This window comes from Haemaphysalis longicornis, unplaced genomic scaffold (assembly GCF_048455015.1).
Source record: "Haemaphysalis longicornis isolate Haplotype H1 unplaced genomic scaffold, Haemaphysalis longicornis Haplotype H1 scaffold_19, whole genome shotgun sequence".
Classification (NCBI taxonomy): Eukaryota; Metazoa; Arthropoda; class Arachnida; order Ixodida; family Ixodidae; genus Haemaphysalis; species Haemaphysalis longicornis.
The window spans coordinates 7051121-7174997 of NW_027526288.1; the positions used below are offsets into that span (position 1 = coordinate 7051121).

General features: G+C 47.2%; 1 protein-coding gene across 1 annotated transcript; it reads right to left on the reverse strand.

Annotated features, from left to right (window-relative positions):
• Positions 1-32859: 32859 nt before the first annotated feature.
• Positions 32860-96117, reverse strand: LOC144166818 (uncharacterized). The gene is made up of 12 exons (XM_077696308.1): positions 96015-96117; positions 90786-90878; positions 82355-82453; positions 78000-78225; positions 67552-67705; positions 67104-67210; positions 59944-60091; positions 52342-52521; positions 45145-45264; positions 39242-39446; positions 34348-34456; positions 32860-33061 (listed from the first exon to the last, which is right to left on the reverse strand). The coding sequence occupies exons 1-12, from the start codon at positions 96082-96084 to the stop codon at positions 32860-32862; spliced, it is 1713 nt and encodes a 570-aa protein (XP_077552434.1). The 5' UTR covers positions 96085-96117.
• Positions 96118-123877: the final 27760 nt, after the last annotated feature.

Genomic DNA, 123877 nt, shown 5'->3' on the forward strand with positions numbered 1-123877 from the left:
CGCGCCTCATCGTCTGCGTTGCGTGAGCGCGTTAAACACTACAATCAATCATCTTTTCTGCCCGTTAAATTTAATAAGTCTTTTACGAAAACCATTTTGGGAGGACCTGTGGTAGGCTCGTTAGAGGTGCTTACGCGTGGACCTGCATGTTTTTTAAGTGTTCATGAAGCCGTTTGTGTTGGTTATGATGCTTTGTCGTGTCCTGCCAAGACACCGCCAGCCTTAGAGAAATAAAGCTCCCCACTCCAACGTACCTTCTGCTGCCACTAGTTAAGGTTTCAGAGCATCGGCGCTCTTTTCTCTAATTGATGTATGCCGCCGATAGCGGCCATTGGTGGAACCGCGTCACGTGAGAATTGTTTCCCTCGGAAGACCCATGGGCGCTAAAATTTTGGTGCCGTTGTGTTGCCGCTTGCACGCGTTCCTCGACGTATTGATTGATTGGCTGTTTATTGGAGGAGGTCATAAGACCCTGAAGGGGATGGGTGGGAAAAGGGAAAAAAATATGAAAATAAAAGTAATCGATAACACATTTGCACTTTTTGTCCCATTAGAAAGTCAGTTCGCACTTGCCACAGAATCACTGACCCATACAGGGCTGAGTCAATCACGAATCAAACGGCTTTATAGAGACCATTCTGGAGAGAGAATTCTACAGTTGCCTCTAATAAAGAGGGGTTAGCACGCATTTGGCTAATATGGTCCTGTTCATCACGCGGGATGGAGTCACGTAGTGTTAAAAGTTCCGCTCGTCCTTGTGAAAAGGCAGAGCACATCCAGATAAGGTGGTAAAGATTGGAAACGACTGATTCCCCACAAAATATGCACTTTGGAGTATATGCTGCACGAGGATAGGTCCATTTAAAGATAATGTCTGGGGTATATGCACAGTTTGTGTATATCTTGTTTGCAATAACTTCTTTTCTGGGGAGACGTTTTAGAGGTCTAAGGAAACCCACAGGGGAGGATTCCTGGAGGCGCCGACGACTAAGGATCTTTGCGTTGCGGTAGTTTTCAGTCCAGGTCGCGTCCTGTGGGGGTGGGTCAGAAGAAACGATGTGAGGATGTGAGAGACCCTCCCGGGCAGCCATATGGGCTAACTGGTCCCCTGTGTCACACTCAGTGTGCGCCAGGGTCCAAACCAAACGAACGGATACGAATTCTTGCCGTAGCTCCTGAATCTTTCTCAGTATAGTAGTGGCAGTTGCGTTTGGGGTGAAAGAACAATTTAATTCACGAAGTGCCACGTGGGAGTCTGTGATAACGCGTAGTTTGGTTTGAGGAAGTGACGGGCGATTCTTTTGGATGCTTTGAAGGGCACCTAGAATTTCGAAAAGTTCGGCTTCTGCTACTAGCCAATGGATTTGTGAGATATTGCAGGACCCATCCAGGGGTGGAAATTCAGGGCAAGTCCAAACTACCGCTGCGGCATTGTTGGCCACTGCTGTGTCTGTGAAAACATCTAGTTCGTCAATGGCTTTGTCTTGCCATATACGCATAACAAGACGCTCTCTAGCCGCCGGGTTGTAGCGCCGTATAGGCCGTCGTCTGATGAGTCCAAGCGGTGGACGTTCCCATGGGGGGATAGTACCTTGAAAGGGTGCCTCCTCAAAGACGCTGTTCAAAGCGTCCCATTTTAAGATTGCTTGTCCTTGCGGTGAGCATTGTAAGCGCGTTTGAAAACGTAGCTGAGTTTCCTCCACGAGTTGTCGCAGCGGGGGAAGAAGAACTGCCAACTCTAGAAGATCATTTCTGGTGTGTCGAGGGAGACCCGTGATGGTTCGAATCATAGAACTATTTAGTATTTCCAAATCACACAGATGCCGGGGGCTGAAGTTATATATTGGAAAACCGTATGCTAGCCGGCCATGGGCCACTGCTCTGGCGAGAGTTTGACACTACCGTACTTGCTTGAGATGCGAGTAATAAGATGCATCGTAGCCCGCCAGGTGGTACGAAGGCTCCGAATCGATGCTTGAGGACTATTGCAGCTGCTCAGTTGGAGACCGAGAAGTCGGACGGTTCCGTTTTGGGATGAGATTGATGTACCGCCGAAATGAAGGGTCAAGATATCACACAGATCAGTTTTGCGTTTGCCGTTGATGCTGACAAATTCCGTCTTCTGTGGTGAGAGTTCCAGGTTGAATGCGGACAAAGAGCGTTCTAGGCTAAAAACGGCAGCCTGAAGTTCTAACTGCAAGGCTTCCTTGCCATCGTAGTCGGCCGCTTCTGTCCAGACAACGACATTGTCGGCGTACAGGGCGAATCGAGCTGAGGTATCCTTTTCAAGCTGTCGGGCCGCACGGTTCATTGCAAGGTTGAACAGCACTGGTCCGAGTATGGAGCCTGGAGGAACTCCTCGGTCTACGTAGTAAGTGGTGACTTCATGGCCTGGAGAGTTCAGTTGTATAGGGCGATGTTGCATGAAATTTCGGATCCAGGCTTGTGCCTTGGCACTGGGAGAAGCCTGAGACAGCTCCTGTAGGATGCCGTTTTGGCAAATATTGTCAAAAGCCTTGCGTATGTCTAAAGAGAGGACGTAATCTAGGATCAATTTTCTGGATTTACGGTTGATGACTCGCCGCAGGAGCCATAGGAAGTCATGCGTTCCCAGATTTGGGCGGAAACCAGTTTGAGCTGGGTGGAACCAGCCTGTGCGTTCCAGATGATACTTCAAACGATTTTTTATCAGTCTTTCCATTATCTTGCTTAGAGTGCTTAGAGTAGGAGTAAGTGCAATGGGCCGCAAATTTTCAGGTTTTCTAGCATCCTTTCCTGCCTTTGGAATAGGGTGTATGATCGTTGCTTTGAGGTGTTCAGGAACTTTGCCTGATTCCCATGACCGATCAATAAGCTCGAGAAGAATAGAATGCCCTTCTGGGGGCACATTTCGGAGGTCCTGCCAAGTGACTGCGTCGTGTCCTGGGACAGACTTAGGCTTACCTTAGTTGAGTGCTATTTGGAGTTCCCCGTATGTAAAGGGACTATCTGGAGAAGGGTCAGGTTCTGGTATCTCAATAACAGAAAGGGGTTGCAGGCAACTGGAGTCGGATGTCGCATGTGGGAACAAGGTTTTCACGATAGCCTTTTCAACATCTGTGTAATTCATGTGTAGGCGTAGTTCTTCGACGATTGAGAGCTTGGTCTTATTCTTGCCACACAGGCCACGAAAGATTGCCCACAGGCGTGTGAGCCCTCTCTCCTGACCTAGTCGTTGGCAGAGATCGTGCCATTTCTCGTTTTGGAGGGTTTTCTGTTATTCGTGAATAATTTTATACTGCCTTTTGAGCTTCAATAAATCGCGATGTTTCTTTCCTTCAGATCGGTAGCGATTAGTAAGTCGCTCCGCAGTTCGCAAAAGGTTATGCATGTGGAGGTCTGGTTGGGAAATCTCAACAGTGCTTTCAACAGTTTCGATAGCATTCGTGCGAGCAGTCGTGATATTGGCAAGTAGTGCAGAGATGTCGGAAATGTCCGTTGGCGTAAATAGAGTCCGAAACGAGTTCCAGTTAATTGTAGAGTACTGACATTTACGTCGGAGTTTCTTGGAATTCAAATGAAGAATAGAGTAGTGATCGCTACCCCAGGTACAATTGGCAGTTTGCCATGACTTGACTATACCAGGTGTGGAGAAGGTGAGGTCTGGCGTTGTGTCTCTTTGGGAGGAAAGTAGGCCCAGGCGAGCGTAAACAAAAGGCTCGTTTCGCAATTGTAGGTGGCTAAACTCTATCGCTGGCTCAAGAAGCTTTCCACGGAGATCGCTAGTGGGGTATCCCCAAAGCGTGCTTCGAGCATTGAAATCTCCGCCAATTATGATGGGTCCAGAAAAATTCAAAGAAAAAACATGAGGAATCCAGTCGTATGCGCCCCGAACGAGCGAGGTGCATTGAGGGCGATAATAGACGCAGACTAGTAGAAGGGCTTTGCCACCGGGGGGGTTGATTCGGACAATTATTACCTCGCGAAATGAGTCGGTAGCTTTGTCCCAATGATGCTGGACAGCTTTGGAAGACTTGTGAACAAAAATAGTGGCCTGACCACTAACGCTGGGTGCATTGTTGTGGTCTTTTGACTTGTGGGGTGTGGTAGGGTCTGCAAAAGAAACAATTAGGAATTTTGCATCTGCCTCTAGTTTCTCGCAACAGTAGGGCCAAAGGCTGTAGAGAAGAAATTTGGTGTTTAAGAAGAGGACCTGTTTGAGCAAAGCTGCGACAGCTCCATTGAACTATTAGCCTTTTTGGAGGAGGGGAGGGCGAGAAGGACATCTACTGAGTTTCTTTTTTTCTGCGTTTGGCTTCCTCCGGCGTCATCATTCTAGTGAATTCCGGCATTTGCTGTGTGACTTGTTGGGTGTATTCTTTAAGGCTGTTGAATTGTTCTTGTAACGATGTAATGCCACTAAAAGCCTTCTGGCACTCTTTGTTGTTTTGAAATTTTAGCTGCGCCTCTCGCTGCTCAAGCATCTGCTCCGTGATAAACTCGGAGGAGGCATCAAGTAGGGCGTTTTTTTTTTTGGCGCTGAACACAAGAACGGCTTCGGCGTTCGAAACTCTTCGGTGGAGGTGGAGAAGCCGACTCCTGCGACGCACAGATTTTCGGAGAGACCCAAGTTCCTTCTTCAAGTTTTGCAGCTCAGTGCGTAATTCATGAAGTTCTTTTTTAAGTTGTGCGTTTTCCGCCATTACCGGGTGACTTGGAGGTAGAGAGTGCAAAGATTGTGCGTTTTCCTTATACATACCAGTCACCGCAGAAGCCCACGAGACTCCAGTAGAAGCTGGGCTGGAGGCACTCATAGAGCCGGATGCTGGAGGATTGTTGCCTACAGTTTGGGTTTGAGCAGTTCATGATTTTCCGAGCGCAGTACGGCTGCATGATACTTAGACGTAAAACTCCGCATCTGGACGGAACAAGGGAAAGAAGACACAGGACGAGCGTAGACTCGACTAGCTTATAGAAAAATCGAACATGCTTATATACCCACACTAACACATGCGCTCAAATGTTCCCATCTTTATCACATGAAAAAACGGTTGCGAAATTCGTACTCGTTTCCATACAAAGATATGGATGGTTCACTCACACTCTGTTCGCCATGCTTTCGAATGAAGAAGTCCTTTATTATTCCCCGTGCCATCTGTTCTCGGCCTTTGCTCAGTTCCTTCGACTTATTGAGAACCGGCTCGGACGGCTTTCTTTCACAAGCTACGCAGTGGTGCGTAAGGTGGGGGCTTGTTTTGTTATGCATATTCAACTGGTGTTCAATTAAAGGGGCCGTGCAGACAAAACACAAGTTTGGTTCATTCGAAATATTGCTTCGTTAGAATCATACTGGCACCACTTTTAACGTAAACTTTGGTCAAATAAAATACATAATTAGGCAAAAAATTGGAATGGTCATGTGATACACTAGCTCATTTCCCGCAACAGAGCCAATGATGTCATACCAGCCAGCTCTGTGATTGGCGGAGGCCGGCAAAAGTAAACGCAAATTAGGCAGAGCTGATAAGTTTGCCAAACGAGATATTTGCACTTAAGTTTAGGGCACATTCTTTTTATATCAGTAATAATGGTGGGACAAACAGTGGAAGTTACGAAAGCACACGTAAACAGAGAAGTAACGATGCGTAGCGTACTCTTATTGGTACAGCGCGCACTATGCTAGCTTTAGCTGCACAGCAGTCCGCCGCTTTCGGGTTCTTACACGCACTCGCCGATTGGCGTGAGCGACGTTGTCGTACGTGACCCTGTTTGTCGAGGATATTCTATGGCTCACAAAACGATTACTTTCTACAGTAACAAAAACAAGCCAGGTGCAAATACGGACAAAAAAAATTCCCCGCATTTCCCCGAGGGGAAGAATGTGAAAGTGCGAATGCACGAGTTGAATTTGCGCGGTTAGGTAATGTTCGCGAAAGAGAGATCACACACACACATACAACTACAAAGAAAGAAAGATGCATTTATTCACAGACACCTATTTGTGTTGTCGTTGTACTTGATTGCTAGAGCGGATCGCAGCTTTGAAATTTCGTGTCAGTACTCCTTTAAGCGGGTGCATTAGCCCTTCTTACGCCCGATTCCTGGCCAATCCCCCACGTGGGTATGTGCCATGTCAGCGGCCAGGCAGCGCGCGCCCATCTTTGAAATTTCGTGTCAGTACTCCTTTAAGCGGGTGCATTAGCCCTTCTCACGCCCGATTCCTGGCCAATCCCCCACGTGGGTATGTGCCATGTCAGCGGACAGGCAGCGCGCGGCCATCTCCCCCCGTTGCTAAGGAAGACGAGGAGCGCGCGCACCCGCAGCTGTTGCTATGCGGACTACGGCGGCGGACGATTCAGGCTCGCTTAAGAAGTGCATTCGCACTTAAAACAACGAAACGGTAGACAATGGTCCGTGCTTGAGTACGGCAGCGCCATCTGGGAAGACTGACGGCAAGGAGCGCTGCGGCCGAATCACGCAGTGCAAGTTCGTTTGTATACGCGTGCTTATGACTTCATTGCTGACGTCCCGAAAACGCACGAATTGGCGGGAGAATCAAAATTTTAACCTAGATTGATTACTTTCGCAGTGAATACGGCTTCATTTGCTGCCAGACAATCGCTAGGAGCTCTATAAAACACGAAATCTTTCAAACTTGTATTTTTTCGTCGTGGCCTCTTTAAACGGTCGTTAGGCAGCGGCCTGTTTGACCGATGTACACCCGCCCGCATGTGAGCGGGAGTACACCTCCCCGGATGCACGCTTCGTGTGGCGTTGTATGTCGTTTTAGGCAAACGGTGTCTTGTCCATTCCTTTCAGGATCTTGAGTCACAGGCTAGCCAAGTTGTGGGGGGAAGAAAAAACGACTGGTCCGTTATGTCCGTTAGCCACATTTTTCAGGCTGTGTGCGCCTCGATGGACGTAAGGAACAACCAACGGTTTCTTGCACCTACGGCCATCTGTTCTTTGGGGTGTGTTTTTATTCATCTTCTATAGTAAGGACTCGGCCACCGCTGTCACAACCATTAGGGAAAACCCAGCCGCAAGCAATCGGCCAACCTGATCATCGAAAACTTACTGAATCCTGTGATGGCATGCCTTTGTTAGTGCTCCTTGAAGACAAGAAGAATCAACCTCCATTTTTACTGTCTTCGAGATCGCAAACAGATAAGAAACAACCATTTTCGCACCGTCGATTTGTAAACCCAACGCACGTGATCCGATAAAACCGTGCGAATTTCTAAAAAGTGCAAGCAGGTATTGTTAGGCAACTCATGGGTGAAAGACAGGCCTTTCCCCAATCGTCGAAACTCGTCTAAAATCTGGTTAACAGCAGCATGATCAGTGAAAACGGGTAAAAAGTTTTAAAAACTTCAGATATCAGCAACATATCTGCCCTTCATCCAGTTCAAGCACCGAACTCCAATCAATGCTGCCTAAAAAAGATTTCACAAGAAACCGGTACCACGCATGAACCGATGCACACACAGGTTGTACGAGCAACTCTTAAACCAATGAACGCAGAATGCAGATAAAATTCAAGTGAAGTAATAAAGTTGTCTACTGTCATGCCACAAGAATTCTGAAAGGCAACAACTTTGCGGTCTTCAAAGCAATGTCTAACTACCGCAAACAAATCTTTGTGCGGAATGGAATAAAACAAATCAGTCACATCAACTGAAAACGCGTAAACAATGGGCATTCTTATAAAAAGGAAACAACCTCATCAGTTGCGAAGGTATCCAGCAATTCGGTTCTTTGTGAAATCTTTTTAGCCAGCATTGATCGGAATTAGGTTGTATGCAGGGGAGTTCCCTGCTGAGCTCAGTAATATCCCAAGTATCCATCCTTTCTTTTCCCTTTCCCTTAATCAACAACAACAACGCAAAGCACAACGTAGGGCCGTCGCACTACCGCGACGATGTCGACTTCTTCATCTGTTGTGCATAAACATTCGACCAACCCAGTTGAAAACTGGAGAATGCGGGATAGGCTTAACGAAAGACACGTCATGAAGGAGGCTCCAGAAAATCGGCTTCACGAATTTCTTGCTAAACTTAAGGAGCGCGTTAATAACGCCTCCGCACTAAAATGCGGATGCTGCAGCATCCGGAAAAAATACCTAGCCCAAATTCTGTGAACCCGCCTTTCATTGTTTTATAGAACCACATGACATTACCTTTAAAAATTACCAAGCCATACTGACCTTAGCACACGTAAACTAAGTTAACCCAGCCCAACGTAACCTAACTAAGCCCAGCCCAACTACAAAGCACGCACCCTGTTTGAAACCCAACTAAACCCAAACATACCGAAGTACTGTGTCGATCTCTTGAAGGATAACCCGACTGCAGAAAGATTCGCAAACCAAAACCAAATACACAAGAAGTCCTCAAGTTCTTGGAACATCAAAAAAAATGGCATCATCTCCACTTCGTGGATGATGGCGAAAGTGCGTAGTACGGGGACTAGAAATGTCATCCAAGTTGCGCCACGAGTGACATCAGATTTGCGCCCCTACCGTGAGCCGTGCGTTGCACCATGATTATTCCCTAAATTCAACTGCAACTCACCGCTCAAGTCGAATTTCGCTTGATTTCTGCTTGATGGTGGTGTGCGCACGGATGGACGCGGACGGATATTGGGAGGTCCTAAGGTACTCCCTACCATTACAGGCGAGGGAGTAAGCTGTTTGACTCTCGGGTGCTACCTCACGGTCGTAGCCCCATGGGTAAGACGTCTGGCACTGACTCTGCCTGGTCTACCAGACACAGGCTCGAATCCTGCCGGTAACTGTAATATTTTGCGATTATAAATGCTATGTACACGGACGCGGACGGACGTTGTGCGGCCCTAAGGTACTCCGTACCTAATATAATTGCCCGATATGGGATTATAACCTTGGCTTTCTTGTTTCAGAACGGGTGCTACACCTCAATGCCACTTGAGCAGCCAGTATACGTAGGCTTTTTGCGGCGTATTGGTCATCAGGGTGCCCCAGGTGGCTTGCTCAGCCAAGCACACGAGACTGCCGCGGGCTAAGTTCCCCGCGGTGTTTCAACCGGCTGCGGACATTTCTAAGATACGAGGTCAACCCTTTTGGTAAGTTTCAGTATGTTACGGCACTCCGGTTCCGAACTGTGTGGCTTATTTAGAGATATGACTGAGTCTTCCTGCATTGGCGCATTGTCGCAACGAGGTCTGCAGACAAACTGGGTGCGAAGCCTCCTTGGTGGTTGCAAATGCCAAAATGGGCAAAGGACGCGCGAAGATGGCGTGCGTTCCACAAGAACGACTCGGGCACTCGCCGTCGCACTGACGCAAAGCACACCATGCGTAGATAAAAGACGGTAGCACTGGTGCGAAAGATGTTCCGTGGAAGGGAACATACGCGGCCTGTACCAGTTTAAGCTCGCACTGACATATGCAAAAATTGGCTGTATGTCGCATTTAATTACGACCAAGCGCTGAGGACAGCTCAAACAATGTGAGGCCTCCGATTTTTGCTCACCGTCTCGGCGACACCGGGTTTCTTCGCCTTGATTCGTGGGGAACCGGGAGTGGGAGAGGCTTTGGCCGAACGGTGTCTGTCACTCTTGGCGGCGCCCTTGGCGGCACCCAACTGCTTGTTTGGTAACGGCTTTTTTGTGCCCTTCAGGTCTCTTGGGGAAGACATTGCGAAAAGCGAGACAGAATCGGTACGGTGATTGATGAAGAGCTATAGGACGGGGCGTGGATCCTGCTGCTGCTAACTTTTTCACATCAGCCTGATGATGATGATGATGATGGCAATCACGGCGGTGACAATGATCACTGCTAGTAGAGCGATTGTCGTTGTGATGACAAAAATTCAATGCTGGAAAGAAATCTCTATTGGGTGATGAGATTGAAATGAACCAAGCTTCCCGATTAGAGAAGAAGGTCAACGGCGTCATGGAGAAGTTGTAAATAAACAGCCGTCGTTTTATAGGTGTCATTGCATTCTACGAAGAGAAGCAACAAACGTCTTCGTAAAATTGCATTCTATGAAGAGAAGCAATAGAAGTCTTTGTAAAGGAGTCAGCCCTGGGGAAGAGTCCTCATTCAAGGGCCCATTAAGGGCGTCCGGCTTCTTGGACTTTCTTCAGCAGCCAAAGCGGGTCGTTTGGGTCCCAGCTGGACACTGCTCTCTCACAGTTTTCTGGGGAGGAGAAGGGCGGGGGGTGGTAGGTTCTAAATGACCAGATTCTATCATGCGGCTGCACCCTCAAAGGGACACTGGCGGCTGAATAACCTTCTGTCACGGTGGAAAGATCTGACGTTTCGTAGCTGAGTTGGCTATTGTGCGACGATCATTTGCTAAGGAATAAAAAAATCAAAGTCAACTTGCACAAGGCTGAAAGCCTGGTGGTGTCAGAGCAGAACTGTGTTCGTCTCACTAAGTAAACTCTACGAGTGCCATTTAAGTCACTGAGAACCACTTGCCCTGCGATGCGAATATATATATATATATATATATATATATATATATATATATATATATATATATATATATATATATATATAAGGCGCCCTTCAGGAGAAGACCAAACCAAACGCAAAGTAAAGTATATAAGGGCTTTATTTGTACAGCGACCCCTTCAGGATACGTATATTTCATTGTCCGCCGCCGCAAATTCTACATCGGGTGCTCCCTCGCCATTCAAGACCTTCACTACCACTTCTTTTCTTCTGGACGCTTCCATTATCGCATTATCGCCTGGCAGTGCGGTGTGCTTGCTGATAAGCCGCCACTTCTACGGGCGTCCGGATCCTTTTAAGTGCGAATGCACTTCTTAAGCGAGCCTGAATCGTCCGCCGCCGTAGTCCGCATAGCAACAGCTGCGGGTGCGCGCGCTCCTCGTCTTCCCTAGCAACGGGGGGAGATGGGCGCGCGCTGCCTGGCCGCTTCCCCATGGCTCATTCTTGTTGTTGTTCCTGCTGACATGGCACATACCCACGTGGGGGATTGGCCAGGAATCGGGCGTGAGAAGGGCTAATGCACCAGCTTAAAGGAGTACTGACACGAAATTTCAAAGCTGAGATCCGCTCTAGCAATCAAGTACAACGACAACACAAATAGGTGTCTGTGAATAAATGCATCTTTCTTTCTTTGTAGTTGTGTGTGTGTGTGTGATCTCTCTTTCGCGAACATTACCGAACCGCGCAAATTCAACTCGTGCATTCGCACTTTCACATTCTTCCCCTCGGGGAAATGCGGGGAATTTTTTTTGGTCATCCTATCCGCCATGTGCGCGGCACAGGGTCTGAGAGTTCTGCCATCAGCCCCGCCGCGGTGATTTCGAGTTTTGTGAGAGCAAGTGGTTGCCCCTAGCAACGCGGAACGAGTGACGTCAGGAAAAGACGACAGTCGTTTTGTCGGCGACGCTGAGGCTCACGAGCAATCCTGGATACCTATCTGAGACAAGGCGCCTGCCCTGTTGCAGCTTTGTGCGGAACTTGTACGCAAAGCGAACCATTTAAACGAGATCGAAGCTGAAGCAAATCCTGTGAAGAGGCAGCCCATTTTATGATTTCCGCTACCTGAGTTTTACTCTTTGAAAAAGCACAGGATCGGAAGAGCTCTTGCAAACATTTATTTGGCATTTTCATGCCCCTGCCTCAGTGTTTTTTAGATAAATGGCGAGGCAAGCTCTACCAATGCCACGCTTCATGATTCACCATTCCACATCCGTGATGTCACAAACCATGGTGCGGGAAAGTGAGGAAAAAAGGAGATGCCTGTTTTAACGTTTTCCGCAATTTATGTTTGCAAACAACTGCTGCTTTGAATGCTATAATTGCTTTCACGACACTGTACCGATCTATGCCAGCTAGTTTGTACACTTTAGGGTCCCTTAATTAACATCAAACTCCCATTATTCGAGTAGCCGCAGTCATTGAATGCATAGAAATTTTGTAGTTCTTACGGAGTTGCTGCTCGAGTTGCTGCTGAATATTTAGAATGCTACTTAGGTTCTGGCTCCTGCTTCCAAGGCCCCCATTTCTTCATATTCCCACATTGGCATGTCGCCTTTGAAAGCAGAATTTCGTTTACGCCGCTATACTTCCGCCTCCGCATTGCACCCCCTGTGCTTGTCCCAGAAACTTTTTCGCGGTTCACTGGACACTGCACCTTGCTTCTCCACCCCCCTATACCTTTTTTCATCACCTTGCTTCAACATTACTGCTTCAGTCGCCCAGCACCCAGATATGCCCGCATTGGTCACGCTCACCAGGTTGTCCATCGAAGTTCAAACGCTGTTACCTCTGTCGCTTTTTTCCTCTTTCAGCACAAGTCTGGCATCGCCCCCCACCTACCCCCCTCTGCAGATATCACAAGTTCATCGAAGTTTATTAAGTGTGTCACCAGTCGACTTTCGCCATAAAACGAGGCAATGTAGTTTGCGTGTAATACCTATTCGGCGCTATTGATGACGACATTAATAGACAAACACAGCTCGAGATTTAGTGCCGTGTCCATGCGCTGACTATTGGAGCGCTTGAGAATTCCCTGTTATGCGACATATTGAAACTTTTCTATGGTAACCGTTTCATGTGCAAATTTCGTTTAACTCACCTGGATAGTGCTGAAAATAGGGGGAGACACATAAAGGGACACAGAAGTCAAAATACACCGAGAAAGCTCACCGAGAAACCAATACACCCCTCCTGCGGGTAGATTTTTTAAAAATAAGGTAGAAAATGGCAAAAACGTGAAGACAGGTACCGCCGCAACTGGCTATACCGCGCAACTTACACCGGATGTGCTTAAAACGTCTGGCATGCGAAACGTCTTTTCTGGCTACCGCTGGATGGCTCTACACGTCCATACTTCAGGAATCTGTACCGCATTCGAAGGAAAAGTGCGATCTACGCATGAGCCGTTGGTTCGACGCCGACATTCGCGGGGCCTGAAAAGTACAGTATGGTTTTGTGCAAAAAAGCGTCAATACTGGTCACGAAACCCATCAAGGAACATTTTTCTTACTTGTCCGGAGCTGCAAAGGACGTGGGAGTTGGGGAAAGCACGACTGATTTGACCGAAATTGACCAAACCGCTCGTTACGTTGTAGCGTTATCTTCGTTCGCTTGTATACCGCTACACAACACCGCTGCCTCGCTTGCTTCCGGTTTATCGTGCCGCGAACAGCGGCTGCAGTCGCTGTTTGCGCAACGTTATCAGCGTTTCATTGTCAATTTCTCACCAATTAAAGCATATTTCAGCGCTAAATAACCGCCAAAATGTCTATGGGCACGTCAGACCTTTGTTTGAAAGTACGAAAGCAATTCAGTGTCCCCTTAATGGCGCTTAAGTGTGGGATTTAGAAAGAATTATGTTTCATTTCAACCTGTGCGATCCTCTATCAAATGGTAGAGGTCAGTCTTGATTCTTTCCTCTTCTGTTGCGCCAGTATCCTCGTGTAAACAAATGCATGGAGTGTACTCTTGGCGTCGTAAAGGTTGAGGTCGTGCAGGCTGGTAGTGGCTCTAGCAAAAGCGAACACTTGCCTCTTTGCTCGCAGTTATGCACTTTTTGTTCCCGTGCACCTTCTTCTGAGACATACTTCCATGGGTGACCACGTTTCACAGCTGCTGCTCACGTAGACACTAGAGAGTCCATCGCAACACAAAAAGCGCACAAATAAAGAACGTTGTCCAGCGTCGCGATTGGTTGTGATTATAATTATACTGCTACTACTAATAATAATAATAAGAAGAACTATAATATTATAAATCAATCAATCAATTTATTTTCAGTGCCCAGGAACGACGGGACGTCTTAGTGCTGGTACATTAACAAAAATAAGAAGAAACATACAATGACATGACGAATACAACACAGAACACTAAAAATACGCTACAATAACGCTAGCACTAAAAAGGTAATAGCAATTACATGGCACAGAATAGATGGAATAGTTAGACGGGAATTATGTACTGAGTAAGTGAACACAAAAACAATTAAAAATAGTGAAGTAAGGATACAACCATGTATGGAGAATGAGTGGGAAAAAATGCAGTAGTATGTATATGAGCGGAAAAAGAGGTAGGTGGCATGATAAGATCATGTGCAAGGAGGGAACATAAATCGTCACCAACAGAAGGAACTGTTCAGCCCTGCACGAAACTGTTTCAGGGAGCCATGTAAAACATCCAAATTCTCACCCAAGTAAGTTGTACAGACTTTGCTGTCGGTGGACAGGCGAGTGACGGCTACCAGTTGCGCCAGTGTGTAATGGATAGCGCGGCCTCGTGCACTTCAGGGGTACTCGGAGCATGAGCTGGGACAGAAGTTCCGGGCAGGGAATGAATCCGTGTGGTAGCTTATGTAGAAAAAGAATATCAGCTCGATCGCGCCGACAGCTCAAAGTGAGAAGCTTGGGTAGCTGATGTTGACTAGAGGTAGAAGCAGAACTGCGTCCTAACCGGTGTTTATATATCGATAGGAATTTTTTCTGCACCATTTTCAGATATGGATGGTTGGACGCTCAGGTTCTATTCCAAACAATTGCTGAGTATTCTACCAGGGGAAGGCGGAATAATAATACTAATAATAAACTTAGTGCATTTTACTCGGTGAAGAAGGAAGACCTGCGAAGTTAGACGCAGGACACGAAATGCACCCAACAGAGCCCGTTTGTTTGTAATTTGCGATCGAGAAGTTAGCACTTAGCGACTTGAGATTAATTCTAGTGGACAAACATCTAGCTGTCTGCCTCCCCCTTTCCCCCGCGTCGTAGGTATCTTACTGTCTGCGTAACAACACACCAACCCAATCCTTTCGACCACTGAGGGCACCGGAAAGTTTGCATTGGGGCGGTGGACGTACACATTTCTACCTCCCGCCAGCACAACGGACATGTGATCAGTGAGGGCATGAAACCTAGTATATCTGAGCGTGCACGCTCTCCCCCCTTTCCTTCTCTTCTGACTCGTGCCCGATGTGCGCGTGCTTAGAAGTAAAAGGCACCGTCAAAACTGTCGCTCTGGAATCCTTTCAAGCTGAACAAGAAATATTGGCGCACGTCGACGTTGCTGTTCATCCGGGAGAGATTCCCAGCTACTCGGCGAGCTGAACATGCGGTGGCGGCAGCGGCTTTCTGTTGTTTTCGCCCCAATTCGCTCTTCTGTTCCGACAGCCGCTCCTTTGGTTCCCGCTGATCTTCCTCCGAGCGAACGACACGCGTCTGTCCACAGGGAGTTAAAACCTGGAAGGACTCGAGCTTTATTCTGGTGGACAAACACGTGGCTGTCAGTTTCCGTACCGCGTCGTAGGCATCTCACTGTCTCCGTAACACACCAACCCAAATCCAAACCGATCGACTATTGGGGACAGCTGACAGGTCGCATTGATCCGCGAGTCCTTCACGTTTATATTTCCCGCCAGCGCAACGCGCATATCGTCGGTAGCGGCATGAAGACTAACTGTGCATGCACGCCCCCCCCCCCCCACCCCCTCCCCTGCCTCCACCCCCAACCAGTGCATGCATCAACCGGCAACTGGTGATGGGCGCGTGCTTAGGCGTGAAATACACGGGCGGAAATGTCGCGCGGAAAGCCTTTCATGCTGAAAACGAACTATGAGCTCTCGTCGCCGTGCAAAGCCGGCCACTTGTTGTAATAACGTCTGATAAGGCCGCTACCATCGTTATGAGCCGATTGCGCAGCTTGTGGTGTGTGGTGAGGGGAATAACACTTGTGAGAGCAGTGTCGCCGCTGGCGAGGAGGATCGCCGCAGCAGCGCCGAGTAAATCGGCTTCACCGGAATGAAAGTTGGGGGTAAGACATACTGCTTCGCAGTAAAAATTATATTTATTTATTTATTTATTTTCAATACTTCCAGTCTCATCCCGAGACCATAGCAGGTGGGCGTACAGTTCGTACATTCCGGTGGTACATAAATAAATATCAGCACAGAAATGTAGTGCAATGACAATCATCACAAAGTACAAGAGCTAGAAATATACAAAGTAAGTTTCTTTTACTTATAGTTAGGAAAAATACGGAGCTGAAGTTCTTGAACACCACACTTGTAACACTTACAATAGTATATACACACTCGTAACAAGAAGTGTACTCAAATCACACCTTTTACCCTCAGCCAACAACAAAAAAAGTAGAGAAATTGTGCATAAAATGTTGTGGTAAACGGGCAATTAACATCAAACTTGTAAGCACTCTCGTTACCATGAATATACGCCATTACTATGCTTTTACTGGTGGCGTAATGCCCCTGTGAATGCGACTGTTACCGCGTTTAGAGAACATACTTTATAATTTCGAGGCAAATTCAGATAACGATTTCGCATTATTAATGGAGGAATCTAAGCAATTCCAGTCCCTTATAGCAAGTGGAAAAAAGGAGTGCTTGAATGTGTCATTGCGGTAGGAGTATTCTTTCAGAGTGTGTGAATGTTTGTGCCGTGTTATGCGGGAGTCTGATGGACGGATGTACAATGATGCGTCAATTTTATAATGGTTGTGAAGTAGCTGAAAAAGAAATTTAAGGCGTGCTTGTTTTGCTCTAATCGCTAGTGTTTGGAGGCCAGAGCTTGCTAACACATTTGTGGGAGAATCAGTGCGCTTATATCTGTTGCAGATGAATCTTGCTGCCTTCCTCTGTACATTTTCTAGCTTTTGAATGTTAGTGACTGTATAAGGAAACCATACTGTGTTAGCATATTCTAATACCGGTCTACGTATGTAGTATAGGCTAAAAGCTTAGTTGATTGAGGGGCCAACCGAAGGCATCTGCGAAGATAAAAGAGCTTGCGCAGAGTAACTGAAGTAATAATAGAAATGTGCGCATCCCATCTGAGGTTTGAGGTAATCGTGACGCCGACTATGATGATGATAATGACGATGATGTGTTCGAGGTGTTTTACCCATACTCACAAAAATCTGCAGAAATTCAGAGAATTATCTACTAATGCGTAGCATTCTTAGGCTGCTTGTCTTGAGAAAAAGTTTTTTTCAGACATGTATTTTGGTTTTTCTAAATCCTGTCTGACCAGTTACCTCCATTTACGCTATTATAACGATTAAAAGTGAAACTTTAGCGAAATCTGCATTATTCCATACCTTATACGTTTTGCTATTTCACGTAACTTTTTTAATTTTCCCTTATTTCTTAGTTTCTCGAAATTTCTTTCTACCAATTATCTCATTTACGCTATTATAACGATTATAGGTAGAACTTTCACAAAATCTGCAATATTGTGTAAATGCCATTCGTTTTTGCCATTTTCCGTAATTTTTTATCATTTTTTTTATTTATTATTTTTTCAAAACTTCGTCCGACCAATTATTTCTATTTACGTTATTACAACCATTACATTTTGAACTCTCACAAAATTTTCCCTATAGTGGAAATGCAGGGTGTTACACGGTTCTCGATTTTCCGTAATTATTTTATATTTTTCCTATTTTTTAGTTTTCAAAGTTTCTTTCGACCAATTATCCCCATTTACGTTATTACAACGATTACATTTGGAACTTGCGCGAAATCTGCATTATTGTGGAAATGCCATACGTTACACGGTTGGCCATTTTCGGTAATTATTTTATATTCTTCTTATTTTTTTAGCTTTTTTTTAGATTTCGTACGCCCAATTATCTCCATTTACGCTATTCTACCGAATACAGGTGGAACTTTAGCGAAATCTGCATTATAGTAGAATGTAGGGCGTTACACAGTTCTTCATTTTCCGTAATTATTTTACATTTTTCTTATTTTTTAGTGTTTCGAAATTTCGTTCAACCAATGACGTCCATTTACGTTATTATAACGATTACATTTCGAAATTATTATAACGATTACATTTCGAACTTTTACGAAATCTGCATTATTGTGGAAATGCAGGGCTTAGATGTTTCGCCGTTTTCCGTAATTATTTTATATCTTTATTATTTAGTTTTTCAAAATTTTGTGCGAGAGTTATCTCCATTTACGCCATTACAGCGATTAGAGGCGCAACTTCCGCGATATCTGCATTTTCGAGGAAATGGAGTGCGTTACACAGTCCTGGCTGCGGGTGTACTCGGCAAAAAACGCTACTCTTCAAACAAAAAAAAAACTCCAGCGCTGTCGTCAAGCGCTACGGCGCATGTAAAAAAATTTCCAGCGCTAATACAAAAGCTGAAAAGACATTCTGCTTGGGAGAGCTCACCGTGGCCGCCTCAGTCTCTAGAACCCATCATGGACGATTGGAGACCTGGCTACGAGTGTGCTAATCCTTCCCGACACGACTTACGGATCCCGCTACCGCTGCCTCAAGTCGATGACCATGGTGGTGGTGGTGGTTGTTGTGTGGGATCAGACGGGGTTAGCCTGGCTGGATATGCCGGCAATTGCTCCGCCCAAGCTCCTCCTAATCAGCCAAAGGTAGTGTCCTTTCACCACGAGTTTGCCAGTCCCGTCTCCTGAAGGAAACTTAGGAAAAGGCGCAACACGTCTCTGCGAAGCATTCAATGTCCCCTTAGAAAGACGATGTGGTCCAGAGTGCTGTGTGGGACTGCCAGCTTTCGAATCGCTGAGAGCATCGCAGTCCGCTCGACATCATGTTCAAGGCCTGGTGGAAGTGTACAATGATTACGATGACTTTCACCCACCACTCGCCGCGAAGAAGACGACGACCTTTTCGATGCAAATAATGACGGTTACGTACTAGCACCGCATCTACGTAAGTAAACAATGATACTGAAACTTAACAATGTGTCTGGCAATGGTCATCTACAACAGCTTCGCCATACAAGTTTCAATTCCCGGCCACGGCGGCCGCTTTTCTGGTGGAGGCGAAAAGCAAAAACACCCGTGTGTACGAGATTTCGGCGCACGGTAAAGATCCCCAGGTGGTCAAAATTATTCCGGAGCCCTCCACTACAGCGCGCCTCATCGCCTTCGTTGCGTCGGTGCGTTGAACCCTAGAATCAATCAAATCAATCTTCGCCATACAAGTCTTGCGCGTGAGTGCATGCTTCCCTAAATTTTTTTTTGCATCTTTTCCACCTCTTTGTTACTAGGGCTTAGAGGCTTGGTCAATTCGCGTTCTCTTCTTCTCCTTCAGCGTATTGCGCGTACCCGCGAAAGGGGATTGCTTTGGCGTTCTGTACTGTCTCCTCCCACTTCGCCTTTCTAAGCCCTACATATTCCCCATTAGCGTAAACGTGCCGCTACTTTTGCAAGTTAGCATGCTCGAATTGCTGCTGTAGTCCTCAATGCATGCCTCTATCCTGCATTTCCAAGTCGAAGGCCACAACGAAATTACCAGGTTCACGTTTCGTTTGCTAAAGCCAAGTTTCGTCGATTGTGCACGCCGGGGTGGATGCGGTACCCGGATTTCAAGGACCCTGGTTCCAATAATGTCACCTCAATTTCTTTTGTTTCCTTTTACTCTGTTAGTTCCAGCGTGTTGGAACGGAACGGTACCTGGGTTTTAAAAACGAAAAAAAAACATTTTGAGCGGAACGAAAACGTAACCGAATGGAGAAGGAATAAACATTTATTCAACCATATGAGTTCCGTTGTTGGAGGCCTCCTTAGTCCAGGAAGCCTTGGTCCTTGGCTGCCCGGCGGGCCCTGTCCACCAGTCGTTGCTGGTTTTGAGGGCGTGAGCTGGTCAACTGGTCCTCCCACTGCTCCAGGGTTGGGTTTGGTTGGGGGGTTAATGATGGCGATTGTCGGCACTCCCAGACCATAAGGTAGAGAGTGTTGGGTGCGGTGCAGTGTTTGCAACGTTATACCGGAGTTAAACCGAAAAAATACGTTTCGAATTTCAGTTCGATTACAAATTTTACGTATTTCAGCATTCATTAACTTCCTTGCAGGAGGTGGGACATTGCCGCCGGTTCCCTGGCATATAAAATCGCGTTTAGCTTGGCTAGCGCCATTTTTCCTTTGGCAGGCGCGCTGCCTGATTCCCTTTTTTTTATGAGCGTTTATTTTGCCAAAGGGCTTATATATGGGGGTATGAGTTGATGACGAAATGTTATTAGATGAACATGAAAATGCTCGCTTCGTGGATGAAGTCAAGGAGTGAACGATGATGGCGCCCATGTATCTATGCGGCGTATGCGGAGGCGCCGTCTACGCGGAGGCCCGTCGCCGCAAGGTGCCGCAGTCTCGTTGGCCTCAAGGCGAGGCAGGACCACAGCAAGTGGTGAAGGTCGGCCATCGCGTCGCTGCGGTGGCAAACTGGGCAACCAGGTTTTGTAAAGGAACTTCGGAAGTGAGGCCCTTGGCGGGTCACGGCGGGAGTTAAGGTCACCCCCACCCGAATCCTCATAAGCGCAACCCTGTCCGTCTGTTACCGTATTCTGGAACTCCCTAGAAAACTATTAGTCTGTCGCGATGATAACTGCTTAGCTCGCCGTGTGGTCACCGCCCACAGTTGGCAGCGAAGCTTAAACATTTTGTTCGTTCCCTCACTCATTTATTAATTCATTTACTGACATACCTACATTGTCCTTAGACATTGCTGTAAGGAGGTGCTATACATGAATAAACACAGAAATTCAGAAACACGACACGATAATAAAGAAAAAAAATCCCGGGCCATCTCCAAACGTGAAACCTGGGGAGGGGCGAAGCATGCAGTGTACACGTGTATTCTTTGAGCCTTGGTGTTTTTGCCAACGGAGATGAAACCGTTTGGGGGTAGAGGTATACAGCTTTGCTGAAAAAGTCTCTTTTCTTTGAAGCACGAAGCTGTCTAACGCGAGGCGTGAACGAGTGTCCCGGTGTTTTTTTTAGCACGCGTTACAAAGCGCCCTAGCGCGAGGAGTAAACGAATGTCCAGGAAAACTTTATTCTACTAACGTTGTGTCCAGGTGTTTTTGATGCGTAGCATTCTTTGCCGAGTACCCCCACAGCCAGGACCGTGTAACGCACTGCATTTCCTCGAAAATTCAGATATCGCGGAAGTTACGCCTGTAATCGCTGTAATGGCGTAAATGGAGATAACTTGTCGCACGAAATTTCGAAAAACTAAATAATACAAATATAAAATAATTACGGAAATTGGCGAAACGTCTAACGCCCTGCATTTCTACAATAATGCAGATTTCGCGAAAGTTCCACCTGTGATCGTTATAATAGGAAAAATTGGTCGAACAAAATTTTTTAAAACTAGAAAATCAGAAAAATATTCAAAGTTTACTGAAATTGGCCAAACGCATAACATTTCCACAGTAATGCAGATTTCGCGAAAGTTCCAACTGTAATCGTTAATGTAGCATAAATGGAAATAATTGGTTGAACGAATTTTTTTAGTACGTGTTACGTTCTAGCGCGAGCCGTAAACGAGTTTTCACGTGTTTTGGTACCCTGACTACATGAAACGAACCACGATTACAAGGACGACGACGGCAAGAGACACCAACAGCCCTAGCCCCTAAGGTGCTTCGCCCCTCAAAGAAAATGCAATGCTTGGCGTGAGAACAGCAGCATACACAGATTGCAGCGAAAATAGCAGAATACAGCAGCGCACTAAGTGAAAACACCTATCAGACACACTGCACTTGTACGCAGGTGCTACCAGAGCACAGCGGAAACTCAATTCTGAATTTTTCGTGCCGGCTACCACGGACCGTTACAGACCATCATTGTTTTCTCTACGGAGTTCAACCGGAATGGAATATTTATTTGTTTGAGTGCCATTTTTTGTATAATAAATTTATTCATTCATATATTTACGTATCCAGACAAACCGTTCACGCCTCGTTCACGCCTCCCAGGCGGTCGCTTCCGCGGATGGGGGAAAAAGATTGTGCTCGCTTCAAGGACACATGGAAGCTACCTGTTGCTTCTGTGTCCAATCCGCCTTGCACTCCGTCTGCTTCACACGACCGTTATCATCATCACGTCGTACCTCATCTGTTTCGCATACCCATCCACATCATCATTCCTGTGCAGTTTTGGGCTGCAGCTCGGAATAAACCCGCTGTGTCGACTCTCTCCGGCGTTCTTCCTATGTGACGGCTGTCCTTTGACGCGTCTAAATGTTTTCTCTACAAACTTACAATCCTAGAGCAAGTGATTGTAAGTTTGTAGAGAAAACATTTAGACGCGTCAAAGGACAGCCGTCACATAGGAAGAACGCCGGAGAGAGTCGACACAGCGGGTTTATTCCGAGCTGCAGCCCAAAACTGCACAGGAATGATGATGTGGATGGGTATGCGAAACAGATGAGGTACGACGTGATGATGATAACGGTCGTGTGAAGCAGACGGAGTGCAAGGCGGATTGGACACAGAAGCAACAGGTAGCTTCCATGTGTCCTTGAAGCGAGCACAATCTTTTTCCCCCATCCGCGGAAGCGACCGCCTGGGAGGCGTGAACGAGGCGTGAACGGTTTGTCTGGATACGTAAATATATGAATGAATAAATTTATTATACAAAAAATGGCACTCAAACAAATAAATATTCCATTCCGGTTGAACTCCGTAGAGAAAACAATGATGGTCTGTAACGGTCCGTGGTAGCCGGCACGAAAAATTCAGAATTGAGTTTCCGCTGTGCTCTGGTAGCACCTGCGTACAAGTGCAGTGTGTCTGATAGGTGTTTTCACTTAGTGCGCTGCTGTATTCTGCTATTTTCGCTGCAATCTGTGTATGCTGCTGTTCTCACGCCAAGCATTGCATTTTCTTTGAGGGGCGAAGCACCTTAGGGGCTAGGGCTGTTGGTGTCTCTTGCCGTCGTCGTCCTTGTAATCGTGGTTCGTTTCATGTAGTCAGGGTACCAAAACACGTGAAAACTCGTTTACGGCTCGCGCTAGAACGTAACACGTACTAAAAAAATTCGTTCAACCAATTATTTCCATTTATGCTACATTAACGATTACAGTTGGAACTTTCGCGAAATCTGCATTACTGTGAAAATGTTATGCGTTTGGCCAATTTCAGTAAACTTTGAATATTTTTCTGATTTTCTAGTTTTAAAAAATTTTGTTCGACCAATTTTTCCTATTATAACGATCACAGGTGGAACTTTCGCGAAATCTGCATTATTGTAGAAATGCAGGGCGTTAGACGTTTCGCCAATTTCCGTAAATATTTTATATTTGTATTATTTAGTTTTTCGAAATTTCGTGCGACAAGTTATCTCCATTTACGCCATTACAGCGATTACAGGCGTAACTTCAGCGATATCTGAATGCTTTCCTCAATCGCTTTTCTATAGATCATTCCAACGAGGGCGCCACCATCTTGCGTGCGCGGCGCCATTTCGTAGCTGGCCGATTCGCTGGCTTGGGCGTTTGCTCCGCAGCGCATGGGCGCCAGCGGCCGGCTCGGTGAATTTTTCATTGTAGCGCGTTGTACGTTCTTTTCCGTAATATACTTAAACTTGGAAAGTTGTTGCATAGGACCAGTTTAAACAATATGGCTTAAATTGGCGGTTTTTTGGGCCGCGGTGGAGCTGAAATTCGCCTCGAGGTAGCGTGGTCCGCGGTGGGTGAACGATGCCGTGTCGAACATTTGTTTTCAATACTTTGTCACCATTTTTTTGTTTGAGTGTCTGTGTCAGGCATCGCGTAAAGCCGGCAATTTTATCACTTTACTGCAAAAACTGATGTTTATTAAAACGATCTAACCGTGGTGCGCCCAGCGCCCATGGGCAACAAGCAGAAGCGCGTGTCGACGTCAGTGTAACATACTTTTGGCTTCATATCCCTGCAGGGTTTAATACAGGTAGTTTTGCGTGGACTTAGTAAGTATTTGGCATATTACATAGATTGTATTAAATATTATCGATATATCAACACCTCACCCTCAGCCACCACTATCGCCAACTATAAACAAAACTGCCTCTCTCTAGAATTTCAAGCTGTTCTGCAGTACTAAAGTACAACATAAAATTAACAACACAGCTCCTAGAAAGCGTCCGCCGTTGGGCAACTTATTAAGCGTCTTATTAAGCACCCGCCGTTGGACAACCAGACAAGCTTTCGCTTTTGCGTTGCTTTTATCTAGGTTTGATGTTGCCGACAAAGAGACATCATATTTGGGTACTAGACTGAACTCTTCGCTGAAGTGAGCAAGTGAACAACTTTATTTTGCCCGAGTCGGGGATGGGGGAAGAAGGTAGGTGGAATCCCCTTCAATAGCCCCATCCGCCCTTCCGCTCAGATTGGCTGGGGAAAGGGACAACCTAGGGAGCTACTAGTAGTCACTGTGAAAATCGCCAACTCCAGCCCACGTTTGGAGCCGGGTATGCCACAATGTGACCCCAGCAGCAGTGGAGATGGAACTAATACCATCTGCGGCCCATCAGGCAAGTTTCAGTTACCCATTTCAGTTTGGAAAAAAAGGTAGAAGAATTTTCTGCCACTACTCCAAGGTTGGAGTGTACAGAAAGAGCTCAGAAGAACAAAATTGCCAAAAATATTGTGTGCTATTAAGTTGCTCACAAGCTGCTAGTTTGGCTCATTTATTAGCAACATTTCCTTAAAATAATACGTAAATGAGTGGTTAAACCCGCACGCGCGATGCCTACATAGCGTAGTCAAGGCATAGGAGCAGCCGCGCCAGGCCCGACGTGATCGACTCGCACACTCCAGAGAGAGGGAAAGGCGGTCCGCGCGCCGCGGCCACTGAGTCCGAGAGTACGTTTCCCCCTCGCCCGATGGAACTGTCTATAGTAGGCTTTCAGTGTTGTCATAGGCATATCTTCACATATGCAGCACATATGTGCAATCCTTGTGGATACGAAATTAATTTGGCTCAGCAAAGTATTCTAGCGTAGTTGGTAACCTCACAGCCCCCTTAGCCTGCAAGATTACGCTTCTTATAAGGTTAACTGAGCGAGATTCTCGGGGGATTGAAGCCATCAGCCGGAAATTGGCATGACTATTGACGTAGAAGAGCGGAAATAACTACTAACCTGAACATGGCACTTCAAGCTTTTAATTGGCGGCACCGGATTAATTGCTGAGTTCGTACGTTTAATATCGCTTCTTAACGGTCTGGCGATGGCACCCAACCCTTTGAGACGAGGCTTCGTATCCGAAATTTCTGAGTTATGCTTTTGTAGTTGTTTCTTGCGCAATTTTTATATTATCGATCTTACTTTTGACTTACGATCTTTTCGCGAAACATGGTGCTGGTATATAAGGCGTCGAACGCAGAGGAAGCACATCCTAAAATCGAAAACCCTTGCTTGAATGCAACACAAGAATTGGTATCCTTTAATCATCCTATGTACCATCACAGGATAAACGTTCTGGAGTAAATATCTTAATATGGCTTTGAAGCCATCGACAGAATCTGTACCTAAAATTTCCGTGGGAATGCAAAATTGTGCGAGCATCATTTCATGCGCAGTTGCGGCGCTAGATATTGCGTTGCCGATCCTGAGTTTATGATGTCGCGAGATATTTCATGCACAGTTGTGTTGCCGAGTACTGCGTTGCTGTTTTGAGTTTATCATGTCGCCAGGCACACAAGACAACAAACCATCCTAGTGTCGCCCTTTTACCTGAACTCGTCAGCACTGACCATTTGCGGACTTCCATGTTTCAGATGCCCACTTGAAGGAATGTACGAAGACGACGATGTGGACACATCCTTCACTGCTGTTGCCAAGCGAGTTACATTCTTATGAGAACACTGTTAACCTGGACAAATATTTTACCATTCAAAGCAATGAGTTTTAGGTGAATGGAAGCGGCGCCCTATTCCAGAATACAATATGCGTAATACCAAGTGAGCAAACTTAAACCTTATCGGGTTGATTACGGTTAAGGTGAGCAATCCCCTGTGTGATGTGGCGTCGTGCTCTGTACAGCCTCCCGGTGGGAGATACGTTCCGTCTTTCATGGCCAGCCAGGAGTTCGAAGACGACGGCGTAAATGCGCGTACCCCGCGCTCACGTGCCAGGGTCAGTCAGCCATCTCCTATGAGACCTGCCGTCCGAATAGCCTTTCTGCCTGCCTCTTCCGCCAAGCGCACCACACTTAATAAATAAGTGCATCGCCACCCTCCTGTTTACACCTTCATCTACCAGGACGCCACAATACTTCCTTAAATATGAAAAAACTTGCTAACCACGCCCCCACGCATTCGTTTGAAGAATTCGTTGAATTTCATCGTACACCATACAGCTGATAACAGGCTGTACTATTGTCTGCACTAGACGTAAACGCGGGGATACCAGATATCACCTTGGTCTTTGCTCCGACATCAACCTCAGGCGACCTCATAGTCGTTGGCTGACGTTGAAGTCAAAACTAGCCGACGTCTCACTCCCCAGCCTTAATAAAGATTTAACATCACGTCAACTTCACCTTTTCGTTAAGGGTGAGGCCAATTTGAGGTTGAGGTGGACCTTATGACGTCAAATCCTCATAACGTTCCCATAGAAAATGCTGCCTCATATGTACTCTAGCCTTTCAAGCCTAAAGTTTACTCGCATTTAAAGTGTACTCAAGCCTTTCATTTACTCGCCTAAACACTAGGCGAGTAAAATCCTACCTCACACAATTCTTAGCCGAAATTTACAGACATAACCAAACGTTCGAACAAGGAATTCTAATGCGTTAGAGCTAAATTTAGGCGACCGCCAAACCATACTCTTTCTGCAATGCTTGCGCAGTCGTCGGGAGAATTCACTACAAGGACTGGATAGATTACCTTTGTCTTTGATCCCGTTCTGCCTTTCAGATATTATGTGGTTGGAGCTTTTTCCTAGCCGTTTCGTACGTCGAGTTCAGCATTTTATTATGCCAAGTTTCGAGCTCCTAGCTCGCACGCTGTTTCTCCACACGCTGTTCCGTCGTCTACGGAGACGGTAGTCACGTGCTGCCTTCCCTGTTGCTGTGATCATACGTCATCGTCAGTCCGGTAACATCCGGCTACTGCTCGGTTGCAAGTCGGCCCTGCATGGTCAAATGATAGGGAACCGGTGAGAAGGCAACACTGCATTTGGCGCAGCAACATCGAAGCCACCCTTCCGTCTCTTCTGGACGCTAAAAAGATGGGCGCGAGATGATAAATGTAAAAATTGTAAATTCTTTCTATTTATTTTAATAGATGCGATGAGAAACCATAACATTTTGTAAGACGGGCGCAATAACTGGCCATTAACCTCAGTCACTAGGTTATACACTTCAGCCGCTACTATCTCCATGCAGACACAGAAACTGCGTGTGTGTTCTGCGCAAATTCCAGCAGAGGAGCACACTTGCTTGTTAGGTAATGTCATGGGAAATAACGTGCTATGCGGCAATTCCGCTCCAGCTGAATCTCAAAAAACGACCCATAAAGAACAGTGAGATTGTGTAAGATGGTTTGAGTGAGTAATCTACTCACTGTTCAGGAAGCAAATGAATGCGCTTGTGACGATCATGCAACACTACTAAGCACAGCAAAGTGTGCGAAAACGTCGTTGCTTTTTCGGTTGCTTTTCCTCCAAGCTGTTCGTCTCCTCGTGAGCTGCTCCGTGCAACAGCGGCCATTTCAACGCGGAGAGCTCTTAAGTCGTTATGGGTGCTCGAATGACGACATTTCGCTAATAATTCCGCACGCCCCGGGATTCTGAAGGACGGAGACCTAACAGGACGGTATGTTAGCGGTTTGTGGTAAGCTGTACCGAAAATACACACAGTGAGATCTGTAACTGCCACACTTTCAGTGAGGTGCTGCAAAGCATATCCACCATATCACTGATGAAGTCTCCACAGAATTTTATGGTCGCGCAGGGGCAGGAATTTAGCTGTCTACTGCGTCAGGTTGGCAACTAGCACGTTTTAAGTCGTTTAGCAGCGCTAGGCCATAGAGCTTCTCACTATTACGTAGCGTGGATTCTGTCTCTGCAATCGCGTGCCGCCATGGGAATTGTGGTTACCATGACAACCGGATTAGCAGCCCCAATTGGCTACTACAAAGTGCTATGGATTACACTTGTCGGCTCTGTAATGTTTGTTAGTTCTGTTTTCGGCGTGCTTGTCAGTTTTCGGCATGCCACTTTCTCGCATTCTAGGGCTATTACAGGTGTGTTTAGGAGTTAACGCATGTGTTAACGGGCAGTTTCTCAATATGAAGTTGTGACCACATGCAGCGACGGCTACAAGCGACGCGGAAAACGTAACTCAGAAGGCACAACAAATTATATTGTGGGCGGCAGCAACAAGCGAAAAAAATTAATGCACTGCCGCCAAAGTCCTCCGTCGTCGTCACTCGCCGCTCGCTTGTGGGTTGCTTCTAGACGGCAAAAATCGAGCGAGGGCCTCAACGGCCTGTGTATAAGTCTATACCGCTTGCCGCAGTCGCCCCCACTATCCGTTTGCTCTATCCATTCAGTTCATATTTTCGCGTCTCTCATCGCCGTCTCTGTGTGCGGTTCCCCTTGAAGCACGCACTGCATTAGGCGCAATGAGGCAACACTAATGACGACTCGTTAAGTCGGTATTTATTTGCCATTTAAAGCAATAATGCAATTTCCAAATGCGTTGCGCGTGTGCTTAAAGACTTACATGCGGTTATAGGCTTTGCCTCTAGGTTTATTTGTATCTTCTTGGACAAAACCAATATATACAACGCGACGACACCACTTTTGCGCTTGGAGCTGTTGCCTCTGCTTCGCCTGCCAAAGCGAATAGCTTAAATTAATATTACAGTACTGAGAGGAAACAAGATCACAGTTCAAGACAATCTAAATAATTTATTTTGAGTTAATATAGAGAAAAGCACAGAAAAAACCATCTGTTTTGGAGTATGTAATGAGTTGAAATATATCCTGGACGGACCGACGTATCTGAAGACGTGAGCCAAATGCAGGACTCCTGCTTTTTTGTTTTTTCGAACTGCCAAATTCATTTCTCAACCCAAGAATTCTGACACAGAATTTAGTAATTTGTTAACGCCGGTACTTTCGGCAGTAATTTTTTAAAACAATTTCCGTAGCCACAAAGTCATTGCAGCCATGTCACGCCGAATTTCCGGCCAAACTGCACGGCATGATGGCACCCATGGAGACATGGAGCGCTTTCGCAGAATCACGTTGACACTAGCGCCATATTCCACTCCAGGTAAGCTAATAAGAACCTCTATGCTCCCAGGTATGGGCTGGAGATTTGTGGATTGTGGCGGCATTTCTCATCGGTTCAAACTGTGACGGCGGGTCGTGACGCTTCTCTTTGTTCGAAAATTGGTGGCCATTGAACGAATCATGGAGCGCCGTCCGCACTTTACCTTTGGTGGGCGAGAAGTCTGTCGTGAATTGTGGCGCCTGAAAAAAAAATTGATTACGGGCGCGGAGCGCTATAGCTATCTTTCAGAGATTCGGGGTAAAAAGGCAACAGCGCATTGATTGATCGATTGTAGGGTTTGACTCTCCGACGCAACGCAGGCGATGAGGTGCGCGTAGTGGAGAACAGCGCATTCCTATGAAGGTTGGCCGCAATCGTGCTAGTCTAAGTAATGACTGCCATACCTAAATCCGTAGAGCGTGCACTGAATCCGTACAATGGATACATCACGATGGTCATGCTTGATTCCGGAACAACGGTAGTCAGGTGTTCTCGTTGAGAGGGGAAGATAACCACGTGCCTTTTGGAAGGGTTAGAATCCGCCTCTTTCACAACCCCACTGCGCATGCGCAATCCCCTAGCGGCCAAGTCCCTAAGCAGTCCAGTAGGGGCAGCAGACGACATTCCCCACAGCTCCCGCACAAGCGGGAAGGGGTCGTGGTTGTATTTACATCGTTTGATTTTTTGTGTGTGCTCGTTGTGCGCGGAACAATGCCCACAGCTTGTTCTGCGTTCCGCTGTAACTCGGAGTGCCGAAAAGGGAACGGTGTCGGCTTCTATCGCTTCCCGTCGGCCGCACGCGATCGGTTACGGCGGCTTGCGTCGCTCGCGTCGGCTCGGGTGATGGGAACTTTAGGCATAGCATCCTGGCGGATATTTGATCGCTGCTATCTGTGCAGCTGCGAATGACAATCCGCAATACAACTTTTCACTACACTATCCTCCCCTTTCTCGCATGTGGAACTCTATTTAAGTTATAACTGCCGTTTGAGCGATCGGTGACCAAGACATCTGCGTAGCCTGTTTCGATGCTTCCGCGCAGGTATCGCCATCTCTGGGCCGCTCGGCGCACCGCGCGCCGCGGCGACCGGTCAGCGTAGGCTTGCATCGCGGCAGATATATCTGATCGCCGCTTTTAAAATAAGCCCTGACAACAATCCCTAGCACAATTTTTCACCACACTAACACCTACTTTCTCGCATGTGGAACTTTTTAGCGATTAGATTGATTCAGAAGAGCAGCGACAAGCGCGGTTGCTACCGTGGTCTGCGCCGGTTCGAGCCGATGAGTGTGCCGAGCTGGCAGGCGCGGCCGGCGTGTGCGCGGACTGTTTCCGAAGGCAGAAAACGCTTCACGATTGCTTGCTTTATCCTTTCTTGCGAACAAACGCGCAGAATCTACAAATTCAGCTCAGCGATCATCGTAGTTGACCATGGAGCAAAAACAGTGGGCGGAGCGACGCCGACGACGCATCTCATGCGCGCATCGGGCCGTCTCAAATTCACGCGTACGACTAGTCGTGGCGACAGTCGTAACGATCAGTCGCATGCGAATCGCGTGTACCATTCGTACATGGGTCCAGCGTTTAAAAGGCATTTTGCGAACTGCCGGCCTTTGTTGAGCTGGCGATCGCACTTCATGCCAGACGACTCCAAGTACTGCTCGCTCTGTTACTCGGACGGCACACGGATCTGTCCGAGATTTCTCTGCCAGCCCTCATTCAGTGATAAGAAGCCGCCTGGTATTATGTGATGACCAGGGGCTGTCATCTTAAGGCGTTATAGCACCAACACCGAAGGAAAACTTCGGCTGCTCCTCGCCCTAATGTGGGATTGCCGTGCATACAACGAGAACGTAGCCGGAGGAAACGTGGGCAAACCCTACAGCTTCAACTTCCGCTAGGCACGCTAGGTGGCAGCACATCGCAATGAAAGAGGCGGATTGAGTGAATGCTCATACAAGTTCCCTGCCCCCTCTCCAGCTGAACCGCTCTTCACACCGCAACTTAGGCAGACGCAAAATGCTGTATAATGAAATTCAGGTGAGAGGAGACATGCGCGATTCCAAATCCGCGGCCATCGGTTAAGTCTGCTTAAGTATGTGGACCAATAAACCGAGAGGGAAATTTTCCTATATGCCCGGGAAGGGTAGACCACTATAGATCAAAGCCTGATCTCCCGGTTGAAATACAAAGTGACTAAACCTGCCCTTTGCAGGGCAGGTTTAGTCACTTTGTCCCCAACATCAAACCGCACTCTCTGGACTGCGGCTAGGCGTATTGGTGGTCAGATCACATGCTCTAGCAAAGCCTGGCATTACGCGACGCTTTGTTTAATAAAAAAAGACGATTGTGAGGAACCTCTCAAAGGCGGTAACCTTTCCGTCCAGCTCATGACTGTCGAGAGGTCCTACAAAAGGGCAGAGGGCCACGGCCTTCCTGCCCTGCGTGGGAGCGGCCCGCAACTACAATCCCAACGTATTTTCTCAAGGCCTAAATAAAAGTTCTTTGTTTGTCTGCATGGCAAAATACTGTTTCTTACGGGCGACTGTCAATGTTGTGTCTGGCGTGAATAAAAACTGGTCAGGAAATGATGCTCCAGGCGTGGCAAGTACGAAAAAAGAAATGAAGACTAAATGCCGGGGTACAGCCGGAAAGAACGAAAGTGACAAACGGGAGAGTACATTGTACCAAATGATATTTCCGGTATGAAATGTCTAGAAAATGAAGTTTGGAATTCACAGCCGAATCGGTAAATTCGTCCATTCGTCTGAAAATGATAACTAGGAGCCAAGTGTAAGCTGTCGTAGCACCACGGATTGCTCTCAGTACTGTTGATTAAAACGTTCGCCCCGTCCTCGACACGCAGCCGACGTGACTTGTTGCAAGAATGCAGTTGTCGGAAGACAGGCAGATACCTCAAAATTACCGCCAATACAGAGAGGTTCATTTTCCGCATGATGTGTCAAGGGATCAACTACCCTTGCAATATACGGATGGCTTGCTGGGGCACCTGACAGGCAAAGGTCAAAGTGAATGACAACGGCATAAAATGAACCTCAGGAGCATAGGAAGGGTTTCTGTGGTCCTGGAGAGAGAGACGTTGATTGCTTCTAGTGATGGCAGGGAGTAGAACAAGCGACTTCTTTGGCGCCGGTTTTCTCCATTTTGCTGTCTATTTACCGATGTCTGTTCTCCGATCACCGAGAGATCGGAGAGAGAGAGAGAGAAAACGTTTATTGAAACAACAGGGAAGGGGTAGGGGAAAAAAGAGTTAGGAGCTGTGGATGGCCATCCTAGTCCGGTAGGCGGCGTGCCGCGGCTGCCATCCTCGCCCGAGAGATCAGCATGGAGGAAGAAAAAAAACTTTATCTTCCTTCATGGAGATCAGGGCCTCCTGTTCTACGAGCTGACTGCTCTGCAACGCGCACTCCCACTGCTCAAGGGTAGGGGATCTGGGTGGTGGAGGGTTGGTGGCGCACGTCCAGACGAGATGATCTGTGGTGTTAGGCTCATCGCATTGGGGGCAGTTAAGTGGGTAGTTAGCAAGAGAGATGTGGTGGCGATGGAGGTGATTGTAATACGTGTTGGTTTGAAGTCGGCGCCAAACGCGGGGCGTCTGCGGTAGAAAGGGGGGTATCAGGAGGGGGATAGGAACGTCGCGCTTATGGTCACTAGATCAAACGGGTCATTAGATCCAACGAGTCAGGAGATCCACTAGTCACGTGATGCTTGAGTCAGAAGATCCAACGAGTCAAGAGATCCAACTGAGTCACTAGATCCAACGCGCCACTAGATCCAACGAGTCAAGAGATCCATCCGAGTCCCTCGTTGGGTCTACTGACGCGTTGGGTGTAGCGACTCGGAATCGGTGCGTCGGGTTGCTCCATAGTGGTAGAGGGTGTCGGTGTATGTTTGGGAAAGGGGCGTAAGGGAGTTGGCAATGCTGCCTGGGTTGTTGGCCTCTTCTGGGAATGTCCGGTGAAGGAGAGTTCGGGCGGTGGCGTGCGCCACCTCGTTCCCAAGGAGGGTAGTGTGGCTGGGTGTCCACACTATGCGGGAATGAGGGAGGCTGGGGCATCGAGAAAGGATGGCCAGGGTAATAGCCGAGGCTCGTCCGAGTGCAAAACGACGGCAGGCAGCTTGTGAGTCCGACAGAATTGTTACGCTGGCACTTGTGGCTTCTGTCATTGCGAGGGCAATGGCTGCTTCTTCGGCCGTGGTAGGAGGGGTTGTGGAGACAGTTGCCGAGGTGAGGAAGTCATTGTCGAAGCGGGCAACAGCAGCGACGTGAGCGGGTTATTTAGGGTAAGAAGAGGCGTCCGTTTAGAGGGTGGTCGGGTCGCTGCCGTATTTTCTGATGACGCGGCGTGTACGATACTGACGACGGCCGGCGTTGTATGTAGGGTGCATTAGGCGCGGAACGGGGAGGACATGGATGTTGCGTCGCATTGATGGAGGTATGCAGGGGCCAAATTTTTAGAAGACAAATGCAAATTTGTTTAGTTTGTAAAAACTAGAATTTGGTAAAACGGCGTCATTGCATCCACAAAAAACGTTTTTTAAACGATAACACGGACGAAATTTGTGAAAAATCAAATTTGAAACTGCAGTCATGTAATGTGAGCAGGAGTGACGTATTATGGGCCAACACTACAAACATTCTTAACTGCACGCTGGCATTAAAGTGACCCGATTAAACGGAACTACAGGCCCCATCACAATCGCCCAGTCATTTCTCATAGCAACAGCCACCAATTGCACAAACGAGATTCCGTGACGTCCCCAAGACATCGCGGGAAAGTCGCTGGCGAGCCTCGGCTGCTTGATTTGTATTTTATAATATTTAGGTTTGAAGCTAGCGATGAAATGGGTACCATTGTTCCCGGAACACAGCAATGCTTTTTTATGAATCCAACTTTTGCTTTGCTTTCGCGGCTGCTTTAATGGCACATGACATGACCAATGGTACCAGTGAGGACCAACTCTGCGAAATTCAAAGGCTCGCCTAGCTAGGTCGCTTTTGTATCCGGCTTAGAAGAGCCAAGTTTCCAGTTTCGAAGCCTTCAAGATTATGTTCTCGCAGTTGCGGATTTAAGCTCATGTAGCAAGTTAAGGTGTCGCAAAAATGTGACTAATGAAGCATCTGTTTTGCCGCCTCAATGCATACTCTCTAGAGACCTAATAATAATGAGCACCCAATAGGCATTGTGAACATCATCGTTCGACAAACCATTCCACGGAGGCATTGCAATGTATAATTGCTGCGTTTTACACTTATAATTATACCAGTGGGCGCAGGCGTCGAACAGACCTGCTTCTTACCTTCGTAGCGCTCTCTTGGGCCGGTGTCGATTGCTTGTGCCTCCACCGTCGCCTGTCTGCCCGTCAGTCCCGCTCCTTGCGCTGACTGCTTTCCACTCCGCCTTCTCGCCTAATGGAACATGAGAAGCAAAGGTGTCGTTCAACTGCAGCGTAATTAATCGATGTGTCGAATAACACAAACTGCGACTCCTTACAAATGGTGAACATAGATTGAGCGGCCGCTGATGACTCATACTTCCTACACTGGGTTTGTATTCTTTGCTTCACTTCGGTAACTTCACGCAGCACAATACACGCTGTGAGGCACGAACAGGCGCTACAAAACAGCTCAGAAAAACAAAAGGTCCGAAGGTGCGTCGCCTCCATCTGCCTCAAGGAGGTGGAGCCCCGTATTCCACAAAGAGATATTGTGTTTGAATGCATGTGCTGCCCTCATGAGCTGAAGCCGCTTTCTCTACTCGCTCTATCGGCTGATAGTAACCGCCGTAACTCTCCGAGTTCTGCCAGGAGTACGCATAAACAGAGTAAAGTAAAGCATTGCTGAAATTTGTGCGTTTTCTATTTTGAACATTTAGTTTCTGACGGCCCTCCTCGCTTCTTGCTCATAAATAGCATTCTACACTGCCGGACAATGATGTGGTTCCGCTTCATCACAATGCACTCGATGAAAAAATTCATGCGGAGCAACACAGTTTAGGCGAATGACGATGTCGAGCTTACAATCTGACTGAAATATTTGGCATGCGCTCTGGGATCACGCAGTGCAGGCATAACCTTCGGCACTGCGCAGTGGTACAGTGCACTGCAGATCCTGTTTCATAGTCACAGGATATGCACGTTGCTGTAATTTCTCAAATTTGTTCGTTGGCGGCACGGATCGGTCACCGAAATGAATACTGCTTAAAATAAACCGAGTAATCTCGCTAGTTTGCAGGTTGACTGCGGTCTTCCCACTGCAAGCACAAAGGAGCATCCCATGATAAAGTATTTTTTATATAGGAAAATGTTTCTCATCGCAAACTTCTTATAGAATTTAAGTGAAAGGTCCCAGGTTACACTTTATTTTGACATAGTGCGCGTTTGCTCGGCACTCTTACACAATGAACCAGATACCCGCTATGTTTGAATTCGCAAGGGCTACGTTGGGGCATGTTGCTAATTAATGTAACGCTGTTTAGAGCGCAGTGCAGACGAGGGAAGAATAATGAACACAAATCAAACGCGGACCAACTACTGATTATTTTTTTTATAAAAAAGTCGTCCACTTAAGTACTGAATCGTACGCTGTAAGCCACTAAAGCACTACAAAAGGCTCGAAGCCCAAACGCTAAAAGAAATAGACTACAAATTTATTCATATCCGGCCCGCTCCCGGGGTTAATACACCAAAAAAATACAATGCAGGGTTTTTAAACGACAATAATAAGGATTAGGCGCTTGATAATGATTTTCATACAAGCGGTCAGCTGGTGTTGACGCGGATGGGATGATCCATGGCAGTATCAGTATTCTCCGGAAACAGAATTATTCTACGGAAACTGCGACAACAGCATTATAAGCTGTGCAGAAAATAACATGGTTTCGGGCTTCACTTCGGCACGAAATGAAGATTTTAAGGCGCCCACACTTTAGCCTCCAATTTTCCAACGAAACGTTTGCCGCGTGCATCTGGTAGTAGTTTGCCGGTTTGCAAAAAATCGTGTTTTCTTGGTTTTATGATATTTTCGAATTTATGAAAAATGCTATTTTCTCTGTACAATTTGTTAGGTCGGGTTTCACAGCTCTACACGTTTATGCTATTTCAGTCCAGCACACGAAGAGTATCTTTTCATCCATTTTCGCATGTTTCCCAACAGCTTCATTTTATAAGAAACTACGAATACCGGTAATGAAAATGGCAGGGGAGCGCAAGTTACCCGGTAATAATTCGTGCTGCGGGGGTTCTGGAGCAAACACCGTCAAGATTGATTCATCTAACAAATGTTTGTTGTAATGCGAAGCACTTTTCCGCCGCAAATCGAGACGAATCAAAGTCCATACTCGTCAGGAATTCGTCGTTGTCCGAGTTTAAATTTCAATGATGATGATGCTCTTGATTTGTTTGCAACATACACACTCGGGGGCATTAGCCAGGGACAAAGTGTTGCCTGGACACCAGCGCATGATGTGCCTTTGTGGAACGCAGTGTCTAGAGTGCCGTCCGACGGCACTCTAGCTGATCGCTGCAGGCATGGCTACAGGGCCGTCCGACAACACTCGAATAGTTAAGACTGGGCTAGCACCTGCCAAAGCGTCTGTCGTTGTAGTGTAGAGGATCCGTCTTAGTTTCTTAATCCCGAGGACGGCTCTTCGAGACCAGCTTTTCCCTCGGTATTTTTTTAATCTTTAAATTGACCTGTACTTTTTATGGATTAGGTTAGTTTTGGTGTTTTAAATTATTTCTTCGTTGTCGTTAGGTCACCTAATGGTATGTTATGTTTAGGTTAGGTTGCCTATATTTACGTTATCTAGAGCGATATAGTGCCAGAAGCAGCAATTTTGTTACAAAACGCCGGTGGACGTCGATATAGTGGAGTGCTTATAATACCGTCGGACGGCACTCTAGACACGGCCTTTGTGGAAACCCTTTGCGTAAAGCGGCTTTCTCGCGGTGCGTTTTGGGCTGAATCACTTGCATTTTGGGCTTGCATTTTGCGCTTTGAAGATGTTTGCTTTAGACGATTGAAAGCTTCGCGTTTGATTCATATTTCACTTCTCCCACGACCATCATCGTGGTCAGAGAAAACTGGCTTTCTTGCAGCGCGCTGTCACGTACGATCGCCAGCATTGAGGTAAAGAAAGCTGCGCTTGAAAAGAAGATGTTCGAAAGCGCGGGAACGAGATAGAGCAAGGTGGCATGCCCAATATTTTGCCACCTCTCTGAGTTCTCTAATTCGGAGGAGCGTCGTTTCCAACTATGGGTATGTCTTGCATACAAGTGTGAAAACATACATTTTGGACAGTCAGAATATGTTTTAAGCGGTGCTCCATTAAACTGCGACTAAATCAATACGTCTTGTTTAACGATTTTACAACGCGGTATGGCTGTAGGTTGTATTTATTGTTTCTTCCCTTCGTTGAAACTATTACTGGTTATAATGCGTTTTGTATTTTTGCCAGTATTTTTGTATAATGTTGTTTTGCCCCCCTTCCCCCTATGTAATACCCTCGCTAGAGGGCCTTTAGGGGTACTCTGAATGAATGAATGAATGAATGAATGAATGAATGAGGATTCGGCTCCTCCGTCGGGACTTTGTAACCGGACCCACAATTTCTGTCCAAAACCGCAAGTTATACCACCAAACAATTCTGAGGGAGTGGTTATGTTTCTCGGTGCGGAAGCCGTGGGACGCTGATTTGATCCATCAACTTTTACGGTCCGGTAAATACGGTGGTGCTTCCAACTTTCTCCCAAAAGTGTCGATGAACAAAGCGTACGGAATTTAAAAGATTGGTTAAGCCCTTCGTAAAGAGCTTGATGCCGGATATTGCAGTTTCAAGAAATTCGGGGCTCAATGTGCGATAATTAAAAAAATTTACCGCGTATCTGCTGCTTTCGTTTGCAAAGTAAATGCCACCCTTCGCTTTCCCGCTCACCTCTCATACTGTTCCTCTCCCGCCAGTCTCCCCCTAAGGTAAACACGCTAAAGGTTTGCTCAAGTCAATTTAAACTTACCGCGTTCCACTGCTCCAGACCCGGTGCCTCGATGCCAGCGCTGCCGTACGGCGGAGACGCGCATGAATCGAGGCGCCCTACTTCAACGTTTATAGAAGCGCGTAGCCCTAGTTCCCGTGCGTTCCAAGCAGTACGTGGAATCTATCTAGTGGAACCTTTCGTAACAGTTGCCGGTTGATTTGTTAAAATACCGCCAGAAGCTACAGTGGTGCGGGCCAGAGCAGGCGACGGAGTGACATTTTTTCTGCAGTAGATGTAGTTATTTCATTTCGCAAAAATCAAGCATCTATGAATTTTTTATAAAGGTACACTGTTAATATCCCTTGTTTATTAATTTCCTGTCCTATATTTGCGCAATGTCTTCTTATTGTTCAACAATGTTGACAAGTATGAACATGTAAACCGGACTTAGACGTTTAGATTTGGCTGTGAGTGTATACGACTATTGCGCAGACCTCGCATCACTTTGGTCGGGTGTCTGAATCCAGTCACAGACAGACAGACAGACATACAGACAGACAGACCGAAATTTCTGAGTTTAAGTAGCACAACAATGTTTAAGAACGGCATGAAGGAATAGGATAGCTTACACATTATTGTGACTAATTTTTAAACACTTATTTTATCCTCCCGTGCCGTTAAAAGTATGTTGCGGCCAAGCTCACTGCCATGGTTTCCAGCCCTCCTTTTGGCGGGACACGTATGGCATTGACTGGTAGATCTCAAACTTGCGATTTCAAAATTTCTGGGGCGCTATCAGCAAAATAATTTCCGGTTAAGGTGTTTGAAGTGATGTCCTTTTTCAGGGACATCACTGGGACATCACAAATATACTCGACAAATATTCAGGGACATCACAAATATACTCGACAATAATCGGCTGTCTGTCCTCTCAACTTTATAAACCAGCCCAAGCCAGTGCTGGCAGTGTACTATAACCACTTGTGTTTGTTTCACTGGCATACTGGTTGCGCTTAATCACTGAAGAGAAACAAAAACCGTAGAAACTGCAGCAAGAACTGAGCTGAATGAAGAATAGCGAGGACGTGGGCCTGTTTCGTAGCGCTCCATTCGTTCTGCCTTTGCCGTTTTTGCATGGGTTTTGCAGTGAACGAAGCAGCTACCTGCAGTAACTGCTTCGTTCAAGGATGACCATATTCCATCCGGGCAACTAGCTCACCGAAGAGCTTGAGGCAGCTCTCCATGTCCCGGGAGGCGTAGAACTTGTCGGCCATGTCTCGCACCAGTCCGAGTGTCTGCACACGACCGAACGGTGAGCTTGTCAGCTGGAACTTGGGGCACGTGTACAGCCCCTGGTCGTAGATGACGTCGTAGGCGGCGATTTCGAACCGCACCTGGGGCTGTGCTGTCACCGCTGCGCACAGCTAGATTGCGCCATGGGAAAGAAGAGGAAACATGGGTTTGCGAAGCGTAGACACGGTGCTGCATGCCTTAATATAAATTAGGTGCAGCAGCAAGTGAAGAAGAAAGCAGAATAGAGAATAGGAAGAAGAAAAAGAAAGAAGGAAAGAGAAAAAAATATTAAATAAAAGAGCACAAATAAGGGTTTCAGTGCGGAGTTTATTGCGCTGAAGTGGCGACGTTATACCTGGGCAATGTGGCACGTCATAGTGGAGAGCGTTGGATTAGTTTTCGCCACCTGGTGATCTTTAACGTGCACAAAAATCTCCACACACGGGGATTTTCGCTTTTGGGGTTCATCTGAGAACCAGTTACCGCAGCCGGAATCGAACCAGTGTTCTTGGCCTCAGCAGCACAACCCCTACCCAGTGCGCCATCACGGTGGGGGAAGGAGGGGCTGAATACAATGCATTCGTGTTTTTGTTCATGCATATTCTTAAGATGAATGGGGAGATGCATAAAACAAAAAAAAAAGACTTGAGTGAATAAAAAAGAATACCACTATGATGATCACTGCGATACCAGCGCGGTTGTCTTACATGGCTTGTAGATCTGATTGAATGTGTCGCAGCATCCCAAAATCTTAAATTATAGACCTCTTTGCAAGGCGGTCAAACTGTCGTTCCGACGAGTTCTTTGTCATAATATTTTAAAAAACAATAAAAGTACTGATTTTTTTGTCGTTGTAGAAAAAAAACGGGCATGTACTCTTGGAAACAAATTGGTTACTCTTAAAATGCGATACTTATATAAAAATCGCATTTTAGAGGCCGTACATACTGGAGTCATAAGAGGTAACCATAGCAAACTTGAGCCGCGCCAAGAAACAGCAGCAGTCTTCTCTGCTTCTACGCCATAATACGTCCGGTGGAAGGATTTCGTGGTACACGTGTGTACGGAGAAATTTTAACAGCTATGCTGTTTAAGCACACGGTTGGGCCGGGGAACGTCCGCAGGAAGGCCTCGCCGAGCGGCGGGACTCGTATCGCCATCTGCCGGAGGAGCGATACAACTGGTACGAGCGCGGCTTTGGAGAGGCGTCGCGGGGTGGCTCGCTTTCGCGCTTGTTGCGACGAGTGGGAAAGTTTGGCGGTGCAAAGATAAGAAATAATGCCAAAATGAGTGAAGCAAAAAGGTCGACAAGCGAAACGTTAATCAACTTCTTAATTAGCATCCAAACCACACAAGCCAAATAGGGACCATTGAACGAGTTAAAAACTTTATTTATTTATTTATTTATTTTTTTTTTTATTTATTTATTTATTTATTTATTTATTTATTTATTTATTTATTTATTTATTTATTTATTTATTTATTTATTTATTTATTTATTTATTTGTCATTCAGGGCCCGTTTTGGGCCATTCCGTGAAAAAAATGGCAGGCAACATACAGTGCAAAGGCGTAAACGCTAAGGGTTACAGATCACGACACCATTCTATCATACACCTAAAACGACTGGAATTGGTAAAAACGGCAATGTTGGCAGGAAGATTGTTCCAATCTCAATGGTAAATGCTCGTCCCGATGCGCCCTCTGCTTTTCTAGCACCTACACCGCCCAGCCGGTGGGCACGCGTACATTGTACATGCTTTAATGACCGAGTGCTCATTGCTCTTCGGGGGGCTAACGACGACACCACGCAGGAAACTTGGCTGAGCCTCTGCCCATAACCACGCATGAATTCAGCTAACCACCCGCCGTGGCTCAGTGGCTAAGGCGTTGCGCTGCTGAGCACGACGTCGCGGGTTCGATTCCCGGCCGCGGCGGTCGCTTTTCTGATGGAGGCGAAAAGCAAAAACGCCCGTCTGTACGAGATTTCGGCGCACGATAAAGATCCCCAGGTGGTCAAAATTAATCCGGAGCCCTCCACTACGGCGCGCCTCATCGCCTGCGTTGCGTCGGCGCGTTAAACCCTACAATCAATCAATCAACTCGGCTAACCAAGAATAATCTAGGTGGGACCACCACCTTCGCTGCTTGCCCCGTCTTCATGCCACTAGTGGGAAGCTGCCCCGCTGTTTTTTCTTGAGTGAAGCTGTCGATCACATCCTGCTATAGAAAGCTTTAACGTTACAAAATCCTCATCATTTGATTTTTATTTCTCGGCAAAACCAAGGGGAGGCTGAGATTGAAGGCGGGCGTGGCCTGACAGGGGCCTCGGCCACCCGATTTACAGCGTACATAATAACCCATCTGTTCACAAATTTATGCATAATAGCACAATCGTAATAGAGAAATAGTACAAAGCAAAGTCATTACTACATTTCTACAAAGCATACATTACTACAAAGCATAGGTCTAAAATTCGCAGAAGCTACTCATCGGTACTCCGAAGTGGCAATTTGGCCCTCTTTCAATGAAAGTTTTTATCATTGCAACCACACCCATCTCCACATTATATTAAAACAATCATTCAAGTGGAGCAGACTGATATTCACCCCGTTGCTGCTGCTGCTGCTGCTTCGCGCTTAGTTTGCTTCGAGGCTGCGCTTTCCTTTTAGGTGCGGAGTACCTTGGGACCGCACAATGTCCGTCCACGACCGTGCGCATAGCATTTACAATCGCAAGAAGTCACACAGGCACCGGCAGGATTCAAACCTGTGTCTGGTCAACGCCGCCTGTATTAACATTGCCTGACGCGTCGCGCGCTTTTCAATGGGAAGGGTAGGGACGCTTAGTTCAGGCTCTGATCCACTATGTGGCGCGTTCGGGCGGACATCTCGCCTTACGTCACTGCTCGCGAGTCGCGAACGCTGCACCCACTTCTACGACGTGTGTCTGCCAGCTTGCCTGTTGGGCTTTAAGGGCTGTTTCGCTCACATCTTAGCCACGACGGGGCGCTAGTTCTGGGGCGCACTGGGTATCTCGTTCAACGTGTCGCTCGCTTCATACTTGCTGCATTTTTCCAATGATAACTGACGGAGACAGACTGAAATAGTGTAAGAACATTGATTGTCGAGTAGACATATAGCTAACAAAAAAACAATATTTTCGGATGGGGCAGCCATTATTTTACTGATATTTTTCTCTCTGGAGTATTTAGAGAAGAAAAAATTGCGTGCACATTTTTTGTTCAGGCGCTCACTTCTACCAATACTTTCCAATAATATCATGTGCTTGTAAATTTCAGAAAATTATAGAAAACAAAAGGATAAGCAGCTGAGGGTCCCGCCACGCCGTCTGGACGCTTCTACAGTACAGTCCTCAATTTTAGAAGTGTGTACTGATGCGGAGTGCGAACAGTGGGGTCAAAACAAGACCGATATGCGGAGGGAACGGAGGGGGGATGCCCTACTCAGGAAATTTCGGGGCCTGTGATCCGAGTAGATAAGCGCGCCAAGCCGGCATCAGCCTGCGGCAGCGCAAGGGATTGTGCTTCGTGACAAAGGAAGTTTTATCAGTGACAGACCAAGATAGACAGTCATGGTGAAAAACAAGAAGGCGTAGGAGCGCCGCCTCGGGAACGCTAAACAAACTTTCCACTATTTTGCATAGTTTCCGAGAAGCGGCGCTGGCTGGCGGACACGAAAGCACGCTGGAAGGCTACGGAGCGGGGCAGGGTAGGAGAGAGCAACAGGACAGTGGCTGTTTGGCCATTTTTCGCTCACGCGTTAGGCACTGTTTATACAGGCGGCGTTGGTCTGGTAGACCAGACAGAATTATTTCAGTCGTCTTACCCATTGGGCTACGACCGTGTGTTAGTAGCCGAGAGTCAAACGGCTTACTCCCTCGCCTGTAATGGTGCGGAGTACCTTAGGATCTCTCAATGTCCGTCCGCGTCCATCCGTGCGCACACAACCATCGAGCGGAAATCAAGCGAAATTCGATTTGAGCCGTGAGTTGCAGTTTCATTTAGGGAATAATCAAGGTGCAACTCACGGCTCAAATCAAATGAAGGTCGGGTCGCAAATCTTTGTCGCTCGGGGCGCAAATTGGATGTCATTTCGAGTCCCCGTACTCCGCACCCTCGCCATCATCCACGGAGTGGAGATGCTGCCAATATTTTTTTGCCTTCCCCCTTCACTGACTCTTTCATCACCCCTTTTTCTCCTCTCTAGTCTTTCATCCCCTCGTCCCGCTCATCCCCGCACTCGGTGGTATGCAGGTGAGCCCCAGATGGGCTCAATAATATGACCAGTGCACTTTTTTTCCTTTTCCATACCGAATCACTTAGTAGTAGTAGTAGTAGTAGTAGTAGTAGTAGTAGTAGTAGTAGTAGTAGTAGTAGGTGACCTCTTGAATGTGTGATTATAAGCGGCAAGCTGGCGACAGCTAACTGCTTTGTTATCGAGAACTTAAACGAGCCATGAAGACAAAACACAAGCTTGGTTCATTCGAAAGATTGCCTGGTTAGAATCATACTGACACCACTTTTAACACACACTTCACTCAAATAAGTTATATAATTAGGAAAAAAAGGGAATGGTCATGCGACCCACTCGCTCATTTCCAGCAACAGAACCTATGATGTTATACCAGCCAGCTCTGCGATTGGCGGAGGTCGGCAAAAGTAAACGCAAATTAGGCAGGGCTTATAGGTTTGCCGAACGAGCTATTTGCGCTTAAATTTAGGGCATATTCTTTTTGTAGCAGTAAGAATCGGGGGATAAACAGTGTAAGTTACGAAAGCACACGTAAACATAGAAGTGCCGATGCGTGCTGTTGTTGGTACTGCGCGCACTAGGTTTGTTTTAGCTGCACAGCAGTCCGCCGCTTTCGAGTTGTCTTACACGCACTGACCGATGGCGTAAGCGACGTTGTCTTACGTGACCCCCTTTGTCGCGGATATTCCATGTTTCACGAAACGATTACTTTCTACAGTAACAAACACAAGCCAGGTGCAAATACGGTCAAAAAACAAAGCAACTGCAGACAACGTTCCGTGCATGAGTATGGTAGCGCCATCTGGGAAGACTGACGGCAACCAGCGCGGCAGCTGAATCACGCAGTGCAAGTTCGTTTGTATACGCGCGCTTATGACTTCATTGCTGACGTCCGGAAAACGCACGATTTAGCGGGAGAATCAAAGTTTTAACCTAAATTGATTAATTTCTCCGTGAATACGGCATCACTTGCTACCGGACAAACGCTAGGATAATTATAAGACATACAATCTTTCGAATAAAACAAACTCGTATTTTGTCCACATGGCCCCTTTAAAATCAATGGCGCGGTGCTTCCGATGTTGGGGCCTCAGCTTGGGCATCAGTGTAAGCGGAACCTATATGAAATGATGCGTTACACGGACAGACAACACAGACGTGGATCGGTGGCCGAAACGATGCACCTTTCAGAAGCTAGAAATGAGAGACTGGGAGGCACTTTGTAAGCAGACTACACAGTTGGGAGGAGTAAATTATCTCTTCCCTTCATCTCTTGTTTCAAAAATTCCCACATTTAGTGCGCGAAATGCTGCATATTAGTACTAAGCCCGGTGTGACAGATTTCATGGGCTTGAAATTTGGTACTCCTGAAGCCAGATCTGCCTTAGGCCTGTCGACGTCCTCCTAATTGTACCAGCCTGCAACTTTCTTACAACACCGAATACGGGCAGAAGGGCGTATTCGGTTTCTGTTACGCAAACACGAATTTCCATTCCAGCAACAGAATGAAGACAAAAGGGTAACACCAAAAATGCCGTTATAAATGCCCACATTACCTTTCCTGTCAGGGAATAGTCATTTTCAAACATCATCATTTTCTTCGTGGTCTGGTTGAAGGCAAACACGTTTCGCTTGTCCATCTCATAACCGAAGCTTGAATTGTAGTCCAAGCAAAGCTGTTAGGGATGGAGTAAAGCGTTGCAAGGATTATCAACACTTTTGGCGGACCGTGACCTGCACTTTTTACTCAACACAGAATGTTAACCAAGGCAGCAAGTGACCGGGAGCGAAGCTTCTTTATACCGTACTGACAGGAAGCTTGCACTCGGCGAAGGCATAGATCTACCCCATATCTAGGCAACCCACCATCTACGAGGAGAAAACGTGGCAGTGTGTTTGCGCAGAGTCAGGGTGGTTGACGCACGTGTTAGATACTCCTCCATTTGTCTGAGGCGTGTTCAAGTACAAAATAAGCGTGAGTGACAGCTGCACACCAAACACCACTACTTCCAGTACTGTAGCTCAATGAACATCCTATAAGTAGAACACTTTTTACAGTGAAATGATATACAGCTACCTCTGTCGGAAATGGACGTCCATCCGCCTATTTTCCGCGCCAACGCGAAACAATTGACGTCTCCAGGTTCTCGCAAATTCTTGCTAGCTCTCAATCTAATTTAGGTAGCTTTAAAAAGATTATCCATTTATTACCATGCCTACATTCGCCAAAAGGCATTGTTATACAGGAAAATAAACACAAAGAATCACAGGCACGGCATAATGGTAGCGAGGAAAGAAAACGCAAAGAAAAAAACAGCGGTAACAACCGACGACAGCGACACGTACACAACAAAAAGACAAAAAACGCGTTTCAGGTCATGTGACCATGCTCAAGGGCTGCCAGGGCTTCGAATACAGAGATTACAGCGGAAACAGCAGATAAATGCAGATAACAGCTGGTCACTAAACAAGCAAACAAAAAAAACAATTCAAGTCATGTTGTGCTCATGCGCAAGTGCGTCAGACTAAAGTTGGCGCCTAAGACGACTCACCGGAACTGTTGTAGCTGGCCGTAATGATTGGCGCTAACGCGAAGACCTCGACGAGCGGCTTGCGTAACTAGCAAATGACTAACAACTAACAACGCCACAACTGGCGCTAAACATGCTCCGCGGAACCTCGACGCGACTCCAGAACCGCCGCGCATGCGTCCTGAACGTACGCGCCGCCACTGCGCCCCAGCTGACAACAACCGCTACTGCGCATGCGCTCCTTTTCGTAGAAAAGCCCGCGCGCTGGCGGCGGCCCGCCACTTCTAGACATGGGGCTACCGCAGAACGTACGCACGCCCGAGGAAAAAATTAAAGCCGTTCCACTCAATGTGAAAGCTGTCGGAAGTGCAGAGCTGTGATTCGCCATAATGGGCTCTACCGCCGTTATCCGCTTGCAGTGCTCGCGCGCCCCCTGCCTGAAACTGCGCCAGCGGGAGTTCTGTACTATTTGTGCTTTTCTCCCCGCACGTGCCGGTGTTGCACTGCCACGTTTTGAGTTTATAAAAACCAACCCAACGGATGTCCTTCACTAAAGGACGCGGGCGCTGCCGGTTAATTACGTATATTTTTCCTCAAATGTACATATGGTTTTATTTGCGCTAAACAACGGTAAGATGTATGACAAGCGCCAGCGTTTCAGGAGTTCCGAACGCTTATGACTATATAAACCACTTGGCTTTCTAAGCCTCTGGGGTACGCGGCGTACTCCGCGAACAACAGCGTTATTTGGATTCAGCTCTTACTGAGGAGGCAGAGTTTACGACGCAGGAAGCCAGCGATAACCGTACACGCATTATCACGGAGTGTGCACTAGAAGTCGGGGGCACGATGGCTAGACAGGATACTGCTAAACTTTCCAAGGGGACGAAAGATGTAATTAGGAAATGGAAAACCATGACAATATCCACCCCAGCTGACAGAATAGAACTAGCTGAGCTTTCGAAGTTAATAAATAAGCGTAAAACAGCTGACATACAGAAATGTAATATGGAGAAGATCGAATACGCTGTAAAGAACAGAGGTAACCTGAAAGCAGTAAAGAGGCGTCTTGGCGTGGGGAAAAATCAGATGTATGCACTTAAAGACAAGCAAGGCGATGTCATCACAAATAGGGATAAAATAGTCACAGTAGCCGAGGAGTTACAGTAGCCGAGACATCCAGACAATTTCTGATTCTGATTGTAGGGTTTAACGCGCCAACGCAACACAGGCGATGAGGCGCGCCGTAGTGCAGGGCTCCAGATTAATTTTGACCCCCTGGGACATCCAGACAAGACATGGCCCATACGGAGGGATGATTATGTTTTTAGAAAACAGGTGTAACTCTTTCGTTATTACAAGAAGCCCCGAAAAACATGTTACAATTAGCCACTCAGATAACTCAAATATTGCCCGAATTTTTACTCTCTTTTCCTAATTACGTGGCCCATAAAGTGGTCGATTTTGTGGTATTCCCGTCTGCTGTCAATTCATGGGCTTATACGAAGGGAAACGGGCGGTCTCAGGTTTGTCTCATAGAATACACCTCTAGTACTTCCAAGTTTAACTCAGCCAACTAAGTAGAAAGTGTGCTCAACAGGAAATTGCAAACAAACGTGTTTTGTTTCGTGCATAGATGCATAGATGGAGGTACCACCATGGCTTCGCTGCTAATAGTACTTCTTCACTGAGTGGAAGGCCTGATGAGTGTTGTGTAGCATGACCACAAATTTCCAACAAAGTCGCGATTTAGTCGCATTGCGATTCGCTATTTCCCTCATTGCGAGTGAAATAAGCGTTAAGGGCCGGAGTGACGTCACATGCGCGATCAATAAATGGGTAATGACCAGTAAATGTAATTTTCATTCATTCGAAAAATTGACTCATTAGAACCACACTAACACCACTTTTCATCATCATCATCATCATCATCATCATCACCAGCCTCTCTACGCCCACTGCAGGGCAAAGGCCTCTCCCATTATATTACCCCGGTCCTGTGCCAACTGTGACTAATTTATCCCCGCAAACTTCTTGATCTCATCTGCCCATCTAACTTTCTGCCACCCCTGCAGCGCTTGCCTTCTCTAGGGATCCACTCTGTTACCCTTAATGACCAACGGTTATCTTGCCTTCGCATTACATGCCCTGCCCACGTCCATTTCTTCTTCTTAATTTCTACTAATATGCCCTTAACACGCGTTTGTTCCCTGACCCAGTCCGCTCTCTTCTTGTCCCTTAATGTTACACCTATCATTTTCCGCTCCATTGCCCGCTGAGTCGTTCTCAATTTAAGTTGAACCCTCTTAGTGAGCCTCCAAGTTTCTGCCCCGTAGGTGAGTACCGGAAGATGCAGCTGTCATACACTTTCTTCTTCAGCGACAATGGCAGGCTGCTATTCATTATCTGAGAATGTCTGCCGTATGCACTCCACCCCATTCTGATCCTTCTAATTATCTCTGCCTCATGGTTGGGATCTGGGGTAACAACTTGGCCTAAGTAGATATATTGGCCTACCACATCCACTGCCTCGCCCCCTATCCCAAAGTGCTGTGCTGTCCCGAGTTTATTGATCATTACTTTGGTTTTCTGCATATTAATTTTCAGGCCCACGGTTCTACTCTGTTCGTCCAGTGCAGAAAGCATGCTTTGCAATTCGTCCCCCGAGTTACTTAGCAAGGCAACGTCATCAGCAAATCTGAGGTTACTGAGGTATTCTCCATTAACCCTTACTCCCACCTGTTCCCAATCCAACGTTCTGAATACTTCTTGTAAACATACTGTGAATAACATTGGAGAGATTGTGTCTCCTTGTCTGACGCCCTTTCTTATAGGTATTTTACTGCTCTCCTTATGGAGGTTGATAGCTGTGGACCCATTGTAGATATTCTCTAGTACTTTTACATAATGCTCCTCTACCCCATGAATACACCTCCCATGAATACACCACTTTTAACGCGAGACAAATTCAAGTTTGATTCAATTGCAAGATTGACTCGATAGAACCGCACTGATACCACTTTTAAATACGCCACTGTGGCGAAAAAATCAAAAGTATTATCTACTTCGCGAGTGTTTTTCTTACCTAAAATAGCGTCTTTTGTGGCTGGAATAGATCCGAGTGAGTTACCAAAAGCTGGTTCTTTCAAATTAAACAAATTTGTATTACTGCGAAACAGCACACGTCTAACCTCCGCCCTTTTCAATCCAGTCAAGCCGCTTGACTCGATGCCGCTCCGGCGTTACTTTTTGGCACCGCCGACCCGTCTTTCAAAGTTATCTTCCGTTGTCTTTCACATTTAAGCAAGCGCATGCACATAAGCGGTTGCCTATTGATGCGTGCACGTGCGTGGAGTGGAGAGAGGAAAGGGAGGAGGGGAGAGGGGGGCGTGCACGCGAAGCTCCATACTCGGGAACAAGTTAAGAACGGCACCAGCTCATGTGCGGTATCACTCCACCTAAGCGACGGACCCGGATGTCAACGGGCGCGCGCGTTTTGAAGGGAGATTGCTATGAATGCGTAATATCGCCTGCCTTTTCTCGCGTAGTTTGTTTGCCGTCGCTGCAGTAGTTTATAGGCATATTAAGTCCAAAAATTGCGAAAACGGTTCGTGCCATGTTCAAAATATTCCCAGTAACGCACTACTACTTGCGGCGCGCTCAGTAACATCCGGCTGCGGTGATGAGGCACAGCGGCAACTTCCGAGGAAGACTAGAAGGCTAACGATGAAATACGGAAAGAACACTGGAGAATCGAAAACAGCCAAGGTAACCAAAAAAGAGGCAAGGCAGATTGAAACGAATAAATGGAGGTAAAAAATGGAAGCTAAAACGTGGTTAGAGATGTACAGGGCTGAGAAATTGAACATCAGAAAAGAAAATTTCTACGATAATTCCCAGGGCAGTGCAGTGCTTTGCTTTTTGAGTCTAGAGCAGGTTGCCTGCGAACTAAGAGTTTTGTGAGGAAGTATTCACAAAATGATGGGGTATGTGTGGTCTGCGGAAAAGAAACAGAAACTATGCGGCACATAGTGTTAGAATGTGAGGGTATCCATCCAAATCTACATGAAGGGAATATTGGGCTTTCAGAAGCCCTAGGATGTAAGGGTATCAGAGAGGAAGTTAACTTCAAGGCAGTCGAGGGGACGAAAAGAAGATTAGAATGCTGGTGGACGAAAAGCAGAGAGGGGAATATTGCCTAGGACAGTTACCACCTGTAACAGGGAAAATAAAGTATTTCGGGCCTAATAAGCTTTAGTGCCTGCCCTAAGCAGCGCTAGTATTAAACCAAGAGTGTAAAACATGGTTATATTAGTCCTTTTTGGTAAGATGACATGTCATCACCCCGCTTCAAAGGGGAAACAAATAGAAATCATCATCATCATCATCGTTGCCGTTCTTAAGTTGTACCCGAGTACAGGTTTCATGCCTTCACTGATGACGTCCGGTGTGCTGGCGGGAGGCTTTCACGTGGACGTCAAACAGCCGAATGCGACCTGTCTGGTGTCTTCATTGGTCGAGGCAATCGGGCTCTTTGTTACAGACAGTAAGATGCGTACGACGCAGGAGAGAAACAGAGAGCCCCATTTTTGTTCGCTAGAATATAGCTCGAGTCCTTCCAAGTTTTCATTTAGCTCATAATGGCTGGGAAGTATGCTCAATCGCAATTAACCAACCGCGGTAGCTCAGTGGCTGAGGCGTTGCGCTGCTGAGCACGAGGTCAACGGTTCGATTCCCGGCCGCGGCGGCCGCTTTTCTGACGGAGGGGAAAAGCAAAAACACCCGTGTGTACGAGATTTCGGCGCACGTTAAAGATCCCCAGGGGGTCAAAATTAATCAGGCGCCCTCCTCTACGGCGCGCCTCATCGCCTGCGTTGCGTCGGCGCTTTAAACCCTACAGTCAATCAATCAATCAATCGCAATTACAAACAAACGTGGTTTCTTTCGTGCGCTCCATCGTCTGCGCGGTGGCAACTTAAGAACGGCACCGAAAGTTGCCGCTGTGCCTTATCACCGTAGCCGGATGTTTCTCCGCGCGGCGCAAGTAGGGCGTTACTGGGAATATTTTGAACATGGCGTGAGCCGTTCCCGCGATTTTTTGGACATAATATGCTTATAAACGACTCCAGTGACGACAAACAAACTGCGTGAGACAAGGCAGACGATATCACGCATTCATAGCAAATCCCTTTCAAAACGCGCGCGTACGGACGTCACGGGTCCGGCGTTTTGGCGGAGTGATACACTACATAAGGTGGTGCCGTTCTTGAGTTGTAACCGAGTATAGCTTCGTAGGTCATCCATCTTCACAGAATGGAAGGGCGCTGATTTTTTTGTCTCTTCAACGCGATATATTGAGATAACGTCGTATTTTGTAGTTATTTCCCATGTAAGAGGCCGACTTACGCGCGCGCTTCCTGTCAGGACCCTAAACCGTCGCTATGCCGCGTAACGTTGTCTTGCCCCATTCGTGTGCTGGTAGGCCTCAATGGCGAGCCGGCTACGATCGCGCGCTAGTCTCTCCAGAGCCGCTGGTGAGATTATCGGCTAGGTTTGCATAGTTTTGATGCAGCTGGCACACACACTCCCTTTAGTGCTCACTGCTCGCTCCGGTGATAAAGAGGGCACACCTAAATTTGCTGTTAGCTGTGTATACAAACTGTACGGAGAGTTTACACAAAACATACAATATAGAAACAATATAACAAAATGTATTGCTGGGCGATTTGGTAGTTAATTTTAAAAAAATTGCATCAGCGTGAATAGAAACAAGGACACAAAAATACCACAGCGTTAGTCCTGTCTTCTTCTTGTGTCCTTGTTTCTATCCGCGCTGTAGCATTTTATTTAAATATATAACAACCCTTATATGACAATACTATACAAAAAACGTACAATCTCTCTGACACTGAAAGTTGTATATAGACTCTTAAAGTACAGCTGACTGCAACCTTCCTGCCAAGACTGTGGTTTTGACAATTATTTTCATTTTGCAAGTAAATTTAGCGATGTCACTACCTCATCGCCCAGTTCCCACGTTTGGTGGCAAGGCGGAACTCAGGCGTCACCGTAATGCGCTAAAAAGAATCTCCCGTGATTGCAGCGATTTTTCAAGAAAATTCTACTCGGCACTGATGTTCTATTGCGTTGCGAATTATTGTTATACAAAACCCACTGTTCTGAAACTTACGCTAGGCTAATCAGGTAAACTCTCTCTCTTACCAGATGTGGCTCGGCGTCGGCAATGCCAAAGAAGTCTTCACAAGGTGAGAACGGCGCAAACAATGAGGCGCTGGGTTTAGGGGTGGCTTTAGGCTTGTAAAAGTGACCCCTCATAGTGAATGATATGGCCGCCGTCATGCCTTGGTCCTGGATACCGCTTAAGTAAGACGTCACTTGTAACTGCAAAGTTTCAAGATACGGAAGAAAAACATGTTCAGTACTTGGTTGCAAACTGAAGGGATTCCGGCAGGGGTCTCTTGTGGATTTTAGAGCACGTTTATTTCTAACAGATGCATATTCGGGCATGGTTGGTTGCAGATACGCTTCAAGGTATTCAAATTTTGTTCCCTCGGTTGGATTTCCGAGGATCAAGCCTCAAATAGGGAAACCACCCAAACAAGCACGGAAGCAACGGACAAGCCGGACCAGGTGAGAAACAAGGACTTGACACGTGGAATCCCGAAAAGGGAAGTACGTTTTCTCCAGACTGGCCGTAATGCGTAACGAAAGAGCACTGTGCAAATAAGAGACAAAGTGAACTTTCACGTGCCAATAAAAATAAGCGGGAACTGATCCAAACTCAACCCTGCAAAAGCACACAGATCGTTTGTTTTCTTACGACCTCTTACGCACGCTGTGGTGCTTTCTTTAAAATATTGAAGATAACAAGCTCAATTCGCGTGTTATTTGAAACAGTAAACTCGAACGTCTCGAAAAAGTTTGCTCACATTGCTACTCCGTGTTTTATTATTGGCATAAAATACACAGGTAACTTTAGGCTTGCATGGCACAACTCTTGGATTTCAGAGTACATTGGCCCGAATGACCCGTGTGCCCCAAAGGCTTAATTCGCAGCCGCAACAGTGCGACACGCTGGCATTTTATTCAGCGTTGTCTGTGCCTATATCGCTTCAAACACACTGCTGAATACCAGGAAAACAATATTCGCGCAAGGCCGCTTCCACTCATCTGGAAAGAAGACGTTATTGCGCACCATTTGGCATAAGGAAACAAAAAATCATGCCAAGGTACCTCGCCCTTTGGACATTCCGGAGCGTCTTGGTTTGCGTGTAGTTACAACCAGCGACCCAACACTTTACTGGGGAAGGACGTCATGCGCCTTTGACGTCACCATGGCTTTCTCAACATTACTGACGCCTACGGCCTGGTTTACAGACATTGAGTCTCACGGAAGCAACCATATCCAAACGTACTATATTAACATCGATCCTGTTGTAGCTGGTCGTAATGTGTGGCGTGTAAAGTGTAACGCGTTAAATACCAAAAAAATACCGTGCGCCCGTGAGTGCGTGCCTCGAGGCCACCACCCAGCGGCCCCGGCTCGCCCAGTAGGGATGCGTCCCTCACTGCTCACGTACAAAGAAGACCTGCACCTTCGGCAGTTCTCGACATGGGCAGGCCGCAGAAAGTGAGCACCCCCGAGGAAAAAGCCGAGTACCGAAAGGCGCACCGTGCTGCTAATCGAGGACACCGTCGACAGTGATCCTACCCAGTGCGGGTAGCGACGGACAATGTAGCGAAGAGAAGACTAGCAGAAGACATTTAGTATCACCAGCGACGTAGAGGCAGGAATCGCATGTGTCCTTCACCGCTCACGTAGAAAGAAATCGTGCAACTTCGCTGTGGTTCAAGCCTTGCGCGAATTACTGCAAGCTTCTGCAGTTTTTTCTGTGACGTTTTTCCTGCCGGTTAACTAGAACGGTTTCACCGCCGCGGTCGAAGAGTGGGCTCGCACATTCTCGTCCTTTGATGACGCTATCAATAGCATCACGAAAGCGCGGAGGTTGTAGAGAAAGAGAGAAAATAGACTTTGTTAAACTGAGCTCGTCTTTAGCGTAAGAAGCTGGTGGTCGTTGTTATCAGCCCAACGACGACAGAGGCGGCCGTTGCGTTAAGTGACGTCCGTACCTCCGTTTCGTAGGATGCCAGTGCTTCTCTCCACTGCTCAGCTGTGGTAATTCTGAGATATTGATTTTGGAGGCACGCCCACAGAATGTTGCGTAGGGTGGCTAGGGTTCCGCAGGAGGTGCGCTTCGGGGATGGAACTTGTGCTGGGTGGATTAGGTGCAGGTGGGTTGGGTGTGGGTATGTGTTTGTATGAGTCTCCACCATTGCGCTTGGGCTGTTGTGAGTCTCGAGTGTGGCGGTGCTAGCTTTCGGCGGCAGAAGCGATCATGTTCCGTAACATCGGTATGGTTAAGGAGACTGTCTCTGGATGACCTTGCCCCGTGGGATGGGTCGGGCGCCATTCCAGCTCGCACGGTAAGATCTCGAGCCTGAGATGTGCGGTTTTGTTCCTTTCCTGTCCCGCGTGGGCCCGTGTCCAAGTATGTCTACTGGGGTGAGGGGGGATTCTTCTGAAGAATTTTCAGTGCCAGGGATTAAATGTTGCCCTGGACAACATTTTCAATCGCGGTTTTGTCATCTGAGATTATTTTGGGGGGGGGGGGGGGGGCATGGGGCGTTGAGTCAGTTCTACGGCTGTAGCTGCCTCTTCCCCCTCGGCTGGGTTTTCCGTGCGGATGGTCATTGCATGCATTGGTGGTTCGTCTGTGCCTTTCGTTACAACAATTCCGAATGCTGTTTTATGTCAGTATACGGCGGCATCGACGAGGAGGGTGTTTTGGCTTGGGGGTATCTTTTTTGAAGGTATTGTGCCCTAAGTTCTCTTCTGTGTTGGTGATTTGCTGGGTGCATTCGCTTCGGCGGTGGTTTTATTATTAGATCGTATCTTATTTCTAGTGGAATGGGCTCTTTCAGCTATTGTTGCCGGGGGGTTGATTCTGAGCGGTTTTAGTATATGTGGACCTGTGGGAGTTTTGGTGCGACGGACTGTGATTGGCTAAGTGGGCCTCTATTAATTCCTCGCAATTGTATTGCCTAGCTGATCGAGTCTAGCGTTAGATTTTCCTAACGGTATTCGTTATGCGGCGGTTTTGTATGCTATTGTAATTAGTGAATTTAATGCTTCTATTTCACAGGTGTTTAGATGGAGGTAGGGGATGGAGTATGTATTTCGGCTGACTACAGATGCTTGAATCAGGCGAATTCGGTCTCGCTCCTTAAGTCCTGCTCTTTTATTGGGGGGATTCTTTTCATGAGGCATATTGTTTGGTTTACATGTGTTGAGAGATTGTTGACGCGTATTTTGTTTGAGTGATTCACTCGTATGTGCAATCCTAGTATTCTGAATGTTTTAACTATGTGTATGTGATGTTGTTGAATGTAGATCGAAATCTGTGGAGCTGTGTTCTCTTTCTTTCTTTTGGCCGGAAGCATGAGTAATTCTGACTTGCAAGGTGAGCAGGTTAGTCTTGCTTCGTTTGCAGCTTTTGAGACTGCCTCTACTCTGTTTTTCAAGTGCCAGTTCTACGTGATCGTGGCTGCCTCCATGTATCCACAGCGTGATATCACCAGCGTATAGTGTGTATTTTAATGTGGGCATTTTGTTTTATTTTCTTGGGGTGTTCAGTATTGCTAAGTTGAAGAGGAGTTGGGACAGCACGACGCCTTGTGGAATAACCTTAGCTGGTAGTGTTACGGTGTCTGACTTGACATCTCCTACACAGGTGCTTAGATGGAGGTAGGGGATGGAGTATGTAATTCGGCTGACTACACATATGCTTGAATCTGGCGAATTCGGTAGCCATCCTTAAGTCGTGCTTTTTGATTGGTGATTCTTTTCATGAGGCATATTGTTTGGTATACATATGTTGGAAAATTCTCGGCACGTATTGTGTTTTAAGAGATTCGCTCGTATGTGCAATCCTAGTATTCTGAATGTTTTAACTATGTGTATCTGATGTTGTTGAATGTGGAGTGAAATCTGTGGAGGTGTGTTCTCTTTGTTTCTTTTGAGCAGAAGCATGAGTAATTCTGACCTGCAAGGTGAGAAGTTTTGGATGTATCTAAGTTCTTTCTCTGGGATTTGTTTCTTGTAAGTCCTTTAGATTAGCTGAGTGTTTGACGTTAAACGCTTTGTGGAGGTCTAGATAGCATAGCTGTTGTGTCAAAGTGATTTGCTGGGGTGAATATTTTTTCTTTAAGTTGCAGTAGTATATCTTGTGCGAAGAGCCCCGCTTGAAAACTTATGATGGGTAGTGGTACGATTTCGAGTCTGCATAAGTGCTGTGTCAATTTCGCACATATTATGTGCTCTAGTAGCTTGCCCAGGAATGACGTTAGTGATATTGGTTTCAGTCTCTCGATTTTGAGGGATTTTCCTAGTTTCGGTATAGACGTGACATTTGCGTGTTTGCATTCATTGTGTAGTGTTTCTGTGGTACAGTACCATTAAAAAGTGCTGCGAGGGTTGTTATTGAAGTGTCCTCTAGGTTTATGAGGATTTCGTTAGTGATTTTGTCTGGTCCTGGTGCTTACTGTGCACGCAGTTTGTGCAAGGCTCATCTTCCGATTAAGTAATTTCTTTGTCTAACTCGTGGTTTACTTCTCCTCTGTAAGGGTGGTTTGGGTCCGGTGATGCTTCTTGGAAGTACCTTTAATTTGGCTGATGACATCTTCCTGTACTTGTTTATGGCTTCCGGAGGTTGTGGAGTAAAGCAGGGAAACTGCCAAAGAAATACACTGTGGCTGACGCCGTATATGAGAATTTTCTGGCGATTCGAAGAAGGGCGGAAAGGGGCGTGCAAAAACCTCACCTGCCGATAGGTGATGGGTGACCTGTCGACTTTAAAGCTATAGACGCCGTCTGTGAAGGCCTCCTCCCAACAATGCCTCCACTCTCCAAAGGGAACTTTAGAGGGCTAAAGGGGCCGCAAGCGAATACACTGCCAATCTGTCTTTGCGTTCCGAGGACCACGCCTACTGTGGAAGCCATGATATAAAGTGCCGCCTCCTGGTCTGCAAGCACTAGGCCTCTGTCGCGCGCACGTGCGTGTTGTAACGGGGCAGCGAGGACATTCACTAGCTACCGACTCATCACAAGACATTAACGATGGCTACCAAGCTCGCTGTGCTGCGGAATGCTTTTAATTCTACCCTAAAGCAATCACCCAATACATAGGCTTTTGCTCCGATTGCCGCTCCGAACTCGTTCACTTAGCATCACTGGTGAAAGAACAGGTGACAGGAATACATTTCCTGCACCTCCAAGCTACACAAAAGCGGCAGAGGGCGAAACTTCGATGGCTTTCTTCTCGCTACGGAGTCGCCCGTAGTGTTGCAGCTGATAATGTAGTCCCATCGATCGGCCCACAGCCGCTCTGTTCCACTGCTATACTCGGTGACAACTTAAGAACGGCACCGGAAGTTGCCGCTGTGCCTTATCACCGTAGCCGGATGTCTCTCCGCGCGGCGCAAGTAGGGCGTTACTGGGAATATTTTGAACATGGCGTGAGCCCTTCCCGTGATTTGTTGAGCTTATAATATGCTTTTAAACGACTCCAGTGACGACAAACAAACTGCGTGAGACAAGGCAGACGATATCACGCATTCATAGCACATCCCTTTCAAAACATGCGCGCACTGACGTCACAGGTCCGGCACTTTGGCGGAGTGATACACTACATGAGGTGGTGCCGTTCTTGAGTTGTAACCGAGTATACCAATTCCTTTTACAAGAAAGGATGCGGCAACCCTCGCACACTGGGTTGCCTGCAGAACGCAGCTGCGCATCTGGACTGATGCTGATATGCGCCTCTGGATCTAACCCCAAATACAGCTTCAAGATGCCTTTTGGGCCCAGCAAGTGTAAGGACGCTGTACAACTTGGACTGCGTCTGAACGTGACATACACACGGCATTTCGTACTCAAAATCGAGCAGGGCTCTTCACCACTTTTTTTTCAAATGAGACGTAAGATAAGATATTGAGCACGTCATCTGCATATGCTCAAAAATCACAGTTAAAAGGCAGGCTATTCAATTTTCTTTGTGTATACCGCACTACGTAGGCCTTTAACTGGAGGCATCTTTGGGTGCGTGGTTGAAACCACGCCAAGAGGTGCGGACTAGCAAATCTCTTCTAGTACTGTATTTGGAGAGCACCCGCTTGGACGAATGTTGTAACAAACTTCACCGCCAAATTCTGACGATGCGTTTGAAAATTTGTGGGCATGACCTCACGTTTTTTTAATGCATAGATTTCGTTTTGTTTCTCGTGTGGCATAGCAAGCTAAAATAAAATGGGTACGCCAAGCTCGCCTTTACCATTAAACGCATTCCCTGTCTCTGTCTTCCAATGTCGTTCCGTGTTCCACCTGCTTGAAAACTCGGTCGCATACTTTCACCTGCTTTTAAGCCCGTGCAACCATTACGCGAATTTTATTTTTTGCGAGGAAAATTTACCAACCGGAGTACGAACATAAACCGCCTTCACAGGTGCTCTGCTGCCCAACGGGAGCTCCCATGGAGGGCGTCACACATATGTTCACAGAACGACAACTTTGTGCAGCCGTCCCACCCTCCTCCCCCGCTGAAACCCAGCTCCGCAGCCTTAAAGGAGCCATGAAGACAAAATACAAGTTGGGTTTATACAAGTTGGGTTATCGGGACTGCGTAGTCCCGATAACAATGATACCAATATCATCGCAATCTTCGAACAAATAGCGGAGATATTAAAGAAAACGTGTGAAGCAGTCGCGACCCCCTAGCCGATTTCCCGCAACTTTTCTATGACGTCACGGAACCTTGTTTGTGCATTTGGCGGCCGCCTAACTGACCTGTCGCGACGACACATGACTGGACGTCTGTAATGGGGCCTCTAGTTCCATTTGACCACATCACTTGAATGCTAACGTGCAGTTAACGCACTGAAAATTATGTTTTATTGCTGGCCCGTATGACGTCACTCTTGCTCATAACACGTCACTGGGGCGCAAAATTTGAAAGTTTTTAAATACTTGTGGTTTTCTTTTTGTTAAAAAAACATCTTTTGTGGCTGTAATGGAGCTGAGTGAGATACTGAATCCTAGTTCTTTTAACTTACACGAAGTTGTATTTTCTCTTCATGGCTCCTTTAAGGAACCTGCAGGACATGTGCCGGACCAGTCTCGGGCAGCAAATAAACGCGAGCTGAAAGGCGTCATTATCAGCACATGTATTTAGCCCCGAACACCTTAAGCCAATAGGCGACCGGTAAAAAGCGCAAAAGCTCATGGGTACATTGTCTGCACCCGCGGAGTTCAGCCACTTCCGGTTCGAGAGCTCACCACGCCTCCCGTAGGCCGGCGGCTTTCATGCGTGCGTTTGCTCGTTGTTTATCTGTTTCCACCGAAGAAAAAAACGCTCATGCATCGCACATTCAATGAATAGCAACGATGAATCCTACTAGGGACTCCTCTGAAAGGTAAGCACCCTGTGACAAATAAACAACACGCACACACGCGCGTGAAAGCCTCCGGCGTACGGGAGGCCAGGCGAGATCTTGAACCGGAAGTGGCTGGAGCAGACGACCTACCCATGAGCCTTTGCGCTTTTTACCGGTCACCTATTGGCCCTTCGTCGGCTGATCTCTAGGCGCCTTCGTTGGAGCGCGTTCACGCCTCCGAGTAAAAATTGCCGAACATCAGTGCGAACGTTTCACGTGTCCAAACATGCAGCAAATAATTATAAAAACCCCTACAATTGAAACTCCGTATCCAAGGCTTGAGCGAGGAAGGTTGTCCGGGAACTTGAGCACGGACGCTGGTAACATGCGGCAGTTGTCGTGGCGCCGGTCCTCGAACGAGACGTGGGTCAGGAAGATGACGAGCGACGGAGGGGTTTGGCGCCTGCGTAACGCAAAACAGACACAGGAAGCATTCGGATCTAGCAAGCACATTAATGAGGTCTCGAAAATAAAATACGTTTGGTTCGCTAAAATACTGCCTTCTCCCCGTGCACAACAATGACACCAATATTATCGCAAGCTTCAAACAAATATTCGCCAGTTTCTCGCAATTTTTCGACGACGTCACAGAACCCTGTTTGCGTGATTGGCACCCATTGATTTAATCCACAGCCTAGAAAAACATTTGGGCGATTGTAGAGGCTTCTAGTTTCGTCTAATCGCATCACTTGAAGGCCAACGTTCAGTTAACACACTTATAAACGTGTTTTTTTATCCCGGCAGATACTTCGTCCCTCCTCGCCTTATTACGTCAATGTGGAAAGAAATTTGAAAAAAAAAAATTATGTTCTTAGCGTTTCTTTCTGTTACAAAAGCGTGTATCGTTAGTAGAGTTGAGCTGAGTGAGCTACCAAAGGCTAGTTCTCTCAAATTCAACAGTTGTTATTTGCCGCCATGCCCCTCTTAAACGCAAAAAAAAACATGCATGGCGATTACTTTTTTACACGACATTCGGGGGAACAAACGATATGAAGACCGGTGATTTGTACGCGAGGAATGCTCACAAACACTGATCCGCCCCCTGTAGTAAGGCAAAGAACGGGTTACACGCGAATCTTCCTCGGGGTACTCACTCTATATGCATAACGAATGTATGACAACTTTCATGCGTAGACAAACCATGAAGTCCGTGCTCTTCACTATGGATAACTGCTCCGTAATACTACTGTATCAATGCACCATGTTCTACTCTACACTCCTGATTCTACTCTGCTGTTCAATAACCTTTTATAGGGAAGGTGTTCATTTAGCGTCCAATGACCTTGACTGGAGAGGTTGAGAGATAGCATAAACGAACTGAATGACACAGCAATCACGGTAATCTTTGAGTCACCAGCGGCTGCTGGAGCAAGATACTTAGAAAGGAAACTGGTAAATCATCCCAAAAAACGAACTACTTTATTAGGGCAAAGTCGCATGGGAGCTGTGCAAAACAGCGGGTCTTGTTTCGTTGGGCGTTTTCGAAGACCGCGTATTGATATGCGGGCTAAAGGACTCTCACGGAGGATTTTATGTAGTCTAATCCGCCCATAACCATTTTTGTAACCTTCTTAAACCTATCCTATTCGTCGTCTGAAATGTAATCATTAGAATAAGATTGTGTTCGCACTTATAAATATATGATAGCCCGGAAAGCCGTTTAACTGAAAAGGTTAGAGCTAATATCCACATATGAAAGAACAGCGCCCGTCTGTTACGCGTCCAAATTTTCCAACTTAAAACTGCGCATACGGACGGGACAAAGAGACGAAGATACAGGACGGGTGCAGGCTCACAACTAGTTTATTGAAAAACTGAACCTGCTAATCCCACACCAGCACATGCGCACACATGTCACCACCCTTATCACATGATATAACGATTTAAAATTCATACTCATTTCCATACAAAGATATAGATGGTTCACTCACACACTGTTCACCATGCTTTCCAATGAAGACGGCCTCGATAAATTCCCTTGCCACCTGTTCTCGGCTTTTTCTCAGCACCTTCGTATGAGCAAAACCGGCTCGCATGGAGGAGGAGGAGGAGGAGAAACACTTTATTTGCAAACTGGGTCTAGGGGAGAGGGGTGGCTTGCTTTCACAAGCCACGCGGTGGTGCGGAAGGTGGGAGCCCGTTTTGTTACGCATATCCAGCTGGTGTTAAACGGTCGTTTAGACAGCGGCCCGTTTGACCGATGTACACCCTCCCACATCTGAGCGGGATCACTGTACAGCGTTCACGGATTAAAACGCGACACTGCGAGCGCGTGGCCTGCGGTACATGCAGCGCCGCCCGTGGACGCCCGTGGGAGCTAGGTGTTGCATTGTGGTATACCACGAGGATGATAGCGGGTTGACCGTAGGCTTACTGCTTCCGGTTGCGAATGGGCGAGACTGTGGTTGGCCGCAGCGACAGCGGGGCACTGCGAGCCTGGAGCGCTGGAACGCGTTTGTGCGCCGACGGTATACTCAGTGACAACTTAAGAACGGCACCGGAAGTTGCCGCTGTGCCTTGTCACCGTAGCCGGATGTTTCTCGGCGCAGCGCAAGTAAGGCGTTACTGGGAATATTTTGAAGATGGCGTGAGCCGTTCCCGTGATTTTTTGGACTTAATATGCTTATAAACGACTCCAGTGTCGACAAACAAACTGCGTGAGACAAGGCAGACGATATCACGCATTCATAGCAAACCCCTTTCAAAACGCGCGCGCACTGACGTCACGGGTCCGGCGCTTAGGCGGAGTGATACACTACATGAGGTGGTGCCGTTCTTGAGTTGTAACTGAGTTAGTAGCCCGACTGTGCGCATCCAATTTCGCGACATCATGTGCGCGCGCTCTTGTTATGCGTGCCCTTCCATTGCGGCACAGTAATGTTCGTGTAATGCACAGTCACGCTCATCTTAACAAAAGAAACTTCTGTACGATGTAACAGCAAACTTTATGCCATTATGTAAACTAAAAATAGAGTAAAGACCCATTTGTAGGCACGTTCGCGTGTGGTGCGGTGCATTAGTACTTCGTCGGCTCTCCTCTTTTTTTAGTTTATATCATCGGATAAAGTTGGCTGTTCCTTCGTGCAGACGCTCGTTTTATTCAGATAAGCGTGACCGTGCCTTCATGCACATTAGAGAGTTTTAGCTAACCGTTTTTGACGCTCCACTGTGCTCCCGACGGCCCGCTTAGCACAACCGGAGCGTCAGCGGCAGAAAGGCTTTTAGCTAAGCATTAACCGTATCTCCCGCCACGGGGAATGATTCACGTCACTGGTCGTGCCCTGTGCGCGTGCAAACCAAAACGTCATCGCAAACTTAAAGATACGAATTGGAATTTGGTCGCTCAAGTAATGTAAACTGCCGTGTTTAGTGCCCTATTTCACCTTTTTAATACAATGTAGTTGCTTACACGGTATAATTGTTTTATCTGTGTCGCATCGGAAGGGCACGCGTAAGAAGAGCGCGCGAGCAGACGATGACGCGAAATTGGCGGCGCGGACCGCCGGGCGCCTACCACCGGCGCATAAACGCGCTCCTGTGCTCCAGGCTCGCAGCGCACCGCTATCGTTGCGGGGAACCACATCCCCGCTTATTGGCAACCGGAAGCAGCAAGCCTACGGTTAAAACGCTCTCATCCTCGTGGTATACCACAATGCAGCATCTAGCTCCCACGGGCGTCCACGGGCGGCGCTGCATGTACCGCAGGCCACGCGCTCGCAGTGTCGCGTTTCAATTCGTGAGCACCGTACATGATCCCGCTCCCACGCGGGCGAGTGTACATCGATCAAACGGGCCGCTGTCTAAACGACCGTTTAACACCAGCTGGATATGCGTAACAAAACTGGCTCCCATCTTCCGCACCACTGCGTAGCTTGTGAAACCAAGCCATGCGAGCCGGTGTTGACTCAGACGAAGTTACTTATAAAAATGTATATGCGCAGGCGAGAGCTTGGAACATCCCCCTCGCGAGGGGCACGATCAAATGCAGAGCATTTCCGGGGGCGCACGACGTTAAGTAGTTTGCGTTACGTTAAGGTTGTTGCACTTGTGGCAACTGCTGGCGAGAGAGCGCTCGTCAGCAGTAATTTGAATGAGTCAAGGATATAAGGCGCGTTCGTAGCCTCCCATTATGTGTCGGCTTTGTGGCGCAGTGGGTAGAGCACCATGTACATTGCGTTCCGCCCGCAGGGTCGAGGGATCGAAACCAGGCGCCGGATAGTATTTTTTTATATAGTGTAGGGGGAGGGGTGGGGACTACGACTACGGACGCCTACGGACGTCAACGCGGGTGACATCGTGAGTTACTGAAATGCTCTGCATTTAAAACAGCACGCGAGAGGCAGGAAGATGGTGAAACGTGAAACGTGCCGTGAACCCCCTGCCGCGGCTATGACGCAACACAATCCACTTTAATCCTATCCAATCCAAATCCAAACCAATCCAAGCCAAGCCAATCCAATCGAATCCAATCCAATGACAGACCGACGGGGAGCGATGCGGACTACGACTACGGACGTCAACGCGGGTGACATCGTGAGTTACTGAAATGCTCTGCATTTAAAAGCCGACAACAGGTGGCAAGGAAATTTATCGAGGCCTTCTTCATTCGAAAGCAGGGTGAACAGTGTATGAGTGAACCATTCGTATCTTTGTATGGAAATGAGTATGAACTTTTAAACTGTTATATCATGTGATATGGATGGTGACATGCGTGCGCATGTGCTGGTGTGGTTATATTAGCAGGTTCAGTTTTCCAATAAACTAGTTTTGAGTCTGCGCTCGTCCTGCCTCTACTTTCCCTTGTCCCGTCCGTATGCGCAATTTTAGGTATAAGTATGATGAACCAACAAGCCCAACAACATGCTTTACTGGAGAATTTTCCAAGCTACTGCCGCCACTTCGCAGTGCTAAGGGTCATGAGAGTGTTTATATAAATGCATGTCAACATATAAGAATACCCTGGAATGAGCATAAGCAGACATCAAAACTACAAAATAAATTTCTTCCTTAAAGGGGCGATGCAGACAAAACAAAAGTTTAGTTCATTCGAAAGATTGCCACGTTAGAATCGTACTGACACTACTTTTAACGCACACTTCGCTCAGATAAACTGTGTAATCTAGGAAAAAAGCAAATGGATATGCGACCTCCAGCTCTTTTCCCGCAACAGAACCTTTGATGACATATGCCCAGCTCTGCGATTGGATGAGGCCAACAAACGCAACTTAGGCAGGAGTTACAAGCTTGCCGAAGGATCTATTTGAGCCTAAATGTAATGCATATTCATTTTACAGCCGTGGTATGGTGGGGCGAACAATAAAAGTTACGAAAATACACGTAAACATAGAAGTACCAATGCGCACTGCTGTTGGTACTTGGCGCGCTACGCTTGTTTTAGCTGCACAGCAGTACGCCGCATTGAAGTTGCTTTACGTGACACTGGCCGATTGGCGTAAGCGACATTCGTCGTACATACCGCGTGTATCACGAAACGATGGCTTTCTGCCCTAAGAAAAACAAGCCAGGTGCAAATACGGCCAAAAAATTGGGCCCATCTCCCCGCGAGGGGGACTCGAGTAAATGCGTCGCATAGGGGTTGGGTGTATTGCGTTAACGTTTAGTGTTTGGGAAGTTGGTAGTAGTGAATGCGTTGTATCAGCAGCTTCTTGACGTAGTTTGAATGAGTCAAGAATATAAGGCGCGTTCGTAGCCTCCCATTCTGTGTCGGCTTTGTGGCGCAGTGGGTAGAGCACCATGTACATTGCGTTCCGCCCGCAGGGTCGAGGGATCGAAACCAGGCACCGGATAGCATTTTTTTATATAGTGTAGGGGGAGAGGTGCGGACTACGACTACGGACGTCAACGCGGGTGACATCGTGAGTTACTGAAATGCTCTGCATTTAAAATACAGTAACCGCGGACAACGGTCCGTGGCTCCGTATGGTAGCGCCATTTAAGGGAGCTGACGGTTAGCAAGGCTGCAGAGCATAATGACGCACTGGAAGTTCGTTTGAATACCCGCCCCTGTGACTTCATGACAGACGTCACGAAACGCACGATTTAGCGGGAGAATCATAATTTTAACCTAACCTGGTTAATTTCTTAGTGTATACGGCATCGTTTGCTGCCGGACAAGCGCTGCAGGGCACATAAAACACGAAATCTTTCAAATAGAATAAAACAAACTTGTTTTTTGCCTGCATAGCCGCTTTAAATGTTCAAATATAGCGGTTCTTTTAATAAGACCTATTATTTTATTATAAGCTTTTCCTAATTGGTTTCAAAGAACCCACGTCTATAAGTTTATCCTATTATACTACCCCTCCTACTTCTGATGCAGTATGCACGGGCTGTTATAGGCAATATCGTGCTTCACAACACATGCATGGCTAGTGTAAAACAGTGCTTCTTATCACATTGCTTGAAACGTGATTCGAAGCCGCCCCATTCGGGAAGTGATCTAGCCGATTGCCACTTTCATCGCCATCGTTATCGCAATGTAATTTGTACACTAGGACACTCCCTGTTCACCTGGGCTCAAACACCAGCATGCGCACCCAAGTCACCCCGTGAAAGAACCACAATTTTTTGAAAGGTAGAAAATGCTGACAAAGACATGGTAATTCCAAGAACCTCCGCAAAACCAGACAATCCCGACACCCGCTGCCATATCTTTTAGGTTGATTCAAGTTACAACAAGTCCCGTTATAACTAAATCCTTGAGAAAAAACTGACTTCATTATAAGCAGTATTTTGTTAAAAAGGAAGATAATTTGTTCTGTACGCGTAGCAGTAGCCATCCTAAACCACCTCCAACGAATCAAGATTTTAACCCGCCGCGGTGGCTCAGTGGCTAAGGCGTTGCGCTGCTGAGCACGAGGTCGCGGGTTCGATTCCTGGCCGCGGCGGCCGCTTTTCTGATGGAGGCGAAAAGCAAAAACGCCCGTGTGTACGAGATTTCGGCGCACGTTAAAGATCCCCAGGTGGTCAAAATTAATCCGGAGCCCTCCACTACGGCGCGCCTCATCGCCTGCGTTGCGTCGGCGCGCTAAACAATAAAATCATCATCATCATCAAACTCACGAATCAAGATTTCGAATAAGGAGACTTGGTTTATAACGAGGGGGTATTGTACGCTGAATAAACACGTTTATCGCGAAGGAGGCAAACGACAACGACGTGGGGCTCAGATTGCGGTGCCATAAATGAAACTCCAGTTGTGCAAAACTATTAGGGAGCACTTCACTATGGAGTGCCTCACACCCCGCTGCAGCTTCGGCGCCTTAAACTCCCATTCAGTTCCCTCTCCGTTGTGCAAGCTTGCAGGCAGAATGAGGATGCGGATGCAGCTCATGCTGATACGCAGTGGGCGGAAATGACGTCATTGATGCTGGAGAGGAGGAACGTATACTTACAAAGCATCGGTGATATGGCTGTGCAGGGGGAATTCGGGTGTCATGCCAAGTACAGTGTAAATTGTACGGCGGTTGCGGAAATATTTTCTGGTGGCCTTGTAGATGACCTGCAAATAAATACACAGTGTCAGTCGTCCATGACATGTATACCTGGAAAGCCAGCGCCAGAACACGCCTGATACAGACGGCTAAGAGCTTAAACCAAACAGCAGTTGGGATGACGGTAAAGAAGAATAATTTAGCGCTGGTAGCCATAATGGGCTGCGTGGAGTTATTTCCGACAAAATTGGAAAGACGCAAGGCCGTTGACTGAACAAGGTGAAGGGGGAGCGCTGCAAGATGAGGCGAATCACGGGCTGGAATAATAATTTTAGTTCGCCTTTTGCGAACGCTACAGCACTTAATTGTCGCAGATATGTGTCTAAGGCGCCGCTTTATTGCCTCTTACCATAAGGCTTGCGAGGCAACGCTTTATATTGTCCGAGTTCGCATGTGAGTCGTGAAGATTCAGCATGCCGAAGTGGTACACTTTTTCTCTCCACAGAGCCCGGAAGTTGTCCTGGATAAACTGGGATGTTAAAGACGTGTGTAACGTCTCGTCCCTGCAGTTGTGGGGGATGAAAATTGTTAGCAAAGCCGCGCGAGTACTATATCACGGTAGCGCGCGCACACACACAGATACAGAACACATACACCCATATACCGTGTTTTTGCGGTTCTAAGCACCCCCCGCCCTATTCTACACACCCTTCCGTAGTTTCGGAAATAAATCTTGGAAGAAATTTTGCGTGCGAATATAAGCACCCTCTTTTTTAAGCAGCCATTACAAGGTGGATTTCAGACGCGCAGAAGTGGGCCCTAGTGAAGTTCGTGGGCAAATAATTTATGAAGTTTTCAATTACAAACCACTTCAACAAAACAAAGAAAGACCTGCTGGTGTATACTCAAAGCTGCTTCCCAAGCGGCACGACAAACTAGAATGGTAGTGAGGGTGAAACAGTATCAGATGCAAGTGGTGGGTTCACTGAAAGTATACTATTTTTCTTTTGAATATTCGCGAAATAAAACATTGCCCCTTGCGTCCGTTTTGTCAAGATAAGGCCGTGAAACAGAGTGGAAGAAAGGGGGGAGGGGGGGGAGTAAGTTAATTGTTTTCGAATCTAAGCACCCCCCCCCATAATTTGGTCATCGCGAGCGTGGAAAAAGGGGGGGGGGCTTAGAATCAAGTATATATATATATATATATATATATATATATATATATATATATATATATATATATATATATATATATATATATATATATATATTGAAGAGGTGTTTATTGGCAGGGAAGAATGGTAGCGTTCCAGGTGACGGTGTTCAGATAGGCACTGAGACTAGCCGGAGCGATGATCACGTTGCAGCGAGCTATCAGATATCGTGGCGCGTTCTCTCCGAGGCCGGTGCTACCTCCTCGTCGTCTTCACAGTCCCCATTCACTACGTACCCATTATGGCCCATGGCCACCGTATCAGAGCATACCCACACGGGGCATAGTGCGTCCTTCGCAGTGCCTGATAGCATACTCTAAGTGGGCAAATCTTTGGCACTACAATTACCCCCCGCGGACATAAGAAGCCATCCTGGCGACCTAAGGACAAGATAAAACCATCGGCTCGTGGTAAGCCTTGAGACGGTCAACGTGCACAGTTTCGCGACCGCGACAACGAAGGTCCGGAGACAACGTGAGCGGCTCAACTACGTAGTTCACTGGGGATGCGCGCTCGATTACACGGTAAGGACCATGATATTTGGACAGCAACTTCTGAGCAAGACCAGGAACAGTCGAGGGTATCCACAGCCACACAAGAGAACCGGCAGCGAACCCAGCGAACCTAAAAGAGAAGTGATCCAGGGATCCTTGCGCTGCTCGCGAGGCATGTCGTCAAGTGACAGAGAGGACAGAATTCCGTCTATGGATGACAAAAAGGCACTGTCGGCGGTGCAACGTGATCGCTCGCTGCTCGCTGCAACGTGATCATCGCTCCGGCTAGTCTCAGTGCCTACCTGAACACCGTCACCTGGAACGCTACCATTCCCTGCCAATAAACACCTCTTCAATTGGTGGAGTGTGCGGGTTCCCGTCCTCACCGCAGCCTGGAGTTACGAAGCAGAAGTCTCCGTCGTGTCCTGTCCACTGACGACCTTCGGGAAATGACGTCTCCCTCGCAACCCCCGATCGTCTGTTCCGGTGCAATCCGCGAGCGAGACCCACCCATGTTTTATGGCGATGACGACCAGGACGTCGAGGATTGGCTGTCATCGTATGAAAGGGTGAGCGCACATAACAGATGGGATGACCGGATGAAGCTCAACAATGTCCCATTCTCCCTCAAGCGACTCGCTGAGACGTGGTACCTGAACCACGGAGCCGACTTGCAGTCTTGGTCAGCTTTCAAGACCGATTTTCTGAAAGTGTTTGGCCGCCCAGCCGTGCGGAAACTTCTCGCCGAACAACTTTTGCGAGAGCGGGCGCAGAACAAAGGCGAAACATTCACGAGTTACATAGAAGACGTTATCGGCCTGTGCAAGCGGGCCGACCCTTCTATGAGCGAGGCTGACAAGATCAAGCATCTCCTTAAGGGGATAGACGACGACGCTTTTCAGATGTTGCTGAGTAAGGATCCACAGACTGTCGGGGACGTCATCAACTGGTGTCAGAGCTTCGACGAGCTCCGCAAGCAGCGGCTTCTCACGCGGCGCTCAGCGTCACGGCCGGCAGAGCCCCTTTCGGGATTGGTCGTCGGCAGCGAGGAGTCTTCCCTGATGCCCCGCATTCAAGATCTTATTCGCCAAGAAATCGCGCGTCAACTATCTCTTCTATCGTGTGCACCCGCTACGGTGTCAGCGCCCCCATTGTCTTCAACACTTCAGCAAGCGATACGGGAACAAGTCGCCGATGCTCTCCCTTCGGCCTGCCCATCCGGGCCTGTGGCTGCTCCCATATCGTCGCCGCTAACCTACACAGCAGCATTGTTACGACCTCGCCAGCAGGCACCGCTTTGCGCCCCACGATCGCCGCAGCTTCCGTCAGTGTCGCCGCCCCGACCAGCACCTCATGCGCCCAACGTGTGGCGAACGCCTGATAACCGCCCTATCTGCTTCGTGTGTCGTGTCGCCGGCCATGTCGCCCGTTACTGTCGCCGCCAAGCCGTCTCATACGATCAGTCGTTTCATTCGCCGCCCTACGTCATGTATGAGCCGCCACTTCATCAGCAGTCCCCCTTGCCGCCGTCGAACTCGCCTCCTGCCGCCCGACCGACATTCAACAGCCGCAGGTCGTCCTCGCCGCGTCGCCGATCTATCTCGCCAATGCGTCCCCGCGTTGACCCAACACAGGAGGAAAACTAGTCGCCGCAGTTCCTGAGGCAAGAGCTGCGTCCACGTCGAAAACCTTAAGTCCTCGATTTTCACCCCATAATGCCATTAATGTTATTGTTGAAGGACTCGCCGTAATCGCCCTTGTCGATACTGGTGCTGCCGTGTCAGTAATCAGCGAAACGATCTGCCGCAAATTACGCAAAGTGACGACGCCAGTGTCCGACCTCACACTCCGCACCGCCAGCGCACAACACATCCGGCCTGTTGCTGCGTGCACAGCACGGGTCACCATTGAACACATCACTTACCCCATTGAGTTTATCGTGCTCACTTCGTGCTCCCACGACGTCATTCTCGGTTGGGATTTTCTGTCGACCCACCACGCCGTCATCGATTGCGCCCGTGCTCAGCTGGAGTTACTTTCAGTTCAAGACGCCTCATCGGACGAACACCCTGCCTCTTTTCGCCTAGTTGTCGCCGAAGACACCGACGTTCCTCCTAGCTCTGCCGTACTTGTACCCGTTCTGTGCGACTCAGTTCCGGACGCCACAGTGCTTCTCAGCCCTTCCGAGCTGTTTTGCCTCCGACAATGCTTCCCGCTGCCGTTCGCAGTTTTAGAAATGCAGCATGGGTTCAGCTCCATGTTTATTTGCAACCCCTATTCCTCTCCAGCTACACTGTTTCGTGGTGAGTGCCTGGGTCGTGTAGAAGAGATTGACACCCTCCTCGTCACCGACGTTCCCGATAACTCATCGGACGCTTCACTTGCTCTCCTCGACCCCTCCGCTTCAGCCCCGGATACCTCGGTTTTCCTTCGCTCAATCGACGAGAGTCTTCCTGCGCCGGAACGAAACCGACTTCTCGCCATGCTTCAAGAGTTCCTCTCGTCTTTCGACTGCCAGACATCCTCCTTGGGACGCTCATCTACAGTTACTCACCACATCGACACAGGAACTCACCCGCCATTACGACAACGGCCGTATCGTGTGTCAGCCAAAGAACGTGGCGTTATTGACAGTCATGTGGACGACATGCTTGAACGTGGCGTCATACAGCCTTCGAACAGCCCGTGGGCGTCACCGGTTGTTCTCGTCACAAAGAAGGACGGATCCATTCGCTTCTGTGTTGATTATCGCCGACTCAACAAAATAACACGCAAGGATGTCTACCCTCTCCCCAGAATCGACGACGCCCTCGACACTTTGCAAGGAGCCGAGTTCTTTTCTTCCCTTGATTTAAGGTCTGGCTACTGGCAGGTCCCCATGGCGGATGCTGATCGGGAGAAAACGGCCTTTGTAACACCAAATGGCTTGTACGAGTTTACCGTCATGCCTTTTGGCCTTTGCAACGCGCCTGCAACGTTTGAACGCATGATGGACAATATTTTGCGCGGCCTAAAGTGGAAAACCTGTCTCTGTTACCTTGATGATATTGTCGTCTTTTCTATATATATATATATATATATATATATATATATATATATATATATATAGAGAGAGAGAGAGAGAGAGACAGACAGAACAAAAGCAAAGGGGAGAATGTGGTAGGTCTTTAAAACAGATAAAGAATTTGGAAAGACAGAAAGAAAGTGGAGCAAAAATGCCCGCCGGGTGGGATCCGAACCCATGACCTCCAGAATGCTTGTCTGGTGCGATGACCGCCACGCTACCTGCGGGGCTTTTTTCCCTTTCAATTTCTGGGGTATTTATGTTAAGGTATTTTTGTTTCCTGCGCTTGGGTCTGGTAGCCAGCGCCACTCGGTCTACTCGGGGTGAAGGGGCCCTTCTTTTTAACCCCCGGGCCGTGACTCGAGTGTCTACGACATGTCGATAGTGGTCGACCAGCGTTAAACCCTCTTAAGCTTCCTATGGCCCTAAGACTGCCAGAACAGAGGCCCTCGCTATGCATGTAGCGAATAAGAATAGGAAATGAGGGGCTCGTTGAAATAGGACAGAACTAAGGGCTGGCAGCCAAGAAAACCTCTGAAAGTAAAGGGGAGAATGTGGTAGGCCATTGAAACAGATAAAAAATTTGGAAAGACAGAAAGAACGTGGAGAAAAAATGCCCGCCGGGTGGGATCTAGTTCGATGCATATAGCGAATTAGAATGGGAAATGAGGGGCTCGGTGAAGGAAGACAGAAATAAGAGTAAGCAGTCAGAAAAGCCAAGGAAACCAAAGGGGACAATATGGTAGGTCAGATATTTTTTTTAAAGAAAGAAAGAAAGAAAGAAAGAAAGAAAGAAAGAAAGAAAGAAAGAAAGAAAGAAAGGTGAGAAAAAATGCCCGCCGGGTGAGACCCGAACCCACGACATCCAGAATACGCGTCTGTTGCGACGGCCACTACGCTACCGGCGGGGCTATTTTTCCCTCCACTTACTTGGCTATTTATCTCAAGGTAATTTTTTTCCTGTGCGTGGGGGAGCTAGCCAGCGCCACTCCGACTGCTCGGGGTGAAGGAGAACTTTTTTAACCCCCGGGCCGTGACTCGAGTGTCTGCGACACGTCGGGAGCGGTCGGCCAGCGTTAAAACCTCTGAGGCCACCTATGGCACCAAGACTGCCAGGCGACCCTAGACTGGCAGACAACCAAGACGGCGCGGGTGTTAAATTCTCCTCCACCCCTAGCATTTGGAATGGCGCTGGTTTCCGAAGCCTCTGCGGGATGCCGCGACGATGGCCGCTACGACGGTACGCCGTGGTGCTCTACTTGGGTCCAGCGAGTGAACTGCGACGACAAGGGTAGCCCCTAAAGTGCACTTCACTTGAAAAAATTAAAGCCTTTCCACTTGATGAGCTGTTGGAAGTGCAGAGCAGTGATTCGCCATAATGGGCTGTAGCGCCGTTAACCCCTCACTGCTACCACCCAATGCCATTCAAAATTTCCCGCCTCCGCAGTGCTCGCACGCCCCCTACCTGAAACTGCGCAAGCAGGAGTTCTGTTCTTTTAGGGGCGAAGCTCCTTAGGGCGTGGGTCTGTCCATCCTCGACGTATGTATGTAGTCACCTCTAGTTTAGTTCTTGGATTGTTTACTAGATGGCGTGGCTACCTCTAGTGTAGTTCTTGGATTGTTTACTAGATGGCGGTACTTGTATATGATGAAAAGATGCGCTTGGATTGTTTACTAGATGGCGTGGCTACCTCTAGTTTAGTTCTTGGATTGTTTACTAGATGGCGGGGAGCGTTGTAATAAAATCCGTTCGCTGTTGGCGCGCGCTCGGAGTCGCCCGATGGATAAGGCTGCAGATGTGCGAGCCCGCGAGGCAGAAGCGCTCCGTGAAGCTGCGCGACGCCGCCGCCAAGATCCTGCCGTACGAGAGCGGGAGGCCGAAGCGTGTCGTCTGGCTGCGCGACGACGCCGCCAAGATCCCAGCGTTCGAGAACGAGAGGCCCAAGCGTCACGGCAACGGCGCGAGGACCCTGCCGTACGCGAAGCGGCACGGCTGCGGCGCGAAGAGGATCTCCAAAACGTCAGAGAACGGGAAGCGGCGAGAAAGCGCGCGTATCGGCAGGCAGACCCCGATGCAGTGAGAGCTCGTGAGGCGTCTGCAAAACGCATCAGGTGAGCTCAGCCGCAAGGTGCCGACGCGCGGTTTAAGCGAGACTTTCTAGACGTTACGTTCGGACACAGATGTAGTGGGCAAACTTTCACTGAAGAGTCATGGTTTTACCGATGATTTCCCCTCAGGAGCTTCGCCCACTCATCATCATTCACCCCGTGGATATGCTGTGAATTTTTTGTTCTTTCTTTTCCTCCCCGACGTGCCGGCATTGCACCACCTTTTTTTTTTTTTTTTAAACTAACCCAATGGGCTTTCCTAACCAAATGAACGCGGCCACTGCCGGTTAGTTATACTTTACCTCAAATGTACCTGCAGTTTTCTTCGTGCTAAACAATGGTGAGATGTATGACAAGCGCCAGCGGTTCACGAGTTCCGAGCGCTTAAACCGCTTGGCTTTCGAAGCCTGTGTGGGACGCCGCGTCGACAGCCTCTACGACGGAACGCCGTGGCCTCTACTCGGGTCCAGCGAGCGAGCTACAACGACAAGGCGAGCCCACAACGTGCTTTTCACTGAAAACCCCTGCCACAACGTCGCTCCAGGAGACCATCAAGAAGAAACCGCCAGACGCTCGCTCTTGGGTGCGAAAAAGTTCCGTTCTTCGTCAATTTCTCCACGCAGACGATGCATGTAAATCAATGCATACCCAGGTGAAAATAATATATTTTCTCGCTGGAGTATTGAACCAGACATTTCTTCAAGCTAGAAATATTTCTAGCTAGAAATAGAGCTAGAAATAGGCAAAAGTTCGAGCTAGAAATTGTTTCTAGCTTATTTCTAGCTGGATTGAGATTTTTCCGGCTGGCAGCGTTACTTTCGGCTAGCATTTGTCAGTCCGGCTGGAAGAAAAAATACCTGCAAGCTGGAAATAATCGTCTCTACCTAGACTAAGAATTTTTCTAGTCAGAAGCTGTAGATTCCTGGCATAATCTACAAATCTACTCCGAAATTCAGCTGTTAATGATTTCTTTCTAGAAATGCTCTTTCCATTTTCATGGGGGTATACACTTTCGCTGTAAAAGGAGGGGCACGGCCCAATCGGCACAAGTGTTGCTTCATAGGCCGCGTGCTATAAGGTCGGGTCATAGCAGGGGAACATTCTTCATAGGCCGGTTTGACAAATGTAAAAGGTTGTCCCAGGTGAGACCAATGAAATCCACACGTCTTTTTTTTTTTTTTTTTTTTGAAGCACATATGGGCCTCAGCGACATAGACAGAGTTTTAACAACTGAAAAAAGCGAGGCGAAGCAGGCAGGAAGCACAACACAGGAGACGTCCTGAAATGCAGGGCCATGAAGAACCTACACCTCCCTCTTAATTGTTGTGACAGCTTTGTGTGACCTTTATCCCCATACGAGGAAGGAAAATGTAGTATACTACCCTTTTGACAACTACACGCTACTCATTAAAGATTGTGAGAACCACGTGGTTTCAGCCTAACAGGTTTTTTGTCTCATTTCGGCTGCACATCCGGGGCACTTCAGCAACGAATGCCCATTGGAGTTTACAATTAGGATAATGTTGTTCAAACCTTTAATAGAGATATTAGGATAATGAGTCGACAGAAAAGTTAGGCTGACATGTAGCAGAATGAAGAAAACATCTTGTAAGATTGGCCACGAGATACCCGCGCCCAGTTTTTTCGAAGTTACGACTGGTTTGTGCGTCTTTGAACGTTTCCTTGAACGCAACACTAGGACGGAAATATATATGTGAAACTTTCTGGCACTCACTGCTTCTCAGAAAGGTTTCAGAAATGAGAGTGGCGCGATTACAGAGAGATTTTCTCTTCATTTTCATTACAGTCAGTTATGCAACCGCATACTTTTTTCTCCATTTCGACGGGCAAGTAATGGGCACCGGACATAAGCTGCGATGCTTCTGTTCGATGGATATTCCTGTACTCTGGTGAAAGGCAATGAAAGAGGCCTTTCTATGAAAAGATTTCGATGAGTGAAACTTAAGCGCAAAACTTTTCACAGGGACGAGAAAGGGAACGACACAGGCGCTTACTATCAACTGAAAGTTTTAATGAAAACGAATACACATTTATACCACCCCCAGACCGAACAACCCAGCACGTGTGCCCTTCGCACATGCGCGTGTGCCCTTCGCACATGCGCGTGTGCCCTTCGCACATGCAAAGGGCACACGTGCTGGGATTTTCGGTCTGGGGGTGGTATAAATGTGTATTTGTTTTCATTAAAACTTTCAGTTGATAGTAAGCGCCTGTGTCGTTCCCTTTCTCGTCCCTGTGAAAAGTTTTGCGCTTAAGTTTCACTCATGGAAATTGCGAACCAACTAGCTCGTCTCTCCATTTTGCTTCAGTCTATGAAAAGAGTTACGAATGATCTGCTTGGTTAGGCAGCAACGATTGAGCAGCATATACAAGGCCTAGTGCCTCTCTTCACATCTCATACGCTTCTAAAAAGCACAGCAACTTTCGTTTTTCCGCCCCTGTGACTAACTTTCCTCACTGACAAGCTGGCCTATGACGAATAATCCCATCTGACACAACGGCCTGTGACAAACGAGCAACCACCCATAACAGTAACAACAGCATTTTTACATCGGTGCGGAATTAGTCTAGATTTCCACGTATTTTCAAAAAAGCATTGCGACAGAGCCAACTCTGTCCACTTTTCCTTGTGCGCGAGGCATTCCACAAACCGAGGGCCCTACATGTGTGCGTTTGTTTGCTTGCCTGATTGCCTTCGTTAAAGTCGGCTAAAACTCCCGATTCTTCATGTGTCTTGGAAGCGCAGGGTGTTCCACAACACGCGTTTTAACCCGGCCGAAGCGTAAGGGAACGGGTCGCGGCAAGTCGCGTATACGGGACAGATTGAAGGCATTACAAATCGTAAGGTGGAAGCACATCGCGAAGCAAATCGTCTAAAGCGGCAAGAGGGCGAAGCCTCCGGGAACGCCGTCCAGAAGCGAAGCCTGCCGAACAATATTGCTTTCGCATTAAAACCGTTACGAAGTGCCTAGGCTTTCTCCTACTGTCCTCAGGCCGTGGTTAACGCTGCGATCACGGTCGGTGATGTCAATGCGGACGTGCCGGGACCGAAAAGGGAGTGGTTTACGCATTTTGTGATGAATGCGTTTGGCTTGCGATGCCACACCGACCAGGCCCAACCGAAAAATCAACGGGCGTATTGATTCCGCGCCACCTGAGATAGTGTTTGCAGTGGCGAGTTTGCCGGGTAGTGCATATCAGTGTGACAACAGAGCCATTCTGACCGTTAGTTCTCAGTGAAAACGACTTTACAGTTCCCCTGATCATCCACTTTCGCAAGGCGAACTTTATTTCCTTGAATTTTTTAAGTGCGAATGCACTTTATAAGCGACCCCAAACCATCCACCGCCGGCGGCGGCGGCGGCGGCGACGTCGGCGGCGGCGGCGGCGTCCGCAGTCCTCCTCTCTATATAAAAAAAAACAGCATCCGGCGCCAGGTTTCGATCCGAGGACTTTGCGGCCGCAGCGCGACGCTCTATCGACTAAGCCACGGACGCGACGCTGATATCAGTGTTAGCAACGCGCCTTATATCTTTAACGCATTCAAACTACGTCGTCAGCGGCGTGCGTTGGCGACTCAGCGGCGTTATAGCGGCTTGATAACTGCGTGGTATACACGTGATACTACAAACCCGATGGAAGAGATGGAAGAGAAGGCGGCGAGGCGGTGGGCTGCGGGGGCCGAGCGCAAGCGCCGCAAGCGGGCCGACAACCGTGCATTCGCACTTTCACATTCTCCCCCTCGGGGAAATGCGGGGGAATTTTCTCGGTACTTTCCTTTAGCCTTGTTCTTATTCCGGCGTGACAGCCCTAGAAAGTTGTATGTTGTATTTATCGTCACCTTAAAATGGGACACGCCTTAAATGCTTAACTGTGGGCATAATTTGGTACGTAGGTAAAACAGTTGAAATTTTGGAGCGCACGACAACACAGCAGCGTAAAATAGGCTACTTACTCTCCCGATAAGGACAAGCCGACCTCCGTGACCTGAGCATCTTTGGCGTAGTCTATAATGGGTTGGAGTTTTTCCGTCAGAATTTGCTGCAAGCCGAGTGTGTCGTCCTTCGAGAGCGAATCGTAGAAGAGAAAGTCGCATACTCCGTCATCGGGGAGTCCCGTGAGCTTCTCAGTCTTGTTGTTTACCGTGCACAGCAGTCTGCCCCCAGGCATGGCAGGCGCATCTGCACGGGGTTAAAACAGAACGGAGGAAAAATTCCCGCGACGGTTGTTGTGCTGCGCACCGACCTGTGGTCCACTGCATGACGTCAATTGCGCAGGAAAGAAGCTGCAAGACCTAAAATTTGCGACATTCCTATGCTAGATGCATGAATGTGATGTCGAATATACCTAAAGCAAGTGCCAACCCCTAAGAGAGAGAGAGATAGCAAACTTTATTCAGCAGCTCAAGTCAGAGCCACGGAGTTGTGCGTCCTCGGAGGAAGTAGATGTTCCACGGTCCTCCGACGGTGTTGGGCTTGGCAGAGGTGCACAAAGAGTTTCAATGTGGGCAGCCAACAGGGTCTACAAGGTGGCCTGAAGATTGTCGAAGGCAGCGGGCCAGCTAGACCACGAGTAGGTTATTATTAAGACGGAAAAGGTTGTTGGAAAGAAATATGGGAGACGAGGTGGCCCGTACACAGCGCCAATATGTGTGTTCATTGGGCGGATAGCCACTGCACACGTGACAGTGCGGACGTCAGTCCTGGAGACTTCTGTACGTAGTGGGGAATGGAGACCTTTGATGTGCACCTTTGTTAACGAGAATTCACGGAATCTGTCCCCGTAAAAACGGATGGCAAACAGCCTCTTGGCAAGGTGAGGGTGCACAACGGTGACGACCTTCTGTGCAGATCAAGGTTATCGATGGTATTTAAAAGGGCAGTGTTGTCAGATCGCAAGCTTTAGGCAAGTCTATTTCCACAGCGGTGGGCAGTGGGTGAAATTGGGGGAGTACTGCAAAATATCCCTGGAAATTCAGTTATGTCTATGTCTGGTGCCTTCCAAGAGCCAATTTGTTATCATATTATTGTCCTCTGCCATATAGTTGTGGCCAAGCATCGCTTCCGATATTACATATCGTCGGGGTGAAAGACGTTGGTCTAGTGACCTTCAAGAATCCGGCAGGTTTTCAACTGTATTGATTGCTGTACAGAAGCCAAACATTGACCGCAATTCTCCCTCATATCTACCTTTGAGCAAATGAAACTGCTTGACAGGCCTGCTCACAGGCCTGCTTGACAGGCCTGCTTTTTAAAACTTTTCGTATTAATTTGCGTTGAAAGGGCTGTGTCTGTCTATTTATTTTTTTCCCCCACCAAGTTTCGTTTGCCCCCTGGCGGTGGCGGGGGCGCGGAGAGACCGCTAGATGATGCTTCGCCGCAGCGCAGCGGGCGAGTTAGCCGATTTCCGTAGTGGCCTTCCCGGCTGTGGCTGCACCCTTGCGTAGGCACCAAAGATTTACTGCTCCAACGGAACTGCTCCGGAGTATTTCACGGTGAGGCTCAAAGCCGGATGCCCGAGACTCTCAAACGTTATATTAAAGTCTACACAACTGCGCTTTGTTATCCACATTATTCACGTCGATACTTAGCATAGTTATCTACGTTAATGAAAGATATAATCAATATAATGTTCACCCTAAGTAGCTCCGCCTTAGCTAACTAGCCTATTATTTCGCCGTATTTTGCTTTAACTCGCTGGATGTGACCAGTGTCTTCCCGTCTGTTGGAAGCGGGAGGCACTCCGCAGCACGACGAGCTCCATTGTACATGATTTCGTTTACTATACAACCGTTGTCGACGCCAGGGACGTTCAAGTAAGCGAGGTTGCCAGTTCCGTTTATTATAAGCACATTTGGGCAACTTTTTTCACCGAGTATCTTTCAGATTTCTTTCAGCCAGCTTGTCGCGCTCTTGGGGGAGGGGGGGGGGGGGGGGAGGGGGCTCATTTACCTTTTTTGTGAAATCGTGTTATTACAGTGCTCGATACAATCACTACCAGGCTGGTCCTCGAAATCAAGAAAAATAATCCGGGCAGTAGTGTCAAATTTCACGGACGCAATTATTGAAAGCAGTGTCAACGAAACGGCCCAGTTCGCTCTGCCATTGTCAGTCATGCCTATCCCCAATGCCGACGTCCAGCGATGGAGGCCGTGACGCCGCGATACCAAAACAGAACACAGATAACGCGATGTTGAGCCTCATTCTGCACGTTCGTTATGTCGTCAATTTAGGAGGTGTCCTTGCCGCGGGGCTTTCAAGTGACCGCAAGGATATTGCAGCTTTTCAACTCGAAAGACATTCTCGGTTCTGTCTGAGTGGAAGTTAAGGATTATCCAGAGCAGTGGAACTCATGCGACAGTGACTGTATTTAGTTACAGTGTGAAACGAAACCTACGTTGGGAATCAACAAGCAAAACAATCACGCAAGATCAGGATCACATATTGCTGAGAATCACGCATTCAACAGTGCGAAGACTAGAAGACTATCAAGAGACTACCATATAAATTGAAAAGGTGCATTCGTTCTTGGATTTAGATGTTTCGTGATACAAAGTATTTATAGTTAGGTCCGTACTTTGGAATGAAATTGGAGTTAGCGTTTTGTATAGCATTATATTAATTTTCATAACTGTGACCATTTATGAAACTCCCTCTTGTTTTGGGCTTCCTCACAAAGGTCGCGCCGCGTTTTTAGGCTTCATTTGAACTACAGAAGTCTCGGGTTAAGATGAACTCGGTTAAGGCGAACTCCGCGGTTAAGGCGTAGACACCTTTCTCTCTGTAACAAAACCGCCGCTTAATACGAATTCCTTAAAGGGGCCATGAACACAAAACACAAGTTTGGTTCATTCGAAAGATTGCCTCGTTAGATTCATAGTGACACCACTTTTAACGTAAATTTCGCTCAAATAAGCTGTATAATTAGGAAAAAAGGGAATGGCCATGTGACCCACGAGCTCATTTCCCCCAACAGAACCTATGATGTCATACCAGCCAGCTCTGCGATTGGCGGAAGCTGGGAAAAGCAAGCGCAAAATAGGCAGAACTTGCCGAATAGCTTGCAGAACGAGATGTTTGTGTTTAAATTTAGGGCACCTTCTTTTTAAAGCAGTAAGAATTGTGGGACAAACCGTGGAAGTTACGAAAGCATACGAAAACGTAGAAAGTTTCGATACACGGGCTCGCCGGCCAGCTTTTCCTCTGGAGTCAGTAGTATTAACTCCATGGTACCGATGCGTAGTGCTGTTGCTACTGCCCGCACTATGCTCCGTTTAGATGCACAGCACTGCGGGGCTATGGGATTGTCTCGGATGACACTGGCCGATTGACGCAAGCGACGGTGTCTTACGTGATCATATTTGTCGAGCGAGCACCATGTTTCACGAAACGATTATTTTCTCTAGGAACAAAAACACGCCAGGTTTAAATACGGTCACAAACAAACTCTAGCGGCATCATCATCATCACCACAGCAGCGCCCATCATCATCGCCCACGCTCCATCACCATCATCATCATCATCTACCGCGGGTGCTTGTGTGAGCAGTCCGAGCCACGCGCAGAGAATAAAAATCAGGTTCCGGTTGCGGCAAGATGTCTGCTGCCCTCTCTCTCGCCTGATCGGCGCTCTACAAAACCAAAGGCAGAAAACGGCTTGGCGTGGTGTGGTGGCGCTTCTAGGTTGACTAACAGTACACAAGTCTCTGCTCCACACGAAGTTTAGCTGAGATACCTTTTCTTATGATGTCATTGCAAACGTCGTTCAAACACACGTTTTGGCGCGGGAATCAAAATTTTAGCTTAAGTTGATTAATTTCGCAATGAATAAAGCACCGTTTGCTTCCGAACATGCGCGGGGGGCACTATAGAACACGAAATCTTTCGAATAAAACAAACTTTTATTTTGTCTTTTTGGCCCCTTCAATGCGAATCGCTTAATGCATTGCCTTACACAAATTTGCTTAATACAAATGGCTTAATGCAAATTATCATGGTCCTTTCGTGTTCGTCTTAGCGGGATTCTGCTGTGTTATTTTTTGCCTGCTCGGTTAACTCAACGACGAGGCATATTAGCCTTTTGTCCGAATAACTGGAACCGCCTACACTGGCGCAGTATTGAGTTTGATGGCGAATGCGTTCGTCATGTGGATGCCCTAAAAATGACAGGTCATCCCCTTATTGCACGCACGAATGATGCCATTGGTTCGGCCCACTGGAGAGCGCGAAGACCGATAACTTCATTTAAAACGATTTGCGGTACTAAAATTACGGCGCCTCTCCACAAAATGGACGCGTTTATCTGCGCTTACCATCCGGTGACCGCGTTGACTGGTTCGGCAACACCGTTGTAGACGCCGGGGTCCGCCTGGTGATTTTTGGTTTTGGTGGTTTAGTTTTCGTAGTTGAACCTGAAAAATAACGTACACAAACGCCCATCCAGCGAGGCATGAAATTCGGAACCTACTCTAAGTGTGGTGAAGTTAAGGCATGTGAAATTACGGCTGAACACCCATTATAACTCTTTCAACCCTAAAATTTTTATCGCGAGGAAAAATCGTTTTTCTGCTTGTTTTTTTACAGTTGTGGACATCAGAATAGTCAAACGAGAAATTGAGCGGCTGGTGCAAGTATTAATTGACAGGCATGACGATTATTTAGGTAAATAGAAAATTAAAAGTCATATTTTCGAGTAGAAATGATTTCTTCTTTTGAAGTCCTACACCACCCACAGCGTACAGACAAGAATTTAAGCTGGTAGTGCAGGTATTTATAGATTTATTCCAGGATTTCAGTTCCCTTATCCGCTCCGCCGTCCTACCCTGGTTCACTGGAACCGCTGCTTCATAGCGTCCAACTCCGCGAAGACGCAACAATGGTGATGTTTATCATAAGAGGCACCCTTGAAGTACTCTAGCCCAGAAGACTAAGTTTTGGTTTGGCTCTCAAGGCGCTCGGGCATATTTTGTGTGGTGTCGTCAAATGACGACACTCGATAAGAAAGGGTTAAAGCGAACTTCGTCCGACATCTGGCAGGCTTTCGAGGGGCGTTGGACATGAATTTGCCCCGCCAAATGATGCTCCGCAGACTACCCGGTGGCTTCCCCTCATCAGCCGCTGCGGTGGCGAGAAGGAGCATCTTGGCTTGCTCACAAGGCTGCCGGATGCGAGAAAAATTGCGGGGTGGGGAGTTAGGAGATACCAAGTGAAAAAAACGATAAGGTGTGTTTGGGGTTGGACAAATAATTTGCACAAGACAGGCAATTCGGTTCTGACAACCGACGTCCTGATACAAAGGGACATCCCCTAACATCATTATCATATCTGCCGTCACAACCGCCGCGGTAGTTCACTGTAGCCGTGGGGCGCCAGAGCTTTTCCCGGTCTTCATAGCCGTGCCTTTGGAGCTGGCGTTTGAACAGCGTGCTGGCAAAGTATGCATTAGGGGCGCAAAACCACGTTTTAACAAAGTTGCTGAAAAAATTCCCGCAGCAAGCAGGACTTCCAGGAGGGTAGGGGATCCGAAGGGAGAGAGGGGAAGGAGCCGGTCGAATCGCCATTGTTGTTCCGCAAGCTTACTTATCGCAAATTACGCCGACACCTTACAGCGTGCGAGAAGTTAAACGTACGGCGGGTAAGTGAGTGGGTTCATTCGTTTGAAACCACTAGAACAGAACCGATAGCGCGAAGAAGCTCCTTTTTACACATTTGGGCGGTTTTGGCCTTTGTAATGGCAGCGTTGTATGTTGAGGTCTCTAAGTGCAGAGCTCCCTCATTGTCGCCACGATACGTTTTACAGCAGTGCGTGCCGTAGCCCCCCCCCCCCCCCCCCCCCCAAACGCTTAGCGACACAAAACCTGTTTAAAAACATTCTACCGATGAATTGCCTAGTCTTCGTTCAGCGACATTGGTCTTTCCTGGGCTACTTAGGTCTGCCTGCTTGTCTGTCTGTCCCTAGATTCAACCACCGAACCAAAAGTTAAAACATTTTTTAAAGAAATGTTTGTAAAGCCAAGAACTTTTCGCACAAATAAGTCTGGAAGCATACAGGTGGCAACAAAATGAAACAAAACAAAGACGCGCTGCGCCTGCTGAAGGGATAGCTGAGTGCGCGTGCGCGTCCTTCGTGCGTCAACGCATATCAATTTTCTGCATTTCAGCCGCAACACGTCGTCTTTCTCTAAGGTAGCACAAGGCGATGCCCTACCCGGCACGATTGCTGGCAGCGTGCGCGCTAAACGCGCATAGCCCCTGCAACGCTTCTGTTCAGCCCCGAGATATGTTTATCAAGAGCTTTTTTTTTTTTTTACGTAAGCGTCGTAAGCACTCTTTGATGAGTACCCCACAGAAAAAAAGATCGCGCCAATCCACCCCGTTAATGTGGTTGGAAAGCAAAGCTGTAAACGACACCTATAACGATTACCCATGCGACGTCACTTAAATTCACTCACATCGCTCTACAAATGGCAAAACCAGAGAGAAGGGAAATGAACTTAACCACACCATTTATTACTTCAAAGAGATATTCTGATAAGGTTAAATCATTGCATGAAGCATGAACGGTGTTTGGTTGAGTTGTATTGGTGTAACACAAGAGTGAAAACTTTTTTTTATAAAATTAAATTAAGCTCCAACCCGGTGTTAGACGATCTGTCTTCTCCGTCTCTGCGCCGCGGAGGGGGGCGACGAGATTTGCGGCAGAGAAGGAGGAGGAGGAAGAAATACTTCTGTTCAGATTTCTGAACGGCCCAGAGTGCAGCCCTGGGGAGTGATTCCTTCTTCTGTGGGGCCCATATGCAGTCCGCGCGGCCTGTGTTCTGTCCACCCGCTGCAAAGCTGGGTAGGTAGAGAGGGCCTGGACAGCCACATCTCCCATTGCTCTTGTTGGGTAGTTGACGGAAAGAGAGGAGTGTGCTCAGGGCTAAAGTCGCACACCCCGATTACGGGGCGGAGTGTTCCTACTTGTGAGCAAAATTTAAATTCTGCGTCGTAGCGATTCGGATACATTAAGTGAAGACGCGTCGGCTGTTGGAAGGAGCCCGGATTGTATGAGCCGTAGGGTAGTTTGTTGTTCTCTGGAAAGGTCAGGGTAAGGCGAAGGTACGGTCTGTCTCGGAAGGCGATAATGCTGGGTTATCTCCCTGAACATGACAAGCGGGTGAGTGTTCTCGTGCAGCTCCATAGCACGGGAGGTAAAAGCGCAGGCTTGTTGGGTGGGCGTATACTTGTTGCCCTCCATTGAAGCGTGAGGGAGTGTCCAGATGAGCTGAATGGAACCGTTTGGGGAGTGGTTTTTTAGCACGCGCAGTGCAGGTCAGGGCACCCAACCCTACTGGTAATTCCTGTAGGCTTGCTGGGAATCGATGACTACCCTCCGAACCCCTGGTTGAGCGAAAGCCAAGGTGATGGCTGCCTCTTCTGCTGCCGTCATTTCTTGGGTCCTAAGAGAGGTACACGCAAGGAGGTTGGTTGTGGAGGTAGCCACGATGATGGCGTATTGCTGCCCTCGATGTTTGGAGGCGTCTGTGTACATAACTGCATGATCCCCACCGAGGGCGGTGTTTAGCGCTTGAGCCCGTGCTTTTCGGTGACCCTCGTCATGTGAGGGGTTCATATTTCTAAGCAAAGGGAGCATCTTTAGTTTTACTTGCCAAGAGTCTGGGAGTACGTCAAGCGGAGTGACATTCTGGGCTGCCCAGCCAATCTGGTGAAGCATGCGGTTACCCATCGCAGTTCTGAGTCGGACCTTATTGTTAGAAAGATGGCCTTATATCAGCTATTCCACGGTGTTGTGGAGCCCCGTGCTAAGCAGCCTCTGTGTGGACGCACTCATGAGAAGACCAATGACCTGCTCGACCGCCTTTCTAATCGTTATATACAGCATCTGTAAGTTTTCCTTGTCGAGAAGAAGACAGGGAGATGACGTAAGTAACTCTCGAGAGGACAAAAGCTTCAATTAATCGAAAGGTACTGGATTCCTTTAGGCCTCGCTTCTTGGTGGCAACAAGCCTGATCATGTGTATGATTTGATTAATGCTGTTTTTGAGACGCTGCAAGGAGATGTCACTCTTGGTGTTAGCCTCGAGATGTAGGCCCGGGATCTTGATGGGTTTGGAGTGATGGCCTGGCCATCGAGGAGCATTTGAATGTATTTCTTGGTTTGACGTGATGGCGGACGACAAGGAGCTGTGATTGTTTACGTGAAAACTAGAGGCCACAGGCTTTAGCACATTGGCGTACTAGAAGTGAGATTCCATGCATTTGTGTGAGCTTACTTTAACTCTTAGCACATGAGCAAGGTGCGCACAGGGCCGCTAGACGGGCGTGAGTGGTCGCGTGACGCTTTCACGTGGCATTCAGCGAGAACGTAGGGGGTAAACCCGTAGATGTGCTTGGTGAGTACACCACCTGTCTTCCCAGTCTTCGCGTGGGCTCGTAGCTAAATCGGTAAGACAACGGGCTCTCTCTTTGTTAGTTCCAGGTTCGATTCCCTGCGGTGCCAGTAAATTCTTTTATTTGTTCGCTGGAGTTTTCTAGTGACACCAACGGGTAAAAAGCTTTGCTTTAAAACACGATAACTCCCTGCATCTGCACAAAATACATAATTGCTCCCTCGAAAAAATGGTTTCTGAATGTCTGTGGACATTTTGTTGAGTCCTTGTTGAATAAACGGAAAGTCAACAGAAATTCAATGCTGACTGAGTTTACGGATCAATACCTCAACGGAATTTTTGTTGAGGTCTGCGCAATGATTTTTCTGGTGTGGGAGTTTTTGTTGAATTTGATGTATTCCTAGTGACTCAGGGTGATTATTTGTAGGCAAGCCATCAGGAAATTAAGTCATATACTATCTACTTGCCTGTTCGACAAGGACATCCAGGTGCATTAAAACTTTAATACCCACTGTCCTGAATGTATCAGCCTAATTAGGCAGAAGAAGCATGTTTTGCTGGCTACACTCTCCCGCGCGCAGCGGTCCCACCGAAGGCGCGCCTCTCCAGGAGTCGCTCTTTCTTTGCTTTCGGTCGCCCCGTCCTCAATTAACTCTTCAAGTCGCGCATATCACGGACACCCCACACATGCCTCCCTTTCTTCCATTGTAAGAGGGGAAATTTTTTAATTGGCTGGTTTGGCGAGAGCCGCGGCAGTCGTATTCAAGTTTTCGATGTCCAGTTCACACTTTGGAGAAGCACAAGTGATACCCCCTCTTTCTCTACCAAGGGGGCTGGTAGCCCGTAGTGCTTAGCCCCCCTCCCCCCACCTTTAGTAACGCCGCTGTAAGTGCGATCATTGGTTAGTTTTTAAGTAGAACCGACATATAATGCAACGAATACGCGATTGATAGACAAAATAATTAAAAGGAATTGCACACGCACTGAAGCTACCTCGTTTCCTTTCTTTTTTTTTTTTTCGCGGCGGTTTGGCGAGAGGGGAGGGGGGGGGGGGGGGGGGCGGGGACGGAGAGATAGGAATGAACTAAAAGCAGCAGCGTCTTGCAGGGTTTTGGTGAAGGTAAATCAAAGCGCTTCGGAAACACTTAAAGCATCAGGGTTATTCACATTAATGTTAAAATAAAAAAAAAGGTCCAACGGAAGTAAATTAACAACGTTAATTTTTAACACCTACTACCGAAACTGCGTTTTACGCGCTGATGCTCCGCCTCAGTTTAGCGTTCGTTTCCGCGCAATGCGGCCCAAACACAACTCTCAAACGTTAAAATCCGTTTGGTTAACCAGTTTGCCGGCGTCATGGACGAAAAATTTTCTTCCTCCATGGCCGGCGTGAGCGAGCGGGTGCGTAGGAGTTGGTGCGTGCTGCCCTTTTGGTACACTCAACGCCTTTGGTATACTGGGCCCGCGCTATGTAAGTGCGCTCCACATACCGCTATACGGCCCAGCTTTGAGCTCCAACGGAGTTTACAAGTCAGTGCATGCCGTCAGAACAGCATCGCCGACAAAATTCACTTCACTTCTGAGCGATGCAGAATTGGGAGGCATAGTTCACGCGTCGGTCTAAGTTTCCAGACAAAGCGTTCGCTTGTGTTCACAAACAAACGAGGCGTGGGGAAGGAGGCGCCATACGCCTGCAGGCTCTGTAATCGTGCGTGCTTCAGCGCACTCAACCACGGCGCTCATGCGAATAAATGAACGGCATCAAATGCGTATCTGCCACGCCGACACTGAAACCAGTTTATCGGGAGTGGACTACTTTGGCGCTGTAACGCGCAAGGCGGGCCAGAAGAGACTCCACCGACTCCATGGCCACTTAACCCCCTTCGCCGCATATCTTTCCCTCCATTGCCACAGAAAGTTGTCGCCGAGTGCAGGAGCTCTTATTTTACTGCGAAGCAGTATACCACTAACCAGCCAAGGATATTTTCGTGTCCGCCCCAGCAGAAAACTCCCAGACTACTATTGGCTACTGTATATCGAGGATATAAACTGGCGCCGCCGGGGATCGAACCTATATTAGTATGAAACTCTATGCCTACGCCCACACGTGGAGATGACGAGGTATAAGCGGGTGGTTTTGTACTCAGCGTCTGAGAGGGGGAGGGTGTTAATTGGAGGCGACACGTGAGGCAATTCGGTGAGGGGAGGTAGTGAGAGAAGTGACGCCATAGTCACGCTTGCCAACCTCCTCCTCAACCTTCGAAAGACGCACTTCTCCGTTTTGTTTCTGCCGACACACGGCCGGGCTAGAGCGGCGACCACGGTGGCGTCCGCCGCTCTCGCTGTGGCGTTCGTGACGCCGCCTCGGCAAATCAAAGGTAACTTCACTCTTAGAAGAGTCACGTGTGTGAATTCATGTGACGCCGCATGGGTAATCGTTGTGGGTGTCGTTTACAGCTGCGCAGTCCCACCACCTACACAGGTGTGAATCGGAGCCATTTTTTGTTTACTTTACTAGGTGAAATGCCGGCTTCGGGTTCTCGGCGTCGCTAGTACGAATCTCTCCGGGGGGCGTTTGTTTTCTGCTTTTGATTCTATTGCCTTTAGAGGTTGAGAGATGTGAAAACGAATATTTCGTCACAAGAAACGCCCCCTACCGACGCAGGATCGTCAAACGACGTACAAACCAAGCGGGAAGCGCCTTCACGGGGCCTGTTTACTGAACGCCGCCTTTTATTCTGAACATTGAGGTTCAGATAGCCACGCTCAGAGTAACCCAGCCGTGTCTTCGCTCCACCGACTCCATTTAGTTCAGCCCGACGAACACACGGCGTCCTGCCGCGGCAGGCGTTTCCGCCACGCCAACTTCGCCGTGAAAGTTCGCTCCGTATATTCTGGCCTTTACGCCGCCGCGAAGCGCAGGTACCGGGCGCCGAAGGACTGCGCCCCAAAATTATCCCCGCATCTGCTCGCATCGCTGCAGAAACGACAAAAGACGGCGGTGCTCTGCTGCCGCTGCCACTTAACCACCTCCTGTGTCGTATCTGCCCACCTCTCACGATGTCCACCCCGTCTCTCGCTCCCCACAATGGGTCTTTGCCAAGGTCAGATTTGCTCCATTCCATTCGGAATACGACGCCATATGCTACGACCGTTGAGACTTGCCTCTCGAGCCACAAGCGCGACTCCCAGCGCCAGCCTTGTTTAATACGGTTTCTTTTATACTTGCTCTCGCAAAGATCGAGCACACGCCTACTTTTAAATAAAATAACACTGGAAACGCCAGTTAAATAAGGATGTTCTTCCTCAAAGAAGCCCAATATTACCATTTTTCTGCAAAATGACGAAACATGCTAAAGCATATTTCTAATTTATTAGCTAGAAAATGATTTGCCTACATAACCCTCTCACTAAACTGTTACTTCTCACTTCCGGCCTGGCGGCCGAGTTAAGGGATTGACAGACCAACGTTTTCGGGTTCCAATGATACAAGCAAGACTTCAAAAACGAGTAGCATTTACTCTTCTATCAGTGCTACGTGGCGCCGCCAGATGTAGGGTAAGATAATATTTATGTTCTCCCCAAGAAACAGGAAGGTCGTCGTGGCTAAAAGCCGCTCAAGACAGCTTGACAATGAACCGGGAACCCTCACGTAGCAGGGTTCAAAAACAAATATATATATATATATATATCGCTCATAACAAATGAAAATGAAGGAGTACATCCTTCTTGAGTAACTACTATACAAGACAATGCAGTCACCTCTTCAGCGGCCGTTCCGAGATATACATTTTATAGGTTTTATGTCGTCGCAACGCTTGTTAGCCTAGCCAAACTAAAGGTAAACCAGCGTAATCTCTGTATCTGACATCTACTAGATTGTGCACAAGTACGACGAGGACAAGTGCACTCTTCTCGGCAGTTGCTCACCCCATGGACGGATCGACACGAGCTCGATCCCAGCAGCGACGGCTGCTTTTTAGGTAAAGGTGAAAAACAAAAACAACCGTGTGTCGAGGTTTTGGCCCACGTTAATATACCCAATTGATCTAAATTCATCCGGAGGGCGCCACCACAGCGCATCCTGGCCCAAGTGTATCTTCGGCGCGTTAAGCCTAATGATTTAAATTTCTCTCAACGCTCAGTTTTCAGCGTATCGGATAGCCATGTGAGCGAGCCCCGTAACAGCTTAAGTGTGCTGACACTTGATCATTAGGTTAATTCCAGTTTCTCCCCTCACTCAATCTTAGGCATTGGGGCCCGGCTGCAGTCTCCGGTGTATGACGAGGTCATAATGACCGGGTCATCTCAGGAATCGCTATAAAAAACAGACGCCTTGCAGCGCGCTTACGAATCGTGGTCTGGACGCTTGACTCAGTGGAATTGGTGACGTCTCCTCCGCCGCCGGCTTTAGAAGGGGACCCGGGCTCCTCCTGAACTTCGTCTGAAGAAGAAACGTATAATGACACTGTTCATTAGTCAGGCCTAACGTTCGAAGCTTATCTCACATGCCGTGAACTCGAAGAATGCGAAATTCCGCTTAACGCTATTAATCATGTCTCCCAGTATCAGGGCGGTCTTCATATGAGTGACTAGAAAGAAACCTAGCTTTCCCGTTCATGATGTAAGTTGTGCCTCTGGGCTCTCTTTAGCGCTTGTAAGAAAAACTGTTTAGTGGGTGGCTGTCCTTAAAGGGCCATGAAAGGAAAATGAAAGTTTAATTTATAAAAAAGATTGCTCTGTCCTAGTAAAAACTGTACCACTTTTATCGCGAAACTTAAATAAATAATGGAGATTATAGAAAAACAGTTCAAGCAGTGGGGGCCCCTCAGTCACTTTTTAACGATTTCTATGTGACGTAACAGAATCTTGTTTGCGCGGTTGGCCACCCCCGACATAAGCCACCGCCACAAAGCACGATCGACTGAGCGATTGTAGTGGGCCACTAGTTACGCTTGATTGTATCACTTAGTTTACACACCAGCAATGCTTCAGTGCTGGCCCATAAAACGTCACTCCTGTCTCTAATACATCGCTGTAGGGTTAAAAGTGAAATTTTTCCACGTTTATTGCATTCTTTCGATTAATAATACAGTTCCCGCCCACTCTGTAAGGGAAGATGACCTCCAAAGCTGTGGTGCCCAACCTCAAAGTGAGTGAGAATGTGCGTCGACCGGGTCGTAGCCCAAGGGGTGCACGAAGCCGAACAGGGGCGGTATTCTCGAGTTTTGTCCCTTTTGCGTCCCTTTCAAAAGTGTCCCTTTTGGCGAGCCCTGATTGGCTAAAAGCAAACAACCGGAAGTTACGTAACGCAAGCGCGGCAAACCTACTGCCAACGCCCACTGCTTAACCAAAAGTACGTCACGATGAAAGGGACTCAAAAGGGACGTTTTCAAAGGGGACAGTTACGAGAATACCGCCCCAGGTGTGTTTGTAACTCGCGAATGAGCATGCTTCGTGGTTAATTACCTGAATAAAAGTTTGAGATACTATAGAGTTTTATTCCAGTTGACAATTTTCCTCTAGTGGAAGCCCATGCATGAGCGGCAGACGAGAGTTCTACTATATTCACAACTTCACTGAGAACGTTGCAATTTTGAAAAGTAAACAAAACTCGCCCTAATGTTACTATCGCCTTAGCGGCTAATTTTCATGCAGTTTGTTCCGAATAGTTCCGATAAAACAAGAGATAGGGCCACTTTCTGTGATGACTCTCTCTCCACCTCATGAGGACCAAGCTTTTAACGATTCCCGTAAAGTTGGCTTCACCTCTAAACTCAGTTTTATTGCTGGGAAGACATTTATTCGGGGGAAATAGAAAACCTTTTTTTTTTTAAATATAAAGGCACTAGGGCTTTTATTTCTAACGATTTTTTCATAGGCTGTATGTGTGGCGCAAGAGTTTTACGCTTCCGAAGATATTAGTGGGCACCACTGCAAGGCGCAACGCTCGCGTGCGACTCTTGTCTCCATCGCTCGGTTCCGGGAGACGCCCTTCTGAATCCTAGCCATAAATAGCATTGCTAATTCACCATATTTAGGGGAAATCCCCAAGGTGGAGCAAGTTTCTGCAAAGGATCCTTTGCAGAAACTTACTCCACCTTGGGGATTTCCCCTAAATATGGTCAATTAACACCTGTCCTTCACTTCGAGTTGTTGGTCAATTCGCTCTCGCGCTACAAACGACTATAGCCTCCTGGTTAGCTCAGTTGGTAGAGCGACTGCTCCGGTTAAGCAGTGGTCCCGGGTTCGAATCCTGGGCCAGGACGAACTTTTCTTCAACTGCGAAGTTTCTGAGGAAGCTGTATAGCTTTCCTTTGTAGCCGTACGGCTGCATTCAGGTGGATGTCAAACTTTCCTTTTGCAAATAGCTTTGCTGTAAAACGTCTTTTGGGCCCAGAATGGGTGGGAGTGAGTTGTCAAGCGCAAATTCTTGCAAGACGTTTAGGTTTGTATGTTGTCCCCGTGTGGGCCCCTCCAATGTATCTTGTTTGTAAATGATGTCGTTTGGCGTCTTCTTATTTAGCCATTTACCCTACAGTAAATCATTCGTTAGAATTAGGGAGTTCTGCCTTGTCAGCTTTACCGCATTCGAAGCGAAAATTAAACCGTTTATTAATGCAAAAGTGAGCTGGGAAAATCTGAAGAAACGCCGGCCGTAACAACTTGCGACACTGCTTACGAAACACTGTTGGTGTGTTCCGGTTACCTGCCGGGGACACCAACATTAAAGGGGCACTGCAGTGATTTGTAAACATTCCCGGATTACTTCCGCAAATGGTAGTCTGGAATCGCTAGGCCATTTTTTTACCACCCTCCCTGCGTTTACGCGACTTTATTTAGTAAAAATCAACTGCACGGTGTGGTCCTCCTCTCTGCATCCTCCTTGCCGATTTCCTATGACGCTTCGTATGACGCTAAATCGAGGCTTGGCTTGACCGTGCCACTGCATGGCTCACCGACCCTCCGACAGAATCAGTCGGCGCAGCGTTTGGTCGGCCGGCCGCAGGCGGGTCGTCGCAATTCGTCCACTCAGTGCTTGTAATTTTTTTATCTTAGTTTGTAGACTCTACCACCCTCTCAGCACAAGACGCTACACACAAGCGCACAGGCGATGCTTCGCTGACTGGTACGCTAGTAGGAAAATATAAGGTCAATTAAAGGCGGGGGAAGAGCCAGCGAGGTGCTATAGGTACTACAGAATTAAAACCAACCGAAACTTTTATCGTACAGCGTAAACCTAAGTTGCAGAAAGCACTTTTTGCGCTGGGTGAACTAGCCGAGCAGTCAGATCAACGACCACACATTTGCGATTGCTTTTCTGAGTACAAAATGCAGTGGCTAGACACGAGTTTTGAGAATTTTGGGGTTGCTTACTCGACGAGCGTTATCCAAACAACAGTCATCTAAGCTTCTTAGGAAGTTAAAACTATACAAAAATGCAAACAGGCTGTATAATGTATACTTTCCGTTCCTGACAGCGCTGGTCTAGAGCATTAAGTACATTGTTTTGAAAATCGCAAGTTCTAATCCCCGATAGTGCGTGTTTGTTAGGCTAATTTATTGTTCAGCCGTAATGTTTTCTATACTGAATTTACCATTTTTGCGCTGTAACGTTTATAGCTCCACGAGCGAGTTCGCAGAACGCGTGCGTACTGACACTGACGCGCCGGCGAGTTCTCGTTGGCGTGGTGTTGCCATAAACGCCGACTGCTTGCGCGCGCGGGGCCTAAACAGCCGACTGGTGTCCTGGTGCGAACACCCATCTTACGAAACAGGCACAAGCCAGGCAAGCCCCAACCTTGGGGGGCAAATCGCATCGCATTTGAGCTTATGCAGTAACGCGAAGAGCGAGCATCCACTGCGTACACCTCGGGTTGTGCATGATCGGTATACGGTTCCAAGCCGTACTGTCAGGCTTATCTGGCGCATTTTACAGCCGACAACATGGCAGAAGCGCGGTGTGCCGAGTACTGAGATATCCAGCATCCCAACCAACGATAACGTCGAATGTCAAGCATGTTGTTTCACAGAATCGAAACCGAACCTGGTTTGAACTCTAACCGGGGATAACGTCCTATCACATCGCATCTCGTATGCGCCTCACTTCTGTTAGTTGTGGCCGCCGCAAAAGTCAGATGTCATTATTTCTTCTTTGAGGCTTTATAAATTAAATAGCGCTTTATCTACCGGATAAACGAGGAAAAGTGCGTTCATTTGAGCGAATCTATGCAATGCAAACAAAAACAGAATCTTGGAAAATTCATTTCAGTGTTCTCTTAAGCTAAGCACTGGTATTCCGGTTGCCTTGTACGTCTGTTACAGCACAGTTCTGTGTTCACAAGAGCTCTGCCTTGCCAAATAGTTTACGACTTTGAAGAGAGAAAGAGGATAGTTCTGCATTCTCAACTGTCCTTCAGTAAATGGCTCCAAAAAAAAAGGTTTGTGGATCCCACGTTTTCAGATGGTGTAGAGAAAACTGTTACTCTGTGGATTGACCAACTTTGGCAGAAATTAACTGGATTACTGCAGATTAGCAAAAATTAAAGAAAATACTCGGGAAAAAAGCCCTTTGCTTTACTCGCTGCTCTTATATCTGTACAGCAAGTGAATTTTCGAAATGGAGCGATCGAGGGCTTTCTCACAATCCCTTACTATATTATTAATTTCTTTAGCCTCAGCAAGGCAGAAACTATTGATGTTTCGGTCCTCTCTTACAACAGGCGATTCGTGCAAGTGACACGCAATTAATGGCCACGCAGCGCTGCATTTATAGGCGCCAAGGGACGGTTGTTATGAGTGAGGTGGCACATTCTTGGGCTCCAGCCACCGCCATAAATCTCTTTAAGGGTTTTTACACTGAGGGCATTGCCACTTAAGCGGATGTTTTGTTCATGATGGGAAACACCGGAAGAAGCAAAGGGTGGAGCTATTGGGACCACGGCAATTATAAGTGGTGCCCCGTACTTTGTAAGTCAAATGTCGCTGGCAATACGGAGTAAACCCAGCTGTCCCAGAAAACATCTAAACGTCATGTAAACACTTAACCATAAACCATAAAGCTTGCCTTGTTTCGAGTGCAAAACTGTTGTTCCAGCCTTCCCTCGTGGGTGAATGGGTCTGCGAATTGTTGCGCGCGTGCGTATTAAGCTGTTATCGCTTATTGCGGTATAACAGTCCACATCCACAGTCGAAAGTCTTAAGCGCGGAGGTTTCGCGGCTTCGCAAGCAACTTGTTTCGCGCGCATTTTCCAGGCGCTTCCATCTGTTGCCGTATTCGTGTAGGTCCTTGTCTAACGTGTTGAGGGCACAGACTCGTGCCCAGATGCGCATGCGAGTGCGCAAAAATGTCAAAAAGCGTACCACAAGCTGCTTCCCAGAGGATAAATAAATAAATAAATAAATAAATAAATAAATAAATAAATAAATAAATAAATAAATAAATAAATAAATAAATAAATAAATAAATAAATAAATAAATAACCGAGTAAGCAAACAAATGAATAAATATTTGAACCAACGCAGCACACTGGACCAGCCAAGCTGTGCCAGCGACGAGAACAACGAGAAACCGTCATACCCGTCTGAAGCAGGACGATAGACGCCCCGACGGTCAGGAGGGCTACGATGACAATGGCGAGCGCGACCATGAGTTTCCACGACCAGTTCTGCTCGCCCTCCCTGCGAACAAGAGTAGATGGCCTTGTCACTATCCGGCCAACTCGTTTGCTTGCCTGAGTGCCGTCGGGATCAGTTAATTGTGTCTTATCTCTTCATTCCAACAATCTCTTCATCCCAGCGTCTGTGCGTGAGTGCTTGCGTGCTTTTGTGTGTGTGAGAGAGAGAGAGAAAGTTTGTCTGTGTGTGTGTGTGTGTGTGTGTGTGTATGTGAGTGTGCATGCGTGTGCGCGTGCGTGTGTGTATGTGAGTGTGCATGCGTGTGCGCGTGCGTGTGTTTGTGCGTGTGTGTATGTGTGTATGTGTGTGTGTATGTGAGTGTGCACGCGGGCGCGCCCGCGTGCACAGTGGCTTAATAAGAATTATAAACTTTAGCTCGGCCTTAGCTGGGTAAATATTAGTTTATCGAATACTCGCATGCACTGCTGCTTAAACAGGCGCCCAAATTCTTGAAGGCCGTTGTTATGGCTTACGTTGTACAGTCATTAAACTATTGCTCTGGAAGAGGTAGTCCAAATAAAAAGGAGTAGACTGCCTATTATTTCCCTAGAGTTGCGCGTCGGTATATTTCAGCCCTTCATTTTCGGTGCTATTTTTAATTAGCATTCTCACTTTCTTACATACAGCAAACTAAAGGAACAGGAACAAAAGGTGCCAAACTTCACCTGTCTGGGTTCCTGACTCCAAGCATTCTGCATAGCAGGGAAACAGAAACAAGCTCAACTACAATAGAAACACAGAAAAAGTACACGCAGTATGAATAGGTACTAGGGATTATATATAGAAAAAAAAACGTATATGATATACAAAACCGCGGTTACATTGCAAAACAAAAACGTAAGCAGACAGCATCACACGGAAAATACAAACGAAGTCAAGGATTTCTTGAAGCAACTAAGAGATGGGCTCTGATCAATTATGTCCATTAAGTCCTTATTTTTATTCAAGAGGCTAGGAATTAGGTGGTGTAAACATTGAAAGCCGTAATTGGTTCGGATCTTCGGCGTTTTGTACTTACTAGTTCTAAATTCGAAAAACTGATTTCTGGTTAGATATACATGTTCAAACTCCTCCCGACTTTCCTTTATATGTGAATACATGTACATCGCACGCTTGCGCTTGTGAAGCTGGAACACATCGATCATACCATATTTGGCGCAAACATCTCCAACACTATCCGTATATCTTAAGTTTTCTAATGCTCTAATAGATCTTTTTTGAAGTTGAAACAGTGCACGCAAATTGGAATCTGTTGTAGTGCCCCAAATTAGTAGACAATACTGCAAATGTGACTGAATCATGGCAGAATATATACTGGTTCTAAACCTCGCAGGAATTTGGTTCCTTACCTTCCACAATGCGCCTATTATGCGTGACAATTTTATTTTTATATGATCGATATGTTGATTCCAGGATAAATATTCGTTAAAAACACTCCTAAAAATTTATTAGTGTTAGTGTATTGAATTACGTTATTGCGGAAGCAAAGTTGAAAATTTTCTGTTGGGAATATTGGGAATATCATTAATATAAAGCAAGAAAAGGAGAGGACCGAGTATCGATCCTTGGGGTACTCCCACTTGTATCGAACGAAAATCGGACGACGTGGCACCTAGCAATACAAACTGCTTATGATCTGTCAAATAGCTTTTCATTAGTTTTTGTGCAACTCCTCTAATGCCGTATGGACCTATCTTGTCCAATAAGATGTCGTGTTTTACGGAGTCGAACGCCTTCCGTATATCAAGGAAAAGTCCCACCGTATACAGTTTATTCTCAATGTTTTCTATCAGCTTTTCCTTAACTCCTAATAACGCTAACTTAGTCGACTTTTTCTTTCGGAAACCAAATTGTTGAGGAGCTATGACTTGCAAACTTTCTAAGTATCCATTTATTCGGGTAAAAATTACTCGTTCTATAATTTTGGAAAAAACGTTAAGAATCGAAATTGGACGATAATTATTTAAATCATCTTTTGGACCACCTTTGTGAAGAACCGTCACACGGGCAACCTTGAGTTCATCTGGAAACACTCCGTCGCGAAGTATACAATTGCATACATGGCTAAATGGTGCTGCAATAAGAGAAGCTACGGCTTTTATTGGTCCACCCTTGATTTCGTCAGGGCCTGCTGCGCTATTATTATTAGGGTCGTAAACTTCAGAACTAATAAAAACCCTCTTAAACCGAACTGCCACCAGTTTACAAAATATGTCAACTACTTCGTTAGAATAATGGAAGTAAATTAACTGCCAATCAATGTAAGGATAGGGGACACGTTCATGAAATTTCAGTCTGTGCTCATGCGTCTTTAAACTTCCGTTACTTATTTATATATTCTTTAAAATGGGCGAAATATAGTTAGGTCAAACGGCGCCATGTCAGAGTGAATGGTCTTTCAGTCAGCAACACAATTTGAAAGGACGTGAGAGGGCCAAAAAGTAAATCATTGCTATGGGGGTGTAAAAGGCCCCCGTGTAAAACGTTGTCAAAAAACGTAAATATTCTGACGTATACCATCTTGAAATTGCGCGCAGTAGGTAATAAGTTTTAAAAATCCAATATCTTGAACGTAAGTTAAAACGCGATTCGTTGGATACAAATTTACCTGCTAAAAATAGCGGAAAGTGTAGGGGTGTGGCATATCTACAAATCTCGGTAAGTGACGCCGTCTAGCGTCCTCAAATCCTCAACATTCAATTAAGATATGGCGAGAGCCGTCCTCCACATCTGTTGCATATTGGATATTGTGTGCTTTTTAATAGGCAAGAATGAGTACCATACGTGTGGCCAATTCTCAGTTTGTGCATAGATATTTCAGTAAATATGTTTCGTTTTTCTGTAGTATATTGACCCAACTGTGGCTTTATTAAATGTAATTTGTTAAGGATTTGTTCGTCCCATTCCTGTTGCCACCGTTGCCGGAGTTTTCTTTGTAGAAATGGCTTCGTGTCCTGGTGTGGAACCTGCGATTTTTCTATGCCACTTCGGAGTGCGGCCTTACTAGCCAATCTATCAGCAATTTCATTTCCCAGAATTTCACTGTGCCCAGGCACCGAGCAAACTATTACTTGGATGTTGTCAGACTAGGCCAACACCGTCGATTTGATTAAATTATTTAGAACCATGATTCTACTACCTCTTCCTGCCTTCAACGCTGTGACAACGCTCCCATAGTCTGTAAAAACAATTGATTGCTGTGCTTTGGTTTTCATCAAGTGGGTTATTGCAAGCAAAATTCCATGCGCTTCCCCCGTAGAAATTCTGGTGTTAATGTTCATTGTTTTTGCGCGGTTAAAGTTTGGCACGTTAGCGGTGCATGACACAGCGGAAGCAGAATTTGAGGCATCTGTGTAGAAGCAATTGTGCGGGTACTTGTCCTGTAAATACAGTAAACGTAAAATCACTTCTCTGAGAGCATTATTTTTGCTACAATTTTTAAATTACACGTCAGAAGCAATTGATTGATTGATTGATTGATTGATTGATTGATTGATTGATTGATTGATTGATTGATTGATTGATTGATTGATTGATTGATTGATTGATTGATTATAGGGTTTAACGCGCCGACGCAACGCAGCCGATGAGGCGCGCCGTAGTGGAGGGCTCCGGATTAATTTTGACCACCTGGGGATCTTTAACGTGCGCCGAAATCTCGCACACACGGGCGTTTTTGCTTTTCGCCTCCATCAGAAAAGCGGCCGCCGCGGCCGGGAATCGAACCCGCGACCTCGTGCTCAGCAGCACAACACCTTAGCCACTGAGCCACCGCGGCGGGTCAACACGCAATTGAGGCCAAGTCACAGAGAGCAACAATATCTCCAATGCGGTTTTCTAAGTTTCTTGGAATGAGATCCCTAATTTTTCAGCTTGCAGGCTGACTTTAAATGAGAAAGGTCTGGGAATTGACGGACGGTTTAAGAACAAGTTTTTAGCAGACATATGTCATTTAAAATATTACCACATGGGTGATTTTTAATGGAGGGTACTTTGAAAGACTTTGAGCTGTTCACCACACAATAGTCTAAACAAAATCTTACTAGACTATTCAAAATCCTCAAAAAGCATGCTTTGCCCGCTCCATACGCAAATTATTTATAGCAAATTCCTTATTAAAGCCAAGCTTTACTACTTTCGCCAAGCTTACTACTCTGAGAGGATGCGCAAGTTAACATTTTGACCGGAGACACACCCCCGTGACACACCCCTCGAAGCAAATCCCGTCATTCGCCGGGCCTGCTGTCGGCGCTGCGCCCAAGGCCCCGTTTTCGGTTCGTTCTGCGCACGTAGCTGCGGCGGCCGCGACCGGAGCGGCCGCTGAGCTGATCGGCAGCCGACCAAACCCGCAGCCTCCCACGCATGCGCCGCTGGGTCGTCTCGGGCTATGTGACTCATCTTGCGCCGCGTTCGCCGTAAAAGAGGAACGCCACGTTCACCGAGAATAAAAGCGAGGCCGGGCCTCCTCGTGTGGGCGTTGCGCTGGAACAAACGGCTTTCAGCCATGGTCGGTAATACAGCTACATCAAAGGTTAACCAAGTGAAAAAAAGGCTCATTAAGATTAAGCCAAGCTTTTGCGTTGTTTGGTTATCTGAGCTAAGCCGTAAGCATTTTTCTCATACATTTCATTTTCAGTTCTTGCATGTGTGCATAACACTCATGGCATATCTCCAAGTAGCTGCATTACATACGCGAATAACGACTAATAGCCAGTAAGACGGTCTTGAAGGTAGCGTCAACTTTTGCAGAATGTTACAACGCCAGCAAGCGGCGAACCTTCGTGTTTTATTGCGCTGACTCCTCGGTAATCCACCCTGTCAAAACACAAGATTTCGGCTTTTATACACTGCGCATCAGGCTGAAAGTTCTATTCCCGGCCGCGGCGGCCGCTTTTTTGATGGAGGCTAAAATCGAATCATCTTTGCGTTCGAGATTTCGGCGCACGTTGAAAATTCCCAAGTGGTCAATATTAATCCCGCGCCCTCCACTATGGAGTGCCTCGTCCCATGTTTATCGTCGGCGCGTTAAACCCCACAATCATTCAAATTAGATCATCTTGCACCCAGTAAGATCCCTTGTTCAAGGACTCCTGCGCATAATATTGTCCTGCGAGGTGACTTCATTTACTTCTCGTATATCACGACGAGCGTCAATATCTTACCGTCAATTACATTTTAGTCTATTGTTGGCTAATGTTGTTTGGTAATGTTTAGGTTTCTTTTCAACTTGAAAAATAAAGCGTTTTTGCAGCCGCCCCTTTCCATAGGGGCGATTTCCCGTGCAAGCCGGGTGAACTTCCGAAGTGTTGTAATCCCACACAAGGGCCGAGTGCCAGGCCGGGGAGTTGGTCGTACCTATTTTACCGGTAGGTGCCCGGTGCCACCAAGGCATCCGAATGCACATGGTGCCTTCCACAGCCACGGTGGACACTCAACTCGCAACCGCCTGTGGCAGGACATGCCGCCAGACTCATTCACCCCCGGCAATGACGCAACGCGGCATGATGGCTGGGGGCCCCGCCAGATGGACACGAGTCAGGAGTCTCAGGGGTCCCCCCGCAAGGGTAAAGGCAGCTTTCCAGGCGTGGATTCCCCTTTCAAGGGTCTTCACTCGACCAGGGACGCCTGTACCCATTAAAGAAGGCGGTAGGTGCCAGGCGGTACCAGAACTAGAACCCGGTGCCTCCCGCATACGAGGCGAGTGCTGTAACTGAGTCATCGCTGTCTAACGGGTACAGGCGTCCTTTGTATAGTGCGGACCATTGAAAGGGGAATCCACGCCTGGAAAGCTGCCCTTACCTTTGCGAGGGGCCCCTGACCCTTGTCCATCTGGCGCGGCCCCCGGCCATCATGCCGCGTTGCCGCATTGCCGGGGTTGAAAGAGTCTGGCGGCATGTCCTGCCACAGGCGGTTGCGAGTTGAGCGTCCACCGTGGCTGTGGAAGGCACCATGTGCATTCGTGTGTATTTGTGGCGCCGGGCACCTACCGGTAAAATAGGTACAAGCGACTCCGCGGCCTGGCGCTCGGCTCTTGAGTGGGACTACAACGCTGGGGAAGTTCACCCGGCTTGCACGGGTAATCGCCCCTATGGAAAGGGGTGGCTGCAAATACGTAGGAACTTTTTTTTACAGCGTCGGGCAAATCATTCTTTTCTGACGGTTCGATTCTTGTATCATTACCTCGTTACCCCTGGAGCCAATGCCGATTTCGACGTATTAATATGAACTTTGAGTGATGGAACCAAACGACGCACAGGTAGAGTTAGTTCACGACTTAAGGGACCATAACGGTTGCGTAACTTTTCGTATGAACAGAAAGATCGAGTGGTGCGTAGCCCTGTCAGCTTTTGTTCTACAGCCAACGGTTGCTTGCTGGTTGAGAAAGAAACAATTAGAACTGTCATTTCTTTTTGCCGTTCCCTCTCCCTTTCTTCGTGGCGTTTCAAGAACGTCGCCAGCGCTGGCCAGAGCGAGCCCAGCCCGGTATTACTCGATGGTCGCCATTTTCCTGCAAGCCTGTCCTCATGGACTTCCAATTTCCTCGCAGCCAATCAGGAAGGGCGTATTCGAAACCACCTTGGTGTGGCGGTGTAGAATTAATTGGGTAACCTAAATCTCGTGCTTTCTTCGCGAGGAAGGATGACGTCATTGAAGCTTCCTGGGAAGGGGCCCAGGTCGTGCCTTCAACTTGTAGCAGGTGTTTAAAATACGTTTGCAGTTGACTAAATAATTTCACGGCCGTCTCGTTTCTGCTCGATCGGACTAACGCTTTCAGCTTTTGCCGCTGGCTGTTTCATTTATGCATGCCTTAGGGGTGAGTAAGCGCAGCAGCCTTTCGCATTCACCGAAATTTTTGCTGCTTTTGCACGTAAAGCAAAACATTTCAATGAAACCGCAAGTGAAACAGAGCTTAGCGCCTCGGATATGGCATGAGTTTACGATGCGTGCTTGCTGTGGTTTGTGTCTTTTCAAGAGCACGCCACCGCAAAAAATTCCCACATACGTCTATTTTACATTGGGGCGTTTCTGTTACCTCCGTGTTTGTTTCAGAAAAATTAAAGCCGTTCCACTCAATGTGAAAGCTGTTGGTAGTGCAGAGCAGTCATTCGCCATAATGGGATGTAGCTCCGCTATCCGCTCACTGCTACCACCCAATGCAATTCAAATTCCCCACCTTCCCAGTGCTCGCGCGCCCCCTGCCTGAGACTGCGCCACCGGGAGTTGTTCTTTATGTGCTTGCGTTTCCTCCCGCACGTGCCGACGTTGCACTGCCACGTTTTTTTTTTTTTTTTCTTAATATCGCAAAAAACAACCTAACGAGCGTTCCTAGCTATATGAACGCGGGCCCTGCCGGTTAATTATGTATATTTTGCCTCAAATGTACGTACAGTTTTCTTTGCGCTAACAACGGGCAGATGTATGACAAGCGCCAGCGGTTCACGAGATTCAAACGCTTGTTCCTAATAAATCGCTTGCCTTTCGAAGCCTCTCGGTTACGCCGCGACGACAGCCGCTACGACGGAACGCCGTGGGGCTCTACTTGGGTCCAGCGAGCGAGCTACGACGACGAGGCGAGCCTTTAAAGTGTTCTGTGCTTAAAAACGCTTAGGCAAGTTCCACTAACGCCGTTTTACTTTACATGGGTGGTTTCAAAGGCCACAAGGTGCAGTAGTTGACCACTTTTAACGTTTTAAATGCAGAGCATTTCAGTAAATCACGATGTCACCCGCGTTGTCCTCCGTAGTCGTAGTCCGCACCCCTCTCCCTACACTATATATAAAAAAAAATACTATCCGGCGCCTGGTTTCGATCCCTCGACCCTGCGGGCGGAACGCGATGTACATGGTGCTCTACCCACTGCGCCACAAAGCCGACACAGAATGGGAGGCTACGAACGGGCCTTATATCCTTGACTCATTCAAACTACGTCAAGAAGCTGCTGATACAACGCATTCACTACCACCAACTCCCCAAACACTAAACGTTAACGCAATACACCCACCCCCTATGCGACGCATCTACTCGAGTCCCCCTCGCGGGGAGATGGGCCCAATTTTGAAATTTCCTGTGTGAGTTATCAATTTCTGCTCCTGTTCGTGGTATACGAATGGGCAATTCGCACTTGAACTGATCCTGCCGTGTCCTTGTCCACTCTCGTCAATTTAGCACCTCATATATCTTAATTCATGACGATTGCATTGCGTCTGACCGCTGGGCGATATTAATACTACTTACCCAGGGGGGGACAGATCTGAAAAATACCACGAAGCCGTTAACATGTGACAAAACGATCCTATTTGATTTAGGTGCGCTCACACAAAGGGGAAAGTGAGGAAAATACATTGATCTGTTTATCGATAAGCTTCCACCTCCAACAGCACAGTGAACTTTTTGAAGCAATGAGACACGTTAGTGAGGTGTATACAATCTATGTATATGCCCATGCATACACATATACACTCGTGCGGACATACATACATCCGTACATACGTATATACATGACGCAAGCGCACGCACACACGCACACGCACATACATACATACATGCATTCACACACATGTACATAGATACATGCATACCTACATGTATACCTACATGCATGCATGCATGCATACATACATACATACATACATACATACATGCATGCATACATACATACATACATACATACATACATACATACATACATACATACATACATACATACATACATACATACATACATACATACATACATACATACATACATACATACATACATACATACTTGTCAGCGAGGAGATTATGATTATCATTTACAGGTGATAATGGCGAGGGGGCACGGATGTGACAAACAGCGGCAAACGCACCCCTTGGTGTCCACACTGCAAGCGATGATGGTGGTAATGCGAACGAGCATAACGTCTGGCAATAACGTCACTATGCTCACAGTGCGTATGTGTATGTATGTATGTATGTATGTATGTATGTATGTATGTATGTATGTATGTATGTATGTATGTATGTATGTATGTATGTATGTATGTATGTATGTATGTAGGCAGAAATAAGAATTGACAGTCAAGAAAACCTCGGAAAGCAAAGGGGAGAAGGTGGTAGGTCATTGAAACAGATAGAGAATTTGGAAAGAAAGAAAGGGGAGAAAAAATTCCCGCTGGGTGCGATCCGAACACTGATCTCCACTAGAGTTGCTGGATGGCGCTTCGAGCTCTCCGGCGCACGGCCGCCGGAAGTTCGCGCGCTCGTCCCGGAAGTCGGGCCGTTCCAGCATAGCGCATGCTACGCATGGGCTGGTTTCCCACGCATTCCGCCAAAAATGCCTGCTTGTTGCGCCGTCAACTGCACAAGCAGACCAGGGAAGTCGTCTGGGAAGACGTTCTAATTGGAAGTATTACAATATTCTGCACGACGTGCGTGATACGCAGCGAAACGCAAATGTCATATCAGTGTCACTTTTAAGCTGTGGCTCTCGTTACGCAGATTCCCTCGCTGTAAGCCGGATTTATACCGTCGTTGGGTGGCAAACTTATAGCCTAGTTACACGGCGAAAGTAACCGCAGTTAAGTTTAACCGTAATTACTGAACTTTAACCGCGGTTATCGCCAACTGCGGTTTTGGATGTTACACGCGAAATTGCAAGTTTGGTAACCGCAGTCACTTGATTATGAACGCAACAAAAATAAATTACCACACTTTTAACTTCACGATAAAAAACAAAAGAGAAGCAGTGTAGACAAAAATAAATATCGTTAAAGCATAATAAGCATTCGCTTCTGACACAAACGCAACGCACTCGTGCGCGGCGAGAACAGGGGCTTCCACAATAGCTCGCAACCTGCTCGGTTTGCTTAGGTCTGTTCGGTGTTGGGAACTTTCAGCTTAGCATCGCGGTAGATATTTGACCACCGCTATCTCTACAACTTCGAATTACAATCCATAGCACAATTTTTCACCGCACTAACATCCATTTTCTCGAATGCGGAAGTTCTTTTCCGCGATCAGATTGATTTCGAAGAGCGGCGATGCGATAAGCTGTTGCTGCCGTGGTCTGGGCCGGTTCGGGCCGCAAGCAGTGCCGTGTGGGCAGGCGCGCCGGCGTGTTTACAGGCACGGCCGACGCGCTCGCCGATTGTTTCCGAGTGCTGAAAATGCTTCAAGATTGCCTGCTATATCCATTTTTGGCGGACGACGCGCGGAATTTACAAATTTAGCCCGGCTTTTGTCGTAGTTGATCGGGCGGATCCGCGCTGATTGCGAGAGCGATGGGCGCCCGCTATTTGAGAACCTTTGTCTCTTCCGAACGCCAGGTGATTTTTTTTTTCGCCTCCGCTGATGCGCCGCCACTTGCGTCCGAACTGAACTGTGCGATTTTGATCACTGCGGCTGCGGAAACTGCGGTTAGCGTGACCGAACTTAGGTGGCCAAGCTCAGTTTCCGCTAACCATGGTTAGCGACGTAACCGCAGTTTCGTCTGTAGTTTAACGCAGCAAACTGCTGTTTTGTCTGACCGCGGTTCGCTTAAGCGTGGTTAACTGTGCCCGTGTAATCAGGGTATTAGGAAGGGACAAATGGGCTCCATCCCTACGACAACAGGCTGTGCAGTGACCACTTTACTGACAACTGTTTTGACAGAACGGGCGCACGAACTCGGCTACAGCCTGACGCCGTGCCCACGTTGTTTTCTTTCTAGCATAAATTTCTAGCATAAATCCCGTTCTGGCTTCGTCGTCTGCTCTCAAACCAAGACCCAAGTGACATTTTCGTTCTTCTTCGCAATTAAATTCTGCTTCATATTAACGTCGCATGTTTCGGTACAGCATAGGTTTCGATCTGAGCGCGATGTGTATAGCCAAAATGAAATAAAGTGACAAAAAAATGCCAAAATGCGCCAACGGGCACGCTTATCAGCGGTTGAGAAGCGTAGCAGACGCCCGACTTCCGGGACGAGCCGTTGAACTTCCGGTGGCCGTGCGCGCGCCCTGCCGCGACAGCGGCGAAGCGCCATCCAGCAACTAAGTGGAGATCAGTGGATCCGAACCCACGCCGTAGGCAGCTTAAAAGGGTCCAACGCTGGTCGACCACTCACGACATGTCGTAGACACTCGAGTCATGGCCCGGGGGTTAAAAAGTAGATCCCCTTCACCCCGAGTATTCCGGAAACAAAAATGATTTAACATAAATGCCTAAACATAAACAAAAATGCCTTAACATAAATACCCCACAAAGTGGAGGGGAAAAATGTCCCTGCCGGTTGTGTAGTGCATCGCACCAGACGCGTATTCTGGAGGACGTGAGTTCGGATCCCCCCGGCGGGCATTTTTTTCTCCACTTTCTTTCTGTGTTTCCAAATTCTTTATCTGTTTCAATGACCTACAACCTGTTCCCCTTTGCTTTCCGAGGTTTTCTTGACTGCCAATTCTTATATCCATTGTTTTCATGATACCTATGCCCTGTGGCAAAATGGCGCAAATATTTAAAAAATATCCATCTTAATTCAACGAGCCCCTCATTTCCTCTTCTGATTCGCTGTATGTATGTATCCATGTATGCATGTATGTCTGTCTGTATGTATGCACGTACTTGCATACGTACGCATGCATGCATGTATGTATGCATGTATGTATGCATGTATGTATTCATGCATGCATGCAGAATTTCGGATCTCTAAAGTTGCATTGTGTAAGCCCGAGTTTACTTATGTCAATGCATCAATCATGATCAATGCATTAATCAGCTCGAATTTTTCACTCACACGCAAAACATACACAGGAACAGCGCAGGCACAAACACGGAAGATATTAGCAGGTGTTTAGCGAATCAGGCAGGTTAGATCAGGCTTGCGCACGTGGCAAGTGTTCGTGCTGATTTGCAAACCAATCTTACGATCATGCGACGGCGTCTTGCGAGCACGCTTGTCGGCTCCCCATTTGTGCCGCCGCGCCCTGAACGATTGCCCTCGCTTCTGTTTCATGGGGCCCCATTCGCATCGCCTTTATTAAAGACGGCAATCTTTCTTGGGCTTCCCAAAATTTTGGCCTATCGTTATGTCTGTCTTTCTTTCTGTCTGTTTGTCCCTCTATTCAGCCATCCGGCGGACAGTTTTAAAAATCTTCTGCGAGAAGTTTACGCAACCTTCCCAAACCACTAAATCTGGTACCATACTCGATACTTTACAACATTGTTGGGAGAAAGGAAGATATTAGGCTTAATAGGTGGGCTTCATTTCTAAACACAAGCACATTGATGAAAATACATATTTCCAGGTGCAAGAGAAGCCGTCTCATAACCAGAATATAAAGCCCCCGGACCATAATGGTGTAAGCATGGTCTCTGCAATCACGATTCCGCACAATGCATTTTGTGGCGTAGAAGACGCCATAAAATCCCGCATACTAGTGACACGCAGCCTTGGCCGAAGCTCACAAGCTTGATTTGGAACATTGACACCGCTTGGTTCCCGTTTATTTTGCTGGTGTTATTTTTCACCGCCCACACAGAAACATTGTAGGAGAGGGAGGTTACAAAAAAGCGGGAAAGCAAACAAATAGCAAATCATCCGCTCAGTTGCGGCCACTGAGGGATATTTCTGCTAATGTTTGTTATTTAGACCGTGTAACTACACCACAGCTCGTACGGCTCTATAAGCGCTCGAGTTAGATGACGACGACTTACCATCCAAAGCCGATCCGCCTGGAAAAGAGTAGATAAAACGCCGAGTGAGATAATGTTCTGGCGTTCATGCCTCATTTTCGGCTTTACCGGGTGTTTATGTAACTGCGACGGAGCTTATCACTGACGAAGAACCGGGAATCATAGCCCAGTATACAAAATGGGGTGTATAATATCTTTTATAACAGAATATAACACTGTAGAGATTTAATCTACGAGCACAAGGTGCGAAGTCAAGAAGAGACTAACCAAGGATTGATACGTCCCTGGCTGCGTCTAGTCTCGCTGCAGCCGTGAGAATTACCTACCCCTGGGAAATTCTAACGGCAGTTTCCATAAAAGCTGGCCGTCCTAAGATTTGCTGAATAATATTACGTCCCAACGTAACCTAAAATAACATAACCTCACCGAACCTAGCGTAACCTAACCAAACGCGTCATAACCTACCCAAATCCAGCCCAACTGCCACAAACCTAATCTAATTCAGCCCAACGACACAGAACCTACCCTATATTAAACGTACTTCGACCCATTCTAGAAGTCATGTGCGTCGATCTCTTGATATGGTAAAAACCAGAGTGAAAAAAAAAAGTATTAACAGAATCACTATGACCGAAAAATTCTGAAAGCTATAAAAACAAAAACATCAGAATGGCGGACTCGACTTTGGGCCTTCTCGCTTAAAACCAAGTTTAAAACAGCTCCAGAGGGGTTGCTGCAAACACGGCTTTTTAGGGAATATCCCATAGAATCTCCGCTGCTTAGCCAATAAATGCGACTGCCGTGAAAAATTTCTGACGGCAATTCTCACGGTTGCCGGGATAATACACAATACTTACGTCAATTCCATCTATTGCACTCAGGTACCATGCGGCAATGCCATTTCTTGGCACTACATCCATTTCGCAACACCAAAAAGCAGCAGTAAGAACGCCCTCAAAATACGCGTAGCTAACGTAAAAACAACCTACCTTTTTCATCCGGGCCTTCGATCGCGGTAACTGAAAGGGAAGGTTTCAATTTGTAGTCATAAAACGCAAAAAATCATTATGAAGCACGAAGTTGTGACCATATCAAGAGTCTCGTACACATGAAACTTCACATTACCAAATAATTCCAGTTATATTGGCTTTACTCTCACAAACCTCTTTTGCGGACACCGAACACTTCCTCGAGGTGTACACAGCGCCGCTGCACTGACTCCTCCTAGCACGGCAAATATTACCTACACTAAACAATTCTCCTCTCTTACCAGACTGGTTGAGGGCACTGGCTTCCATCGCTCCTTTCTCTTCCCTCTTCTAAGGACGGAGATGTTCGTCGGTCTGTCGATTCTCTTGAAAACGAAAAATGGCCAGGTGCGCCTGCGGCTTCCTTGTCGTCGTCGGCGTTCTCCTTTTCTTCATCCGCTGTTAGCTTTTTCATGCAGCTGGTAGTTTTAAACAGTGTTTCTGCCACTATCTATGCATACCTTTTTATGTATTTTTAATTTTTCTACAGTGTAAATTAAGTTTAGTGTCTACTACAATTTAGTGTAGTGTAGTTTAGTGCATACTCAAATTTAGTCGATCTCGACCTTCACTATAGCTATTAGAGGGACTGCCAAAGGCGGTATAATATTGTATATTGGTCGATTTGTGTATTTATTTATTCGCTTATTTCTTATTTGCTGCAAACCCGGCATACGTAAGAGCACAAAGAAAAAAACAGCACGCAATTCAGATAACAAATTCTACTGACAGAGCTCGTAATAAGCCTGCACAAATTGAAAGACATCGTTGCACGATAAGAACGCCTGAGTGGAAAACCTGCGGACGACACCTAGATTCGCTTATGTGCGATTAGAGACATCTAAAAACGGGCGCCTCGGAGACGTGGACCCAGTCGTTGCAGTGTCAGAGGCAGAAGCTGCTGGATGACGCGAGCACGCATAATGCTTGGCTATCCTTAATCCGGTGCCTAGCCGTCTTCACAGCCAATTGGAACGTTAGTACGGCACATACCCACGTACGTTCGCACCTACCCAATACGTATACGAAACTGTTCCCTCGAAATGGGGATTTCAAACGCGACAATTTTATAGACAGCTATTAGAACTCACGAAAATTGCCGTGAACATTTGATTTGTATATCCGAGTCTCTGACCCTTCATTGGTGAAGTGGAGAAGCCGGGCGCACATTTGCTTCCAAACTCTCCAATCAATAAACCAGTTAAACCACAGTTTAGTTAATGACGGGCACCACGTTAAAAATCAAAATATGAATTACCCCTGAAACATACGTTGCATCACTTTGATGTGGACTATGTGCGGATTATAGTATGTAATGAATGAAACATGCGACGAAAATAACGGTGAAATTGTAACTTGGTTCTTTATAAGTTTTAATTGGCTAGCTCCAGTCTCCGGTGCAATAATCAAACGGAGGGAAAAGAAGGGAGCTGTAGTTTTCTGAAGAAGCTCGCGTCCATTCCTGGAAATAAAAAGAACGCCACCCTCAACCAGATTTTTGGAGGGGCTCTGGCTACCAGCCCGAAGAGTAGGAATCGGTTACGTAAGGCTAAACATCCAATAAAGTAGCCAACCAGATACGTACTTTTTGAGTCACTGGTCCCGCAATCCGAAAGTCGTGAGTTAAGTGTCCACACTACACGTGTCTTTTTCTCCACTTTCTTTTCTAACACGTGAAAAGATTGTTATCTCAATTCTAAACAAACAGACGAATTACTTCTTTGCTTTCCTTAGGGCGCTTAGGGTGCTAGGAAGCTAGGTGTCATTTTCCGTTTGTTCAACCCTAGTTACATAAATGTTCTGCAGCCAGCTTATGTTTGGACGGTGTACAATTTCAAAGTTGAAGATTCTCTTTTTATTCGTTTCTCTCCGTAGAATTGATTTGATGCAGACCTAAAGAATGACTGAAGATCTATTGGTGAACCGTTAAGAATGGGTGGGTGTACAGTCCCTTTTCCCTGGAAAACCAGGCTCGGCCTGATGCGCAAGCATCGATCATCATCATCATCACCAGCCTATCTACGCCCACTGCAGGGCAAATGCCTTTTCCCTTATTCTCCACTTACCCCGATCCTGTTCCAACTGCAAGCTTTGATACGGCTTAACAAATCCCCAACATGGTGTGCCGGGGACTTGATAACACGACGCGGAATCGAGAGAGCTACGGCAGCTCTGCTCTGTGATATGCGTCCGACAGTAACGTGGTCAGTTTCGTTTATACAAAATCCAACCTTTCGCGGCACCCACTGAAACCGAAACTGCGATTGGCCGCCTTAAAAACGTCTCTAATTAAACAACCATCGCGCCCTGAAGCAATTAAGGTTTCCACACGTAATATGTCATTAGCTAATTATCGCCACAAAAAAAAACAAGATGCAAAATTTTTGTTCCGGAGCCCCTACTTGTTCCCCTACTCGTCCGTGCCCCTACACGGAAATACGATGGTGATCACATTTCCCTGAAATAAATGAATGTATTTATTCAGAATGGGGAGGTAGAATGCCTAGTTTCGGGGGAAAGGGAGAAATACGAGGGGAAATAAACCAGTGCACGGATGGGGTTCAATCACAACGCGCGTCCGCCCGCACACGGACCACTTGATTTAGGTATTTCTCACTAGACCGCTATTGGCGGTGAGCGCGACCACGGGTGGCGCTGCGAAGGGCGTCTTCGTGACGTCGGCTTAGGGATTCTCGCATTTGTCGTCTGCTTCACTCGGGCTCGCTCTATATGCTGTTTCTTTGCACTCGGGTAACTTTTGATGTTTGTCCGCACCAGATTTTGCGTATGCGGAACTTTTTATTATCAGAAAAGACTTAAATCGCATACATTAGCTGAGGGGGTGATTTACAGTATAGTTTTCGGCACCGCTTCGGAAGAAACATTGCCGGCGTGGCCCCTTTCCTGCGAAGCCGGTCCTGCGCGGAGAGTCGGAGCTAGGCGTCAGCTTCTGTATTCAGAAATCTTTCGGACAAGAGAACATCCTGAGTCTAAAAACCGACAGCAGCGAAAATGCAAGACCAAAACAAAATTCAGGCCTTCGGGGCTCTCGGCTTTGGCAGAAGGCACTACGATTCCTGGTAATCGTATGTAAGGTATACAGTTTTTGCAACCTTGCCGAACGCTCGAAAGTATTGTATCACATCACTTTACGTTGTCATAGCATGAAAGTGTGCCGACATGCACTATGGGGCGCAAAAAATGTAAGTTGAGTTCCAAATAACCTACGTATGTATAGGCGCGTGCTGGTGCATACTTTTGACCAGTATGGAGGCTTATAGAGCAAAACGGGAGACGTGTACGGTAAAAATACAGTAACAATATGTTTCTTCAGACCTATAAGGGACATTTCGGTACATTTCCGACAGCCATGCCTTCCCAATATTCAGATTAATAACACTGCACTGAAGAGTACGAGGAGGAGGGTGAGGAGGAAAAAAACTTTAGCAGTAATATCGATCTCGTTAGTGGGCGGGTTCCTCAGTCCAGGACAGACAGTAAGAATAATTTTCTTCCCTTCATCGAATGTCATCCCGAGTAGGCAAGGATTTGTTCTTTGCGCCTGAAGGGGTTGGAAAAAAACAAATAGCTGCTTGGAGGTATTCATCGGTTATGATTCTTAATAATACTGAAAACCGGCACGTACACCATTTCTTGCGTTTCTCAGCGAGTATATCAAGCCTTCAACACCGTAATCATGTCATAGCTGTTCATGTTGAGATTCAGCTTCGTTAGTTACGATAAAAATTGGGGGCGGAAAAGTCGCCTTCCAGTACTCTGGACTACGTCGTCTGCGCCGTTTCGCGGTGGCGTAGCACAAACCTTCTCATTGCATTTGCATGGAAATAAACTCACGCTTCGAATATGCACCTTCTTGTACGCAGCCATACCGAAAGCCAATTTCTGAAGATTTTAGTGTATGCCTTACAGCCTGAAAAACGTATCCACACGAACTATTTGCGCCTCTCAAGCATCCCCAAACCTCCTAATAAGACGTGCGTGGCGGCGCAGAAAATTTAGTGCCTTGGAAAAAGCATTCACCTGATACAACTCAACAACAACGAAAGAAAGAAATAGAAGACAACCGCTTTGTTTCCTGCTTCGCGATGCGCGTGCAGGGACGCGCTGCTTGGTGCGTACAAGTAGACTGTTGAGTATTTATATGAACATATCGAAAATACTTTAGGGGAGCCTACGCATTTTGCATACTTATCGAGGAGCTCTGAGCCCTGGACCTGGCAAATAAGCTAGAAAGGAGGAGTTACACACGATTATCTGGCCGATGCTCTGAAGAAAGTTGGTCTCTCTCTCCTCATTCGTTGCAAACTTTTGCGGTATACAGCTTGAAGTTATTAAGAGCTGTCAGAAGCTGGAAAAATAACTGAATTACTGGAAATACGCTTTTCGATGCCCTAAAAGATTAAAGCGGGCGATGTTTAGCTTAGGTTTTGCTGCCCGTCACAAGCGGACCTCAGCGGAGCGAGTGTATCAGCGGCGCAAGTGTAGCAGACGACAGCGGCGTGAGTCCCTAAGCTGACGTCAGAGCCAGGGGGCGCCACTCAAACATCTCACCGCCAATGCCCAGCAAAGTTCCACAGGATCATTTAAGTTTCTTTCACTTCGCTCGAAAGCTTTATCAATTCTCGAATCGAAGGTACGTGACGTGATGAGGTATAGACACGGCGTTCCTCGGAGAGTCCGGCACAGTCCCATAGAAAGAACGTGGTGTGTCGGTCGGCAGTGCACAGGGAGCAGCAAAGGCTGGGAAGGGTAACAGGCCTGGAGCCGTCAGGTCTCTTTGTGCCGAAACACTGATACCAGGTCCATCGGTCGCGGGAGTCAGGAGTGACCGCTGTGACAGAGCAATTAAGCTTTGCAACGGCAACTAAACTTTGCAGTTCGATATCTCAGAGTACGGATGCACTAGAAGAATTCTGCCAACTGAAACTTCGTAGAAACACGATTGCGTCTAACCTTTCAATACAAACATGCCAGCTAGCTGCAGCCACTAAGAAGTTAATTTTTCAATTTTAGTTAATGAAGCCTCCGACATCAATAATGAGCACCTCATTTGTGTCCCCCTGTGCGCATTACCTCACTGTAAAGGCAGTCTTCACGTGCATCTAAGCGCCTAATTTTAAAAAAAAAACCTGTCGACTTAACTTTGATAACCCTGCATACTGCATCCCTGTAGAACCAGGGTGATTCAGTCCGAAGCAATTGGGATTCTACTTGAAATTGTACTCCAAGCACATGAGAACATCCGCTTGCTGTACGTTTTGAATGGTTATTGCAGGCTTAAGAGCTCTCCACTTCTTCTTCAGCAAGTAATTGAACAAGCGGCGCTCAAAGCAGCCAACGAACCGCTTGTCATTACAGGAGATTTCAACGCTGCTTACCCTGTGTTGGGCTACGCATACACCAACCCAAGAGGCACTATAGGGTACACTCGCTGATGGAATCTCAAGACCTCACGATTGTCACAGACCACATAACATGTGTCTCGACTGATGCATAATTGGCACAAGCATCACTCTAGACACAGCTCCCGACCTGACTCTTGCGAAAAACGTTCCTTAAGTTCAATGGATCCACACGGGCGAATATCAAGGCAGCGATCACACCATTATATCTGCCGCTATATAATAGGATCGGACTACAAAGCCGTAATAGGCCGGGCTCGCCTCACGCACTGGACGAAGCTCAGAGGGGAACGGAGCAACCGCCCACCTGCCCAAGAAACCCAAGTCGACATCTCCTTACAGGACTGGATCAAACAACTCCACCAGGATTTCCTAGCACACGCCAAAATATTAAACACAACCACAGCTACACCGTGCATCGACTCTCATCTACTGCACATATGCGAAGCGAGGTCTAGTTTTCAGAATAGATGGAAGAGGCAGAGACATAATTGTAGACTAAGAAAATGCATCGCACAGCTAACACAAAAAGCTGAGAAGTACGCCAACTCTCTCTGTCGGGAAAACTGGCTTTCTCTATGCGACGGCCTGCGAGGCACCCTCACTACAGCAAAAACATGGAATCTTCCCCGTTACTTGAACACCCCTTTACTGACCCTACCTGCCCAGCCTGCGGGGCACTCGACACTCACTACCATTCCCTCTGCGAATGCCCCGCACTCCCGTACCCCCCCCCTCCCGTTCCCTCCCCTCACCACTGGGAGCAGATGTTGCGTGACCCGGGGGAGTCAGGCCAAGTCCTGACCACCTCCCGGGCCCTGGCGGTCGCGGCGGCCCTGTGAGCCTCCTCCACCCCCAATACCTGATCCCGATGGACGAAAAAACGTATTCCTTCCTTACTTCCTTCCTCAGCTAGCAAAACAGACCCAGCACAACATGACTAAAATCATACACCAATTTCCTGGAGACATGGGAGACCTGCTCATCGCCCTCAAGAACAGGTATCTGCCCACACACCCAACAGAACCCCTACCGTCGTACTCAGGCGCACAAACCCTGCGCTTGACGAAGACATCCAACTGCACGAAGTCACCGAAGCCATACAGACTTTGAGAAGACACACAGCCTCAGGAATGGATCACATATATCTAATAGGATGCTCGCTAACCTCGACGACCCGTCGCTCTTAGCGCTCACCAATTACTTCAACAATATCTGGAAGGCATGAACAATACTTGAGGAATGGAGGACCACGAAAGTTCAGCTGATCCCGAAACCAGGCAAACCACCCAGAGAACCTCCGGATCATTCCTTTTACTTCGTGAGTAGGAAAACTCCTGGAGCGCATCATCTTTAAAAGAATTCAATCCTTTCTGGAAGATACGGACAAACTGCCCCCAGAAATGGCGGGTTTCCGACCCAATTCGTCAACGCAGGATATACTGCTCCAGCTCAAACAAGCAGCAATGAGACCGGCAACCCGACGGCTCTAAAGGGTGCTTTCGACAATGTGAAACTTTCGCCTGGCGAAGCTGAACACCCTTGACTACCAGTACGTTAAGTCTTTTCTCACAGATCGCAAAGCAATACTTAAAGTAGGGGACCACACCACGGACCCCTTTCCAATAGGAGGACGTGGAACTCCCCCGGGGGCTGTACTGTCTCCCCTCCTCTTTAACATTGCTCTCATAGGACTCCCCGCACTACTGACTTCTATTCAGGGTATACGTCATGGCATCTACGCGGTCAACATTACCATTTGGTCCCCCACGGGTGTCCTGAGAGCGGATACTGTGCCAATTTTCATGTTTCCAAATTTTTGTATGTAATTTTCTTTTTCATATTTTATGTACCCCCCCCCCCCTCCCCCGCCGAAACAAAATTCAGGTAGCGCAGTAAGAATAGAGTATAGCTACAAGGATTGAAGAAAAGCTGAAGAATCAAGCTGGTGTCTCACGATTATGAAGAAAGTGAGAACGACCGAAGAGAAACTCCCTGACGGATTAGGTCCTCAATTTCGAAAAGAGATAAATTCAAAGCGGTCGGGCACTACAGTAAAGCACTCGGCAGCTCTCGGATAGGCCTGAGGTTTATATGGTAGCTCGAATACTTTAACGGAAAGATGCAACCCGAAATGATTGCCTATTTCTGTTGCTGTCAGCAGTACGCCGCAGGGCTAGAACAATTTACTTTGAAAAACCTACCTAATTTTGCCATTTGCTGCTGCTGTTTCCCAAACTGCACTAGAACATGCCTGGACATATAGAGTACGAAATTCCTGGCAGCGCCCCTGCGAGTTCAATGCACAATGACCCCTTTTTTGTATGAATAGGCGTGGAATCAGAGAATCCCACGCCCACGCCGCTGTCACCTGTGAAGAAAACGTAATGCGAGATTATGCTCTCAAAAGCTTAAATATTTAACTTTGTGATCTCTAATTTACAGTGAATGGTCTTCTGTACATGCCCCATCATTACCACCGTTGCTACCGGCTAATCTAAAAACGTTGGTTGCTACTCAACAAAACACTCTACCTAGTGTAACTACTACTAGTAGTGAATTTTGTATTGAAACCGTCGTCGTCACATACACACGCACGCGCAGACACATATGGACACCATGCGCACATGCACGCATTCACGCATGCGGTAGGCATACATATGGGGCACTTTTCTTTTTTTTAATGAGCCTGATACAGAAACCGAAGCTAATTCAGATAAAACTGCAGTCACAAGAAAAACTCGGCAACTTTACCATAAAACAGATTTGGCAACAAAATAAGTGAAATAGCGTACTGCAATCCTGTACGCAGATCACCAGATCCCGCTGTTTCACATATCAAAATGAGCCAAATCTATTTGCCCAATTGGAGTTTGCTTTCCGCTGGACTGCTCGGACTGTTTCGTGGGTGTTTTTTGAAGTTCCTTTTTTTTTTTTTGTTCATCGGAGCTGTCTTATCATAAATTCGGACAGAAATTAGGAGATAGGCGAAAAATCTGTCGCCAGACGTCGACGACAAAGTGAACGGAAGGAGAAGTGAACGAAATGAATCTGAGAGATGTAAGACAATCATTTCATCTCGTCTCTGCGGCGTAACTTTGTTACATTTATTTTTGTACTCCCATATTTACTTTTTTAGTACTTAACTAAATAACCGCCGCTTAAAGCAGTGGCAAATACCCCCCCTCTGAGGGTACGAACCCCGTCATTAAAGGGAAGAAGGTATGAGCAGCCTCCTTGTCAAGCATTTTGGAAATTTGTGGCAAGGCAGTGAATTAGAGCTTGCTTACTTCGCGAGTGCCTTCAGGCGTGCTCAAGAAAGTTCTGCTAACGATGCCAAGAGGATTCACCTTCTCTTTGTGTATAGTTCTGCTGTTCTTGAAGCCCTGTGGTGTTTAATGCCTTTTCCGCCCTAACTCAATCTCACTATTCTTGAAAGTCAATTTAAATAAAGCTTTCATAAGAATGCCGCATCAACGTGAGTGTTCTAATTCAAGATGAGCCAAATCTAAACTTATCGTCCCAATATTTCTCAAATTCACCGCATAATTTTTAATTACTTGCGGCCATAAACTTCTCCTACCTGACATGTAAAACATAGTCATGTTGCATTTAGGTCTGGTAAAAAATTTCCACTTTTTTCTCAAATTCGCTTTAGGTGGATTTGGCTCATTTAAAAAAAAAACGCCTCATATATAACAACATAACTGCACTACCTAACGCGTCCACGGGGGAAAATAGCGTCTTTATTTAGTGACGCGAGGGGAAAAGCTGTCTGTGAAAGCTGGTTGGATGGCACATGCGGCAAGTGGCGTTTAAAAGTGCGCGCCTTGTTGGGAATTTTTGCTCGCACGCCTCGTGCGAACCAAAAATAAAATTGTTCGCACGTGGAGTACCAACAAAACGTAGGTGGTTCGCACGAAGCGTGCGAATGAAGGAACAACAAAACGGCCAGAACCCTGTTCTGTGGTAACTCTGCAAAACGGCGCGTTCAAAATAGCCGCTGGTGCTCCAAGGCGAACATCATTTGCATTTATTTTCTGAATAAGCAGGTGAGTACCTTTGACGCTCTTGGCGCTAAACAAAACCGACCACAAAGTGCGACCGTGTTTGAGTGGTCTGAGCGCGAACGAAAAAGCGGCTTGTTCAAAGACGCTCATGTTGATCCGATCGTCACGAGAATGCAGTGAAAATGGTTATCGGCGTTTTAGCTTCGCATTTCAGCTCTAGGGCTGTGATAATGAGTCAAGATTAGGAAACCGTTGTACAGTCGCGCTGTGGTTCGGAGGCACATCGTATCAGACAGAGATTGGCCGGCATCGCTGTACTCAGTACGTCTGGCCCAGAGCCCGATTCTTTGTTTCTGCCGCTGATTTGGCGTTTCTCCTCTTACTTGCCCGTCCGGCTTTGATTTTTCATGTTTCTGGAAATGAGTGAGTGGAACGGCCTCTCGATCGCCGTGCTGACACAGCAACCACGAAAAAAATAGAGAGAAAGAGATAGTCTTTATTGCAGCAGGAAGACGCGAGGTCAAGTGGGGGAAGCGGGAGTAGCGGGTGGGGTGTTTGTAGCTTGGGACATCTTGCAAACGGACAGCTCGAACCGAAGCTGGTTGGCTCCTTGATAAAGACCTCAAGACAGTCAGACCACTGACAGAAAGAGGCAAAGGCTCCTGACTTGGAGCTCGGAAGTGCGCAAAAGTTTGGACGAAAATGCATGGAAAAGGGGCGCCTAAAATCTGCCGACTAGAATGTGAGAGGCAGTAGCCGGTTTTGGTACAGTTGCAGCAACCAGTTTCACATCGTAACCCCCAGAGTTTTCTTACGTAGCCAGTCTTTGTCTCCCGTGATGCCCCACCATTGTGCTGCTGAGTGTTTGTGGCCAACGCGTGTACCACAAAACACCTGCAGCACAGTTGTGGTTGTCAATGATTCACTGTTTCGTTTCTGTGAAGCAATGAAGTAGCTGTGTCACGTGCTAGAGTTCGCGCATGAGTTTTGAAAAGATTGTTACACGGTAGTAAACCCGTAAAGCTATGTTAACAATATTTGCAGGAGAAGAAGCATTGCGACCGCAGCAGAAACCGTCATTCCAAAACTCTGCTTCTTCCTCCTCTTCCTGGGAGGCTGTTGGAATGGCAAAGTTCAAATGCTCGCGAAAGTGGCTGCTTTGAAACGAAATGTGTTTTCTCACTGGAAGGTCACATTCTTTAAGGGTCAAACGAATTGAGTGTGCTGCAGAGAGCGATGGTGTCATTGCCTCGGTGGGGCTGATGATGGTTGGTGATGGCTGGGTTGAGTGTCGAGTGTGCAGGCTCTGTTTCTTGTTCCAATCTCGCCCTCACACTTGTCAGGGCAGTTTTCTTTTCACACATGTGGGAGGGAAGCATCTTTCTGTTTTTTTAACCTCAACGGCGTATGACTTTGGTGACGCCTACAAGCCCAGACATACTAAAACGCAACAATCCTACACAACATATCGCCAACCATGTACCCCTACGAATTCCCATTCTGTAAAGTATCGGCTCGCCCCTACCACCGAACCCATCCCTTACCCAGCCTGTAGCAGTGGGAGTGTAAGCTGACCAGCCGCCTCCAAAAGACAAAGGTCAACCTTGTGCCTCACACAGGAGTGACTGCCGCAGCTCGTGGCTTTTCGCACTAGGAAGGCCACCCAAAACATATTCCGCCGCTCCAAAAAACATTTATCAACAACAAATTCACGTCCTTTTTAGGGTGCCGCCGTTGCAGCAAAAAAAAAATTTCTGGATTGTCTCGTTGCAGCATGCTCCAGTGGAGCTGATGTCCGCCAAGTGCCGTCTCTTCATTCTGCTGGCTGTTGTTGTCCTCTTCGAAGCATTGCTGAACCTGCGAGATGTGGTAGCTGATAAGCTCCTTCGGCACACTGCTCACGAGACAAAATGCCTGACAGACACAGGCTGAGCAGATCTCCGCTGAGAGCATTCGTTCAGCGAGTGCATCAAAATTGCTTCCAGCTATATGGACATCAGCCCCTTCGATGGAAAAAAAGAAACAGCAGTGGCCACACTTCGCCTCCTTGTGGCACCCCCGTAAGTCGGCTGCATTCCAAACATCTATGTCTTGCAAGGGAGAAACGATGAATGCTGTGGTGTGCGGAAGTGTTGCTTGCGTACCCTTGTTTTAGCGGAATGGGGTGGATGAGAGCTAATGTAGAAACAAGGAGAAGGTTCTGGGGTGATATGGGAGTTAGCTTAGAAGCAAGGTAGGGATTTATGGGTCCAGTGGACTAGGATAGCCAAACAACGTAAATATGTTTGCGGCATTTAGAATGCCTTGGCAGATGCTGGTTCCCTTTCAAATCTCTTCCCCCTCACACTTGCTTTTAGTTTCAGCCTGCTGGGTAATGCCCAATTGCTTTGATTATAGGAGCCCTGAAAGTTAATCCCCCACCCCACCAAAAAAAGAGGTGGTGATGCCAGTGGCCCCACATGTGACACTTTGGTTCTAAACGGATATTGTAAAGTACTAGGAACTTGTATTTACTCCGCATCCGAGTCGCACTGCGTAGTTCATTTCTGGTTATCTCAGTGGCAAAAAATTGTGAGCACAACTTTCCACTAAGGTATTGGTGTCTGCAAAACATGCCAGACAGTTCAAAGTTTTCTAATCTCTGCGCTCTTGCGTATGCAAGCTAGTAAAAATTCTGACTCGCACTACTTGCTTTGCTGTAAAGCCTTGGCAGTGAAATGCAGGTTAGAGCGCAGAAACCAAAAAGGGATGAGGCTCATGTTTCAATCGGATACCACAAGTGTTGCTTGTTAGCCAGCTACTGTCACCGCAACCTCTGTGTGTGGTAGGTTCTGGGATTTCTAAAACCTTCGTATGTAATGAATTTCCAGGACTTTTTTTTTTTCTACAAAAGTGCTTTCTTGTTTGTAGAACCTGCATTCCGGGATACTTGTAGCTCGCCTCACGCATCGCGCTGAGAGCTGCCTTAAATCGCTTTCTTAATTGGAATCTTGGCAAAAAGCTGCTCTCGTTTCTACTTACTTTTTTAAGGCTTCCTACGTTTCAAATGCATCACTGAATTGTCACATGTAAAATGGTGTACTGAAGGGCTTGTTGGTACACTATATCGTTCATAAACAGCGCGGAAGATGGGGCTAAAGAACTTGTGTTGTCTGTTCTTTCCTTAGTCCTGTCTTCCGTGCTGTTTTTAAACGATATAATGTCACGTGTTTGAGTTGTTTGCAATCAGTACACGTTTTGCTACCTTGATATACATTTAAATTTAGAGCCCCACTGTGCTCATTGATGTTTCTGGGCTGGATTGAAAGCTATCATGTCTAATTTCTACTTTTTTTATTGTTTTCTTTTCTATTTCATTTTTGCCTTCCACGAAAAAGACCTTTCTGCCCTACTGTTCGTGGCTATCGTTTTGTTGTTGTTGTTGTTGTTGTTGTACACAGTAATTACTGCTTTGATGTCTACGCTTGTGAAGCATGCGTATCACTTTTGTGTTCAGCAGTTCAGCAATTATGCCTGCGTTGTCGCTTGCACATGCCTTGCAGTGTAAGGGTCAGGGACCCATAAAGCTGTGCACGCAACTTTTTTTCCTCTCCTGCCCACTCAAACTAGGCAAAATAAAATCTTGAATCATTTCAAGCTGTGAAATGATCTTTTCTGAAGGCTTTAATGATGTGCCCAGTTGCATTTCGTTTGAGGATGCCCTTAGGCTATTCAACATTGCAGTTTATCTACCTCTGAGGGTAGCTCGCTGTAGCACTTGGGGTGTTATTTGCAGATCATTTCATACTTTCCAACACGGTACCAAACAGCTGAGGTTGAGCATATTTAAAAGGCAGGCTAATGCTTAGAGAATGCACCTGGCAGACCGGGGGTTGGAGAGGGCCAAATGCAAAGTGTATTCATGAATTCAGAAACAAATGCACTTCAGGAAGCCACTAAAAAATAAAAGAAAACTGTCACTTTGACGTATTGGTGTCTGTTCCAAGTTACGTGTTTCACAAACGGTGCTAAACAGTTGGTGTGGAGGTTCGCTCGTGCACCAAAGCTCTGACATTATTATCTCCTGCCATACTTGCAAAGAGCCAATGTTTAACTTCTCTAGTGGGTGTATCGTGATATGCCTTTTTTTTTCCGGCTGCTACGAGCAACGTTCATGTCTTTTCATTTAAGCCTTTTGTCATCCTTACACTCGAAGGGAGATGTTAAGCATCTTAAACAGTAGCGTAGTAGACACAGACACGAAAGAAAGACGACGACAGGACGTCTTCTGTTGTCTTCTTTTCCTTGTGTCTGTGTCTACAATGCCGCCATTCAAGATGTTTAGCCAGTACCAACTCGCCCTTAAAGGGGCCATGCAGACAAACCACAAGTTTGGTTCATTTGAAATATTGCCTTGTTAGAATCGTACTCACACCACTTTTAATGTAAACTTCACTCAAATAAGCTACATAATTAGTAAAAAAGGGAAGGGCCATGCGAACCACTGGCTCATTTCCCGATGTGCCATCCCTGCGATTGGCTGAGGCTGGTAAAAGCAAACGCGAATTAGGCAAGGCTTATAAGCTTTGCCGAACGAGCTTGGCTAACCTCACTAGTCTTCACTAAAGTCTCTCTCTCTCTCTCTCTCTCTCTCTCTCTCTCTCTCTCTCTCTC

Bases quoted from the DNA above. Each gene is read 5' to 3' on its own strand.
- LOC144166818 (XM_077696308.1), bottom strand. From the start codon at position 96,084: ATGGTCGCGCTCGCCATTGTCATCGTAGCCCTCCTGACCGTCGGGGCG. The intron at 45,265-52,341 runs GTAAGAGAGAGA...CATCCCTAACAG, and splicing joins CCGACGCCGAGCCACATCTG to CTTTGCTTGGACTACAATTC. The intron at 34,457-39,241 runs GTGAGCTAGTTG...ATGTTCCATTAG, and splicing joins GAGCTGCCTCAAGCTCTTCG to GCGAGAAGGCGGAGTGGAAA.